Source organism: Ascaphus truei, chromosome 20, assembly GCF_040206685.1.
Source record: "Ascaphus truei isolate aAscTru1 chromosome 20, aAscTru1.hap1, whole genome shotgun sequence".
NCBI classification, from domain to species: domain Eukaryota; kingdom Metazoa; phylum Chordata; class Amphibia; order Anura; family Ascaphidae; genus Ascaphus; species Ascaphus truei.
Window position 1 is genome coordinate 6,305,062 of NC_134502.1, and position 144,179 is coordinate 6,449,240.

Consider the following 144,179-nt stretch of genomic DNA (forward strand, 5'->3'; position numbering starts at 1 on the left):
ACGCAGCATTGGATGGAAATATGGACGTGTGAGGTTAGTACTGGACAGTACAGGAGGTAAGTGTTGTTTAGGAAACTGTACTGTACCGCTAAAATTATTTATTCCTTGTTATTACAGAGCGTACCCCATGATACGGGACGTAAACAAAATAAAAAGAGTGGTCCAGGCCCAGGCATGGATCGACAGTGGCAAAACTTTCCAGGATTGCATCTTCACTGACGAGTCTACTGTGTCGCTGGAGAGATTTGTAACCTTTGCATTCCACAAAAAAGGCCGCATATCTTTGAAGCCGCGGCCAAAACACCCCGTGAAGCTGCATGTGTGGGTGCCATCTCTAGGCGTGGACCAGGATGCATTGGCATCTTTGAAGATAAAATATATCAAATATAATGTAGCCTTATGCATTGTACTTTACTAGTGTAGCCTTACTGTATGCACTGTACTGTACTATTGTGCAGTTTTTTGAGCACTTTTCTTTTCTTGCTATAGGAATCATGAATAAAGCTTTCTTCCAAGACAACATTGTCCCTGAGATAGTGCAATACATCACATGCAAGTTCCCGAATGGTCACCGCTTCTACCAGGACAACGATCCGAAGCACACCGTGTCAACAGCGCATATCCTTGAGCGCGGTATCAACTGGGTGAAGACGCCAGCGGAGTAAGTGCGGTAACCGTGTCTCATTTTTTTCCAACTGTTTTTACTGTGTACTGTATCGCTTAAACGAATTGTCCTTTTTTTCCAATGACAGATCGCCAGACTTCAATCCGATCGAAATGGTCTGGCATCAGCTGAAGGACCATATCCGGAAAGTGGTGAAACTATCCAAAAAGGACGAGTTGTTGAAAGGCATAATGAGTTTTTGGAACGATGTACTCACCGTGGAACGCTGCAATAAATATATAGACTATATTGCGACTGTGTTGCCCATTGAGATCGCGTGTAATGGGCAAGCATCAGGAAAGTAGTACTGTACAGTAGTATTGTAAGTACAGTATGATACATGTAAGTATGGCACAGATTTTTTTGTTCCTAATAGTCAGAGTATACAGTAGTTACAGTTTTTTCTTTACAGAGAGAGCAGCACCAGCCATCTGGTTACATAGTATTTAACAGTAGTCAGAGTATACAGTAGTTCCATTATAGACTAGTTTGACAGTAGTACAGTAGCTACCTACTAACTGCTCAATTTTTTTCTTTCCAGAAAAAGCAGCACCAGCCATCTACAGTAGTACTACACATCACACAATGCCATAATTCAGTACGCACATAACTGCACTAATTTTTTGTTTTCTTGTCGTTTCAGGAAAAAGGGTGGCCTGGGGGGAGGTGGGGTGTTGTGTCCAGTCTAATCTGTTTGTACAGTAAAATGTACAGTATATAAACAGCAGTAATGATGTACACAAAACCTCTCCTCTCTCAATGAACTACTGTACTGTACACAGAATAAGGAACAAGATAAAGACGGAAAAAATAATATTACTATATATATATATATATATATTATACATTACAGTATACTGTATATTATTAAATAATATTCTTATAAATGTGCATTACTCATGTTTATCCATGTTTTGCAAATGTTTTCTAAATGTTTATCCAATTTCAATCTGCCAGAAGAACTTAATAAAGACTGGATTATGTATTATTCATGATTATTTTTATATTTGTATTTTTTGGTTCCTGATACAATAAAATAAATATTTATTTACATTCCTGCTAATCATAATCATTGACAACACCCACCCCCCACCCCTACAGTACTCCAATGAAAAAGAATGAATGACAAAACAACATGAATCAGTTAATGGTTTTTTTAACTCTCAATTCTCACAATGCTGTGCAAATCAGATTTACATTTCAAAATCGAGAAGGGATTTTCCAAAGCGTTACCGTAAACAAAGCCTCAAAGGGTTGGGGGTGGGGGGGTGGGGGGGTGAGTCATGTGCTAGCTCCCATCTAAAAGAGGATTACACGCAGGCTCAGTGAGGCTTTGTAGCTCGGCTATGGACGGCTTAAGAACACAATGGCAATTTTCAGAAAATTAACGACTCTGAGGAGGGGGGTTGGGTGACTCATGCGCAGTAAGCAGCAAGCTCCTATCTCACAGAGGATTAGAGTACACGCAGGCGCAGTGAGACGATTGACGCTTGGCTAGGGACGGATTAAAAACATAATGACTAACTTCAGAAAATTAATGACTCTGTGGAGGTGGCTGTCGATAAGAGTTTGTGTGTGCATGGGGGAGGGATGAAGGATTAGTTGTGCAGCATTCAGGCCCTCTTTATTTTCTTTTGGCAGTGCTCTGCTTTTCCATTATCATTTAGTTGTGCAGCAGTTCAAAGAAATTACATAGAGTAGAGTACAGTAATTTCAAAAGGCAGTTCATCATAAGTATTTGATCCCTAAACCCCCAAGTACTGTACATAAAAAGCACACAAATCAACCATGTGCAGGCAAACGCACAGATTGAATATCGTAATATCAAGATTGTTATTGCAGGCTTGTGGATAAAATAACAGTTAAAAAAATAATAATGAAAAAAAAATTTTATTGGGGCACTCAAGCAAGCAGTGGTGGGTGAATTACAGGCGCATGAGCAGGAATCAACTAGCTCCCATCCAAAAGAGGATTACACACAGGCGCATAGAGAGGTGATGTTCTGTGCAAATCAAATTCGAGAAGGGATTTTCCAAAGCGTTGCCGTAAACAAAGCCTCAAAATTCCCATCTCAAAGAGAATTACACCCAGGCGCAGTGAGGCTTTGTAGCTCGGCTATGGACGGCTTAAGAACACAATGGCAAGATTCAGAAAATGAATGACTCTGTGGAGAGGGGGGGGTTGGGTGACTCATGCGCAGTAAGCAGCTAGCTCCCATCTCAAAAAGGATTACAAGCAGGCGCAGTGAGGCTAAAGTTCAAAGCTAAAGACATACTTTAATTTCAAAGGCAGTTCATCATAATAATACACCCCCAAATATAGTACGTAAAAAGCACACAAATCAACCATGTGCAGTCAAACGCACAGGGTCGCAGTCAAAAGCTACAGCACAGATTGTGAAAATAAAAATAAAAAAATTACAAAAAAAATTATTTTTTTTGGTCACTCACTTAAGCAAGCAAGCAGTGGTGGGCGAAGTAACAGGCGCATGCGTAGTAATCACCTGCTGTCAAGCAGGAATGTGATTGAAACCAGAAACCAGACACACGTTCAAAGGAATGGTGTGGGAGAGATGTACTGCATTGTAGAGAAGATAAGAAGTTGAAATACCCTGCAGTGCAGTTAATTATCCTGAGCGAGGGGAGAGCGCTGTATATGCCGAAATGTGACACTGTTACAGTACTGTACACGCCTATGCGTTTCAACAAATTTCAATGAGACATACTGTACAGCAGCACAGCACTGCAAATGCATGTATACTTTAAATATGCAAATTTACAATCACTGCGCGCGCACACATAGACTGTGTACTGACATAGGTTGAACCGCGAAGGTATTAGACTTCCAAGACAACAGCTCGCAAATGCCCCCGGAGTTTTTACACGGCATTGCAGTATTGCAGACGCCGAGAATAAAATGCTAAAATCACGAGCGCTAAAATAACGCAGTTCACTCCGGGCGAAACAAACAGAAAACTGCACCTAACCGGGATAATCTGAGAGCCGTAGATCTAGCCGACTTACACTCAGGTCGGCCGCCACTGTACCTCCCTGATAGCCTACGTGCAGGCTGAGGATGGTGCCACCCCTGTGCCATGCCTCACGGTCCCCAAGAAGGTGACCGGTGTTACGCCCCCCAGGGTATCCACTGTGGCGCTGTGTCACGGGAGACCAGGTATTTACACCTTTTAACCGGGATCATTTACTGAGCAAAACAAGATAGTAAAACAAATTGTCATTTATTCCATTGAAACAGACGTACATAGTGGATTCCAAAATACAGAAGAAAACACACTTACTGGGGGTCTGGGCTACAAAACTAGACATTCCTAAATAAAATAGAACAGAAAACAAAGTCTTTAAGTTGACCGAGACTTGGCCCAAAATGTCTTGGAACTCAAATCGGCATGATGTTCCTGATGCCACGGCTGTCTTAAATCCGGAGGTTATGAAATCCCTTGACCGGGAGTTAGTACCAAATGTCCTGGAACAGTTTTCGACTTGCAATCCCAACTGCGTCCGCTACGTTCTATTCTCAGCACATGGCAATGAAAAGTTGGACTTTGCCTTGAAATTTCTGAACCCGGCTCGCTGCTATTTCTCAGAGAGCATCTTTTGGTCGTTTCAAATGTACAGCTGCTGTTCTTGCACTTAGAATCTCTCGTCCGGATTGGCTGAGGGTTTCTTATAGTATTTCAGAGTTCATTCATGAAATACTACAGCCAATTAGAGCGTGGGAAGAATCTTACCAGCCTAACAGAGCGCTGCCAGTCTATCTAAGGCAGGCAAGCGTGGATTCAGATTCTGACAAGGGCATGCGCCAACCTGGCCCCTCTGCCACTTGTCAGGCAGAAGCCACCCGCTGAGTTACGCACCTCACAGTCTGGTCTGGGGCAAATGGTGGTCCGATGGCTTCCATGCATCCGAGGACGTGATTGAGCCTAACCCCGGTACCTAAATGGCTTTCACAACTTGCAACCTCTGAGGCTTTCATGTCCAGTACCCGAGCAGACTTGATGGCACCAGGCTTGGTAGCCCCATGGTCTGTCAGAACCGTGGACCTGGAAGTCCCCAGCTCAAATACCGTGCGTAAACATTATATACTTTAAACATACCTGTTTACTAAAATATGCTTTACACTGTATACTGTTTAAGTCTTTTGGTTATGAGGGATAGAATGAGAATCTGTACTTTTATTCCCACTAGCCATATCCCCCACACACTGCAAACCTGACTTAGACTTTTCAAATCATCACATAGTTGGAGGGCCCCGAGAACCGCTATACCAGGATCTGAGTGATCATTGGGCATCCCCTCTTATACTGGGGACCCCTTTACCATTCTGGGGATACCTTGCACCCCTATGCCCCATTTACATTTCTGGTCAGTGCTGAAGCAGGGAATCCTAGTGGTGAGTCGTGCAAGCATTTTCAAGGTAGGATTTTGACCGGAGCATTGTGCCTATATTTATCTGGGATTGTGACCTGATTCCTGGGTATATTTTTGGGTATCCAGCAACTCCGAACCCCGACTAACTAAGCACAATCTGATAAGGCCTTGTCTGCAAAACCCACCCTGAAACTCATAGCCTACAGTAGCAATCTCTGCTTGCTGGCACACCTGGAAAGATAAAACACAGAAAATACTATATTGACGCATAATTTTACACAATGCATTTACAAACACTGGGTTCAAAAGCTGACACTCCAGAAACCCAATACATGGATCAGGGGTAAACAAGTGGGTTTGACCTTTATTGTGAGCCTGGTTAACCCTTCACCGTCACACCTCCCCCCTCAAGATGAAGGTTTCTAAAGTTTCACATATAACTACAGGTTTCTCTGTCTATGTTTTTTCCTTGCATTTATAAATCTCTGTGACTGATGCTAAAGTCTCAAAAGGTCAGCTCTCCTATCTTGTGTCTCTCTGTGTCTAATATTCCTGTTGTTCATTCTAATGCATCTGTTTTAAAAACACATTTCCTCTTTACTGGTTTCTTGGGAAGTGTGGTTTCCCCATGTCTGAAATGATGGCTCAAACTCAAACAGTCTTGAGCAGTAAATGTGAACACAGTACCACTGATTCTTCAGAACTTCTCAAAGCAATGAAGAAGAAGAAAAAGAAGGGAGGCATTACTGTGGAACTTGCAGAAGGAATTAAGAATGAAAATTTAACCCCAGAGTCTGCATTTGATGAAAGAGATATGCTGCAGCTTAAGGCAACTCACAGACATATCCCAAGAATAGTGGAAGAGAAGAAAGATGCCCCAACTCAGACGCTTCAAGCTGCACAGAAAGCGATTGATTGTCTTTATGGACGTTTAGATAAGGAGCAAGAAACCAATTCTGCACTACAGAGCTGTCTATCCTCAGCAATTGCTAAGTGTGTTCTCCAGGAAAAAGAAAAGCACCAGTTGGAGAGTGACCTGGATGTCATGTCAGGTGAGCTGGAGAAGGCATATGCTGATGCTGCTGAAAATCGGCGCCTCGCTTCTAAAAGTAACGAATTCCTGGAAAGTTCTATGAAGGAAATTGACAGGCTAAATACAGAGCTTAAAATCACCCAGGAGGACATTTGTTACTTCAAAAAAGAGATGGAAGTCGATCGGGAGGAGAGATGCTACTTGAAAACAGAGATACGTTCGATGAGAGACGCCTCCGAATAGTTAAATAGTCGGTTTGAAACTATAAACCAAATGAGTAAGAACTTCTCTGTCCAAGCCAGTGAAGGAGATAAAAGACTCCATGAATCAGAAGAGGAGAACAGACTATTGATAGAAGAGAAGTCAATGATGCAATTAGCGCTGGAAAAAACAGAGGGTGACTGGGAAAAAGAAAAATATCAGTTGGAGAATGACAGGTTGAACTTGTCAAGTAAGCTGGAGAAGGCCTACGCTGATTCTGCCCAGTACCAGACTTTCATGGCTCAAGTTGACGCAGCACTGGAAGCATCTCAGAAAGAGGTTCACAGGCTTACTACAGAGCTGGAAGCCTCTAAGGAGAAGAGTTGCCACTTCAACACAGAACTATGTTCATTGAGAGAAATCTTCGAAGGGTTAAATATCAGTTTTGAAACTGTAACCCAAGAGTGCAAGAATCTCTATGTCCAAGTCAGTGAAGGAGATAAGAAACTCCATAAATTAGGAGAGGAGAAGAAACAGTTGGCCCAGGAAAAGTTAGATGTGCAGACAGCACTGCAGAATGCAGAGAGAGTGCTGCAAGAAGAACGTGTCTCCCTGGAGCGGCGCACACAAGCAGAAAATATGCTGCAGAGTCAGCTGCGAGAACTGCGTACATATCTGCAGGACACCAAGGAGAAATGGGTGAATGCTGAAGAAAAGCAGCGAGTTCTGCAGGAAGAAAGTTTCCAGACTGCCTACAAAATAAAGATGCTGCAAGATTATTTGAGTACCCAGTGTGTCCCCAAAGAACAGCACGAGGAGCTAAAGGCCACACTGAGCATAACCAGAGCCTCGCTGGAGGAAGAGCTAAAGCTAGCAGCTGAACACACATCTCAGCAACTCACAGCGCTGCAGGCGCAGATCGCTGAGCTCAAGACACAGCTTGCCAAAAAGGAGGAGAGAGAGAAGGTGTCCGTCTGTCAAGTGGCTGGTCTGAAAAAACCGCACTATGAGGTAAAAATGGCCGATGCCTGCAAATTATTGGACCACACAGCCCGTGATAAGGTCCGGCTGCAGCTGGAGCTGGACAATGCCCAGGAGGAGTACCGGCAGCTGCAGATCAGAAATGAAGAAGAGGAAACATATTTAAGCTTTACTCTGAGTCAGCTGGGAGATATGGAGTCGCGACTCAACTCCAAAGAAGCCGAACTGACAACTGCATTGAGTGTGAAAAGAAGTGCAGAAGGACAGCTTCAAGAGCTGAAAACTCAAATAGCTGGTCTTAATGAGAATTTAGGTGATACCACGAAACAGGAGTCACAAAAAGAGACCATGGAGCGTGAATTCTATGTTCCCACTTACCCATGTGAAAAGTCTGCACCCGTCCTTGATGCCCACATTCCTGATGTCCATGCCTCTGCAATGGAGTTGAAAGTATCCATTGGGAAGTTCCAGATTCCAAAACTAAAAGAGATATATTGGTCACAAAAAGAGACCACGAAGAGTGAACTCTGTGTCCCCACTGACTCATGTGGAAAGGCTGAACCCGTCTTTGATGCCCACGTTTCTGATGTCTCTGCCCCTGCATTTGGGTTGAACGCACCCATCCGGGTTTCCTTGCAGCACACAATGTACCTGTGGAGTACCCTCTGCCCGCTGACAAACCACCTTTTCATCAAGGCCTCCGGGAAGAGCCTGGAGGATCGTCCGGAGAACGCTCTCGAGAGGGGAGTAATGTCAGGGTCGCCTAGACCTCCTGCCTAGCCATAGCTTCCTTGTCCACTGGGTGTGCTGCTGCCTTCTGTTGGCTCTGGGTTCCTCTGTCTGTCTGTCTTCTTGTTGCTCCTGTCTCTGTCCTTATAGCTTGCTTCCTGTCTGTTGGTTTTGCCTTTGCTTGAAGTCAGATTCCTAATGCACATGCTTCTGATCCTGATCTGTTTTCTGTACCTGTACCTGTATTATAGAAGTCTGTTCACAGTAAAAGCCCTTGCTGGTAATCTGGCTTGTCCCTGTTTGTTCCTGTTCTCAGTCCCTGCCCCCAGACCTGTCCTTGCTTCCCTGTCCTGTTCCAGTCTCCTCGTTGCTGACCTCTGCTTGTTACCTGACTTCGCTACCTGCCGCCTGCCTCAGACCTCTGCTTGTTTCCTGACTTCGCTACCTGCTGCCTGCCTCGGACCTCTGCTTGTACCTGATTTCGCTACCTGCCGCCTGCCTCGGACCCCTGCTTGTGACCCCTACTACGCTCGTGCTGTTCCGGCCACCGAGATCCTACCCGCCACAGGAGTCTCCCGTGACAGGAGTGCAGCTAGGAATAAAGAAACCATACACACACACATATAAAGTTTATAGTAGTGGTATAAGCAGAACATACTTTTATTAATAAACTGTATTGTACTGATGGTTTTAATGTAAAGACGGTAAGTTTTTTCTGGCAGTCCGGGAATAAATTCTTTAACATGCAAATATGTTAAGGATGAATGAACTGAGGGATTGTTCATCTCCCTACTTCAGAGTTGGGGCCTCAATGTCTATGAGAAGTCCGGAGTTGAAAAGCCTCAGCAATCCTAGGTGTTAGGAGGGCCGGGATATTGTAAGTGCCAGATACCTGTGTAAAGTATGGGTACTTCACACTTGATGGCCAAACCCCAGATTCAGTGTCGCCAGGTAAGGGGATGGTCCCGGTATGCCAAGGAGCTGAGGTGTGAGGTACAAACCGGGATGCAACACCTGCCCTTTCTGCAAAGTACTGGCAAGTCGGGGATAGGTGAGGAAAATTATTCCCACGAGAGGATTGGGTGCATATGTTAGGTACAGGCATACCCCGCATTAACGTAAGCAATGGGTCCAGAGCACGTATGTAAACCGGAAATGTACTTGCGCACAACTTCGGTACAGGTAGGGAGCCGGTATTGCTGTTCAGGACGTGCTGACAGGCGAATGCGCGAGCTGCAGTTTGCCTATTGGGCGATATGTCCTTACACGTAAAGTGAGTGTCCTTAAACCGGGGTATGCCTGTATAGGACCCATAACCCTATAAAAATGCCTGCAGCCAGTTCCAGGCAGATTCACCTGATTCATCTAAGGTTTGACCAAGTTCCAGCGTCAGCGGTTCCGGAGTGAAGGGTTATTAATATTGTAACCAAGGATCATCCCCCTCCTCTGGAATTCGTTAGAGCTAAGGGTTCCCGAACGAACCCTGTAAGGACTGAACAAACTTTTTCTTTTTGGCGGAAAAATAGGGGTGGCAACTTGTGTCCCAATCCAGGAACTGCTACATGACTCGTTGTGCGCACCCACTTGCATGCGTGCAGGGGTGCCCAGAGATGTTGTTTCGTTCCAAGGACATTTGAGTTTGTTTCCCCATTCCAGTAAGTGTTTTATTAAGTGTATATTGTGAAGATTTGTGTGTTTGTCTGAAATAAATAAATTACAATTTATTTTACTCATCTTGTGTGCTCAGTGCAGAATCCCGGTACACCAATCAGCCCGGAGTGCAGGAGGTTGATCCAGCTCTGGCGCTGCAAGGACATGGTGAGGAAGCAAGTGACCACCTGAATAATGGTGGCTTGGCACCAGTGGGTGCGGAGCAGGTAGTCACTGCGGCTACTGGACTTACCGCCACTGGGCTCACAGTGCTCCTGACCGCATGGGGAGAAAAGTTTATCGCAGTGGAGCGGATACAGATGCTGGCCACAGTGCATGGCAAAGCCCCACATCCCTACCTTGTCAATGGGAAGCAGGATATTCCTCGGGTGGACCACCACAGCTTCAGCAAGTTCATGGATGGCACAGATGAAATAGATGCCTTTCTAAATGACTTTGAGACGCAGAGTCTCCGGTACAGAGTCCCATGTCGGGACATGGTGCGGAGACTGCGTCCATTGCTATCTGGGAAAGCCAAGCAAACTTTGCAGGTTATTCCACGAATGGATGCAGATGACTACGGTCATGTAAATTGTATGCTGCTCACCCAGTATACCCTCACCCCAGAAGCCTACCGGGGAAAGTTCCGGACTGGTGAGAAGTACCCTCGAGAATCCTATGTGGACTATGGAGCCCGCATGGCTTTGCAGGGGACCCAGTGTGTGGAGGGGTACGGGATCACCAAGTTCCACACACTACTGGACTTGATGTTCCAGGAGCAGCTACTGCAGCAGCTTCCCTTGGACGTGAGGGCATGGGTTTTTGACCACAAACCAAAGACCCATGTGGATGCTGCGAGGATGGCGGATGAGTATGTGGCCAGCAGGGCTCTGATGAATAAGAGAGTGGCTCCAAAAGATGTGGCCACCTCGGCCAAGGGAGTCAAAATCACCCCTCAGTGGACCCACAAGCCTGCAGCAGACAGACCGCACCCAAAGCTGCAGAGTTTAGACACGAGAGGTGGTGTTTTACTTGCATCAAGATCGGACATCTCAGGCCAGATTGTCTGGACCGGGACCGGTCCGGGAAACCCCATCAGGGGCAACGATCACCAGCTGCGAGGCCGTTCACCCGTGTGCGACTGGCACACACAGAGGAGTCAAGCACAGCCCTGAAGCCATCCCACAGAGGGACGTCCACGGGAGAGCCTGCACTTGCCACCTCAGGACCAGCAGCGGAGATCGGAGGGCATCAGGTTTCACCAGTCAGGATGCAGCCCAACAATATCTGGCAGAAGCATCTGCGGAAAGTGACCATTGGGGACTGGCAGGCGGACTGCTTGCTGGACTCCGGTGCCACCATGACTCTGGTTCGCCCTGATATGGTGCGGCCAGAGGATTTGCTCCCGAGAACCGGGATGCATGTGACCATGCCAGATGGAGGACTGCGGTCCATCCAGGTAGCCCAGGTCTTATTGGATTGGGGTGCCGGATGTGGCATGAGGGAGGTGGGGGTATTGTCCGGGTTAAATGCCGAGGTCCTACTTGGCAATGAACTGGGGCACGTTACCTGCATTTTAACAAATGAGCTGGCCCCTGTTGCAGCAATCCCCAGGAGCCAGTCAGCAAGGATCGCAACTGAACCAGCCCGTCCCTTGCATTTGGGACCTACAGTTCCAGGAGTCTCTGCGGAGACCAGACACGTAAGCCAGATGAAGTCGCATACTGACCCTGACGTACTGTTCCCTTTACCTGTTCCCAGTTCCCCCGACTTAGCTTCGACAGGCGGGTGGCTAGAGTTAGGTACCCAGTTTAGGGATGTGGTGCGATCAGACCCTAGCTTGGAGAGGGCATGAGACTTTGGGTGTCCGAGTCTTAGCCAGGGGACGGGTCTGATTACTACATGTGGCACTGCGGGTTAATGTATAGAGAGCAAGGGACCTAGGGGTTAGATGAGGTCTGGAAAGGTAAACGACAGCTAATGGTGCCCACGGAGTATAGGCAGCAAGTGTTGCAGGTAGCCCACTCTATTACACTAGCGGGGCATCAGGGAGTCACTCGGACGAGAGCCTGGCTGTTGCAGCATTACTACTGGCCGGGGGCATCAAGGGTGGTGGCAGATTTCTGTCGGTCCTGTGATGCCTGGCAGCGAGTGGGTAAAGCGGGTGATCATGTGAAGGTACCCCTGAATCCATTACCGGTAATAGGGGAACCCTTCCATGGACCTTGTGGGACCACTCATGATTCCCAGCTGGTCCGGGAAGTGCTACATCCTCACATGGCGGACTTTGTCACCCGGTACCCTGAGGCGGTGCCACTTGCCACCATTGATGCTAGGGCACTAGCAAAAGCATTATTGACCATTTTTACTAGTGTAGGTTTCCCTAGCGAGGTCCTAACCGATCAGGGGTCACAATTCATGTCTGAATTGTTACAGCGTCTCTGGGAGGCGTGCGGGGTGAAGCACCAGCGCACGACCCCTTACCACCCCAAAACCAACAGATTGTGTGAGAGGTTCAACGGTACCCTGAAGCAGATGCTTCGAACCTTTATAGAGGCAGAGGGCAAAGACTGGGAGATTCACCTGCAGCACTTACTGTTTGCATACCGAGAGGTACCGCAAGAATCTACAGGCTTCTCTCCCTTTGAGCTGCTATATGGTCGCAGGGTACGGGGACCTCTGGACCTATTCCTTGAGGGATGGGAAGGGGAGATGCTTCTGTGCTTCAGTATGTGGTAGATCTCAGAGACCGGCAAGAGATGCTCATGGGGTTGGCACAGGACAACCTTAGGGCTGCTCAGTCCAAGCAGAAGACTTGGTATGATCAGAATGCCCGTAGCAGAGAAATCATCCCAGGACAGCAAGTACTTGTACTCAAACCCACTCGGGAGAACAAATGAATGGCTGCCTGGTTGGGACCGTATCCGGTACTCCGAAAGATGAATGATTGCAACTATGTTGTACATGTTGATGCTGAGAGAAATCAGACTTATCACAATAATATGTTGAAGGAGTACATAGCCCAAGTGTGGCATCGGTGCTGGCTATTTGTAGCCCACCTATGGGAGATCCGGCGGGTAACGCTCTGCCAGAGGCTAGGCAGATGGGTACTGTAGACCAGGTGGAGATAGGGTCCCAGTTCAGTGTCAGGCAGCGAGCAGAAGCCAGGACTGTGCTAGGTCAGTATAGGGCTCTGTTCATGGATAAGCCGGGCAGGACCCATATCACAGATCATCCAGTGCTCATGGGTAACCAGCGCCCTCTGCATAAGCATGCCTATCGGGTATCATCACAGATTAAGGGCAATATAGAGAGGGAGGTAGAAGAGATGCTGGTTCTAGGGGTAATTGTACCATCCCAGAGCCCTTGGGCTTGTCCGGTAGTCCTGGTACCAAAGAAGAATGGGACCACTCGGTTCTGTGTGGACTACCGACAGCTCAACGCAGGGACGGTGTCAGATGCCTATCCCATGCCCCGCATGGACGAGTTACTAGATGAGCTCGCGGGGGCAAAATATCTGACCACCATGGATCTCAGTAAAAGTTACTGGCAGATCCCCTTGACCCAGGAGGCTAGGGAGAATTCAGCATTCATTACCCCAAGTGGCCTCTATGAATTCTAAGTGATGCCATTCGGGATGAAGTATGCACCGGCTACCTTCCAACACCTGGTCAATCGTTTACTGGAGGGTATGCAGGGGTTTTGCAAGATCATACCTGAACGACATTGCAGTGTTTAGCAATTCGTGGGTCTCACATTTAGTGCATGTAGCTGTGGTACTAGCCAGAATTAGGGAAGCGGGACCCACCTTGAAACCCACCAAGTGCTTAGTAGGAATGGCAGAAGTACTGTACCTAGGGCATAGGGTGGGTGGCGGGCACCTCAAGCCAGAGCCAGCCAAGGTGGAAGCAATAGTGAAGGTGCCCATTACTAAGACCAAGAAGCAGGATATGGCACCGCAGGCTACTACAGAAAGTTTGTCCCTCAGTACAGTGCTGTAGCAAAACCCCTGACTGACGACCCAAAAGCGACTGTCTATGCTGGCTATCTGGTCTCCAGCTTGTGAAGCTTCCTTCCAGGCACTGAAGATTTCACTGGCAAGTGCCCCCATCCAAGCTGCCCCAGATTACTCAAAAAAGTTTTTGGTGCAGACTGATGCCTCGGACTATGGCATTGGTGCTGTACTCAGCCAAGTGGGGGAGGAGGGCAGTGAACACCCAGTGGTATATCTGAGCTGCATGCTGCTGCCCAGAGAGGTGGCATATGCCACCATTGAAAAGGAGTGTCTGGCCGTTGTATGGTCTCTGAGGAAGCTTCAGCCCTATCTCTACGGCAGGTCATTCACAGTGATTACGGACCATAACCCGTTAAGTTGGTTGCAGAGGGGGTCGGGGGAAAATGCAAAGCTCTTGTGCTAGAGTCTTGCTTTGCAGGAATTCGACTTCACCATCCAGCACAAGAAGGGCAGTGAGCATGGCAATGCTGATGGCCTTTCCCGCCAGTACAATAATAATGAACTGACAACCTCAAGAGCTGCCAGGCCAGACCAACCACCGGACGAGGTGGTCGGGGCAGAGCCTGCGCATTGAGTTCGGGGAGGTTTGGAGATAGAGGGGTTAATCAGGCCATTAATAAAGGCATTATACCCAGCTGATTAACCCTAAATCACTTTGGGACTGAAGGGGTTAACGGCATGTGCACCACATTGATGTTTCCTCCTACACCATCTTTCTTGTCCCCATTTTTCAGCTCATTCCCTAGCTGCAGTAATAGGAATATATACAAACTGTGCCAATGGGTTTTGAGGTACAAGAGGGAGCCGTGAGTGCTAAAGCAATCGCTGATTGAAAACGCGTGGCTATGTATGGGTGGCCACGTTGAAACTATAGGGATCACTTTCTAAGCTTTCGACCTCGCAACCGCAAGGTTAATTGAGTAAGTGGTTTGCGGTCTAGCTGAAGTGGTTTCTGTCAAAATGCATCCGCTACCTTGTTAGCTTCATAACTTGACAGAGGGAAAGTCAATTGATATGAGAATTGGGTTAAACCGCAAAACCACATCATAGCCCGTTCATAATATAACTCATGATCGGAATAAGCTAGCACTCTAATTTTTGGAGTGCAGTGAGGAATAAAGAATCCATAGACACACAAAGTTTATAGTAGTGGCACAAGCAGAACATACTGTATTAATAAACTGTGTTATACTGTTGGTTTTAAATGTTAATACAGGAAAACTTTTTCTGTGAGCCTGGGAAAAATCCTTTAGCATGCAAATATGCTACGGGTGAATGAACTGAGGGATTTCTCAACTCCTTGCTTCAAAGACAGACCATGTGACTGCGTAATGCTAAAGACCCCAACAGTAGGATAAATGAATGAATGAATGAATAACCAGATACTTGTAGGGGGGACCCCTAAACATAAACTTGATAGAAGACAGGTACTGGGTTGCAGTACCGGATGGTAAGCTCACTAACAAGTGACGCTGTTGTTAACAATAACACCAGGAAGATTGAACATAATAACACCCTATAACGTACCAATTGTCTAAATAAAGTCCTGAACAGGAAAACATGTAGCAAGCGATTGACTCACTCTGAGTGCTGCACAGTCCATGCGATCCAAAGGTGAGGGATCCCCAGGTGTGCTTCCATCTAAGGGGTAGGCTAGTAGAGAAGGAGAAAAACTGGAAGAGCACTACTGTAGGTATCAAAAAAGTAGAAATAAGGGTGCGTATCCCATAAAAAGATTATTTATTGGTCATGGAAAAACAGGGCAATGGAGAGCAGAGAGGGTGCCTCAATGTCTATGAGAAGTCCGGAGTTGAAAAGCCTCAGCAATCCTAGATGTTAGGATGGCTGGGATATTGTGAGTGCCAGATACCAGTGTCAAGTATGGGTACTTCACACTTGGTGGCCAAACCCCAGACTCAGTGTCGCCAGGTAAGGGGCTGACCCCGGTATGCTAAGGAGCTCAGGTGTGAAGTTGACACATGCTCCGTGCAAACCGGGAGGCAGCTCCTGCCCTTTCTGCGAAGTACTGGCAAGTCGGGGATAGGTGGGGGAAATATTCCCACGGGCGGGATTGGGTGCATATGTTAAGTATAGGACGCTGAACCCTATAAAAATGCCTGCAGCCCTGTCCCAGTCAGATTCCCCTGATGTAACAACGATTTGACCAAGTTCCAGCGTCTGCGGTTCCGGAGTGTGAGGGTTAATAATATCGTAACCAATGATCATTCCCCTCTTCTGGAATTCGTTAGAGCTAAGGGTTCCCGAATGAACATTGTAAGGACTGAACAAACTTTTTCCTGCTTGCTGAGATATAGGGTTGGCACGTTGCGCCCTAGCCAGGAACTGCTACACGGATCCTTTTGCACACCCACTTGCATGCGTGCAGGGGTGCCCAGAGACTTTGTTTCATTCCAAGGACATTTGTTTTCGTTTCCCCATCCCAGTAAGTGTTTTATTGAGTGTATACTGTGAAGATGTGTGTTTGTCTGAAAATAAATAAATTACAATTTATTTTACCCAACTTGTGTGTTGGGTAATAATTCTTGTGCTCAGGGCAGAATCCTGGTATTAATGTGTAGATAAGACCTGGTCTACCGTGACACTGACTTTCGTTCCCTGGCTGTGCTGAAGCGGGGTACCCTAGTGGTGAGTGTCGGTTACGTTTTCAAGGGTTAAGGGAGGAAACGATTGATTCACATACACTGTCCTGTTGTAAAGAAAACCTGTCCCATTTCCATAGAGGAAAAAAAGTTCAGAAAACAAAAGCATAAGGAAAACAAATGTTTATTATAGATTGAAAGCAAAACATGGAACACTCAACATTTTAGTTTTTGATCAATACAATAATTTCCCGAAAATTTCCTGATGTAGGAAAATCTCTGGGACTTGAAACAAATAACTGATAGGATAACACTTTATTTTTATCAGAGTAGAGGTGTCCCTAATTGTTACCGTGTAAAAAAGTAAATGAATGATAATTAACTATAAATTAGAAGGTGAATGCTGCACTCCACAACAAAGAAAAGGATAATAAATACCGGTGGTCCTGGTTCAGGAATCTCTGGGTGGTACACATGTGGGGGATGGGGGGTGTATTTAAGACAATGGTTAATGTTGGTTTTTATTATGCCATTATCATTTGAGAAAGGCCCTTGGGGCCGAAACGTCATCACACTGGCTAAATAAAAAAAATTCATAAGCAGAAATCTGTAGTGCCCAGGCTCTTCCTTCCTATTTGACTTGATAAATAACAATGACAGAAACATAGATAACATTTTAGTTTACATTGCTTTCCAATCTAATATCGACATTTCTCTAGGACTAATTCAGCATCTACAACTTTGAGATCAAAACAAAAAGGATCAATTCCCCAAACATTTTCTTTATTTCTTGTTAATCAGGGAATTTTTGCAGAAAATAAGTGCAAATTGAACATTCTAGAAAAAAAATACTAAATCCAGGGTTTCCAATCATGAACAGGTTTTCTGTGATCCATGTGTGGGTTTACCAGCAAGTCTTTCATTTTGTGTGGCTTTTTTGATGCATAGAAATATTTTATCAATAAAGTTTTTCCACCATGGGACAATCACAGGGCTTCTACTCCATGTGTTTCGCTGGTGTGGGACAAGACTTTCAAGGTGAGTAAAAAAAAAATATGCCATGGGAAGTTTCATTTCTCTCTTGTATGAGTTTGTCTGGTGTGTAAGACTTGTAAGACTTGAGTTTTTAGAAAAGTATTTCCCACATTTAAGGAAAAAATATATTGTGAATTTTGATGCAATAAAAAGTGGCTTTCCTAAAAATATTGAACGTAAGTATCTCTCCTTTGTGTATTCTCTGATATACTGTAAAATTAGATTTGGAAGCAAAGTATTTCACACATTTACGGCACACATTATTTCTCTTCTGTACGAGTTGTCTGGTGTTGAAGATTTGACTTGTGAGTAAAGCAATTCCCACACTAAGTTCAAGCATAAGGCTTTTCTCTTGTATGAATTATCTGATGTCGATTAAGAGCAAACTTACTAGAAGTGTTTCCTACAGTCATTGAACGTATGAATTTTCTACCCTGTGTGGTTTCTTTGATGTTATAGATTTGGTAGCAAAATGTTTTCCACATTCACTTCATTAATTAGGGCTTCTTTTCTCCTGTGTATAATCTCTGACGTATAATATGACTATATTTGTGAGTAAACCGTTTCCCACAGTCATTACACTTATGTGTCTTCTCTCTTGTATGTGTTTCTGATGCACAATAAGACTACATTTGAAAGCGAAGTCTTTCCCACATTCATTACATTTATAAGGCTTCTCTCCTGTGTGTTCTGAGATGTTCAACAAGATTATATTTGCGGGTGAAATGTTTCCCACATTCATAGCATTTGTGAGGTTTCTCTCCTGTGTGTGTTTTCTGTTGTACAAAAAGACTAGATTTGTAATTAAACTGTTTCCCACATTCATTGCATTTATGTGGCTTCTCTCCTGTGTGTTTTCTGATGCGCAACAAGATTAGATTTGCGGTTGAAGTGTTTCCCACATTCATTGCATTTGTGAGACTTCTCTCCTGTGTGTTTTTTCTGATGTACAATAAGATCAGATTTGAAAGTAAACTGTTTCCCACATTCATTGCAATTATGAGGCTTCTCTCCTGTGTGTGTTTTCTGATGAGCAACAAGATTAGATTTGCGAGTGAAGTGTTTCCCACATTCTTTGCATTTATGAAGCTTCTCTCCTGTGTGTATTCTCTGATGTTCAAGAAGACTGGATTTGTAAGCAAACGGTTTCCCACATTCATTGCATTTATGAAGTTTCTCTCCTGTGTGCACACTCTGATGTTCAAGAAGATTAGCTTTGTATGTAAACTGTTTCTCACATTCATTGCATTTATGAGGCTTCTCTCCTGTGTGTGTTTTCCGATGATCAACAAGATTAGATTTGAAAGTAAACTGTTTTCCACATTCATTGCATTTATGAGGCTTCTCTCCTGTGTGTGTTCTCTGATGTGCAACAAGATTAGATTTTCGGTTGAACTGTTTCCCACATTCATTGCATTTGTGACACTTCTCTCCTGTGTGCGTTTTCTGATGTACAATAAGATAAGATTTGAAAGAAAATTGTTTTCCACAATCATTGCATGTATGAGGCTTCTCTCCTGTGTGTGTTTTCTGATGTGCAACAAGATTAGATTTGAAAGTAAACTGTTTCTCACATTCATTGCATGTATGAGGCTTCTCTCCTCTGTGTGTTTTCTGATGATCAACAAGATTAGATTTGTAAGTAAACTGTTTTCCACACTCATTGCATTTATGAGGCTTCTCTCCTGTGTGTGTTTTCTGATGTTTAACAAGATTAGATTTGCGAGTGAAGTGTTTCCCACATTCCTTACATTTATGAGGCTTCACTCCTGTGTGTGTTTTCTGATGTACAATAAGATGAGATTTGTAAGCAAAGTGTCTCCCACATTCATTGCATTTATGACACTTGGCCTCTGAGGGGAAATTGATTTGTTCCATTGTCCTATCTGTTGAACACGCTGCAGTGTGGATCCAGCTTGTAGATCCATCTGTGGGAAGGAAATGCACAGTGAGTGTATCATAACAGTATAATCGAACATTTCATTCACTATGAGCATCACTTGACAATGAGGGGTGTTGGCTTTTTGGTGGTAACACTTTCGAGTTTGGTTATATGTTCTATGCCACTCTATGTATTGGCTGTCCTCTCTCTATATGTAATCATTACAAAGACAATTCAAAACTTGAATATGGTAACAATACAAATAGAAAAAAAAGACTCCTCTCCATGCTTCTATATAATATCACCACCCTGTAAAGTAAAGGTGATGCTCCTAAAGATGGGCCACAGGACTTCCCGGTGTCACAATCCCCATTGGTAGCAATCACATGTTCGGGGATCTCCCCCAGGGTGACATACAAAAGCAGAGGGGGCTCTGATCAACCCAGAGAAAACTAGCATTTTAAGGATGATTTACCTGGAATGACACAAGAACCTAAAGTATGGCATAACAGGTCCTCGGCCATAGCAGGTACATTATTAGAGTAATCTAAAGGTTAAAATAACAAAAGACAAAAATGCCAATGCTACATCCAATGTGACAAAATACATACTGCAATACTTGAATTGTAATCATTTTTCTCTGCACATGGGGGAAATATGGGCCCTGACCTCCTTTCTTCACACATGTTCTTCTCACCTGTGCTGGTACCTTCAAGGCTTTCCATCTCCTGAGCTTCCAGGTGACTCTTCACACTCGGATCCTCTGTTTGCTCAGCCCTTGGTACAATTTCATCTTTAACTCCACCTGCTCAAATCATTCAATACCAATTACATTTTCTTATTTCATTGACTTTCTCATATTTAATACATATTCTACATAATGTGTTTTACTGTTTTCCACATGGCAGTGGGTACCAAATTGGATAGCTCCTCACCTGTAATCGCTGTAGGACAGAAAACTCTTCTGTAGGTACTAGTACTGTATATAAGGCCATCACCTTACATGCAAGAACAATATTTTTTCTTTCCTACAGCGTAGCAGTAGGTTTTGTTATTTTGAATTAGGACTCACCGCGCAGTTCAATTCAGGAGTCGTCAGCCTCTCCCCCCTGTAGCACCTGCAGGTGTCTGTGTTCTGGAACACAATCAGTGAAACACAAGGCCAGGGTAGTCCTTAAAGGGCTGGTAATGGCATCCCACGTGAATGCTGGGGATCGGAAGTGGTCACCATGTCTTTAAGTGGCATGTAAGATGACGTCATAGTCGCGACAGTGACGGAATGCCCCTATTATGCTAGTGGTATAGGGAGGCACTTAGAAACTCAGGGAAAATAGAGTGCAATTTGAGCATGCAAGCAAAAAGTCTCCCAAAAGGTCACAGTCACTGTCACGGGAGACCAGGAATTTTAACAAATTTATACCGGGATCATTCACTAGGCAAAACACAGTCGTGGAATAAAATTAGGTTGATGAACGGGCTGACTGCATAGAGACTTATAAGAAATTTATAAAACATATTTTATTACATGGGGGACCTCGGGGAGACTCATAGGGAAATAAGGACTGTAAGGGAAATAGGACTGCGTTTCAAGTGCCAAACACGTATTGGTCATGTGAGTACAGGTAGGGAGCCGGTATTGCTATTCAGGACATGCTGATTGGCGCATGCATGAACTGGCGTTTGCCTATTGGGCGATATGTACTTACTCGTGAGTGTACTTAAAGTGAGTCTCCTTAAACCGGGGTATGCCTTTATTGTATCAATTAAAGAGCATAGAGAGGATGAGTGTGGGGAAAAGGACATTCAACAGGGGCAAATCCACCCAGACACCAGTGCAGGTGAGCAACATACAGGATAATAATCTCCATGGAACATTGGTCAGAATTAGTAAATAGTCTCCCCGAGTTCTTAAATGTTTAGTTCATGTGAATATGTTTGACTGTTTAAAACCCTTTAAAATAGTTAGTATTTATATTCCAATGTTAATTTCTAGTAAGGCCATTTTAATAAAAAATGTTTTAGGGGAAAAAAGAGAAAATGTATTCAGTTTACCGTTATTTTCTTTTCTGTGTCTCCACTCACTGCAGTGGGTACTAAATGGGATAGTTCCTCCCCTTCAGCCGAAGTAGGACAGGAAACTCTTCTGCAGGTCCTATTATATAAGTCCCTCACCTTACCTGTAGGACAGGCTTCGGTTTCTCCCATGGATGTAAAAATACATCTGAGATACATTAATATAGAGAGGATAGGAATATGAAGGAAGGATTATTACTTAATTTAAATTAAATGGGAAATACTTTTTGGAAGGAAATAGAAAACTGGCCATAAAACTGCTTTATCCTGGTGAAACATCAGAGCATGGAGATCACCCACTCTTCTCGCTGATGTGATTGTCTTCCTGGTCAACAGAATTTGCTGCAGCCTCACGTGACCTCTACGTGTTTGGCACGTGAAACGCATAGAGGTCACATGAGGCTGCTACGTGAACTTCCAGTTGGTGAGAGAGGTGCACGGGTGAGTGAAGGTTTTGTTTTCAGTGTGAGCGAGCATATCGGGTCCGGACCCACGTCATCTATTGCACCCAGCTGACAACCGGAGCTCTCCGGCGCCGCCTCCACTTAGGACAATTGTAAGTTGACTTCATTTTACTAATTGTACTATTTGTAATTTCCATTGTGTGTTTTGTATTTATTTTTGCCATTGATATTGGTTTTACTGTTGTTGTTAAACCCCTATGGGTTTTTACTTAATAAGTATCCTTGCTATTCGGTGCATCTTTCTGCCTATCTTTTTCTCTTGTTTTTGTGTCTCTCTCTATGGGCGCTCACTCTTCTATAGGGAGTTGTGGAGTCCTCCAAGGCAGACGCAGCAAGAGATATAGCAACACAGTGCATTAACATTTAAAAACAGCACCAGCGCGGAGCACCACTCTTTCTGGGGTTAGATGAAGATTTGGATTTTAATTTAGATCTTGTAGACCCCTTAATTAAGGCAATGAGGTAAATACTGTTAAGAGTTAGAAGACACAGAAGAACAATGCGTGAAGTAAGAAATTATTAATGGACTCACAAAGGAAGATTAGATATTTTCCCCTATATGAAGGGGACGATGGGGGCTGAGTGAACACAACCAGACAAGAAATTGCTTGCTCTTAAAAGATTTACCAGGATGATTTATTTTGAGAAAAATTGGTCAGGTTTTTGGGAAGCCCTCCTAAAGTTTACATTGTAATCAGAAGGATTGCTAGAAATTTGAAGTTGCATGTCGATAATGCTGTATCCTTCAAAGACGCAGTTAGAACAGCATAGAGGCAAGAACTCAACTAAAGCACTCACTACCCTAAATGCAGTATGAGGATAAATTAAAATAAATATTTTTAATGTTCCTCAAATTAAAATAATGGGGTTTAAAATCCAAGGATAAGACACACATATTTAATCCTATGTTGAGTGCGTGTAGCACTTTGGATTGTCTATTGATAAGAACAAATGAGAGAGATTAGATCATTGTTCTTAGGGGAGCTGGTATGCAGTATTCCCTATAAGGGTGTTCTTTGGTAAACCAGGGATGAGGAGGTGGTGTAGGAACCTGCCTATATAGAACGGGTGTAGCCCGTGGTGATAAAGGCTAATAAACGCTTGTTACTGGCAGTAGATAGAGAAGCTTACAGATACCAGAAACGGTGTGGCTTATTGTGTATGCCTGTGCACATATTCATGAATGTGCTCAACCGTCAGGTACTGTGCTAAACATTGTCTAGTGAGGCAAAAGGATCTAATAAACAGAGTAGACCCCTGAATGAATAAGCAATCACTAGTGTGCTTCTGCTCTGCTGCTACGGTGTGGCAATGAGTATACCTAATGTCCATATAATAAATGAACTCAACCGTGCATAACAGAGCAGATATCAAACAACCACGATCCTCACCTCCTGTCCACCGAGTGAACTCCGTAACTCTAACCCAGTCTGAGAGTGTGTGCAGGCGCTGGGTCTGGCAGCTGCTCGCTCTGTGAGATAGAAGGCTGCCACGTCAGTGTTGACCCTGCGCGTGCACGTGAGAAGTGCCGACGCGCGTTTCGCGTGAGAAACGCTTTTTCAAGGCTTGAGAGGGGGAGGTCCCATAGGCTCAATTTGAATATTTATATGCTATGATGTGTTTCTATTGGTTACTAATCTCACCCTTGTTGCCAACTCATATGATGCTCGTGTTATACATCTATAGAGCATCCTAAGTTATAATAATTGTCATGAGTGGCTACAGGACATATAGCAAATCGCACTTAATGAAATGCAGCAGTACATAAATATTAATACTATACTACTGCACATGACTGTTAAGCTGTGTGAGTAATCCACAGAGTTTAAAGACAAAGTGCTACAAATTAGGGTCTATAGTGGAATCTTCGACCCTTAGGGGAGGAGTGTTGCTAACACTCCGTTAGCAATTATGAGTGAGTTAATGAATTTATTCATGATCTGGTGAACATAATGATCCGCTGTGAAAAGGGTCACAGTTGCCGGACTAAGGTTTGATGAATAGTCAATCCTTATGTAATATGTATTTATACAAATTGAATTATAATGTCAGGATTTGATCAACCCCTACATTCAATGTAGCAACAGGTTATGCTGTAATTAGACATGAACTTATTCGCAAACCTGAACCAAACTAAAGTAAAGACTATGACAGTTATTAAGTGGTGTACTGGGAAACAGGACAGAGGGAGAAAGTGGATATCCCGAGCCACCCGATGGAATGTGTGTGTATATAGATATATCCATACACCACATTGTCAGCTGTCTCAAATGAATGGAGTAAACAAAAATGCTTCATTTAGACTCTTGGGTGACAATGTTTTGAGTGTATATATCCACTTTGCCTCTTTCTGCAGTAAAGCAGTATCCCAGTCACCATGCCTTTGGTCCATGGAGAACTGATCTATTCCAATGAACTTAATTATGGTAAGGTCACCTTGGTGAACACTGTTAATATGTCTTGCTAGAGGTTTGTCGGTCTTATTACGTATGGTGCCTTTGTGTTCAAGCACCCTTTGTTTCAGAGGGCGTCTAGTCTTACCTACATAGATCTTCCCACATTCGCATACGCCTTGATATATTATGCCCGAGCTCAAGCAATTTATAAATTTGCGAATTTTGTAGGTTCTTATGCCATTCCAGTTAGAGAATTCCTTGGTGATATGCATGTGCTTACATGCCTTGCACCTGCCCCAGCTAAATGACCCCTGTGGTTTTGGGGGTAGCCAGGTCCTGGGTGCATCTTCAGTGAAACGGCTGTGAACTAAGACATCTCTCAGATTTTTTGCCCTCCTACTGACCATAGATGGGTGGTCATGTAGAAATTCACTAATATGAGTGTCGGCCTTCAGTATATGCCAGTGTTTTTGGATGATATCTCTGGCATGCTGCCACTGTGTATTGTAGGTACCGACAAATTGTACCACTTTATCACTTGACATTTGTATGCAATCTGTTAACAGAGATCTACGGGGTGTATGTTTGGCCCTTTTATAGGCCAATTTTACAGTTCGTCTACTATAGCCACATTCATAAAACCTTTTGGCCATTTGTGCCGCTTGAATATCAAATTCAATATTGCTGCTACAGTTTCTCTTCAGTCTAAGAAACTGACCGATAGGAATCCCTCTAATCAGTGACCTTGGGTGGTGGTTACTAGCAGTGAGTAGGCTGTTAGTAGCCGTTGTTTTTCTGTAGATGGTAGTTTCAATGGCATTATCAATACCCCTTGAGATACGCACATCAAGGAACACTATGGTGTTAGGATTGTGTTCTAGGGTAAGACATAGATTTAGTTCGTTAGTATTAAGAATCCCAACGAACTCTTTAAGTCTATCTATGGTGCCGTTCCACAACATCATCACATCATCGATGCAGCGTATCCAGAGGTCGATGTGTGATGTGTGTGGCTCCATTTCATCTGTGAAAACCATCTCAGATTCCCACCACCCAAGGTACAAATTGGCATAGCAGTGGGCACACTTTGTACCCATGGCTGTGCCCTGAATCTGATGGTAGTACTTACTTGCGAACAGGAAATAGTTCCGAGTAAGTACAAATTCAATAAGCTCAGCCATGAATACATTGTGTGCTTTGTAGAGTGTGCCCCTTGTATTGAGGAAATGCATGACTGCATTGATACCAGCATCATGTTTGATGCTGGTATAGAGTTCCTCCACATCCATTGTGACCAAAAGTGTGTCTTCTGTGATCACAATACCATCAAGTCTCCTCAAGACATCCTTAGTATCCCTAAGGTAGGACGGCAGGGACAGAACAAATGGTCTTAAAATGCAGTCAATATAAGCACTTGTTTTCTCAGTTAAGTTCCCAATTCCTGATACGATGGGTCTTCCAGGTGGCGGTCTCCTATTTTTGTGTAATTTGGGGAGACTATAGAAGGTGGCTGTTTTTCGGGACTTGACTAGCATATAGTTAAACTCCTTCTGACTGATAACCTTAGTTGTCAGTCCCTTCTGCAGGATAATGATCAGATGATCAGATCTTTCTGATACTGTATAGTTGGGTCTGCCTCAAGAGTTTCATAGCAGTCCTTGTCTGAAAGGAGCCTCAGAGGTTCCCACCTTTGTCGGACGGTTTTATAGTTATCCCTTTATGGTCTGTAGGTTCTGTAACATATCCAATATGTTAGTGGGAACTGTGTTCCTTCTGCAGGAGAGAACAGCGAAGTGTTTTTATAATCCTCAGAATGTGTTACATGCATGCCAAGGTCCCTCGTTCTCATGGCAAATCAGCATGGAGAGGATCCGTCGGAAGGGAACATTTTACATTAAATAAGGAGGGCCCTGCAATTCACTGTGGGAGGAAGGCGCGTGCATTTCACAGCTGTATGGGTTCAATCTGTAAGAGACAGGTGGGTTCTTTAAGTCATCCAATAAGGTTACCATCTGGAGTTCACTCAGAAACAAGAGGAAGATAATATTTGATTTCCAGCAGTACATGTCACATAGAAATTGAAGGATTAGACTGTATTCTAATGAATCTAACACTGAATAAGGGAAGTCCCTCGTTCTCAAAAAAAAAAGAACAGAATATTTCTGGTCAGAAAAATATCCGGAGAATTCAGAGCCGTTTTGGAGCTCAGGAGGTTGAATACTTTCCTCCAACTAAGACAATTCAAGATGGTATCATTAAACACAATTATTCATGAAGACTGTCTGGTTTCAATAGACCGGATGCATATCTGCACATACCCATCACACAGAGCCATCAGAGATTCTTCAGAATTCCAGTAACGAGGAAGCGTTATCAATACACTGCCATCCCTTTTGGAATAGCACATTTACCAAGGTGGTCATTTCCATTGGTGGTCGAGTTGAGAAACAGGGCTATCCAGATTTATCCCTGAATGGATGGACATGATGACTTATTGCTAACATCTCAAAAAAAAATGTATTACTGTCACACACAAAGATAGTAACCACAATCCTGGAATATCATGGGTGATGGGCAAGATTCCATATGTAACCACTGCACAAAAAATACTCGGCTCAAAGGAACAAAGACCCACAATATCCAGAGTAAAAGATTTACATATATTACAGAACAGGACTGGATCTAAGATGGTGGGAAATCCAACAAAAACTACATAATAAACGATCCCTCCAGGAAGCTGATTGGATAACAAGCAGTCCTGGATAGGGAGTGCAGATGGGAAGATGGTCGGCACAAGGAAGTTGGCCAAGGTTCCTACAAAGTGCTTCCAGCAAACATGCTAAAAATGCTCGCAGTGAAGAACGTGATAAAAAAATGTCACGCTTGTATTAAAGTTAGAAAAAAAGAAGAACCGGCGCCACAGTGAATAATGAAAACCAAACCAATAGAATGTAATGTCCAAATGGAGTCCTATTAAAGTTGGTAATCAAGGATGCTCACGTCAACGATGTGATATGAAAAAAAGAAGAAAAACAAATTATGGTGCAGTAACTCAAATTAGGAGGTGGAAAGGTGGACTAAACACACAAGACAAACAGGACATACAAACCAAGACAAACACACATGAAACGTAACACTAGCACAGGCCTATTAATAAAGAAATGCTGATTTAATAAGGTGGAGGGTGAATGAGACACGCATCCGGAGGGGCAAAATTACAACCCTACTCACAAGATGCCAGATAAAACAAGCAGCGAACTGGGGACATGCAGCTGGGCTTCCAAGATGGCGACCGGAATCCTCTCACTGGCGTCCTCACGTGACAGGGGTGAAAGGCTGAATCCCTCAGGTGATACAACTTCCGAACGGATGTGACGTCACGTCCGCTGGAGATCCACACCGGACGTTCTTAGAGCACTAGTCCTCCACTGGTGAGCCGCAATGTCCTCAAAAGTCAACCGCTTGACTTAACTAAAAATCGCCAGATACACACTTCTCCAAACCTGGAACAGCACTAAAAACACTGGAAACTTCCCGACGCGTTTCGTACGCATGCGCGTACTTCTTCAAGGGATGTGCCAACCCCTTGGACTCTATGGTATATATACCATCAGTCCTGAGCTCTGATTTGTTAATTAATGATTGTATTAAATTAACCCCATATTGGGCATACTCGGGGCGGCACTGGGGGATAGGCAGATGCTAAACAAATACACAAAAAACACAAAAAACTTAGACAACATTAAACATAATGACATTGATACATAAAAACATTAAAACATTAAAACATTAAAAAACATTAAGAAAATAAATATTAAGAGGCAGACAATTGAATGATTCACAAAAAAGCCTTAAGTTCAAAGTCTATGTTTATTTGCAGCAAAAAAGAGCCAAGGAACGGTATGATGCACTGACATTACCACAGTCAATACCTATACCGGTCAGCAATAGATACACACTGCTGTCCGATATAGGATCTGAGAGTGATGCGGAGAGCATTTCATACACACCCCTCCCTACACCTGCCATTAAGTCCAACTTTTCTTTTTTAGAATGGAGGAAAGAGAGAGAGCATATCTTTCCAGAGGTGGAAATTGTCAAACAACCATCCGAAAATCAACCTCCTATGAATTACAAAAAAAGAAAGACAGGGTCCGAGGGAGAAGAGGAGGTACTAGTAGAAATCAGTTAAAGAATAGGGTTGAGTATTCCAATATTTTCAATATCAGCAAACACCATCTAACCGATATTGAAAAGAGGGTACTCAACAAAGGCCTTACATTTGCCCCGGTTTGTGGACCAAATAGTTTCAACCTATTTATAGACGTCCACAAATTTGCTCGCAAACTCGCCCTGAAAAAATATTTTGCTAGGGACGCAATATCCAACCAAATGAGCCCTAATAGAGAGGCACTCAGTATGACTAACCCTCATGAAAGGATCTTTAAGCCAACATCCACTTTCTACCCTAAGTTCGCCCAAGGACACCTGGTGAGCTCATTTGTAGAAATGGTTAGTACAGATCTTGAGAATTCATGCAGAACTTACAAAATCCAAAAGGATAATTTTAATATTCAGGAAAAAGAGGCAGTCCAAAATCTAGAGAAGAATGACTCCATTGTTATTAAGTCAGCTGATAAGGGTGGGGGTATTGTGGTGATGGACAAAGATTATTATATACAGGAGTCTAATAGACTTTTGAGTGACAGAACCACATACCTCCCCCTTAGCGGTGATCCTTTGGTCAAATTTAAGGCCGAACTTGGAGAATTGCTGACTTCTGGCGTAGATAGTGGAGCAATATGTGAAGATGAGTTTAATTTTTTGTCGGTTCAGTTTCCACGTACACCGTTATTTTATTTTATACCTAAAATACACAAGAGTTTAACTGCACCCCCGGGGAGACCTATTATTTCAGGTATTTCTTCCCTCACTTCCAACCTTTCACAATTTATTGATCACCATCTCCAACCTGTTGTCACTGGTGTTAGATCCTATTTGCGAGACACGACACATATTTTACAAATTTTAAAAGATCTAAAATGGCAGCGTGGCTATATACTTGCCACGGCTGATGTAACATCTTTATATACTGTCATTAATCATCATCAAGGTTGTGTGGCCGTGTCTCGCAAATTGGAAACTTCAAGTAATTATTCACCCATTAAAAGGAATTTTTTGATAGACGGTATTAGGTTTATTTTGTCACACAATTATTTCACATTCAACTCACAGTATTACATTCAGAAATGTGGTACTGCTATGGGCACGAGGTTTGCTCCTAGTTATGCCAACCTTTTTATGGACAGTTGGGAGGAGGAGTTTATTTGGAACAACTGTCCTCTAGGAGCAAACCTGGTGCTCTGGCGGCGCTACATTGACGATGTGTTTTTTGTATGGTCAGGCACTCAGGAATCACTTGATAATTTTTGCACATACCTTAATCACAATCACCTTAATCTTAAATTCACTTGTAGTTCTAGCATTGAGCACATTAATTTTTTAGATCTTCACATATATGTTAAAAATGAAATACTGCACACTAAGACCTTTTTTAAACCTGTGCAGGCTAACAATTATGTACGCGCAGATAGTCAGCATAACCCCCAGTGGTTGCGAAACATTCCTAAAGGCCAACTGGTACGCCTTAAACGTAATTGTTCCGAAGTAGAGAACTTTATGATCCAATCTGAAGATCTAAAACAAAAATTTATTAATAGAAAATATTCAGAGTCTGACTTTAATGAAGCTTTTAATCAAGTCAATGGGATACATAGAGACACTTTACTCCAATATAAAAAAAAGGATACGCAAGAAAGGAATAATAAGCAGGTAGCGTTCATTACGCAGTATAATGAGATGGCGCCAAAAATAAAACAGATTATTAACAAATATTGGCCAATCTTGTTACAAGATGAGGTGTTAGTGGACATTCTCCCCAAAAGACCTAACATCATATTTTCAAAGGCCAATAACCTTAAGTCAAAGCTAGCCCCCAGCTGTCCAGTGAAACAACATAAGCAGGGACAAGGAGGGAGCTTGAAAGGCTTTTATACCTGTGCTAAGTGTACAGCATGCCTCTATAGTAAGAGTGCTAGACAGTTTAAATCTAACGTCACTAATAAGAGCTACTCCATACAAAAATTTATTAACTGTCATTCAATATATGTTATATACCTATTGCAATGCCCCTGTGGCTTGCAATATGTAGGCAGAACAGGGAGGACGTTCCAAAGACGTATCTACGAGCACATTTACAATATTAAAAGGGGCTTGGTGACACACAGTGTTTCACATCACTTTCTCGTTTGTCATGATAAAAACCCTAATGGTCTTTGCTGTCAGGCTATCGAGATAGTTGATGTTAACCCAAGAGGGGGAAATAGACTCCAGCAGGCCAGTATGCGTGAAGCTTACTGGATATATGAACTGAAAACTATGTCCCCTAAAGGGTTAAACATAGACTTTGAACTTAAGGCTTTTTTGTGAATCATTCAATTGTCTGCCTCTTAATATTTATTTTCTTAATGTTTTTTAATGTTTTAATGTTTTAATGTTTTTATGTATCAATGTCATTATGTTTAATGTTGTCTAAGTTTTTTGTGTTTTTTGTGTATTTGTTTAGCATCTGCCTATCCCCCAGTGCCGCCCCGAGTATGCCCAATATGGGGTTAATTTAATACAATCATTAATTAACAAATCAGAGCTCAGGACTGATGGTATATATACCATAGAGTCCAAGGGGTTGGCACATCCCTTGAAGAAGTACGCGCATGCGTACGAAACGCGTCGGGAAGTTTCCAGTGTTTTTAGTGCTGTTCCAGGTTTGGAGAAGTGTGTATCTGGCGATTTTTAGTTAAGTCAAGCGGTTGACTTTTGAGGACATTGCGGCTCACCAGTGGAGGACTAGTGCTCTAAGAACGTCCGGTGTGGATCTCCAGCGGACGTGACGTCACATCCGTTCGGAAGTTGTATCACCTGAGGGATTCAGCCTTTCACCCCTGTCACGTGAGGACGCCAGTGAGAGGATTCCGGTCGCCATCTTGGAAGCCCAGCTGCATGTCCCCAGTTCGCTGCTTGTTTTATCTGGCATCTTGTGAGTAGGGTTGTAATTTTGCCCCTCCGGATGCGTGTCTCATTCACCCTCCACCTTATTAAATCAGCATTTCTTTATTAATAGGCCTGTGCTAGTGTTACGTTTCATGTGTGTTTGTCTTGGTTTGTATGTCCTGTTTGTCTTGTGTGTTTAGTCCACCTTTCCACCTCCTAATTTGAGTTACTGCACCATAATTTGTTTTTCTTCTTTTTTTCATATCACATCGTTGACGTGAGCATCCTTGATTACCAACTTTAATAGGACTCCATTTGGACATTACATTCTATTGGTTTGGTTTTCATTATTCACTGTGGCGCCGGTTCTTCTTTTTTTCTAATTGTGCTTTGACTGACTGTACTGTCAGTGTTTACCTGGCTGCCAGTTTTTTAACATATAAGTGTTTTAATTTATATACTAGCGCTGTTTTACACCATTCTTTTTTCTGTTTTTGCTTGTATTAAAGACAATAATATAAAAGAGTAGAATCTGACAACATTGCCATGATAAGATACATTGCAAAAGAAGAAGGAAGCAGAAGCGGGAGACTCACATCATGTCTTAGGAAGGCCACACGAACGACATCACAGCGGTTCATATTCCCAGATGCCAAAAAAATGCTGCAGCCAACTTTGAGCCGAACAAGAATCTGTCCAGATGAATGGGAATTAGATGTTGGGATATTTGACTAGCTGATGTATCACCAGGGTCAGCCCCAGAGAAGTCTCCACAAGGTCAATCTAAAAATAAATAAAATAAAAGACTACTTCTGCTCAAGGTTTTCATATGATCACTCGAATAAGGCGAAATGAACATGGTTTGCCCATCTAGTGAATATTGCAATAGATCCCACATGGCATCTCCCAGTCTTTCAGGGGACATGGAGATTGAGTGGCACTGTGACGATGCTAGTCTCCGATCAGGAAATGGACCCGCAGGGCTGAGGTAGGGATGCCAATTAACCGACCAGAGCCCAGGGACAGAGTCCTGTTAGAGTATCAGTGGTCCGTAAGCAGGCAGGGGTCAGGGCAGGTGGCAGTGGTGCAGAATGCAGGCGACAGGCAAAAAGGTTAGGGCAGGTGGAAGACAACGAGGTCGAGGTCACGGTCTGTGGTCAGTAACAGGAATTCCAAATGAACAGGGAAGCAGCATGGATAGTCAAGCCACAGAAACAGGCAAGCCACAGTGACTGGCAAGCCACACGGAAGGCTCAGGAAAAGTATACAATGCTCAGGCAGGGGATGGAAATCACTAGATGTTATTTAAGCCCTTGAACAGGTGCAGCCAATATAGCAGGGTGCCAGTAATCAAAATGTCCACAGCAGCCAGGTAAGGGCAGGTTTCAGCCAAAGGTACACAATGAAAAAGAAGGGATGTTCAAATAAAGCAATTGCAAACTAATGCCAGCCAGGACCTCAACCTTATTAATATACCATCATATATAGCTGTCTTCAAGACAAAATCAAGATTAGTCTGACCTCTCTTTTTAATCATTGATAGAATTTTTGGAAGATAGTTTTGACAAGGGTTTCAGTCTGAGTTGCTTAAAGTGCCAGGTTTCGGCATTATCTGCACTACAAGAGAGGAATTTAGCATCAGACACCTTCCTGACTCTTGCTTTTTTCCTTCATTTTCGAAGATACACCCTTTACTCTGTTGCTCTACTGCTAAAACTCTAATGCAGGCCCTTATCCTCTCCCATCCCGTTTATTGTAACCTTCTACTGTCCAGCCTTCCTGCCTCTCACCTGTCAGCCCTATAATCTATCTTAAATAATGCTACAATCATTTTACTCACTAAAATTAGTTTTAGTGTCTCCTGCCGAAATCCCTCTCCAAGCTTCATATTACTTACAAAATTTTCCTTCTCTCTTTTAAGGCAATACACTCCTCTGATCCTCCTTACATCTCAGTACTAATAGCTCATTATGCACATGCCCAACGACGTCTTCTGTCTGTCCCTTTTGCATCGAAAGTAGTTACATAGTTGTTACATAGTAGATGAGGTTGAAAAAAGACATACGTACATCAAGTTCAATCTATGCTAAACTTAGACATTTATCCTATATCTATACTTACTTATTGATACAGAGGAAGGCAAACAAAAAAAACCCCAGAGTCATATCATCCTATGAAATCTCATAAGGGGAAAAATAAATTCCTTCTTGACTCCAAGAATTGGCAATCGGATTAATCCCTGGATCAACATCCTTCCCATGTTTACTTATTTGGTATATCCCTGTATACCTTTGCTTTCTAAAAAGATGTCCAACCTTTTTTTGAACAAATCTATTGTATCTGCCATCACAGTCTCCATGGGGTATTGAATTCCACATTTTAACCAACCAAACTGTAAAGAACCCTTTCCTTTGTTGCTGGTGAAATCTCCTTTCCCCAAGCCTCAAGGGATGCCCCCCGAGGCATTTGTACTTCCCTTGGGATGAATAGTTCTTCCCCGTCTAAAACCTCTCTCTCCCTCACTGACCCACGCCTCTGGAATGCCCTTCCCCTCAATGTCCGACTGGCACCATAGCTCTCCACCATTAAGACCAATCTTAATACATACCTTGTGACGGTAGGGGGTGTCCGGCCTTCAAAATAAAGAAGAAGAAGCCCGGCTGGTTGCCCCTAAAAAACGTGTGTCAAGAGCTGAGAGTGTCCGCTCTTGGGTCAAGTGCGTAACTTGTTTTGTTTCCCTGTACCTCTGTTCCCATTATATTGTCCCCTGCAGGATTATAAACTAGGGATGCCCTGTGTGGTTAGGGTCCCCCATAGGAAATAGATGCAGGACTTTGGGAGCGGGAGGTTAAGGATGCATATTGGGGGGCAAATAGGGATAAAAACTGTATAAAGTGTTCCTGACCAGAGGTACCGGTAGTACTGATATTTTACCCGCAAATAGCGTATGATTTGAGCGTACGCGTCTGTACATAGAGACACGGTGTGCTATGGAAGTGTAATGTAACTCTATGGGAAATCTGTGCCCCGCCAGCAAGTTCTGCAATTGGGTTTTAAAAAACAGTGCAGGAGCCTGTTTTAAAACCCGATTACAGAGGCCAAGTTTTAGGGTCTAAGTTCTAGGGACCATGTTTTAGGGACCAAGTTTTAGACTCCAAGTTCCCAATGTTAAAAGATGGGCATCCATTACTATGCAGCCAGCCTCTGCATGGCAATGGCGGATCAAAGGGATATATGGGCAAGGTGTCAGGACAACTGGCAAGCGGGGAAGGGCAGAGTACCAAGTCCAGAGAACAAGGGCACCCCGCTGGGGAACCACTTGGACTGCCAGACCTGGTGGAGCCTGCCCAGGGGCGGCAATGAGTTGGTTGGGGGAAGACACTGCTCGTAGACACATTTCCCATTGGCCAATTCATATTTCCCGCTTTGTCGGCAACCTGAGCCTAAGCATGCCCACTCATCTGATTGGGTAAAGCCAGGCGAGCCAGAGGCTCGTGATTGGCTGGTGGGAAAGTTCCCACGCTCTGGTTGGTCGGCACTCCGACTTCCATGCTAGAGATAGCCCAGCGGAGGGTATGTAAGGATACTACCCGACCAGAGAACCAGATAATATGTGGCTTGAGTCGGTGATGCAAAGGTGGGCTTTTCAAAGTTGCTCTTTTAAGAATAGCAGAGCAACCGGCTTCAGTTTCTGGAGCTATTAAGGCCTGCCTAGCGGAGACAAAGTCAGACGCGAGGACCAAGTTCTGAAAATAAAATGTAGCAGTCACGGCTGGGTATTCTCCTCGAAAAGAGTACCAGGAAGCTCGGGACGAGGTACCCGCTCAGGGTAAGCCTTCCGAAGCAGATGCATTGCACCTATTTGAGGCTAGTTTTCACCCCGAGTTGGTATGTACTTTACTGTATTTTGTGCAATTATGTATGTCTACGAGCTTGCACGAATAAACGCAATTTATTCAACAATCTTGTTCTGCCTAGTGAAATGATCCCAGAAGGTTAATAGTGTTAAAAGTACTGGTCTACCATTACAAACCTCTTTAACGAAGCATATGGGTTGCTCCATTGCTGATACTATACATTTCATTCATTGACATCAGCCCCTTGCTGATACACTTACCAGAACACCCTCCTACTGTCTCTAAGTTCCCCCTACTTACCACTTAGATTGTAAGCTTTTCAGAGCAGGGACTCCTTTTCCTAATCTTACTTTTATGTCTCAAGAGCTTATATTTATTATGTATTATATTATGCCTTGTGTATTACTGCTGTGAAGCACTATGTGCATGGATGGCGCTCTATAAAGATATACATACTGTAAAGGCTTATTACAAGATTTCTACAAGCAGTCCAACAGCAAAGGCCCAAAATAAGAAGCACAGTACTAACATGGGATCTTTCATTGGTCTTACAATTCCTGGTGGGTCACCATTTGAACAATTGCAGCAAATTCTGTTGGCCAGGAAGACAATCACATCAGCGAGAAGAGTAGCGGATCTCCAGGCTCTAACGTTTCACCAGGATAACGCAGTTTTAAGACCAGTTTTTTATTTCCTTCCTAAAAGTATTTCCCATTTCATTTAAATTAAGTAATAATCCTTCCTTCATATTCCTATCCTCTCTATATTAATGTATCTCAGTTGTATTTTTACATCCATGGGAGAAACCGAAGTCTGTCCTACAGGTAAGGTGAGGGACTTATATAATAGGACCTGCAGAAGAGTTTCCTGTCCTACTTCGGCTGAAGGGGAGGAACTATCCCATTTAGTACCCACTGCAGTGAGTGGAGACCCGGAAAAGAAAATAACGGTAAACTGAATACATTTTCTCTTTTTTTCCCTAAAACATTTTTTTATTAAAATGGCCTTACTAGAAATTAACATTGGAATATAAATACTAACAATATTAATGGGTTTTAAACAGTCAAAAATATTCACATGAACTAAACATTTAAGATCTCGGGGAGACTATTTACTAATTCTGACCCATGTTCCATGGAGATTATTATCCTGTATGTTACTCACCTGCACTGGTGTCTGGATGGATTTGCCCCTGTTGAATGTCCTGTTCCCCTCTCTCATCCTCTCCCTGCTCTTTAATTGATACAATATCTAGATTTTCATAGTGGAGGCCTGTGGGTTCCAATAGAGGATTACACAGATGTGTATACATTTACACCATACATTGTAGCAGTTTAAAGATATTGTAAAAATGTATATTCCTTCTTAAGAATCTTTTATGGATTTGTCCCATCTCAAAATTATATCTTCATAAGATTCACATATAAATTAAGATAGAAAAACATTTTAATTGAGAGTTTTTTATCCACAAAGTTTACATCGCCATTTTAAAACACTTGGGACGGTGTTCTGCTAACACAGCAGAGAGAGAGACTGCAAACTTGTGTCTCTGCTGATAATATCTTTTACATAATTGGCATCAACCTTGAGTGCGATATTTTGGTTTAAGTCCATAACAAACAAAACATAGTTCTATATATAACTATTCAAAAAGTGCTACTAAACTAAATACTAAATTAACAAGTGCATTAATATTGAAAAAAGTATATATAATATAAATATATTATGCTGGTGAATGTATTGTGAAAAACATCTATAAAAACTCTAAGAAAACACAGCTAAATAAAACAACAATTGATAGCTTTTAAGCAATAAATCAGTTGGTGTAGCAACTCAATATCCACACTCCACTGGAGGGTAAGCCAATAAGTCCAAAAAAGTTCATGAGAGCTCATAGCTTCCAGCTAGATTTAGTAGTAGTACTGCAACCCTGATGAAGCCGGGTACCCCGGCGAAACACGTGATGGAGATAGCCAAGTAAACAGAGGACATTTCCCAGCCCCCATTGACGTTCCTGCATCTCGGCAGGTAGATTAGAGGATGAAATCCGAATTACACCATAGGGAAGCTGTCTGCAGCCCGAGTGACCCTAGAGAATATGTGTAGGAGAGTGATCGAGGGGAGAGCCAAAGGAGAGATTCCTCAAATGCTAAATGCTTAAAAGAACTTCCCAAATGTGAGTGTAACCATTGGATGTTAGTTAATACACTGTTAGTTAACTTTTGGAAACAAATTGCACTATCGTTTATTTTTTGTTCTCGTCCCTTTTTTATTTTCATCTCTACTATTTTTGTTACACGTGAGTTTGTCTGTATGTCACTTCTATTGAATCTAGCAGGACGCTATGAACTTTTTTTAAAATATAGTTCTACCTGAACTCCTGTTTAATGGGATTCCCAAAGATTTGAGGGACTTGTAATTCTCCACCATTACGTCCTTGTAGAGCCCCTTGTGTCCTTCTATATAGTCCCACTCCTCCATAGAGAAATAGACTGCAACATCCTCACACCTTATAGGTACCTGAGACAGAGAGAATCCCATTCAGCGTTCACATAGAGCAATTTATTATGTAATTACACATAAAGAGACAGTAAAACAAGAACATGCAGAGAATCACAGAGAGAAGATAGAATAATACACACAGGTCCAGACAGAGCTTGGTCAGTAAAGGGTCATTATTCTGTCCCGTTTGTGTTTCTCCCTGTTATGTGACTGCTGTCTCTCCCCAGTGTTTGTTGTTACTAATGTAACTACTTTCCCTTCATGTTGCCTAGCAACTACTGCACTGGCTCTAATTTGGTATGTTCCAAGACCCCTGGCTGTTGGTTTCTCCTTGACATATTTCCTTAATGAACAGGCAACCATACTGTCTCTTGCAGCCAGCAGCCATCTTGAGAAGTCACCTCACCTATCTCCTCTGGAAAAGTTAATATAATTAACTTCTCCCATATATTTGTTACCTGCCCATCCCACACCCCTTTTTGTTACTGTTGTTCTACAATAGAGATTACAGAAGAAAATAAGGACTCTGTGTGCATCAAAAGAGTTAAGCTGCCTGTCTCTACTCACTTGCCACAGTGAGCTTGGGACAGAACAGTCATGCATCTGGTATAATGTAACATTCACCAGCAGTGCTCACCTCTCCAGTTAGCAGGTGGATGCTGCTGTGGGGGGAATTCTTCCTCACAGTTATGTATTCCTACAGAATGAAAGAGAGAGTTATGTATGAGATGAGAGATGAGGAAAGGGGATATGAGACGGGGAGAGGGGATATGAGACGAGAGGAAATTAAAGCATGATTTATTTTAGAAACCTATATAAAATTTGGCACATTTTGCTTCTTTTTTTTTTTAAATGTTGAATTATGCAAGTATTTTTACGTATTTGTATTCACATTTATATTGTATACCGATATCGATTTAATAAAAAAAAAATTCCATGTGGATTTGGATTAAACCCGTAAACTATTAAACACAGTTGTCTGCGCATGCGTGAGCTCTCTGGAGTGCGCAGACGGCTACTGTGTTAATAGCTACTGACAAAAATATTGATTGAGGGCCACAGAACCCCCACCTTTTTTCACAAAAAGAAAGCACACAGTGTGTGTGTGTGTGTGTGTGTGTGTGTGTGTGTGTGTGTGTGTGTGTGTGTGTGTGTGTGTGTGTGTGTGTGTTTTCTGTCTCTGGCTTACTGAGGCTTAATAAATTGAGACAGGCAGAAAATGATTCCTTCTTTCATAAAAAATGGAGTCTTTGAATTTTTGATGTTTTATTGTAGGAACATGAACAGAAATGAGGCAATGGAGTATCTCAGTCCTGGGTTTCCACAGACGGCTCAAATCACAAGGCTTGACAAAGCACCTACGCCGTACGAAACATGTTAGAGAACTTGGAAGCGCCACATTTTTGGATTCTAATCAATAAACATCATTCTTGGTCACCACGTCCAGTGTTACCTTTTTTGTCTGTGCACGTTTTTTAACATTCCAAGAAGACTATTCGTTAAGTCTGGTCCAGTAATGAGAACATAGTTTTTTTTTTTAAACTTAGATTTTATTCATTTTCAACAGAGCAAACATATATTGAACTCATGAGGAGCCCCCCCTTTTTTTTTTTTTTTAAATATCATTACATCTTCACAAACAACATGGCAGGCATTACATATTCAGTGATACTTAACCTCTATAGCTAACACGTCTCCATCTTGCATATAACAACATTATATTTATGAAAATAAACTGCCAATGTACAAACATGACTAATAATAAAACAAAATAGAATGAAGAAAGAGAAAAAAACAAAACAGTTGGGGGGGGGGGGGTTTGACTGTGTCTCAGCGGTCTCTTCCACTCCACGGAGGTTCCAGGCCCAGTTTGGACTCTAGATATCCCATATTTAACTGTAAGTTTCCTCACTTTCTAATTGCTTTAGGTTAAAGGAGAACGCATTTACTTCAATCAAAGCCAAATCGTAGATACCTCTACCCCGGGGATATCTGTCTGGGCCAACTAAGGTGTCCAGACTTTTAGATAATTTTCTCCTGTGTCATTAACTAACACACAAGCCAAATTCTGTTCCGAATTTTTGGGATATTTGGGATTTCAGTTTGTTTCCACACTGCTGCGATGTTCCGAATTTTTGGGATTTCAGTTTGTTTCCACACTGCTGCGATCTCGCATCTTGTAGCAGTTGCAAAAAGTGCAATCAGCTTGTTAGCTGCTTTAGAGATTCCCGGCAATGGTCTATTCAATAAGAACAGCCATGGATCCGGGGGAATTTTGAGATCAAATATTCTCTTTATCCAATTTCTGATTTTCTCCCAGAGTGGGGTGATGCGAGGGCAAGACCACAGCATGTGCAACAGATTTGCTGTTTCTCCGCATTGTCGCGGGCACAATGGGGAGTAACCTGGTACAAATCTCAATAATTTGAGTGGGGTCAGGTACCACCTCATCAGGACTTTATATGCGTTCTCCTTTAACGTTGTGCATATTGAGGACTTGGCGGCGGCCGTGACTATTTTTGTCCAGCTTTTTTCATCTGATTCCTCTCCTATTTCCGCCTCCCATTGTCTCATATTTTAGTTTAAGGCTATTCCCTGGTGCAGAGACTCCTAGGAATTGAACACTTGAATCAAATATCACCCGGATTTGACCAGTTTATGGGTGTGGTAAACGCCAAATAATGGTGGTACCAGCATTCTTCACCTTCTTTCAGTGGAGGAGTGGGTTCTGCTAACCACTGTCGAATATCTTCTGCCTGAAGGCCACAAAGTGATGCTTTGTTTCTGGCTTCCTTTCCAAGTTGCAACGCAGCAAAGCAAGTCTAGAGAGGGCCTGTTGTTCAGGAGACGTCCTCTGGGTGAATGAAATGGAAGTGGAGTCACCAAACTGTTTGATTCGTCTGTGTAAAGAGTTCTTTATCCATCATCCTCAGTAAATCTGTCTTCTATTGATGGAGCTGGTTTATCATTGTCTTTTGTTGTCTGCAATGCTGTACATCCAAGACCGTTTCCACACTTCTCTCATGTAAAGATATCTCTGTAAGTTTCAGTGATATGCCTTTGTTTCTCTTCGTTGCCAAGCCCTACTTATATGTCGAAGTGGTTAGGACATGGTTTGAAGAGAGATGCACGTCCATTATCCAATGTTTGTTTATAGGGCATCGATGTTGTCGGTCTGTGCACTTTGTCAATGCATACGTAACCCACAATTACCCACCCCAGGTCAAGTCTTTGGGCATACGGGGTGTTATGGGATCCATTGCGCTGTTTGTGGATTTTGTATAAACTCAAGATAGCCCTGCCAAGCAGTAGTAAGACCTGGGTGTAAGGAATCCGCTCCTGGGTTTTGCTGAAACCTTGTCCTTATAGAACCTTGCAGCTTCTAGGAAACTCCCCCTTGAACCTACAATCAAGAATCACCTGCTTCTGCAATTAGACTGCAGCCTGCTTCTTGCTGCCTCCTATGCAGCTCTGTCTCATTTGCTATCTGTTCTATTTAACTCCTGCCCCGCCCACCAGGAAGTTGCTGAACATAGACCTTCTATAGTAACTGTGTTTGCCTCAGCCTGTGTTTGGCCTGCCTGGCCTTCTTGTTCTCAATTACTGGCAGACCCCACCGCGGTTACACTGAAGCCTCAGTGTTTCTTGTCTGCAGTTCCTGTTTTCCTGTGTGAACCTAGGCTGGATCCTGCTTCTCCTTCCACTCAGAAGCGTATATGAAGAGCTCCTAGGCATTGTGGAATCAGGTTGTATTTTTTCTTCTTTTCATTTGTTATATTTTGGAGTAAAACTGTGGGGGATTGTGTGTTTTGTAGAGGTTTTTATGTTGTTTTTGGGGTTTAAAACCCGTTTTTGGTTTTTCACCCAGGGGCTGCAGTGTTTCAATCCCAGCACAGCTGCACTTTGGCAGCTGGAAACTGTAGCTTTCAACCCCTCTCTCCTCCCCCACCCCTGGTTGTTTTACTTCTAATTTCACTTTATTTTTCTAAAGCCTGATTCCTCTTTTTCACTTGCAATTGGAGCTCTGTGTCTTTCTTTAAAAAGACTTGTAAAATTGTGGTGTGGCTAATTGCAACAGAGAGAGATAAACTAATAAGGGGAAAAGAAAAAAACTACAGCAGGTTTTTAAAAACTGTTTTTTTCCCCCTCCCTTTGCAGAGAGGTTAATTGGTTCTTAAAAGGACAGTTCCTTTTGCACCTCTCTCTCTAAACACTACCTCCTCCCCTGACTAAAAGGCCTATTATTATCATGCCTAAGGGAAGTAGGAGTAGTGCGGCAACGGGGGCAACACCCGGATACAGGACCCCAAAAACTGGGGTCCCTAAGAGCAATAGCGTTAGCCACAGCCCTAGGTCTGGTCCTTCCAGTGTCCTGGCCACGCCTCCCCCAGCGCCTGTTAGCAGCGTGGCCCCAGCTCAAACATGGGCGCAGGTAACAGCTGCAGGCGTTGACCCCAGCAACAACAATGCTGGGGCCACGCCCTGTGTGAGCAGGAAGCTTGGGGTGAGGTGCCCAATGTCACCTGGCCTTAGCATGGAAATTTATGTAAGGGCTGTGGCAGACGTTGTGGGTCCCTCTGCTGTGGTGGCGGCCAGCAAGATGTATGGGAGGGTCATTTTCTTCCTCCGTACGCTGGCTGCCACCCACACCCTGGTGCAGAAAAGCATCAATGTAGGAGGGACCTACATCCCTATAGAACCCATGGAGGGGTTAGGCACAAAGGTCATTCTTTCAAATGTGCCCCCCTTCATCCCAGACAGCCTCTTGCGGCCGCACCTGCAAACCCTGGGAGACATTAAGTCTCCTATAACAAAATTGCCTTTGGGCTGCAGGGATAGGGCGCTGAGGCATGTGCTCTCATTTAGGCGGCAGGTACAACTGCTACTGCCGGGGAGCACAGAATCTGTGGAGGGGTCCTTTAGGGTGCCCTACGAGGGCATTCAATACACTGTGTTCTATGGCACGGAGGGGGTTAGGTGTTATCTGTGCAAGGAGCTGAGGCACACTCGTAGGAGTTGCAACAAAGGGAACAGAAATCCCACCTTAGCTCCTGCACCCGCCCCTCCCTCTGCCAAGACACCCGGTACCGCTGTGCCTACCACAGCGGGGCTCTCGAGGGCCCAGGTCCCCCTGGGACCGTAGGAGATGTTGCTGTCCAATCCCGTGACATCTGTACCTCTCCCCAAAGAACAGAGGAAAGGAAAAGCCCTCGAGAGCCCAGGTCCCCCCTGGGACCGCAGAAGATGTCACTGCTCCATCTCAAACAGTGACATCTGAACCTCTCCCCCCAAATAAGAGGGAGAAGGAAAAAGTCACCCCAGAACAGTCACCCTCTGTTGTCACTGTCCCCCCTCCCCAAGAACCCCTTACCCCCAATGTAAGCACCGTACAAGGTGTGGGGGAGCGGGAGGAAGTTCCTGCTGGGGAGGCAGCGGCACCCTCTCCTGGGGAATCAATCCCCAGGAAGAGCAAATTTAAAACCAAAAACAAGAGGGTGATTGAGGAGGTCGAGGAGGGTGAACAGTATTACGTTCACCCGCGGATGTCTCCTAAAGGGAACGGAACATCAGTTCCGCACGAGGTGGCTCCATCCGGCCCACTGGTTGGGATTAACCAGTGTGAGCCAGATCCCATAAATGTACAGCCCCCTCCCCCCTCGAAGATCTGGAGGGAATGCAAGAGGAGGTACCCGACATCTCTGGGGTGGAAGGCTAAAGTGCTCAACAGCATGAGGCCTTACCCCTAGAAATAGACGTTGGGGAGCCTCCCAACGCCCCTCTGGGTTGAAGAGCATCCCCCGGAGACTTGTGTTTTGGTGAATTTACCCCACCGGACACAGGAAAGATAGCTGTCTTCGGGGACTCGGGGGTCGACCGGGATCCCCTTCCGCTTGTACTGCCTTCGGGTGACGCACATAGGGATAAAAAGCTGCGGTTTGAGTCACCGGAGGAAGGAGATGGGCTAGGGCTGACCCCCGTGGTTGGGGGTTTCGAGGGTGTTTTGGTGAGCACTTCAGATTACATCTGGGAGTTGTCTGACCTGAACCCTCTTAGTGCGGAGTTTTGGGCAGGCACTTTATTGGGAGTGACTGCTGGGATAGACCCTCCCTATGAGGTCCTTGCTGATGAGTGCCCTCCTGCGGATGGTGGGTGCCCTCCCGCGGATGGTGAGTGCCCTCCCGCGGATGGTGAGTGCCCTCCCGCGGATGGTGAGTGCCCTCCCGCGGATGGTGAGTGCCCTCCCGCGGATGGTGAGTGCCCTCCCGCGGATGGTGAGTGCCCTCCCGCGGATGGTGAGTGCCCTTCCGCGGATGGTGAGTGCCCTCCTGAGGTTGGTGACTTCCCTCCCGCGGTTGATGAGTGCCCTCCCGCGGTTGGTGAGTGCCCTCCCGCAGGTGATGCAAACACCCGTGGCATGCCATTCATCTGTATGGCGCTAGAGGAAACTAGTAGGGCACTGTGTGCCTCTGTGGCCCCTGAGGACTCTCGGGAGACTACTGCCTCCGCCATGTCGCCACCAGCTGCCCCTGAACATCCTGACTCAGGGATGGATGTGGAGAGCATAGTGGACCCCCTCGTGGAAACACCGAGGAGGGGATCCAATCTAGGGCTGAGAGAGGCCCCCGCAGAGAAGGACGGGGGTCTTGAATTCTCCAGCCAAGAGGAGCCTGGGGAGTTGGGGCTCAGTGGGGCGTCCTCTGGCACCATGGAGTCGGTGGACTCCTCGACCCCTGTTATCCCTGCCCGGGAGCTAGTTTCCTGGAGGCTACCCTCTGCAGACACGGACATACGAAGGTGCAGTTGGCCCTTGAGAGGTGGAAAGATGTTTCGGTCATTCTCCACTCTCTTAGAGTATATATCAGGGCTAACCACAAGGCCAAACTCTCCGGGACTATCGAACATGTTCGGGTCCTAAAGTTTAACAAAGTGTTGCGAGAGCACGTAAAGGCTTCTCGGGGTATAGTACCCTGAGCGCCTATGGGAAGCAAGACTCTTGATTACCAATGGCTTTGAGCATCGGTACGCTAAACGTAAATGGATGTAAGGACGGGTTTCGCAGGTTCCAGGTACTCTCCTTTTTACAAAAGGGAAAGTATTCTGTGAGTTTCCTGCAGGAAACCCATACCACTCCAGAGGCTGAAGCCAGCTGGCATCTGGAGTGGCGAGGCAAGGTCTTCTTCAGCCACCTCACTTCGTCATCATGAACCTGTTCTCTGAATCCTTTCAACCTGAGCTGCTGCTTGCCAAAACTGTTGTTCCAAGTCGCCTGTTGCATCTCAGGGTCCGGCACGAGGACTACACGTTTAACTTCTTGAACGTGTATGCTCCTGCCACCGGATCCCTGAGAAGGCAGTTCTTCGTCAGATTGTCTGAATACCTGGAGACAGTCGACGCGGACAAACACGTGGTGCTCGGGGGTGATTTTAACTGCACCTTCGAGGCTCTAAAGGACCGGAGTGGTCCGGAGCCACACCCGGGTTCAGCGTTGGACTTGCGGGAGGCCATCACCCGCTACTCCTTGGTAGACGTCTGGCGAGAACAACATCCCGAGGTATCCACTGAGTTCACCTATGTTAGGGTGTTTAGAGGTGAACGGATATCCTGGTCCAGGATCGACAGGTTGTACATTTCCAGCCACAGCCTGTCGCGAGCCCAGTCCAGTACCATTAGGCTGGCGCCGTTTTCAGACCACAAATGTGCGTCCGTGACGGTGGCGCTAACACCAGCAGCGCCCTCGGGCGCCTATTGGCATTTCAACAATACGTTGTTGGAGGACAAGGGGTTTGCGACGTCGGTCCGAGACTTTTGGATGGCCTGGAGAGGTTGCAGGTCAGACTTTGCCACGTTAGAGCAGTGGTGGGACGTGGGCAAGGTGCATCTGCGCCTCGTATGTCAAGAACACACGAAAGGTGCCAGCAGGCGGCGCGATGCTGAGATCGAGGCCCTTAGAGAAGAGGTGCTTGATCTCGAGAGGCGGCTGTCTGTGTCAGGAGACCAATACCTGCATTGTACATACGTGGAGAGGAAGAGCGCTCTCCGGGACTTGGAAGATCGGAGAGCTCGGGGGGCGTATGTGCGATCTCGCATCTGCTTCCTTCGGGAGATGGGTCGCGGATCGCGCCTCTTCTACGCGCTGGAGAAAAAGAGGGGAAACCGTAAACACATCACCTGCTTGCTAGCGGAGGACGGTACCCCTCTGACTGACCCGGAGAGCATCCGGGACAGAACCCGGAGGTTTTACATAGATCTTTTCTCTCCGGAGTCCATCCAGTTGGATGCATGCAGGGACTTATGGGAGGGGCTTCCCGCGGTCGGTGAGGGTGAAAGAGAGTGGCTTGAGTTACCTTTGACTCTGGCCGAGCTCTCTGGGGCCCTAAGTCTCCTGTCCCGCGGAAAAACGCCGCGGCTGGACGGGCTGACCATGGAATTCTTCCAGTTTTTTTGGGAGATGCTGGGACCTGATTTCACCGAGGTCCTAGCCGAAGCCCTGGAGACCGGTCAGATGCCCCTTTCATGTCGACGGGCAGTACTGTCTCTGCTGCCGAAGAAGGGGGATCTTCGCCAGATTTCCAACTGGCGACCGGTCTCACTGCTCAGCACGGATTATAAGATCGTGGCCAAAGCGCTTTCGCAGAGGCTCAAGTCCGTGCTGGCAGAGGTGATTCACCCCGACCAGTCATATACTGTCCCGGGCCGGAGCATTCATGACAACATTTTTCTGGTACGGGACCTGCTACACCACGCGCAGAGGACTGGTCTGTCACTCGCCTTCCTGTCCCTAGATCAGGAAAAGGCATTTGACAAGGTGGATCACCGTTACCTCATGCAGACCCTGCGGGCGTTTGGCTTTGGCCCACAATTTGTGGGCCTTCTCCAGATGCTGTACGCCTCTGCAGAGTGTCTGGTTAAAATTAATTGGTCCCTGACGGCACCTTTTGTGTTTGGTCGGGGAGTACGTCAGGGGTGTCCCCTGTCTGGGCAACTATACGCGCTGGCCATCGAGCCTTTCCTCTGCCTACTGAGGAGGAGGCTCACCGGGCTGGTGCTGCGGGAGCCCGACATGCGGGTAGTCCTGTCGGCTTATGCCGATGACGTGCTCCTCGTGGCCCAGGACCTAGTTGATCTAGAGCGGGCACAAGCGTGCCAAGAGGTCTACACTGCGGCCTCTTCTGCTCGGATCAACTGGTCCAAGTGCTCCGGCATTTTGGTGGGTCCCTTACAAGTAGACTCTTTGCCCCCCACGTTTCGTAATATCTCGTGGGAGAGCGATACTCTCAAATATCTGGGAGTATACCTGTCTGCTGCGGAAGACCCAGCCCCAGAAAACTTCAGTGATCTTGAAGAATGAGTCATTGCTCGTCTGGGGTCATGGGTGTATCTGTCGAGAATGCTTTCCCTTAGGGGAAGAACCCTGGTGATCAACCAGCTGGTGGCCAGTCAGCTTTGGCACCGGCTGATAGCCATGGGTCCGCCCCCCGAATTTATCAACAAGATCCAGAGGAGATTGATGGAATTTCTCTGGATGGGGAAGCATTGGGTCTCTGCGGGAGTTGCGTGTCTCCCTTTGGAGGAGGGTGGACAGGGAGTGGTGTGTGTCCGCTCCCAGTTACACACTTTTCGCCTCCAATACCTGCAGAGATACCTATTCGCAGATCCGTCTCCGCAGTGGTGCCAGCTGGCAACCAGTTTCTTTCGCCAGTTGCGCAATCTGAGGTATGACCGGCAACTGTTTATCATCAGGCCCGTGGGTTTAGGTAGAAACCTCTCGGAGCTGCCGGCATACTACCGGGACATGTTAAAGGCCTGGAAACTGGTCTCGGCAACCAGGAAGGAACAGGCGGCGGGGGTTGATTTCCTCGCCGAGCCCCTGCTGTATAATCCGGCAGTGGGGGCTCGGATGTTGGATTCACCCTCTATTTGCCGCCGGCTAATCCTGGCGCAGGTGACCAGAGTCGGGGATCTCTTGGACTATGAGCGGCGAGACTGGGTAAGCGCAGAGGTGCTTGCGCCCCGTATGGGTATGCCTACTGCCCGCGTCCCTCGTCGTTTGATCTGGGAGATTAAAGATGCCATCCACCCCGACTCACGCACCTTCATCGAGGGGGTATTGCAGACCGGAGAGCCTTGTCAACCTATCAACTTCAGCTCTCCGGATCTTTGCGTGGAACCCAAACCACGGCAACCCCCTCGGGCTCCTCTCTCCCCCAACCTCAGCAGGTTGGGGGATATGTCTCCGGCGTGTTTCCGCGGCATGCCAAAGAAAGTCCTGTATTCTCTGGTGCTCCATATAGTGCACTACCTCGCCCTTGTCACCCGCCATGATACCATCTGGAGGCGGGTATTTCCTGCGAACGAGGGTGAGAGACCCCGGTGGAGGGAACTTTATTCAGCTTTGGTTCCCTGTCCCGCCGGGGATTTGAGTTGGAGGGTCCTCCACGGAGCGCTGAGCACAGGAGAGTATTTGGCACACTTCACGGACTCCCTCGCCTCCTGTCCCTTCTGTGGCGAGCGAGAGTCCGTATACCACATCTATCTAAGTTGCGCCAGACTGCAGCCCCTCTTATCCACCTTGAGGAGCCTTCTTCTGCAGTTCTGGCTAAATTTTTCCCCTCATCTTTTTATTTTCGGGTGCCCAGTGTCCCGAGACAATAAGCCTAGGGATCTCCTAGTCAACCTGCTCCTGGCAACGGCTAAGGTAGCCATTTACAAGACCAGGAGGCAGCGTTTGGAGAGGGGGGTCCCAACGAACATCGTGGCAGTGTTCCGGGCGCTGTTGCACTCCCGTATCCAGGCAGAGTTCACGTACGCCGAGTCCGCTGGGACGGTTTCGGAGTTTGCCTCCCAGTGGGCGTTAGGCGGGGTGCTCTGCTCGGTATCCCGCATCATGGGTTATTTTGATATTCTTTTTTAAGTGCACTTTTCACAGTGCACTTGTTGGTTCCCTTTATATTTTTGTTTGACTGGTTTTTCTTTGTTCTACTTGGAAACAAGTAGAATTGCTGTTCAACTGAATTGGCCGGCCAATCAGTTTTAAACCAGATCAAAATAGACCCCCTTGAACCTGCAATCAAGAATCACCTGCTTCTGCAATTAGACTGCAGCCTGCTTCTTGCTGCCTCCTATGCAGCTCTGTCTCATTTTCTGTCTGTTCTATTTAACTCCTGCCCCGCCCACCAGAAAGTTGCTGAACATAGACTTTCTCTAGTAACTGTGTTTGCCACAGCCTGTGTTTGGCTTGCCTGGCCTTCTTGTCATTGTTCTCAGTTACTGGCAGACCCCACCGCGCGGCCGCAGTTACACTGAAGCCTCAGTGTTTCTTGTCCTGTCTGCAGTACCTGTTCCCTACTTCCAGTCCCGCAGAGGCCTGCATCTGTGTTCCTGTTACCTGCTGCATATTCTCCTTGTAGAGGCCTGCATCATTGTTCCTGTTACCTGCTGCAATCTCCTGCTCCCAGTGGTCTCCATTACTCACAGCTGTACCCGGCTAGGGGGTGCTGTTTTGTGCTAAAGCACTGGATCCCCCGTTCCTGTCTACGTTGGAGCACCTTCGCTCAATCTTCCTGTTGCCGAACCCCAGCATGGATATCGTTTATCCAACCTTCTCCTATCCTGACCCCGGCTTGTCCATGGATTATCCTGCCTTCTCCAGTCCCGACCCTGCTACGTACGACCACGGAATTTGCAACAAAGATCAGGCTTCATGGTCTAAGGTCGGTGCATATCTATCCCCACCTCAGCCCCGCGGTCCGGTCCAGGCTTGTGGTGAGCACGTACGTTACACTGGGTCTCTTGGTCTAACAGTGGGACACGGTCAGCTAGTCTTCTGAGGTGAGGGTGATGACGTGCCATGTCTGGTGTGGGAGTGTCGCTATTTTCTGGCATCCGACTACACTCTTAAAGAGTAGGGAGTGGTATCTTTATTCTACCATCTATGGAACACGTGATGTAGTCATTTGCTCTACTACCTATTGTCTCCATCAGTCCTGCGCATGTTCTGAGTGTGTAGGGGAAAGCATTGTCTCATATATTGTACAAGTCAAAGAACTCTGACCTAACTAATGATCAGTTGCTTTGATCATCAATGATGGTGTACACTCTTATAGCCCTTTCAGGTTGTCACTCGGGGTGTAATACAAGACATATTTTAGAGCAGGATCTCGCATCACGTCCTTCTCCATAAACCTTGGTGCACTTGGATGTGACTGATGGTGGTGTTATTTTCTCTTCTCCCTCTCCGCCATACTTTGAAACAGGGTTGGGGGCCTTGAGTCGGTTAGGTTTACATGTCTCTGGATATAAAGCTGCTACATGCTTGTTACTGTCACACTCTGTACATTTAATAGCTTCTTTACAGTCTCTGAAGAGGTGATTTTAACTGCACCTTCGAGGCTCTAAAGGACCGGAGTGGTCCGGAGCCACACCCGGGTTCAGCGTTGGACTTGCGGGAGGCCATCACCCGCTACTCCTTGGTAGACGTCTGGCGAGAACAACATCCCGAGGTATCCACTGAGTTCACCTATGTTAGGGTGTTTAGAGGTGAACGGATATCCTGGTCCAGGATCGACAGGTTGTACATTTCCAGCCACAGCCTGTCGCGAGCCCAGTCCAGTACCATTAGGCTGGCGCCGTTTTCAGACCACAAATGTGCGTCCGTGACGGTGGCGCTAACACCAGCAGCGCCCTCGGGCGCCTATTGGCATTTCAACAATACGTTGTTGGAGGACAAGGGGTTTGCGACGTCGGTCCGAGACTTTTGGATGGCCTGGAGAGGTTGCAGGTCAGACTTTGCCACGTTAGAGCAGTGGTGGGACGTGGGCAAGGTGCATCTGCGCCTCGTATGTCAAGAACACACGAAAGGTGCCAGCAGGCGGCGCGATGCTGAGATCGAGGCCCTTAGAGAAGAGGTGCTTGATCTCGAGAGGCGGCTGTCTGTGTCAGGAGACCAATACCTGCATTGTACATACGTGGAGAGGAAGAGCGCTCTCCGGGACTTGGAAGATCGGAGAGCTCGGGGGGCGTATGTGCGATCTCGCATCTGCTTCCTTCGGGAGATGGGTCGCGGATCGCGCCTCTTCTACGCGCTGGAGAAAAAGAGGGGAAACCGTAAACACATCACCTGCTTGCTAGCGGAGGACGGTACCCCTCTGACTGACCCGGAGAGCATCCGGGACAGAACCCGGAGGTTTTACATAGATCTTTTCTCTCCGGAGTCCATCCAGTTGGATGCATGCAGGGACTTATGGGAGGGGCTTCCCGCGGTCGGTGAGGGTGAAAGAGAGTGGCTTGAGTTACCTTTGACTCTGGCCGAGCTCTCTGGGGCCCTAAGTCTCCTGTCCCGCGGAAAAACGCCGCGGCTGGACGGGCTGACCATGGAATTCTTCCAGTTTTTTTGGGAGATGCTGGGACCTGATTTCACCGAGGTCCTAGCCGAAGCCCTGGAGACCGGTCAGATGCCCCTTTCATGTCGACGGGCAGTACTGTCTCTGCTGCCGAAGAAGGGGGATCTTCGCCAGATTTCCAACTGGCGACCGGTCTCACTGCTCAGCACGGATTATAAGATCGTGGCCAAAGCGCTTTCGCAGAGGCTCAAGTCCGTGCTGGCAGAGGTGATTCACCCCGACCAGTCCTATACTGTCCCGGGCCGGAGCATTCATGACAACATTTTTCTGGTCCGGGACCTGCTACACCACGCGCAGAGGACTGGTCTGTCACTCGCCTTCCTGTCCCTAGATCAGGAAAAGGCATTTGACAAGGTGGATCACCGTTACCTCATGCAGACCCTGCGGGCGTTTGGCTTTGGCCCACAATTTGTGGGCCTTCTCCAGATGCTGTACGCCTCTGCAGAGTGTCTGGTTAAAATTAATTGGTCCCTGACGGCACCTTTTGTGTTTGGTCGGGGAGTACGTCAGGGGTGTCCCCTGTCTGGGCAACTATACGCGCTGGCCATCGAGCCTTTCCTCTGCCTACTGAGGAGGAGGCTCACCGGGCTGGTGCTGCGGGAGCCCGACATGCGGGTAGTCCTGTCGGCTTATGCCGATGACGTGCTCCTCGTGGCCCAGGACCTAGTTGATCTAGAGCGGGCACAAGCGTGCCAAGAGGTCTACACTGCGGCCTCTTCTGCTCGGATCAACTGGTCCAAGTGCTCCGGCATTTTGGTGGGTCCCTTACAAGTAGACTCTTTGCCCCCCACGTTTCGTAATATCTCGTGGGAGAGCGATACTCTCAAATATCTGGGAGTATACCTGTCTGCTGCGGAAGACCCAGCCCCAGAAAACTTCAGTGATCTTGAAGAACGAGTCATTGCTCGTCTGGGGTCATGGGTGTATCTGTCGAGAATGCTTTCCCTTAGGGGAAGAACCCTGGTGATCAACCAGCTGGTGGCCAGTCAGCTTTGGCACCGGCTGATAGCCATGGGTCCGCCCCCCGAATTTATCAACAAGATCCAGAGGAGATTGATGGAATTTCTCTGGATGGGGAAGCATTGGGTCTCTGCGGGAGTTGCGTGTCTCCCTTTGGAGGAGGGTGGACAGGGAGTGGTGTGTGTCCGCTCCCAGTTACACACTTTTCGCCTCCAATACCTGCAGAGATACCTATTCGCAGATCCGTCTCCGCAGTGGTGCCAGCTGGCAACCAGTTTCTTTCGCCAGTTGCGCAATCTGAGGTATGACCGGCAACTGTTTATCATCAGGCCCGTGGGTTTAGGTAGAAACCTCTCGGAGCTGCCGGCATACTACCGGGACATGTTAAAGGCCTGGAAACTGGTCTCGGCAACCAGGAAGGAACAGGCGGCGGGGGTTGATTTCCTCGCCGAGCCCCTGCTGTATAATCCGGCAGTGGGGGCTCGGATGTTGGATTCACCCTCTATTTGCCGCCGGCTAATCCTGGCGCAGGTGACCAGAGTCGGGGATCTCTTGGACTATGAGCGGCGAGACTGGGTAAGCGCAGAGGTGCTTGCGCCCCGTATGGGTATGCCTACTGCCCGCGTCCCTCGTCGTTTGATCTGAGAGATTAAAGATGCCATCCACCCCGACTCACGCACCTTCATCAAGGGGGTATTGCAGACCGGAGAGCCTTGTCAACCTATCAACTTCAGCTCTCCGGATCTTTGCGTGGAACCCAAACCACGGCAACCCCCTCGGGCTCCTCTCTCCCCCAACCTCAGCAGGTTGGGGGATATGTCTCCGGCGTGTTTCCGCGGCATGCCAAAGAAAGTCCTGTATTCTCTGGTGCTCCATATAGTGCACTACCTCGCCCTTGTCACCCGCCATGATACCATCTGGAGGCGGGTATTTCCTGCGAACGAGGGTGAGAGACCCCGGTGGAGGGAACTTTATTCAGCTTTGGTTCCCTGTCCCGCCGGGGATTTGAGTTGGAGGGTCCTCCACGGAGCGCTGAGCACAGGAGAGTATTTGGCACACTTCACGGACTCCCTCGCCTCCTGTCCCTTCTGTGGCGAGCGAGAGTCCGTATACCACATCTATCTAAGTTGCGCCAGACTGCAGCCCCTCTTATCCACCTTGAGGAGCCTTCTTCTGCAGTTCTGGCTAAATTTTTCCCCTCATCTTTTTATTTTCGGGTGCCCAGTGTCCCGAGACAATAAGCCTAGGGATCTCCTAGTCAACCTGCTCCTGGCAACGGCTAAGGTAGCCATTTACAAGACCAGGAGGCAGCGTTTGGAGAGGGGGGTCCCAACGAACATCGTGGCAGTGTTCCGGGCGCTGTTGCACTCCCGTATCCAGGCAGAGTTCACGTACGCCGAGTCCGCTGGGACGGTTTCGGAGTTTGCCTCCCAGTGGGCGTTAGGCGGGGTGCTCTGCTCGGTATCCCGCATCATGGGTTATTTTGATATTCTTTTTTAAGTGCACTTTTCACAGTGCACTTGTTGGTTCCCTTTATATTTTTGTTTGACTGGTTTTTCTTTGTTCTACTTGGAAACAAGTAGAATTGCTGTTCAACTGAATTGGCCGGCCAATCAGTTTTAAACCAGATCAAAATAGACCCCCTTGAACCTGCAATCAAGAATCACCTGCTTCTGCAATTAGACTGCAGCCTGCTTCTTGCTGCCTCCTATGCAGCTCTGTCTCATTTTCTGTCTGTTCTATTTAACTCCTGCCCCGCCCACCAGAAAGTTGCTGAACATAGACTTTCTCTAGTAACTGTGTTTGCCACAGCCTGTGTTTGGCTTGCCTGGCCTTCTTGTCATTGTTCTCAGTTACTGGCAGACCCCACCGCGCGGCCGCAGTTACACTGAAGCCTCAGTGTTTCTTGTCCTGTCTGCAGTACCTGTTCCCTACTTCCAGTCCCGCAGAGGCCTGCATCTGTGTTCCTGTTACCTGCTGCATATTCTCCTTGTAGAGGCCTGCATCATTGTTCCTGTTACCTGCTGCAATCTCCTGCTCCCAGTGGTCTCCATTACTCACAGCTGTACCCGGCTAGGGGGTGCTGTTTTGTGCTAAAGCACTGGATCCCCCGTTCCTGTCTACGTTGGAGCACCTTCGCTCAATCTTCCTGTTGCCGAACCCCAGCATGGATATCGTTTATCCAACCTTCTCCTATCCTGACCCCGGCTTGTCCATGGATTATCCTGCCTTCTCCAGTCCCGACCCTGCTACGTACGACCACGGAATTTGCAACAAAGATCAGGCTTCATGGTCTAAGGTCGGTGCATATCTATCCCCACCTCAGCCCCGCGGTCCGGTCCAGGCTTGTGGTGAGCACGTACGTTACACTGGGTCTCTTGGTCTAACAGTGGGACACGGTCAGCTAGTCTTCTGAGGTGAGGGTGATGACGTGCCATGTCTGGTGTGGGAGTGTCGCTATTTTCTGGCATCCGACTACACTCTTAAAGAGTAGGGAGTGGTATCTTTATTCTACCATCTATGGAACACGTGATGTAGTCATTTGCTCTACTACCTATTGTCTCCATCAGTCCTGCGCATGTTCTGAGTGTGTAGGGGAAAGCATTGTCTCATATATTGTACAAGTCAAAGAACTCTGACCTAACTAATGATCAGTTGCTTTGATCATCAATGATGGTGTACACTCTTATAGCCCTTTCAGGTTGTCACTCGGGGTGTAATACAAGACATATTTTAGAGCAGGATCTCGCATCACGTCCTTCTCCATAAACCTTGGTGCACTTGGATGTGACTGATGGTGGTGTTATTTTCTCTTCTCCCTCTCCGCCATACTTTGAAACAGGGTTGGGGGCCTTGAGTCGGTTAGGTTTACATGTCTCTGGATATAAAGCTGCTACATGCTTGTTACTGTCACACTCTGTACATTTAATAGCTTCTTTACAGTCTCTGAAGAGGTGACTTGTGGAAGCGCAGCATTTGAAGCAAACTCCAATTTCCTTAAATAGGCTCCTGGGTTCCTCTATGGTAGTGATGTACTGGGTACCCAGAAATTACCCAGGAGGCTGTGACCCGGTGTCCAGTAATTTCCGTTCTGCTCTGCTCCATCGGTCCTCCTCTTGGAGAATGGCAGGAGCAGAGCAGCAGAAGACTTACATGAAGCCAGCGGCGGAGGTTGATGAGGACCGCTGCGGAGGATAAGGAGCTGGTTGTCCAATATTAACGCTCCTACTCCGGTAATGTTTCCCGGCTTCCACCGGCACTGGCTGTGATAGGATGTGTTCCGCTTCTCCCACCGGCTCAACGACGACGTTTTCTGCTGCCACCGCCACCAAGATGTCCACCATTGCTCCCACAATGTTGCCGTGGTCCTCCTCACCCTCTGCTGCCGGCTGCAGGTAAATCAAAGCTGCCTGGCACGGGTACTTGGTACCCAGCCTTGCAAATTTTCTATTTTTCCACCAGGTACCTGTTACCCGGCAATTCTCAGGACCCAGTAAAACACTTCTCTATGGGCTTCATGTCTGTCGTATGGACTGAGATAGGTGTTCTGGTATAATTGTATCTTGTGACTGGTCTTTCATTCTTTAAATAGCTTGTACTAGATACGGTTGGTGTACCTAGGGCTGAAGATGTGGGCTGTTGTAGTTGGGTATGTTACCCTGTCCGTCATATCGGTTCACAACATTGAACTGAAGGGTGGAGTGGGGTTCATTGGATTCCTTTGGTGTGTGTTGGGTATGCGTTATGTGCAATAGTCCTTGCTGAGGGGGACCCTGCAGTCATCTCTTACATGCAGTGGATGTAAGGTGACTGTGTGTAAGTATGAGAAAGGGTGCTTCTTTGGGTACTTGGATTGCGAGCTTGGTGTAGTGCATCTGTACACATGAGTGTGTGGTTCACTGTGGTAGATGTAGCCACCCCAAGTAGCGTATGCTTGTAGATGCTGTTCCTCTAATTCACGTGTAGTCTCCATAGCTTCGGGATCTGTAATACCCTCCTCATCGGGTAGAGATGGTGGACTGGCGTTCATACTGGCGAGACTTATTAAATAGTCTCTGGTGTGCTGGATCTTCTAAAGCTATTGGATTTCTCCAGTGCTCCCCGCCATCTTGTCTTCCGGCTGCTTCAAAGATCTCGGCTTGGGCTTCAGCAGCGACGGCTTCCTTTTCTACATGTAAACCTCTAAGTTTGCTTCCAAATTGGTGTTCCAACATGTTGAGGCAGCGGTGGATGCAGCCGTGACCCTTTGCTACTCTTCTTCAATATGGGCTCTCTCAAATTTCATGGCTCTTTTCGACAGTAATTGGCCCTTGCACGTGTAGTCTTGTTTAAAGACCTAGTTCAATGTCTGGATGCGCCGGAGCTCTGTGAGGTCCTTTCTCCGACTTTTAGCTTCCGTGATTGCACTCTACATGCGGCCGTCGCATTCCAGATTGATTGTTTTTTGTAGGTCTCGCCTCTGGCAGGCTTTCCACAATTATTGGTTCTCGTCAAGTAGGTGATATATGTTTCTGGCAGTAATTGGTAACGTGGCTGGTCGGTCCTTAATTGAGTTATAGCCTGCTAGAGCTGCTTTCCATGATTGACAGTATTTGCAACATTAAGCATTTCAAGTCCAGTATTCTCCCAGGCCTTCTCTAACATGTCACGGTGTGCGTCAACGTGAGATTCATATATTTTGTGTGTCTTCTGTGTAAGTTGTCTGCTTAGTCCTCACACCATCTTGCATCTGTTGCGGTTCTGTCAAGGACTCCGCATCTGCGTTGTCACTCAGACAAGGTGTCTGGTGAGGGTCTGAGTTCTGCCATGCTGCAGTCAGCGTATTGATAGCTGTTCTTACAGGTGTCCGTTGCTCTGACCCATGTTCTGTGTTTCCCTTGGTAGTACTCGGGGTGGGGTGTAGGGGTGGATCTGAGGGGCTTCTAATTCAATTGTGCAGCTACAGTATGCTGTGTCTGCTCATCTGTAGCAGTCTGTATCCAGCCTGCCTCTGGAAGGGATGTTTCTTACTGTTCTGTCCCAGGCTTACTGTGACTTAATAAGTTGAGACAGGCAGATAACTCGATTCCTTCTTAAATACAAAATGGAGTCTTCTTTGAATTTCTGATGTTTTATTGTGGAAACAAACAGAAATTAAGGGAAAGTGTTCGGGGGATGTAAAAAATAAATAGGTAAGAAACAATACTTTCCCAACTAGCACTGGGGAGAGAGGGCAGGAGGCAGCAAACACTGAAAAGAATTACCTTCTGACAGCCCTCTGTGGTAAACAGCCTGGACTGCACCAAGTGACAGGGAGAAAGGAAAGAAACAAACCCCAGAGGTGGAATAAAAGGTGGTTGCTGAGGCAACAGGATGAATGACAGCTCCACTGCAAAAGAAGCATAACAGGGGTCCGGAGTGGAAACAGCAAAGGCAGAGAAAACGAGGGGCAAAACAAAACTGGATACAGAACAATGTTGCTATTCTTTATTATTGTAATGATTGCTTTAGCTCAGTATTAATAATTTCTAGTTGCAAAATCGCTTAAACTCTAGTACAGAAGGGCCCCGCTTCTCGGCGCCCCAATTTTCGGTGATCCGGTGGAACCGAGAAGGGGGCCGCCATGTCTACACATGCGCAGAACTGGGAAGTCAGAGGTTGCGCATGCACAGAACGGGCGGTTACCGAGGGTGCGCATGCGTTTAACGAAGGTTGCGCACGTCGAGCAGAGGTTGCGTGCGCCGAACGGAGGTTGCGCATGCACAGAAGAAAGGGGGGTGGGGGAGAATTGCCGGTTTGCACATTCACACACCCCGGATATCGCCGGTTCTGCTTTCCGGCAATTTTTGCTTTGCAGTGGGCCCTTAGAACGGAACTCGCCGCATGCCCGGGGCCCTGCTGTATTCTAACCTTTTCTGAGGACCCCTGGCTTCTGTAGCAATATATTCCAGTTGAATAAGTTGAATGTAAAACAAAGGGGATAGGGATAGAACAGAACTCGGTAGCTGGTAAAAGCAAGGTCAAGATGGATAATATATTTTACTTCGACCGGACAAAGAGGAGATAGAAACTAATTATTTTGGAACAGGGAGAAACTAGTTTGATAAGAGGGAAGATGAGAATAAACTCGAGTGAACTATTGAAATGATAATATTGATAAGGAGGTGTTGCACAAATGCACGACTAATGATGAGAATCACCTATTAATGAAAACAAAAGACAGAAAAGCCCATTGTTACCTCCAATGTGACAAAAATACACAGTCAAATACTTATATATTCTCTTGTATAAGGGTCATTTAGTTAAACCCTTTGGCCAAAGCGTTATAAGCCTGAAAGCCCCATCAAGGCATAACCAGTAAGCAGGTCCTAACACTACCTATGCAAATTCTCATTTACCTCGGCTGAAGGGAGAATGGCCACAGTGGACCTGTACTGCACAAGAACATGAAAAGAGCCTTGCTACTTAAAATGTGGGGTGGGGTGAGCTTAAACCCTGGGAGGGTGAGCCACTAACCTCCAAACAACTGATACCAGTTGAAAATCAAATTAATAAACACAATCCCAGCAAGCTCGCTGAGCTGTGTTTATTAAGGAACTAGCTGAGAGACCCGGCGTTGCCCGTGAGTTAAATTTCCCGCTCCTTCCTCTGCCCCTATTTCTCCGTTCCCCCACCCCCCAGAGGGAGGGACGGACAGTGGACAGGAGGGGGGGGGGGGCAGTGGACAGGAGGGGGGGGCAGTGGACAGGAGAGGGGGGCAGTGGACAGGAGGGGGGGGGACAGTGGACAGGAGGGGGGGGACAGTGGACAGGAGGGGGGGGACAGTGGACAGGAGGGGGGGGACAGTGGACAGGAGGGAGTGGACAGTGGACAGGAGGGGGGGGGGGGACAGTGGACAGGACAGGCATCCGGCGTTGGCCTGGCTTAAAATTTCACGCTCCCTCCACTCCACTCTTCCTGTCTATTTCTCCGCTGCTCCTCTCCCCCCCCCCCCATGTGCAGCTCCGGTCCCCACCCTACAGTGTCCCACACACACACAAATAGTGACACACACAGTGTCACACACACACAGTGTCACACACACACAGTGTCACACACACACACACACACACACACACACACACACACACACACACAGTGCCACACACACACACACACACACACACACAGTGTCACACACAAACACAGTGTCACACATACACACACACACACAGTGTCACACACACACACACACACACACACACACACACACACACACACACACACACACACACACACACACACACACACACACACAGTGTCACACACACACACACAGTGTCACACACACACACACAGTGTCACACACACAGTGTCACACACACACACACAGTGTCACATACACAGTGTCACACACACACACAGTGTCACACACACACACAGTGTCACACACACACACACACACACACACAGTGTCACACACACACACAGTGTCACAAACAGTGTCACACAGAGTGTCACACACACACAGTGTCACACACACACAGTGTCACACACACACAGTGTCACACACACACAGTGTCACACACACAGTGTCACACACACAGTGTCACACACACACACAGTGGACAGGAGGAGGGGGGTAGGGAGAGTGGAACGTCCGGCGATACGAACAGGCGGCTCCCCACCTCCCGCCAGCCGTGACTGCGCACACCCACCCCACCCCCCGCAACCCCCGCGCCCATTTCCCTCCCCACGTGGGCAAGTAGGCTCCCGTGCACGCGGCCCTCAGCTCGTGCTCCCTCAGGTGCAGGCTCCCGTGCACGCGGCCCTCCGCTCGCGCTCCCTCAGGTGCAGGCTCCCGTGCACGTGGCCCCCAGCTTGTGCTCCCTCAGGTGCAGGCTCCCGTGCACGCGGCCCCCAGCTTGTGCTCCCTCAGGCTGCAGGCTCCCGTGCACGCGCCCCCCTGCTTGTGCTCCCTCAGGCTGCCCCCTCCCGGCCGTCCGTTCCGCCGCTTGGTCCCAGACGGTTGAGGCAGGAGGCGCCGGGGTGTGAGGCGGCAGGAGGCGCCGGGGTGTGAGGCGGCGGGAGGTACCGGGGTGTGAGGCAGCGGCCCTGCGGCAGGGGTGTGAGCTGGGAGGCAAGGCGGGAATAGAGGCTGGAGGCGCAGGGGTTTGAGGCCCCGGCGGCAGGGGTGTGAGCTGGGAGGCAAGGCGGGAACAAAGGCTGGAGGCGCAGGGGTTTGAGGCCCCGGCGGCAGGGGTGTGAGCTGGGAGGGGAGGCGCAAGGGTGTGAGCTGGGAGGGGAGGCTGGAGGCGCAAGGGTGTGAGGCGGCGGTATACTTACTTACCTGGGCGGGAGGTGGTGTGTGGGGTGTGTGTGTGTGTGTTTGCGCATGTGTGTGTGGCAGTTGGGTGTAGCGGCAGTTGGGTAACGTCATAGAGCCACCAATCTGATTGGCCAGAGGCTGATGACCAATCAGATTCACCACATCTAGCATCAGACGCACAAATTTAGAATTTTATATATTAAGATAGTTTGATTGCTACCATATATTTCTTTGTAACAGTTTTTTCATACTGCTGTTTCCCTGCTTGCGAGAGGCAGAATAAATTGTATACTGAGACAAAGCCTACTTGGATTATTTATTGTCGAGCCTTTAGAAACATTACATGGGACTGACTCCTAACTACTTACACAAACCACTCTTGGGTGTGTGACTGATTGTGTCAGCATCCAGATTGGCAATGGATTGATTATTGCTAACAGAGACGAGTATCCATCTCCGACAAAAGCCAATCAATGGGACAATTCGCTCACTAGCAAAATCCCCTATTGTGTCCAAACTCATGGCCGATTGACTTTATCTGTTCTCTCCTTCTACCAAGTCATGTCCCTTTATTATTTTGTGCTCTCCCTATGCTAAGTTGTCTTGTCTGTCCCAGGCTCTGTCATTGAATAACTGCCTCTGTCCCTGGACATCGGTTCTCAAAGTAACACACATACGCACTATGACATTCTACAGCAGCTCTCACCTCTCCAGACAGCAGGTAGATGATCTCCTGGGTGTGATTCAAGATCCTCTCAGTCATCTTCTCATTATTAATTTTGTTCATCATCAGAGAGTCAGTCAGATGCTCCAAGAATGGGCTCTGAGGCAAAAGATAACATGGGAGATGTCAGAAGTACAGATATAGGGAATAAGGGCATTTTCTGTCTGTGTCACTGTGCATTTTGAAGTACAGAGAAGAAAGACTATGGGGCATATCTATCTCTGTCTCTTTGCAGTGGGAGGGACAGATATGAGGGAGTAATCAGCTCCTTGTACTTTTTCATCATCAGTGAGTTACTTAGGAACTCCAAGAATGAGCTCTGGACCTTGTGGGAGTGTTTCTCCACTTGGTGACCTCTGCAGTTAGGAATAGTGACTGTACTTGTCCTATCACATCAATAATAGGAGAGAGACCAACCTGAAATACTATGTGGAAAGTGACCATATTTCAGGAATCCTTAAACAAGACACTATCCTGCACTAAAATATAATCTGTGCTACTTTATTTAAAAGATAATACTGTTGTGGTGATTTTAACAAGATTCTGTTCCCAGTTATTGTGGATATGTTTGTGCTTTTCAACAAACATGGGGATTCTGTGTGAGGTACAGATGTAATCTCAAAGAAACACACAGATGCACTGCAGGGCCCTTATATACAGAAGGAGATGCGAGGGGTGTCATTATGACCTTCTGTAGACGCCCTCACCTCTCCAGTCAGCAGGTAGATGATGTCTAGGGTGTGATTCAAGATTCCCTGAGCTAGATGCTTCTTGTCCATCATCATCGAGTTAGTCAGACGCTCCATGGTGGGCTCTGGAAGCAAACAGAATGGGTAAGATCTACAGGTCTCAAGCAGTAAGGGCTTTTTCTGTCTGTGTGACTGTGAGGTACAGAAGAGAAAGACTATGGGTCCTCTCGATCTGTGACACTTTACAGTGGGAGAGACAGATGTGAGCAAGTGATCTGCTTCTTGTCATTGTTCATCACCGACGAGTTATTCAGATACTCTAACAATGCTTCTGGTTCCTGTGGAAGAGTTTCAGCACATGGTGGTGACCTCTGCAGTTAGGGATATGACTTTACTTGTCCTTACAGCAATATCAAGAAGTGAGAGGTAGGCAGAGGCAGAGACCAACTTGGGAGACAATGGAGAAAGCTAGAAACCTCAAACAGGACAGGATCATGCACTAGCACAGGGGAGCGGAAACTTTTCTCCCTGCACCACCCTGCCTGCTCCCCCCCCCCCTCACATGTCATTTGATGCCTGGTTGCCGTAGTGATGTGTCGCTGGAATGCAAGATAAGTGAAGTTACAGCGGCCTCACGCGATCCCCGGCATTTAATTTCCGCCTTCAGGGAACGGCTGGACCTCTGTAACCCCACCCCCCCTCCCCAGAAATGATTGTGCACCCCTGCACCAACATGTAATATGTGCTACATTATATAGGAATAATGAGAGATGGGAGAGGTGTGATAAAACCAGTAGAGCCGACAGAGCGTGTCTGCGAGTGTGTGCGTCAGAGCCGAGTGCGTCTAGAGGGGGGGGGGGTAGTTTGATGGGGAGAGAGGGGGGTGAGCGCGGGGAAAGGGGGGTTAGGAGAGAGGGAGTGTGTGAGGGGGGGGGGCAGTCTGTGTGAGGGGAGGGCAGTCTGTGTGAGGGGAGGGCAGTCTGTGTGAGGGGGGGGCAGTCTGTGTGAGGGGGAGGGCAGTCTGTGTGAGGGGAGGGCAGTCTGTGTGAGGGGAGGGCAGTCTGTGTGAGGGGGGGGCAGTCTGTGTGAGGGGGAGGGCAGTCTGTGTGAGGGGAGGGCAGTCTGTGTGAGGGGGGGGCAGTCTGTGTGAGGGGAGGGCAGTCTGTGTGAGGGGGGGGCAGTCTGTGTGAGGGGGAGGGCAGTCTGTGTGAGGGGGGGGCAGTCTGTGTGAGGGGAGGGCAGTCTGTGTGAGGGGGGAGGGCAGTCTGTGTAAGGGGGGAGGGCAGTCTGTGTAAGGGGGGAGGGCAGTCTGTGTGAGGGGGGAGGGCAGTCTGTGTGAGGGGGGAGGGCAGTCTGTGTGAGGGGGGAGGGCAGTCTGTGTGAGGGGGGAGGGCAGTCTGTGTGAGGGGGGAGGGCAGTCTGTGTGAGGGGGGAGGGCAGTCTGTGTGAGGGGGGAGGGCAGTCTGTGTGAGGGGGGAGGGCAGTCTGTGTGAGGGGGGAGGGCAGTCTGTGTGAGGGGGGAGGGCAGTCTGTGTGAGGGGGGAGGGCAGTCTGTGTGAAGGGGAGGGCAGTCTGTGTGAGGGGGGAGGGCAGTCTGTGTGAGGGGGGAGGGCAGTCTGTGTGAGGGGGGAGGGCAGTCTGTGTGAGGGGGGAGGGCAGTCTGTGTGAGGGGGGAGGGCAGTCCGTGTGAGGGGAGGGCAGTCCGTGTGAGGGGAGGGCAGTCCGTGTGAGGGGAGGGCAGTCCGTGTGAGGGGAGGGCAGTCTGTGTGCAGAAGGGGGCAGTCTGTGTGCAGAAGGGGGCAGTCTGTGTGCAGAAGGGGGCAGTCTGTGTGAGGGGAGGGCAGTCTGTGTGAGGGGAGGGCAGTCTGTGTGAGGGGAGGGCAGTCTGTGTGAGGGGAGGGCAGTCTGTGTGAGGGGAGGGCAGTCTGTGTGAGGGGAGGGCAGTCCGTGTGAGGGGAGGGCAGTCCGTGTGAGGGGAGGGCAGTCCGTGTGAGGGGATGGCAGTCCGTGTGAGGGGAGGGCAGTCTGTGTACAGAAGGGGGCAGTCTGTGTGAGGGGAGGGCAGTCTGTGTGAGGGGAGGGCAGTCTGTGTGAGGGGGAGGGCAGTCTGTGTGAGGGGGGGGCAGTCTGTGTGAGGGGAGGGCAGTCTGTGTGAGGGGAGGGCAGTCTGTGTGAGGGGAGTCTGTGTGAGGGCAGTCTGCGTGAGGGGAGGGCAGTCTGTGTGAGGGGAAGGGGCAGTGTGTGTGAGGGGAGGGGGCAGTGTGTGTGAGGGGAGGGGGCAGTGTGTGTGAGGGGAGGGGGCAGTGTGTGTGAGGGGAGGGGGCAGTGTGTGTGAGGGGAGGGGGCAGTGTGTGTGAGGGGAGGGGGCAGTGTGTGTGAGGGGAGGGGGCAGTGTGTGTGAGGGGGGGGCAGTGTGTGTGAGTGGGGGGCAGTCTGTGTGAGGGAGGGCAGTCTGTGTGAGGGGAGGGCAGTCTGTGTGAGGGGAAGGGGCAGTGTGTGTGAGGGGAGGGCAGTGTGTGTGAGGGGAGGGCAGTCTGTGTGAGGGGAGGGCAGTCTGTGTGAGGGGAAGGGGCAGTGTGTGTGAGGGGAGGGCAGTCTGTGTGAGGGGAGGGCAGTCTGTGTGAGGGGAGGGCAGTCTGTGTGAGGGGAGGGCAGTCTGTGTGAGGGGAGGGCAGTCTGTGTGAGGGGAGGGCAGTCTGTGTGAGGGGAGGGCAGTCTGTGTGAGGGGAGGGCAGTCTGTGTGAGGGGAGGGCAGTCTGTGTGAGGGGAGGGCAGTCTGTGTGAGGGGAGGGCAGTCTGTGTGAGGGGAGGGCAGTCTGTGAGGGGAGGGCAGTCTGTGAGGGGAGTCTGTGTGAGGGGGGGAGTCTGTGTGTGTGAGGGGGGGTCTGTGTGTGTGAGGGGGGGAGTCTGTGTGTGTGAGGGGGGGGAGTCTGTGTGTGTGAGGGGGGGAGTCTGTGTGTGTGAGGGGGGAGTCTGTGTGTGTGAGGGGGGAGTCTGTGTGTGTGAGGGGGGGAGTCTGTGTGTGTGAGGGGGGGAGTCTGTGTGTGTGAGGGGGGGAGTCTGTGTGTGTGAGGGGGGGAGTCTGTGTGTGTGAGGGAGAGCAGTCGTGAGGGGAGGGCAGTCTGCGTGAGGGGAGGGCAGTCTGCGTGAGGGGAGGGCAGTCTGCGTGAGGGGAGGGCAGTCTGCGTGAGGGGAGGGCAGTCTGCGTGAGGGGAGGGCAGTCTGCGTGAGGGGAGGGCAGTCTGCGTGAGGGAGGGCAGTCTGCGTGAGGGAGGGCAGTCTGTGTGAGGGGGAGGGCAGTCTGTGTGAGGGGGAGGGCAGTCTGTGTGAGGGGGAGGGCAGTCTGTGTGAGGGGGAGGGCAGTCTGTGTGAGGGGGAGGGCAGTCTGTGTGAGGGGGAGGGCAGTCTGTGTGAGGGGGAGGGCAGTCTGTGTGAGGGGGAGGGCAGTCTGTGTGAGGGGAGGGCAGTCTGTGTGAGGGAGGGCAGTCTGTGTGAGGGAGGGCAGTCTGTGTGAGGGGAGGGCAGTCTGCGTGAGGAGAGGGCAGTCTGCGTGAGGGGGAGGGCAGTCTGCGTGAGGGGGAGGGCAGTCTGCGTGAGGGGGGGTGCAGTCTGCGTAAGGGGGTGCAGTCTGCGTGAGGGGGAGGGCAGTCTGTGTGAGGGGGAGGGCAGTCTGTGTGAGGGGGGAGGGCAGTCTGTGTGAGGGGGAGGGCAGTCTGTGTGAGGGGGGGCAGTCTGCGGGAGGGGAGGGCAGTCTGCGTGAGGGGAGGGCAGTCTGCGTGAGGGGGGGGCAGTCTGCGTGAGCGAGGGCAGTCTGCGTGAGGGGGGGCAGTCTGTGTGAGGGGGAGGGCAGTCTGTGTGAGGGGGAGGGCAGTCTGTGTGAGGGGGAGGGCAGTCTGTGTGAGGGGGAGGGCAGTCTGCGTAAGGGGGTGCAGTCTGCGTGAGGGGGAGGGCAGTCTGCGTGAGGGGGGGTGCAGTCTGCGTAAGGGGGTGCAGTCTGCGTGAGGGGGAGGGCAGTCTGCGTGAGGGGGAGGGCAGTCTGCGTGAGGGGGGGTGCAGTCTGCGTAAGGGGGTGCAGTCTGCGTGAGGGGGGAGGGCAGTCTGTGTGAGGGGGGAGGGCAGTCTGTGTGAGGGGGGAGGGCAGTCTGTGTGAGGGGGAGGGCAGTCTGTGTGAGGGGGGGCAGTCTGTGGGAGGGGAGGGCAGTCTGTGTGAGGGGGGAGGGCAGTCTGCGTGAGGGGGGAGGGCAGTCTGCGTGAGGGGGGAGGGCAGTCTGCGTGAGGGGGGGAGGGCAGTCTGCGTGAGGGGGGGAGGGCAGTCTGCGTGAGGGGGGGAGGGCAGTCTGCGTGAGGGGGGGAGGGCAGTCTGCGTGAGGGGGGGAGGGCAGTCTGCGTGAGGGGGGAGGGCAATCTGCGTGAGGGGGGAGGGCAGTCTGCGTGAGGGGGGAGGGCAGTCTGCGTGAGGGGGAGGGCAGTCTGCGTGAGGGGGAGGGCAGTCTGCGTGAGGGGGGGAGGGCAGTCTGCGTGAGGGGGGGAGGGCAGTCTGTTTGAGGGGGGGGCAGTCTGCGTGAGGGGAGGGCAGTCTGCGTGAGGGGAGGGCAGTCTGCGTGAGGGGGAGGGCAGTCTGCGTGAGGGGGAGGGCAGTCTGCGTGAGGGGGGGTGCAGTCTGCGTAAGGGGGTGCAGTCTGCGTGAGGGGGAGGGCAGTCTGTGTGAGGGGGAGGGCAGTCTGTGTGAGGGGGGAGGGCAGTCTGTGTGAGGGGGGGCAGTCTGTGGGAGGGGAGGGCAGTCTGCGTGAGGGGGGAGGGCAGTCTGCGTGAGGGGGGGAGGGCAGTCTGCGTGAGGGGGGGAGGGCAGTCTGCGTGAGGGGGGGAGGGCAGTCTGCGTGAGGGGGGGAGGGCAGTCTGCGTGAGGGGGGGAGGGCAGTCTGCGTGAGGGGGGGAGGGCAATCTGCGTGAGGGGGGAGGGCAGTCTGCGTGAGGGGGGAGGGCAGTCTGCGTGAGGGGGGAGGGCAGTCTGCGTGAGGGGGGAGGGCAGTCTGCGTGAGGGGGAGGGCAGTCTGCGTGAGGGGGGGAGGGCAGTCTGCGTGAGGGGGGGAGGGCAGTCTGTTTGAGGGGGGGGGCAGTCTGCGTGAGGGGGGGGGCAGTCTGCGTGAGGGGGGGGGCAGTCTGCGTGAGGGGGGGCAGTCTGCATGAGGGGGGGGGCAGTCTGCATGAGGGGGGGGCAGTCTGCATGAGGGGGGGGGCAGTCTGCATGAGGGGGGGGCAGTCTGCATGAGGGGGGGGGCAGTCTGCATGAGGGGGGGGCAGTCTGTGTGAGGGGGGCAGTCTGCGTGGGGGCAGTCTGTGTGAGGGCCAACATCCATTACAATCAGATATCACAACTCTGTATATAATATTCTGTTTCTGTATTTCTTTTACACCTTTAAATCCTTGTAACATGTCCCTTGTGTATTGGTGCAATAACAGGTCTCATACCCCCTCCCATGTATGTTACACACACAGCTTCCCCCCTTCTCTGCCCCTCACCCAGTAAGAATATTTAGCAGCAGCCATTCCCATGTGAGGTGGGTGCATGAAGCCCCCATGTAATAGTCAGGTCTCTGCACACAGTGTAACAGGAGATTAATGCAATCAGAGCCTCTGTGTAACTATATTACATACACATAAGAAACACATCACCTCCTACCTGGGGGCAGCTGCAGCATGTGGGGGAGGGACTCTGTGCTCTGATTGGCTGAGCTCTGAGTGATGTCATGCGCTCCCAAGTAATCTGGGATTTGTAGTCCTGCTGCCTTCAGAATTACAAAATAGGATCAGAAGCAGGACTACAACTCCCAGAAGCCCCTGTTGTGAACGAAATAAATCAAAAGCCAGATAGCAGCCAATTAGTGCAGAGGCTCAGGGTGTCAGCATTCATTGGCTGCTGTGTGCCATGTGATCTCTTTCCTTGTCCCCATTGGCTTCTGTGAGGTGTAGTCCTGCTTCCTATTCAGTGCTCTAACTGCTAAGGCAGGAGGACCACATCTCCCAGAATCCTTTGAGTGATAACTTCTTAAAGCCAGAGATCAGCCAATCAGAGCAGAGGTTTATCCCCCCCCCCCTCCCATGCCTTGAGGGTAGTTACAGTGTAATGCTGACATTATAACAATAATAATTTGCTTTATATATGTGTTATTTTATTCGTTCATATATCAGCACATTGAATGTTACGTTGTATATGGATTCCCACTATCCATTTGTTGCTCTACTTAACTATACTAATGCTATTGAGTATAACTAAGTATTATTTATTTTACTGTAACACCCCTATCCCCCCCCTCCCCCGACAGCAGGGGGTAGGGTGTACATGTGTGAACAGGGTCCTGCCCCGCTCCCGAGGGGATTAGAGTGTCAGCTCCTCGGTCAGTTACCGGTGATCTCAGGGTTCCCGTTGGCAGGCTCAGGCCTTGGCTGTAATGGAGGGTAGTTGGTGGGTTGGAGGACAAGATAAGAAATAGGGCGCCGGGATCTTTTCAACTCACAGGTATTTTATTGCCAGGCGCACACCAGCTCCAGGCTGGCACAGGATCCATTATTCTCATATAGAGCACAATACCTCATTAGACAGATCCCCTGTATAATGCTCTCTTCAGGACAAGTTCCCTCAGTGCCCCTTCCCATTCAGGATCAGTACTTCTGGGTCAGTGTTTGCCTCTAGTCCACCACACCTCTTTGGGCTTCCTATCTCCTAGCTGCACACTGACTCACTATCTACTAGCTCAATAATCCACTCCTAACTCCTCAACGGTCTCTCCCTTAACTGCCTGAACTAATAAATAATAATAATAATATCCCCTTTTTAAGGGATAAAGAGAACTGTTCCTTTTTAACTGTGTCTCTCCACAGGTATAACTCTCATCTCCTTTAACTGCCCTAATCTTAACTGTCTCCCTCAACTGACTAAAACGGTCATCTCTCACAGCTTCACTGGTTGCCTAGCAACCTGTAACTGCAGCCTCTTTTGCACTAAAAAGGCTGTAACTGCAAATGCAGCCGCCCTATTGGCTAAGCCGCAGCATGAGGCTCATGGGACTTGTAGTCCCTGTCTTGATCTTTCCCTATTATTTATTTATTGATTTATAAAATATTTTACCAGGAAGTAATACATTGAGAGTTATCTCTCGTTTTCAAGTATGTCCTGGGCACAGAGTTATGATGACAAATTATACATGTTTACAAATACAGTTACATAAATGAGCAGGGTATACATTATATACAAGACATTGCATGCAGAGTTAAAGATAATATATATTATGGGCGTATGAAACAGTTACAGACCAGGTTAAAATGTGGGACAGCCTTAGATTTGAAAGAACTTAAACTGGTGGTGGATGTGAGAGTCTCTGGTAGGTTGTTCCAGTTTTGGGGTGCACGGTAAGAGAAGGAGGAACGTCCGGATACTTTGTTGAGCTTTGGGACAATGAACAGTCTTTTGGAGTCTGATCTCAGATGATAAGTGCTGCAAGTGGTAGGGGCTTGTTCAGATAGCTGGTAGCTTGCCCATGAAGAATTTAAAGGTAAGACAGGAAAGGTGAACTTTGCGCCTAGACTCGAGTGATGACCAATCTAGTTCTTTGAGCATATCGCAGTGATGTGTGTTGTAGTTGCATTGGAGAACAAAATGACAAATTGAGTTGTAGAGGGTGTCAAGTTTGCTAAGGTGGGATTGAGTTGCCGAGCCATATACTATGTCTCCATAATCAATAATTGGCATTAGCATCTGCTGTGCGATACATTTTCTGACCAGGAGACTTAGGGAGGATTTGTTCCTGTAAAGTACCCCTAGTTTGGCATAGGTCTTGGTTGTCAGGGATATCAATGTGCATCCCGAATGTTAAGTGGGAGTCAAACCATATGCACAGGTATTTAAAACTAGTAACAGGAGTTAGGGTGGTGTTAGTGTTGGTTCTAATGTGGAGCTCAGTCTCTGGAAGCTTTAACAATTTAGTCTTTGTCCCAAATACCATTGTTACAGTCTTCAGTGTTTAAAAACAGTTTGTTTTGGGAAATCCAGTTTTCGAGTCTCAAAAAGTCAGACTGAAGTATGTGTTGAAGGTCAGAGAGGCTATGGCTGTGTGCATATAGGATTGTGTCATCTGCATACATGTGTATTGAGGCTTCCTGACAAGCTGTGGGGAGATCATTGATGAACACTGAGAAGAGTAGGGGCCCCAGAACAGAGCCTTGCGGGACGCCACAGGTGATATCCAGGGGGTTAGAGTTAGAGCCAGAGATGGACACATGTTGGGATCTACCTGATAGGTAGGACTGAAACCAGTTTAAAGCATGCTTCCCTATACCAGAGCTCTGGAGTTTGTTAAGAAGGATAGCATGATCAACAGTATCAAAAGCCTTTGCAAAATCTAGGAATACTGCACCAGTGAGTTGACCCCGTTCCATTCCACACTGGATTTCATTGCAAACTTTTATCAGGGTAGTTACGGTGGAGTGTTTGGGACGAAACCCAGATTGGAATTGGCTAGGGAAATTTGTCTTGTTATAGTAATCGCTTAATTGGGAGTGGACACATTTTTCCATGACTTTGGATAGGATTGGGAGAAGGGAGATTATTAGCCGCCCTCGTGGGGTCCTTCTGCGCTTGCGCGAGTTTTGCGCACATGCAATCAACTACAAAATGGCGGCACCCTGCAAAGGGAGCCGCCGGTGCCTCCGACGACCCGCTCGCTCTATCGCAACTATCGCACACCTGATTGCTTCCCCCCCTGTATTTTACCTGTGTGGTCCTCAGGAGCCTAAGCCTCCGCACGGGGAGCCTGAGGTAAATATATGATCACAATACTCATGGTGCAATGCCTCCACCTGAGAGGGATCCCGACGGAGCAGGAGGAGTCCCTCACAGGACACAACACAATAATACTCACTAGCATAAACAGAACGGCCTTTACTGAACACATGCACATATATATCTACTTATTACTCTATAGGTTCCCAACGTCAGTCACTCCCACCCGAGAGTGCGTAGCCCCTTCCCACCACCGTGTACCCAGTATAACCCGTGTCCCGTGTCCTGCGCTGCCACTATGTGTGAGTACTCAGTTGGTGCACATGTGTAACTATACCTGCCCAGTGCGGCGGCACCTGAGCGTTCAAATCTCCTCGAAAAGGATCCGACGACCTCCTGGGCGACATCCGGTTCCATCAGCGCAATGCTCTGTGAGGGCAGTCCACCCTGAATATAGTCCTGCTCTCTGGGGAAGTAGGCCTAATCCCAAGCCTCTTCGCGGGAAGCGCAGCGTCCGCTGTATCCCTTACTGTACTGTATAGCACTAATGGGGCAGGGTCCCTAACCTAGGGCCTGTCCCTGAAGCACAACAAACTATAATATGGCTCAGGACCTAACTGGGGCCTAGGGGGCTGCTGGCCTAATGCAGTTGGATCCGGAATATCCCTAGGGGTCAGCTCACCCGTCTGAAGCGCAACTGTTCAAATCCTGGGGAGTTTGCGCTCCAGGCAGGTGAACTGAAAGACAAGTTCAGAGATAGAGGCTATCCGGAGTATTTACTTGAAGAAGCGTCTCTACAGGTAGATAAAATTGAGAGGAATACACTGTTAGAATATAATAGCAAAAAGCAAATAAATGAGCTGGAACAAACCAACGGGGTGGCATTTGTCACCCAGTACAACGAGATGGCGCCAAAGATCAGGCATATTTTTAACAAACATTGGCCTATGCTCCTTTGTGAAAACGTATTATCTAAATGCCTTCCCGAGAAACCAAAAATCCTTTTCACAAAAGCAGCAAATATAAAAACACGTTTAGCTCCTAGAAGCCCTCTAGACAATTCGAAACTAACAATAGCAAGTAAAAATAAGGGCTTTTTTACATGCACTAAATGCACAGCTCGTACTTTCAGCAATAACACTAGAACCTTTAAATCAAATGTAACAGATAAAATATACACTATAAAAACATTGATTAACTGCCACTCCACTTTTGTGATTTATTTATTGCAGTGCCCATGTGGCTTACAATATGTGGGTAGGACGGGCAGGTGCTATCAAAGAAGGATATATGAGCACATTTACTGTATAACATTAGACGAGGTTTATCCACACATAGTGTTTCGCACCACTTCAGCGTGCACCATAATAAAAGTGCTGTTGGACTGAAATGTCAAGCTATAGAAAGTTCACAAGTGAATTGGAGGGGGGGTAATCAATTACAACAGATTAGTAGGCGAGAAGCTTACTGGATCTACGAACTGAAAACCCTCTCTCCTAATGGACTTAATATAGACTTCGATCTGGGTGTCTTTCTTAAATAATTTTTTTTTAAATATTCTTAAAAAAATTTTAAACATAAAAACCAACTTTTAAAAAATAACATATATATTTGTATTGATGGTTTTATAATATAAAGTATTTATCTATAATGTTTCGCAATTTAAAATAAAGTTTTTACTAGTAGAGTTATGATATGGTAGAATCAGGTTCTTGGAGAATACATTTGTTATTGAACCGTATAGTATTCTATAACTCTTTAATTTTTATCATTTAAAAAATTTTTTTTTATACCATTCATTTGAAGTAAGACATAAATATATATATATATACAGGAATTAACTGCATCATTAGCTATTTTGCACATAATGTGTGCAGGATTGTGTGCAAAACTGTGCAACTGTGCAACACCAATGGTGGATAGATAAATATCTAGTAATGTGAATAAATTGTAATAAACTTTATTTCATGACTGTCAGGATATTGTACATATGAAATGAATTTGTAGCGAGTTTTATGTTATATGTTGTATTATGTGTATGTTAGGCTGTCGTTTTTTAGCACAGGTCATGAGTGACAGGAGTATCAACCAATCACGATTGTCATAAGATCAATTTGAGAGACAATCTATTTCCACCAATTATGTATCACCTGCCATTATATAAGGCAAGCTTGGACTGTGCTAAGTATCCCCTGAAGAAGTGCGCATGCGCACGAAACGCGTTGGGTGTTTTAGAGAATCATTTGGAGAGTGAGCACCACAAGGAGCGGACCCCTGCATCAATCCCTAGTTCCAGCCGACAGCAGAGACGTGTGGCAAGCAGTAAGAGGCGAATAGCTCCACCCAGCGAGTGATGTCATTCCGGACGGAAAATCTCGCGAGGGTTGGCCTGCAGAGACGCCCGGCCTGAGAGATATCAGAGGAGGCGCCGGCGGCCATTATAGAAGTACCATGCACCTAGGAACAGCTGATACCGGACTGCATCTCCTGCTATCACTGCCTCAAAACTGTGGATTGTTGTAAGTAGGATTCCGGATTTTACACACCGGATCCTAGACCTGCTCCATAGTTCACTGCCATTTTTTAGTAATTGTTCTAATAAATCTCTGTTATATTGTCAGCCTTTCTGTCAGTGTTGTCATTGGTGTATGTCTTGTGTGTGAGTTACATGTTTCATATATGCAGTGTCTCGCTATGATTTCTCTCTTTATCTTCCCTGCATTATATACCACGATTGCTGCTGTGGAGTCTGCTGTCTAGCAACTGGATCACCTGTACTGGACACTGCAGCACATCTTTGGACTTATTTTCCTTTTTGGACATTTGAGGCGCCGGTCTGTATTGTTTTCTATATATATGTAGCCTTGGTGCCCCTAGACCACCAGAGACCCCCTCTCCTTTGTGTCAGCGCGGTCGCGGGTGCCGTCGGAGGCAGCGACGGACCCGCAGGCTGTTCACAAAGGTGGGGGCCAGTGCAGGGAGCGCTCGGCATCCCTGGAGCTCCGGCGGCACAATACGAAGGTGGGGGCCAGTGCAGGGAGCACTGAGAGTCTCGGCGGTGCACCCAGTTAGCGGGGGCTGCCATTGCTGCTACTCGCGCATGCGCAGTGATCGCGCATGCGCAGAAAGAACCCCAAAGCCCCAGAGAGGTCGCGCATGCGCGAGGGCAGGGACTGTTCAAGAGAGGTTGCGACGGCCATTAGGGATTCGCGCAGGGAAGGCGCGCACGCGGCCCCAATGTATTTGCAGTCTCCACGGGACTACAACTCCCATGAGGCTTAGGGGCAAGCACATCAGCTGCCTCCGTGTGGCCAATAAGGGCCAAGGCTTTCCAGAGGGAGCAATAAGATACATTTCGCGCGCTGAGAACGGCAGTTGGAGCTGGGGAGCTGTGAGGAAAGGAAGGGTGCAGAGAGCATGTGCAGCTCCTGCATCGAGTAAGGTCCCCCACATCCCAAGTAAGGCCCCAACTCCCCACCAGGTTAGTGGGTAAGTGCTGAGGGACGGCCCCAGATAGGGACGCTTTCCCTTAGTGCGTGTGAGTGCTGTCTTGTCAGGGTCACGGCTGGCAGTGCTGTGAGGCCTGACAAGAAGGCATAGTGCTAGTGTGCAGCAAGTTGCTGTACGCGTTACGAAGTTTGCAGTGCGTAGCTGCTAGTGTTAGTGTTCAGTAAGAGTCAGGACTGGGACGAGTTAGGGGAGTGGGGCAGGTTATTACCCCGCAGGCCCTAGGAGTTTCCCCCAAGTCACCTCAGGTTGCGGTACATCAGGGACAGGCCCTAGGCTAGGGTTCCTGCCACGCTACTGCCCGTTAGCGAGATAGGGATATAGTGGCGGTTGCTGTTCCCGTGATTCGGTTGCTGTTGCCGTGATTCGGTTGCTGTTCCCGTGAAGCGGGGGGGGACCCACGTTGGGGTCCTGGAGAATATTACCTGGAAAGGATCAGACGGATGCATCGCACGTCTGACCCTTTGAGAAGATTGTTGCGGACCCGAGCATCGGAGTGCTCGGAAGGTATTCAATATATATGTGCACCAACAGGCCTAACACATTAATTAGTGACTGCGCAGTCACCCACGTTCTCTACTAGAGTGCGGGACATTGGGTGGGGATTCTCGGGACACTGGGTGGGATCACCTAGTGTTGGGAAGCGTCCTGCGCGACGCCGTAAGTGTCTCCTCTAGGGAGGGACACAGGTTATGATGTTGATATTGCCGTGATCTGTTTTCTTGCATGTTCAGTAAAATCCCTAGTTAATATATATATCTGTGTGAGTATCGATTATTGTGATTGTCCTGCGAGGAACCACTCCCTCTCTGGTGGGAGCCATCGCAGGTGGAGGCGCTGCATCGTTGGAAGTAAGTACCCCTAGTATAAATGCCCCAGGTTCCCCGTGGCGGAAGCTCAGCCCTCCTGTGAGCCAACAGGTATAGCACCACACTGAGAAGTAGTCAGATACACCTACACACCCCAATCTCACTTAAGGGGGGGGGGGAAAGAGGGCTACATATATATATATATATATATACACACATACACACATATATATATATATATATATATATATATATATATATATACACACATACACACACACATATATATATATATATATATATACACATATACATATATATATATACACATATACATATATATATATATATACACACACACATATATATATATATATATACATATATATATATATACACACAAACACACATATATATACACACACACACACATATATATAAATATATATATATATATATATATATATATATATACATATATACATATATATATATACACACACATATATATCTATATACAGTGTTCGACAAACCTATACATTTGCTCGCCCCGGGCGAGTGGATTTAACCCCCGGGCGAGTAAATATTGGCCCAAGCAGCACACGTTTGGTACTAGGTGGCGAGTAGATTTTTTTGTGTGGCGAGTAGATTTTTTGGTGATTTGTCAACCACTGTCTATATATATACATATACACATATATATGTACACACACATATATATATATATATATATATATATATATACACACATCTATCTATATATTTTTGAAACCGTTGTATGTCCGTATCTAGGGGCAATCTGATTGGCCTGTCACTCAGCCTCTGGCCAATCAGATTGCTCCGTGGTCCGCCCTCCTCTCATTGGCTTGCTTCTTTGGCCTCGACCGGCCCTCCTCCTCCTCCTCGCACCGCCGCCCGGCCACTCTCTTCTTCTCCCTCACACTCCTGTTCTCTGTCTCCCACTGAGTCCCCCTGCCCCCGGGTATCACCCCCACCGGGTATTGCCCCCCCCTGCCCCCGGGTGTCACTCCCCCCCCCACTCCCCCGGGTGTCACTCCCCCCCACTGGCCCCTGTGTCGGTCCCCCCTCCCTTTCCCTGGTACCCCCGTCACCTGCGTGTTGCACGTGTGCTCAGAGCCATCCAGCGGCCTGGCGGTGCACGCACGCGCGGCTGCTCACACTCTTCGGGCAGCTCACTGTTCTCCCGATGCCGTCTCGCGCATGCTCCGGGGCGCCATGCGCTGCCCCCCACGCCCGGGACCGACTGGGCTGAGCGCCCGGATTGGAAAGAGGCGCCTTCTGGACCGGTGGGAGCTCGGAGAATGGACGGAGGGGACTGGTGTCCCCCGGTGGGGGAGCGAGGCTGCGGCATGCTTTACCAGCATATCATGGGTTAAACAATTATCCTATTGTGGGTTGCTAAGCGACGGACTGGCTATAAATGTGCAGGACTTCATTCCGTCCACCATCAGGCCTTTGAGAAAGTCGCCCAGCGGTGACGAAACGCGTCAGGGACACTGATAGCGCGATTACGTCACTACGACGCTGCGCACGCGCACGAGGCCACATCCAGCGTGGGATCCATACGGCGGCCATTCGTAGTGGAGAGCCAAGTTCTTGGACTGAATTCAGACGGCAAACGGCACCCCAGGAATCAGGTGAGCTGTGACTTCCACAGGCAGCACTGAGGGAGCCTACAAAGACGAAATTCTGCAGCACAGAACCGGATGGTGGTGATATTATCACAAATTGCCTTTTAACCATTTTATTCTTGTGAGTATGATTCCTTCCCCCCCCCGCCTTCCCTTCCCTTTTTCATATTAAATACACAGTGTTATGCTATGGGGCGTGCGCTCTCTCTCTTTTTCTGTATATATATATATATATATATATACAGTGGTTGACAAATCACCAAAAAATCTACTCGCCACACAAAAAAATCTACTCGCCACCTAGTACCAAACGTGTGCTGCTTGGGCCAATATTTACTCGCCCGGGGGTTAAATCCACTCGCCCGGGGCGAGCAAATGTATAGGTTTGTCGAACACTGTATATAGATATATATGTGTGTGTGTATATATATATATGTATATATGTATATATATATATATATATATATATATATATATATTTATATATATGTGTGTGTGTGTGTATATATATGTGTGTTTACATATATATGTGTATATGTATATATATAGACAGTGGTTGACAAATCACCAAAAAATCTACTCGCCACACAAAAAAATCTACTCGCCACCTAGTACCAAACGTGTGCTGCTGGGGCCAATATTTACTCGCCCGGGGGTTAAATCCACTCGCCCGGGGCGAGCAAATGTATAGGTTTGTCAAACACTGTATATATATATATATATATATATATAAACAGAAAAAGAGAGAGAGCGCACGCCCCATAGCATAACACTGTGTATATATATACATACATACATACATATACATATACAGTACCGACACACTTTATTCTCGCTCGGCTAGTCCCGCGAATTCGGGTATACCCGGGTGTATTCAGGTTTCTGATCGTTTTCTGCCAGAGTGCATTGCGTTATTTTCCCGGCAGGGATTTAAGCATTTTATTCCGGCTGGTTGCAATACTGCAATGCCGTGTAAATACACATGGGGGCGCTTGCGAGCTGTTCTATTTGAAGCCGTCCCCTATAATGAATTGTAATGCAGTATATATACTGTATATATATATACTGTATAACAACAACCCCTATAAGCCCTAACATACAGTACTGTACACATACAGTACTGTATATGCACATACATAAATGATACTACTGTATGGGCGACGGGGGCGAGATGTGTTTGCAGCAGAGAGAGATCCGCTGCTCTCTCTCTCTGCGCAAACATCGGCACATTAAAAATTATTTTAAATACATTTTTATTGATAGTGTACATGTGCAGGGGGTCTCCGGAGCTGAATCGCGTTGGTTTCAGGTCTGGGGACCCCCTGCTCCCCGAGATACAGCCCCCTTTATGAGGTGCCGGTATCCCTCTGCTTGGTTTAAAGGTCCCGATCACGTGATCGCGGCCCGTAAACCAAGCAGAGCAGAGGGATACCGGCACCCCCTAAAGGGGCCTGTATCTCGGGGAGCAGGGGGTACCCAGACCTGAAACCAGTGCGGTTCTGCTCTGGAGACCCTCTGCACATGTACAGTATCAATAAAACACATACAGTATACAGTATAAATAAACACTCGTTCTTTACCTTAGCGGCTATGCGCTATGGTAAAGAAGCAGCATTTCTGTATTTTAATAATATTGTACAGTGAGCAGGGGGTTCCCTGAGCCAGAAATTAATGCTCAGGGACCCCCCCTGCTCCTGCTCAATATTATTAAAAATACAGAAATGCTGCTTCATTACCATAGCAGATAGCCGCTAAGGCAATGAAGGGGTTAACCCACCGTGCCCGCTTTATTGTGCGTAGTGGGGATGGGTGAGGGGGGTATTTGGCCCTTGGTGTGAGTTTAGGTCTTGCGGGGGGGTTGCGGGTGCACTTAACCCCTTCACGACCGTAGCAGTTAATACCGCTACGGTCATGAAGAGGTTAAGTCCTCCCGCTACCCCCCCGCAAGCCCTAAACAAGCACCGTTGGGGCTAATACCCCATTCACCCACCCCCGCTACCCACAATAAAAAAATACACACACACAGCAGCCGCCAAAAAATAAATAAATAAATCTAAATAAATAAATAAATAAATGACAATAAATACATTTGAAATACATTTTTATTGATAGTGTACATGTGCAGGGGGTCTCCGGTGCTGAACCGCGTTGGTTTCAGGTCTGGGGACCCCCTGCTCCCCGAGATACAGCCCCCTTTAGGGGGTGCCGGTATCCCTCTGCTCTGCTTGGTTTACAGGCCGCGATCACGTGGTCGGGCCCTTTAAACCAAAGAGAGGGATACCGGCACCCCCTAAAGGGGGCTGTATCTCGGGGAGCAGGGGGTCCCCAGACCTGAAACCAACGCGGTTCAGCTCCGGAGACCCCCTGCACATGTACACTATCAATAAATATGTATTTAAAATAATTTTTAATGTGCCGATGTTTGCGCAGAGAGAGAGAGCAGCGGATCTCTCTCTGCTGCAAACACATCTCGCCCCCGCCGCCCATACAGTAGTATCATTTATGTATGTGCATATACAGTACTGTATGTGTACAGTACTGTATGTTAGGGCTTATAGGGGTTGTTGTTATACAGTATATACAGTATATAGATATATATACTGTGTATATACAGTACTGTATATATATACTGCATTACAATTCATGAATTTATGCCATCTGGTAGACACGCGAAGCATTGCAGCCTATTAAATCCTGATCATTATCATTTAACAGATCAGGCCCCCGTCAGCCAGGCATGAACCGTGGCTGGGAAGGCAAACGCAACGCGGCTTGTCAGAGGTGAGGAGCGGCGCATTCCAGGTATCTGCCAGGTACAAACTGGGCATTTGCTCGAATAAAGTGTGTCGATGCTGTATATACACACACACACACACACACGCCGGGAATATCAGCTATATAATATATATATTATTATTTTTTATTTTGTACAAATCACACAAAAATCTACTTGCCCCCTTTCCCGCCTTGTATAAAAAAAGAAATTGAATCAATTCCTAGTAAGAACAATAACAAAAAACATTTATGAGATCGGTTTATTTATTGTATTACTTTTATACTTCACTACAATCAGTCTTTGTTGGTGTGTGTGTGTGTATATAATTCACTAATTTAGAAAAAAAATTAGATGTAAATTAGAGGGAGGGGGGGACACAGAGAGGGAGGGGGGACACAGAGGGAGGGGGGGGACATAGAGGGAGGGGGGGGACACAGAGGGAGGGGGGGACACTGAGTGTGGGTGGCTGTGACGGGGTGGGAGTGACGGGGTGGGAGTGACTGGGTGGGGGGGGTGGGAGTGACTTTGGGAGTGACTTAGTGACTGGGTGGGGGGGGGGGGTGGGAGTGACTGGGTGGGGGGGGGTGGGAGTGACGGGGGGGGGTGGGGGGGTGTTTGTGTGACCTCCGCTGTCCCGCTCCCACCCCCCAAACACACCATTTTGTTAGTCCCCCTTGCCGGCGCCACTCACCCGAGTCCCCCCTCCCCTCCAAAATAGCCCCCCTTGCTAGCACAACTCACCCGAGTCCCCCCTCCCCTCCAAAATAGCCCCCCTTGCCGGCGCAACTCACCCGAGCCCCCCCTCCCCTCCAAAATAGCCCCCCTTGCCAGCACAACTCACCCGAGTCCCCCCTCCCCTCCAAAATAGCCCCCCTTGCCGGCACAACTCACCCGAGCCCCCCCTCACCTCCAAAATATCCCCCCTTGCCGGCGCAACTCACCCGAGCCCCCCTTCCCCTCCAAAATAGCCCCCCTTGCCGGCACAACTCACCCGAGTCCCCCCTCCCCTCCAAAATAGCCCCCCTTGCCGGCGCAACTCACCCGAGCCCCCCTTCCCCTCCAAAATAGACCCCCTTGCTGGCGCAACTCACCCGAGCCCCCCTTCCCCTCCAAAATAGCCCCCCATGCGGCACAACTCACCCGAGTCCCCCCTCCACTCCAAAATAGCCCCCCTTGCCGGCGCAACTCACCCGAGCCCCCCCTCCCCTCCAAAATACCCCCCCATGCCGTCACAACTCACCCGAGTCCCCCCTCCACTCCAAAATAGCCCCCCTTGCCGGCGCAACTCACCCGAGCCCCCCCTCCCCTCCAAACACCTCCAAAGTTGTCCCCCTTGTCAGCGCAACTCACTCCCATATATTTATATAAACACATACAATAAAGACATACAATACAAGGAGGGATACACAGAAGGGAAAAACCTTACCTCAGTGAGATCAGGACACTGGTTGCCTTCCTGCTTCTCCTACTGCACCACGTGATGGGATCGGGAGTGAGCACGAGTCACTGGGAGGCTCATGAATATTCATGATCTTCCACTGACTCACGGAGGCAAATTATAAACAAAACCCAGCTTTTAATATGTCGCCAAATTTCGCCGATCAAGACATGGAGAACGGATTGACTGACAGCTATACAGTTCTTTAGTTAAGTAGAGATTGCCCACATTAAACTATTAAAGTAAAAAAAAAAATAAAAAAAAAAAAAAAGACTGAACTGCAGCTTTAACACAGACCTCAAACTCTTCAGCAAGATTTTAGCAAACAGACTAAACCCGATTCTCCCCAGACTTATTCATATTGACCAAATGGGCTTGGTGTCAGGAAGACAGGCTTCTGACAACACCCGCAAAATTGATGACATTATTGACCATGTGCATCTCAATAAACTCCAAGCCATGATATTAAGCCTTGATGCCGAGAAGGCATTTGACCGAATCAAATAGTCCTTCCTTGACCAAACCATGCTTAAATTCGGTTTCACAGACCCCTTTTTAGAGGGAGTTCGAGCTCTCTATCAAAACCCCACAGCATATCTTAAATTACCAGGCGGACTGTAAGGTCCGGGGGAACACGTCTCTCTAAAGGGGTTCCTCCCTATACCAGAACGCCCATGGAGTCATCTGTCCATGGACTTTGTGGTGGAACTTCCAATCTCTAAAGGGATGAACACCATTTTGGTTGTCGTGGATCGTTTTTCCAAGCAGGCCCATTTCATTCCTCTCAAAGGCCTACCCAATTCCCCTACCCTGGCAGACATTTTTGTTAAAGAAATATTCCGCATTCACGGAGTGCCTCTTTCCATCGTATCTGATCGAGGTACACAATTTGTTTCAATATTTTGGCGAGCCTTCGCTCGCAGAATGGATATCACCCTCCATTTTTCGTCCGGGTATCATCCCCAAACTAATGGGCAAACCGAGAGAACGAACCAGACTCTGGAGCAATACCTCCGATGCTTCATCGCAGACAGCCAAGACAATTGGGTAGATTTACTTCCATGGGCAGAGTTCTCCCATAACTCTTTAAAAAACAGCTCCACCTTGAAATCCCCTTTTTTCATTAATTATGGTTTTCACCCGGGTCAGCTGCCCATCACCTCAGTTCCTTCCGGGGTTCCAGCAACCGATGACCGAATCAGGTCTTCAGGAATCCTGGAAAAGGATCCAAGAGGCTTTGAGAAACGCAACCCATAGACAAAAGGTACAGGCAGATCGTCACCGTCGCCAGGCACCAGTCTTCAAACCAGGGGATAAGGTCTGGCTCTCCTCCAAGAACATTATACTGAAGACTCCAAGTCACAAGTTGGCTCCCAGGCTCTTGGGTCCATTCTCAGTAATAGAACGGATCAATCCTGTGGCATATTGTCTGGAACTTCCTCCATCCATGAGGATACCCTCTGTGTTCCACGTGTCACTGCTGAAACCTGTGTCCCAGAGTCCACGGTTCCATAGGACACCGATTGACCCTAAACCAGTCATAGTTCAGAGGCAGGAAGAGTTTGAAATTCAGTCTATTCTGGATTCCAGTGAGTAAGAGGAAAGAAATAATCCCTTTAGTGTGGCACTAGAAGAAATACACACTTTAGTCTATTGTAAGACCAGCCACATTCACTGCTGATATATAGTAGATCAACCCTGAAGTCTGAGTGCTTTTGCTGCCCACGAACGCAGACTACAAAGCACTCAGACAGTGTATGGCCCACACCTCACCGATGAGCCGTCATGTGACGTACCACCAATAATCAGTTATAATAAAGTTAAGTTTTAATTAGGGTGTATTTCTTCTAGTGCCACACTAAAGGGATTCTTTCTTTCCTCTTACTCACTGTGCATATATTCCCTGTGAGCACCACCCTTTCAGCAATTGTTTGGATCAATCCCCTCCTTTGCTTGAGCAGAGTTCTTGGGTACCCTACCATCAAATACATGCCTCCAGACTGTTGAGACTCTTTCACTCCAAATTTCCCCAAAAGTCATATTGGAGTCATCCTGAGGCCGCTCCTCAAGGGGGGGGTACTGTAAGGTCCGGGGGAACACCTCTCTCTAAAGGGGTTCCTCCCGCGACCTTACTTACCTCCGCTCCAGCTCTGCCTTCTCGCCGCCGCGGGCGAGATCCTCCTGTTCCTCCGCTCCCCGCGCCGGCTACTGATCTCGCGCATGTGCGCAGCCGAGGACTTTTACGTCCTCCCTCAGGAGGAGTTCCCGCCCCCAGCTGAGGCCGCGCGCGCCTCTCCCGCGCGGCGCACACGCCTTATGCGCATGCACCGCACACAAGCTGCACATCTAGCACAACTGGGGTAAGTTTCTTCCTACCAATCCCTATCTTCCCTGGGGCCGCTCCCTCATTACTCCCCCTCTCCCTATTGGTCCTTCCTCCTACTTATACCTTGCTCAGCCATTCATTTAACCACGGTCGTGCCTGGCTCAGTTCCTGTCTCTTTGTCTCCCTAGTGATCTCTTGCGTACCGAACCGGCCTGGCTGTGGATCCGCTCTGGTCTTCTACCCTTGGTTTGTATCCTGACCTCCTGGACTCCCTGATCCCTTTACCTCGCTTGGCGGATTCCGACCTACCTCCCGGCTCTGGATCCCAGGCTCTCGGTACCACCTATCTTCTGGAACCTCCCTTCTCGTCTGGCGAGTATCTTACTTTATCTTATACTCCCAGACGGTTCCAGATGCCTATTTTCCACTTTCCAGGCGTGTCCCCGTAGCTGTGGGTGCAGTTTGTTACCCATCTCACCTTAGTTTCGGGGTCCCTCCTTGTCCGTGGTCAGCACAGCGTAACACGGACAACTAAACCTAATTCCAATCAAAAATGGAACTAGGCAAGGCTGCCCCCTATCCCCACTATTATTCGCAATCACAATCGAGACACTAGCGGCCCAAATCAGAGCCGAACCAAGTATAAAAGGTATCCCGATCGCAGGCACGGAATATAAAATCTCCCTCTTTGCGGACGACGTAATCTTGACCCTCACTGACCCACATTTATCCCTCCCTAACCTTCAAAAATTACTAGACCAATTTAGCCAGGTCTCTGACTACAAGGTCAATATGGACAAATCCGAAGCGCTTAACCTCTCCTTACCAGAACCTGTCTGGAGACTTTGCAGTCTAACTATAAATACAGATGGAACTCGTCCCACATAAAATATCCTCCCCCGTCTACTATACTTTTTCCAAACCCTCCCAGTAACAATTCCATTATCAGAACTGAAAAATATACAGTCCCACTTATTCCGATTTATGTGGAAATGGCACAAACCCAGGGTCCCGAGGTCGGTTATGCTATCCGCAAAGACGAGGGGGGGCTTAGGCACACCTGACGTGATCAGATACTATCAAGCAGCTCAACTATGCCAGGTGGTTGTCTTGAATAATCACATGACTTCCAATTGTTGGTTGGCGATAGAATCTTAACACGCATCCCCCCCTCCCCCCCCCAGTCATCTATGGTCCCAAGCAAACAAAGAAAAATGAACCCAGAAAATCGAACTTGGAGCAATGTGATGCACATGGTCCATCTGGCTTAAAAACAAAGGGATGTATGGCCTATCATCATCCCCCTCTCAACTCACCCCTCTGATCGGAAACCCAGAATTCCCGCCTGGGTGCTCCCGTAATCAATTCGATCAATTTCAGGACCTAAATATTAGAATGGTTGTAGATCTGCTGAAGAAAGAGGGAATTCTGTCCTTCCAAGAGCTCCAAGATAAGTATCAATCACGCGACCTTCACCTGTTTAAATTTCTACAAATCAGACATTTTATTCGAGCTCTCTCCCAAAACGCTAAATTTCCCGCCCTGACCAAATTTGAATCCCTCTGCCTCAAAGGCGAATACCAAAAAGGACTTATATCCGAGATTTAGATAGATAGAGTCGACACTCCCCCCCCATCCCATTCCTATATGCAAAAGTGGCTGCTGATCTTAACCTTCAGATGGACATGGAGGACTGGGAAGATGTCTGGGAATCAGCTACCAAAACGTCGATTTGTACCATAACAAAAGAAAACATCTATAAAATCCTATTCCAATGGTACCTGACCCGGAGCAGACTGAGCCAGATCTTCCCCCCCACACCAGACCTGTGCTGGAGGGGATGTGGTCAAAAGGGAGACATGGCCCAAATTTGGTGGTCATCTCCGGAAATCCAAAAGTTCTGGACCAGAGTTCAGAAACGTCTCCATGAAACCCCCTAGGCCCCCTGACATACTGTATGTGCTGGGAAAACCAAAAGAAGACCTCCCCTCACCATTATCCAGGCTGACCTCTATCTTGACAGCCGCTAGATGCTCAATCTCAGCGGCTTGGAAACAAATAAAAGCACCCTCCAAAAGAACAGTTGTTAATAGAATAAACACGGTCATGAGCATGGAAAGGCTTACAGCTATGTTAAAACAGAAGATGCCCCAATTTTATAAAACCTGGGAACCATGGCCAGGCGCCGGTACTCCACCGATCCTTCAGATACTGGCCCTAGCTTGAGCCCCAACTGAAAAACCTGAAACGAAGACGACTGACCCACCATCTCCCATCAGCCCTCCCCATGCCCCCCCACCCTTTTCTCTTCGTCTCTCCCATCTCTCCCCCTTCCTTTGTCTTACCTTTAATCTATCTCTAAAAAAAGAAAACGGTTTATTGGATTGACTTGTACAACCAACAGTCATATGCCTATGACTGCACTGCTAATTATACAATGCTATAATTTTCTGTATTTCTGTTACAAGTCCCCAATAAAGGAAAAAGATTGTTAAAAAAAAAAAAAAATTGTCTGTGTGTGTCCATCTAGGGATAAGTGGACCACACGCGCTAAAATGAGCTACATTGGCTGGCTGCAGTTATATTACGGTGTAATAATATGTCTAAAATACGCCCGCTAGGAATAAGGGGCCACTAGGACTGTTTAAAGGGTTAATTGGATAAGCGTGCCTTTGGTTATGTGGTCGAAGCCGGCATTACAACACTGTACCACTGGGTAACTGCAGACAAGCAAGGGAAAACTTAACCACAAGCTAAATTGGTTAAGTGGTGGTCTGCGGTCATGAAAAGATGCCGGATCGCAACAGTATATAATGTGGTTTCCTCATTTAATTAAGGTCAATTGGTAAAGTACATCTGCGGTTATCAATTGAGTCCGGGGATTGCAACATTGCATCCCGACCTCAAACCGCAGACCGGGGGAAAGTTTAACCACAAACCACATCATAGCCTCACATAATTAAGCAGCTAACTTCTGATAGGAAGGTCCTAGCGTTCTAATTTTTGGTGTGCAGAGTGCTAGGGGGTAGACATAAAATCAAGTATAGTTATAAGAACTGTAACATTTATTTAAAAGCATAACTGAAAAGTAGCTCAGAGTTTAGTATTTTAAAGTTGTAGGAACCGGGACATTTACATTTCAGTCAGGCAGGACAGCGGATACATTAAGCATTCACCATTGTCATTTATGACCAGGGATGAGTCATGTATAATGTAAGTCCGGACTTCTGAGACTCACTGTAGAGCTGACTCCAGAGTGTCTGCAAAAGTCCAGGGCATCAAAAGACACCGACCTGGGGAAGATGCTAAATGTCAGTAAATGTTTATAAACCGTTTGCCTAGCAGATGTCTGGGCATCTTGGAGAAAGGTAGACATTCTGCTGCCGTGCAAGGGGGCTTGGCCATGTATGCTAAGTGGGTTAAGTGTGAAGTTAGCGCATGACCCTTGGCGTACCGTGAAGCCCTTTGGCCGGCTGCAGGAACTGTTGGCAAACTTGCCATAGGGTGGAAATTTGTAAAAAAAACACCAGGGGAGCGATAATACCTTAAAAGAGAAAAAACACTACATAGTGCATGTATTGTATGTACAACAAACGTGAAAAATGTTGCTGGGTGCCTCCGTTCGGGAGTTAGCCGGCTTCATTGAACAGGCTTTCTTGTGGGAACGCAAGTTCACCCAGTTCCCACATCAATTGACCTACTTCTCACAGCCATTAACTTTCTGCCTTTCAAGTTCTGCAGGCTAACAAGGTACGGATACATTGTATCGGTAAAAGCACTTCAAGTCTAACCGCAAGCCACTTATTCAATTGACTTGCGGTTACGAGGTTGAATGGATAGAAATGGATACCCATACTTCAAAAAGACCTCCAAACCGCAGCCAAATGCTGCTCTTCAATCAGCAATGGCTTCGGTGCTCACAACGCCATCTTGTGCCTAAACAGATTATAGCACACATTGCATTTACTTCTATTACAGCAGGCAGGGAATAGCCTGCAAATGGGGGTTAAGAAGGCTGGGACAGGGCAGTGCAGTGCTGAAACTTTTAACCCCTTCATTCCCAATGTGAGTTGGCGTTAATCAGTCAGGTATAATACCTTTATTTAGGCCTTGTAACAGGGGATTTATCCTTGTTCAGTAATGTTCCTTAAATCTAGCAGTGTGGTAGTTAATTACTAAACATCACCTGCCTGTTTAGATTGTTTACAAAAAGCCTGCCTTTGAGACAGGAAGTGACTCTCTTTAGCTCTGACTGAGAGCTGACCTTTGGAGACACCACAATGTCTTGAGTTCTGCCAGCCACACAGCAGAGCTGATTGCAAGACACCCAATAAGACTTCTAAACCTGGATGCTGATATTTTTCTGTGCACGCACGGGTGCGGTTCCAGGAGAGCAGAGAAGCTTACTCTACAGCTGATAAACAGATAAGACTTTCATTATTAAGAGACTGCTTATATCTGCTTAATTTCATGCTATGTGTTTGGGATGGGAGAAATGCTTAAGTAATGGAGATGTGAACTAATTGCAAGGATTTCACTAGAAATACTCGCAAGTGAATGGAAGCTTTGTTCCCCCCTGTGTTTGGATAATTTCCTGATGAAAAGGAAAAGGCACAATAAAGCCTTGGTGTCCGAAGTGGGACAAGAGGTGTCTTTGTAGTTAAAAAGGACCAGAGTTTTTATGTGAAATTTTTTGTTATGCCTTTTGCCTACAAACAGTCTAAACAAATTGAAAAAAAAAAAAAAACCTCTCATGCAGCAGAGGCAGAGTTAAAGGGGTACACACCACTGAAACTTACACTGCACTGAGACTTACAAAAACTACGGATGGACTCTTTTCCCCAATCCCAAGAGAATGCTGAAGCAGGTAAACCTTTAATTGCCTATCACAAAGTGTAATATGGTCATTGAAATAGGGGTTTTGCCTTCCAGCCATAGTCAAGGTTCAAGAAGTGAGTCAGCCCTTGAAAAGGGATAGGTGTTTGTTGTTTTCAAAAGTTTCGCTGAAGCAGTGAATACAGATGGTGACCCATGAGGGGTACTGATTTTGCAAATAAAGGTTGCCACACCGCATAGGGCTACCAGCTGTGAATGGAGTATATGCAGAAAAGTGGGAAAATTGATACAAAGACTGTGCTGAAGCAGGGGAATTTTTTGCAAACAAATGCTGAGTGTAAAATTGCCGTATAAAGGAAAAAGGTTTTTCAAAGCCAATTGCTGAGTGTTGAGTCACCCTGCCGGGAATGAAAGAAATAGTCCACTGCAAAGAATGTTTTTTTTTCTGCAAGTAAAAAAGTATGCCTATTATCTTGGGAGCAAAACAGACACCCAAAGAGTGAAGTGTGAATGCCATAATACCCAAAGATGAAACTGAAAATTACTGAACTCAGGCAGAAAACCAAATTCTGTTGCTGAACCGGAGGGATTGCACCCAGCAAGTAAATGGTTTATAGCAAATAGACTTTTTTTTACCTAGCAACTGCACATCTTGTATACCTGATAAAAGAAAATGCACGCACAGTACTGCTGATATTGAAAAGAAAAAAAATTACCCAAGAATGGTGGGGACTACCACAATTGGGGGTTCTAGTAAATACAGTGGCAACAGCTGCAATAGCGCCTCCTGAGGTCAGGAAGAAAATTTCCCCTGATAGCCTAAAAATGGAGGACAAGATGCAGCGTTCCTGTAATGAACCCTACCCCACGGAAGAGTGGCCCTTCCAGTCCAATAAAGAGGAAGACATCTCTTACGGGGAACTCGAACCGAGTCACACCCACAAAAAACCCCAAGAATGGTGGGGGTGCCTGAATTCGGCACGAACAGAAAAGACCGCTCCCTTTGATGACGAGTATGATCAACAGGAGACAGAGCGAGAGCAGCAGATCACCCAATATGTCTGTCAGCTAAAGCAACTGCAAGAAAAGCCTGGCGTATATAATGAAGCTGCTAAAACTTCAAATGAAGATGGAGACACCAGTATCCCTGAAGGGACGGTGTCATCCAAATCAAAAAGGAAGAAAAAGAAAAGCAGTTCTTCACTTACCGTGGAAGGAACAGACACGTCCGCAGATCCTGTGGAGGAAAAGGGGGATCGAGTTGCCCTGCAGCCTAGAGAAAATGGAGAATTCGTCCCACGATTAACCAAATATCCAGCGGGCCCAAGGCAGAAGTCGTGTACCCCAAAGAAGTGTCTGTCCGGTGCCAACAGTGAGGAACCCTCAACTAGTCATCCCAGGGAAGCGGAGCCGGAACCAGTGAGTGACGATCCCTTGACCAGCCCTGAAGACGCCCTGAAAATTGCCAGGCATGACTGTGATCTGCTCTGTAAAGAATTAGGAAGAGAGAGAAAAAATAATGCTGAGCTACAGAAGACTGTGCTCGCAATTTATTCTGCGGCCAAGACCGAATTGGAGGATCTCAAGACTGAGCTAGATACTGCAAAGGCTACTATCTCCGCCATGGATGAAAAGCAGAGCCAATCTGTTAAAATGGTGGCTACACTAAAGCGGAAGTATGAGGAGGCACTGAAGCAGATGACAGTCTTCCAGCAAGAGGTTCACACTCTTCGTATAGAGCTTGATGCCTCACATCATGAGACCAACAGCTGCCGCACAGACCTGGAAGTTTCCAGAAAGGAACTACACAGTCTCACTGAGGAGCTGGACATTGCTAAAGAAACTATTGGTAATCTTGGTACAGTTCTCAAAGTCTCTCAGAAGGAGCTTCAGACCCTCAACCTAGAGAAGGAAGTCTCACGCCAGGAGATTGTCATTCTCAAAGCAGATGCGCGTAAAAGGAAGGGTAACTGCAAAGAAGCCCTGAAGAATACAGAGACTGAAAAAGGAGGAAGTTCAAGATTAAAAAGAGAAAACTTAAAACTGAAAGAAGAAAATTTTCAGTTAACAGAAGAAGTCAAGGAAAAGTTTGACGCAGAGCACCGACTGCAGAACCAACTGCAAGGTCTGCGTACACACCTCCAGTATGCTAAGGAGAAGCAGCAAATGCTACAGGAAGAAAAACTGCAGGCTGCTAAAGAGATACAAGCGCTGCAGGAACGTCTGAATACCCAGTACGTCCCCACAGAGCAGTATGAGGAGCTAAAGGCCACGCTGCATGTCTTCAGAGCATCGTTGGAAGCGGAGCTTCGATACCAGGTGACTCTGTATGAGAGGGAGCGTGAGAAGGCTCAGAAACTGGAGCAAGAGCTGGAGAGACAGAGAGACTGTTCCATTCCCTTGAGTCAGTACACCAAGGAGAAAACAGACGTAGCGGCAACCTTGATGACAAAAATTACAGAGCTCCAGAATATGAAGGAGACTCTGATACAGATTCCTCCAATACGGAAAAAGGCATTGGCTCTGCCCAAGCACCAGTATCCCACAGTAACTAATGCCCGTAAGGACAAGGGTACAGTGAGAGTTGGGGACTCCACGCAACTTCAAAACAAAATTACAAAGTTTGAGCCACCAAAGAAAGCACTAGCCAAACCTACAGCTGCCCTACATGCAACAAACAGAGGTAGGAGTGCAGAATCAAAGCCAGAAGAATCCTTAGCTGAAGAAGCTGAACTGGCGACTCCGTGGGATGGAGAAGCTGCAGAAAGACCACTTCAAGAGCGGAAAACTCTAAGGGCTAGTCCTAACTGCTCTACAACTGTTGCCATACACTTTGTCTACAAAAAGAGGAGTGCCCGACGCAACAGAAATCTCAAAACCCGGCACACGCGATAAAAAGACTTTACGTGGAAAAAGTCCTCCTCGAGCGACTGAGGAGTGCTGATCTCAAGCATCTTCGGGAGGAGACAAAAATAAACTGGAGAAATGGCTCCAATCCCAGCGGGACAGAGGGTTCTCTTCCTCCATCCACTCTCATTCAAGTCACAGAGATATCTAGAATGAGAGTGGAAGGATGGGCTTTGGCCGTGGTAAGCCCAAGCTTCTCACAAACAGGGGAGGTATGTAACAGGGGACTTATTCCTGTTCAATAATGTTCCTTTAATCTAGCAGTGTGGTAGTTCAGGGGGGCGCAAACTTTTTTCCCTGCGCCCCCCTGACGGCTGTCCCCTCGCTCCCGCGCCCCCCCCAACCCCAACTTACCCGCGCTCCGGCGTAATGACGTCACGTTGCCATAGCAACGTGACGTCACATGACCTCGCAGCGTCATTTTGACGCCGCGTTGCCATGGCGACGCCGGGAGGAAGCTGCCGGAGCCACGGGTAAGTATGGTTTACAGAGGCCCTGCAGCTCCCCCGGCACTTAATTTAAATGCCTTCGGGAAGCGCGCGGGGCCTCTGTAAACCCCGCGCCCCCCGTCGGCAGTCTCGCGCCCCCCCTGGGGGTCGCGCCCCACAGATTGCGCACCGCTGTGGTAGTTAATTACTAAACCTCACCTGCCTGATTAGATTGTTTACAAAAAGCCTGTAGTGACTCTCTTTAGCTCTGACTGAGAGCTGACCTTTGGAGACACCACAATGTCTTGAGTTCTGCCAGCCACACAGCAGAGCTGATTGCAAGACACCCAATAAGACTTCTAAACCTGGATGCTGATATTTTTCTGTGCACGCACGGGTGCGGTTCCAGGAGAACAGGGAAGCTTACTCTACAGCTGATAAACAGATAAGACTTTCATTATTAAGAGACTGCTTATACAGTATCTGCTTATTTTCATGCTATGTGTTTGGGATGGGAGAAATGCTTAACTAATGGAGATGTGACCTAATTGCAAGGATTTCACTAGAAATACTCCCAAGTGAATGGAAGCTTTGTTCCCCCCTGTGTTTGGATAATTTCCTGATGAAAAGGAAAAAGGCCCAATAAAGCCTATTATAATTTCACATTATAACGACTCCAATTGTGTACCTCTGTGAACGTCCGTCTACAGGCCTGATTAATCCTCCCCTTGCCACACCCCTATACCAGGATCTGAGTGATCAGTGCATTAACTGGCATCCCCTCTTATGCTGGGGACCCCTTTACTATTCTGGGGATTCCTTGCACCCCTCTGCCCAATTTACCTTTCTGGTCTGTGCTGAAGAAGGAAATCCAAGGGGTGAGACACGCAAGCGTTTTCAAGGTAGGATTTTGACCGGAGCTTTGTTCCTATATTTATCTGGGATTGTGACATGATTCCTGGGTATATTTTTGGGGTATCCAGCAACTCCGGACCCCGACTAACAAGGCACAATCTGATACGGCCTTCTCCGCAAAACCCACCCTGAAACTCATAGCCTACAGTAGCAATCTCTGCTTGTTGGCACACCTGGAAAGATAAAACACAGAAAATACTATATTGACGCATAATTTTACACAATGCATTTACAAACACTGGGCTCAAGAGCTGACACTCCCGAAACCCAATACATGGATCAGAGGTAACCAAGTGGGTTTGACCTTTATTGTGAGCCTGGTTAACCCCTCACCGTCACACCTCCCCCCTCAAGATGAAGGCTCAGTGACAGTCACACAGTAGCAGCTTCACCAGCCTGGCACTTTTGAGGACTTTGGCTCGCAAGAAATGTCCTGTCGGGAAGGTCCATCAGCATTTCCATGCTCGCTGCCTTTCTTGTGTTGAATAGTGAAGTCAAATTCCGGCAATGCAAAACTCCAGCACAACAAGTTGCCATTCTCCCCCGACACCCTTTGTAGCCAACATAGGGGGTTGTGGACCATGATCATACAAATAGGGCTGCAGTTTCCTCAGAGCCCATACAATGTCCAGTCATTGTGGCGATAGGGGTTTAATCAGGCCACTAATAAAGGCATTATACCTGGCTGATTAACCCTAAATCACATTGGGACTGAAGGGGTTAACTGTAGATGCACCACACTGACATGATTTCTCCTACACCATCTTTATTGTCCCCATGTTGCAGCTCAATCCATAGCTGCAGTCATAGAACTGTGTGTAAACTGTGCCAATTAGTTTTGTGACACAAGGGGCTATGTATGGGTGGCCACTTTGAAGTATAGGGATCACTTTCTAAGCCCCAGACCTCGTAACAGCAAGGTTAATTGAATATGTGGTTTGCGGTCTTGCTGAAGTGCTTTTTCTGTCAAAATGTATCAGTTACCTTGTTAGCTTCTTAACTTGAAAGGGGGAAAGTATATTGGCGTGGGAAGTAGGTGAAACCTCAAACCTCAAACCACATCACAGCCCATTCAATTAAGTAAGCTAACTCACGCTAGGAGTGAGCGAGCACTCCCATTTTAGGAGAGCAGCTAGGAATAAAGAAACCATACACACACAAAGTTTATAGTAGTGACATAAGCAGAACGTTATTGTACTGATGGTTTTAAATGTAAAGACAGGAAGTTTTTTCTGTCAGTCCGGGAATAAATCCTTTAACAGGCAAAAATGTTAAGGATGGCACTCTGCAGAGTTGGGGCCTCAATGTCTATGAGAAGTCCGGAGTTGAAAAGCCTCAGCAATCCTAGGTGTTAGGATGGCCGGGATATTGTAAGTGCCAGATAGCGACGTAAAGTATGGTTACTTCACACTTGGTGACCAAACCCCAGACTTATGTCGCCAGGTAAGGGGTTGGACCCGGTATGCTAAGGAGATCAGGTGTGAGGTTAGCGCCTGCTCCGTGCAAACCGGGAAGCAACTTCTGTCCTTTTTGCAAAGTATTGGCAAGTCGGGGATAGGTGGGAGAAATGTTCCCACAGGCTGGATTGGTTATGCATGTTAGGTATAGGATCCTAAACCCTATAAAAAATGCCTGCTGGCCAGTCCCTAGCAGATTCACCTTATTCATCCAAGATTTGACCAAGTTCCAGCGTCAGCGGTTCCGGAGTGTGAGGAATTAATAATATCGTAACCAAGGATCATCCCCCTCTTCTGGAATTCAGTAGAGCTAAGGGTTCCCGAACAAACCCTGTAAAGCACAACGGACACAGCCTCGGCCGCAGATCCTCTGCTCTCTCTGGATGGAGAGAAATGAGAGTCCGGGAAGGGAAGGGAGGAGTGTGACAGTCAAACCCTGCCAGCTGGCTAGCTTATTTACGCTATGTATCTTAACTGCCCTATACCTACACTGATCTTCCAGATCTGACTCTCAAGCTTCACATGGGAGACATCGGAATCCCCCCTAACCCAGAAGACAGGTAGGGAACACCTCCCTTCCAATATATAACATTGCGGGAATAGGGGTACCTGGACATTGAGGGACTGCAGATCAGGTAAGATCCCAGATGGGATAGCTCCTTTTGAAATTGCGAATCAGGGGCATCCAGACACTGGTTAAGGGGTTCAGGATTCTAGTCATTCACATCTGGCTTTTTTTTCTAGATTAGTGAGGTCATCTGACACACACACATACACACGGCCCCTACAGAAATCATGGGGCCCAGGACAAATGAAAGGAACAGGGCCCCACCCATCCCCCAAACCCATAGAGCACCTACCACGGAAAAAAAATTTTTAGTGCGCAACTTTTACTAACTGTTTTCTTCTTATTGTAATACGGAAAAAAACATTACAATGCAATCTGTTTATTTGTATATTTTCAACAAAACACAGGTGACTGCCTGCTTGGGTGTGTGACTTCCTGGGTGGGTGGGTGACTAATCGACTGGGTGGTTGACTGACTGCCTGGGTGGGTTGGTGACTGACTTCCTTGACTGAGTAACTGGGTGACAGGGTGGGTGACTGGGTGGGTGGGAAGGTCGGTGACTGGGTGGGTGGATGACTGGGTGTGTGGGTGACTGAGTGACTGACTGCGTGGGTGACTGAGTGACTGGGTGGGTGACTGAGTAACTGGGTGGGTGTAACAGTGAAAAGGTTAACCAGGCTCACTAATAATGGTTCTGCCCACTTGGTTACCCCTGATCCGTGTGTTGAGGTCCTAGAGTGTCAACTCTTGGACCCATATGTCATAAATGCATTACTGTGACTGTGTGCAAATTATGTGACATTAAAGATTTCTTTGTGTTTTGCCTTTCCTGGGGTGCTGGGACCGGGAGATTTCTAGGCTGTAAGTTTTAGCGTGGGTTTGCCGGAGAAAGTCTTTACAGAATGTGTCTATGTATCGGGGTTCCAGAGTTATTGAATACCCCAGAGTTAGATCCGACAATCATGTGAGATTCTCAAATGCAGCCAAGCACATTGCTCCGGGCAAACTCTGACTCTGGAAACGCTTTTACGACTCACCGCCAGGATTCCTGCGGCAGCATCTTCCAGACCAGGTAAATGGGCATGAAGGGGTTAATGTATACCTGCAACCATACATGGGGTCCCTAGTATAACAGGGGGTCCCTAGTATATGGAGGGGTACCCAGATACATGCCCAGCTACCCTGAACCTGGTAGAGGGGTTCAGGGGATGCTCCAGCTAAGTGATAAAGCTGAGAGTGCTTTCTTGTGTGTCAAAGTTTTTAAGTATTTCTAAAGTGTGCCAAGAATGAGGCTAGTGAGTGTAGGCAATATATACCCTCACTCCATCCCTGACACCAGAATAGGGACTTATATTTTTATCACACAGAAGACAGGACACAGTATATTTTATTAAAGGGTTATGTTTAATAGGTATATGTACTGATAACCTGTGAATGAACTGTGGGATTTCCAAGTCATTGGCAAGTGGCACCTAGTCAATTTTGATGGAACAAAACTCCTTCATGGAGACGAAAATGTGAAACGGAAATGACATCACGCTCTTAACGGCCGCCGCTCCCCCCACACGCCTGCTGACATATGCCGCGCATGTGCAGTAGTGATGGCGCAGCTGACGGATGCCACGCATGCGCAGAAGCGGCTGGCATCGCTCATTTCTCCGGCGCCCATGCGCAGAGGCTTCTGGAGCTCGGCAGTGCGTCGCGCATGGGCAGCAGGGGAGAAGAGGACACGGAGCGCAGACCACCCACCCACACCCCCTGTGTCACACACCGTGTCACTCACACACACTGTGACACACGCACTTTCACTCACAAACACACACACACACACACACACAAACATACACTTTCACACACTGTCACACACACACACGTTGCTGACAACACACAAAGAAGTTTCACTTATTATGCGCGTGCACAGCACACACAGCTTTTTTTTTTTAATTAAACGGGCACGGCCGGGCCCCCTGACTCACGCCAACCCTGGCAGACTCCCCCTGTTGGCGAGCCTGCACACAAACACACACGTAACTATGTAACAAGGAGTAATTGTAGTAAAGTATAAATGTAATACCTTAAATAAACTCATGTCAAAAAAAATGTTTTTACTAGTTCTTATTAGGAATTTATAAAAAAAAAATTAAGTAGGGGCGGGGCTAGGTGGCGAATAGCTTTTTTGGTTTGCCGAGTAGCTTTTTGGGTAATTTGTCAAGCTGTGTGTGTGTGTGTGTGTGTGTGTGTGTGTGTGTGTGTGTGTATATATATATATATATATATATATATATATATATATATATATATATACATATATATATATATATATATATTGTGACAGAAACCAGGGGATGGTAATAAATTCCATATATAAGGCTCCCAGGATACTGAACAGTTTCTATCCTGTTTGGCCTGGGAGTGCAGCCTTATAATACATGCACTCCATCCCACAGTTTGGCAAGCGCTGGAACTGAGGGATGAGAGATCCAGACCAGAGTTTGTCTGCTGCCTGATTTCTGGCACCTGTCATGCTAATTAGAAATCAGGTATGTAAGACTGATTTCCTGTTTCCTCTGCCTCTCCCCAAGAGCCTGGAGACAGGAAGGCTGCTGAAGTAGAGACGGGAAAAGCCTCTCCCCAAACAGGTTAAATCATTCTGTTTTTTCTGTCTAAGACTGCAAAGTTACTTATTTTGTTGTTGGAAGTGGAAAAGCCACTTCAACCCTGAGTCAGGGAATATCTACTGCACCGACACACTTTATTCGAGCAAATACCCAGTATGTACCTGGCAGATACCTGGAATGCGCCGCTCCTCACCTCTGACAAGCCCCGTTGCGTTTGCCTTCCCAGCCTGGGTTCATGCCTGGCTGACGGGTGGCTGATCTGTTAAATGATAATGATTAGAATTTAATAGGCTGCAATGCTTCGCGTGTCTACCAGATGGCATAAATTCATGACTTGTAATGCAGTATATATATATATACTGTGCAGTATTGCAGCCAGCGGGAATAAAATGCTTCAATCCCTGCCTGGAAAATACCTCAATGCACTCGGGCAGAAAACAGTCACAAACCTCAATACACCCGGGTATACCCGAATTCGTGGGACTAGCCGAGCTCGAATAAAGTGTGTCGCCAGTGTAAGTTAAGTTATCACTCAGGTGAGCAGCTTTTTGTTTTGCTGTATTTCTGTTGTATGCACTGTGGCACTCTCAGTGCCTGGGACTGAATAAACCAGGCACAGCCTGTTTAAAGGAACAGCACGTGACGCCTCATCATTTAACCTACCCTAAAAGACCGTGTGATAACAGTCCCGGACTGACGGCGGAGCCCCGGAGTAAGCCGTTTGTCACTATATATATTATATATATATATATGTATATATATATATATATATATATATATATATATATATATAGATATATATAGATATATATATATATATATATATATATATATATAAAACATACACAGGGGGTGAATACCGCATCAACTGCCAATTAATATATGCAATGTCTAAACCTATCTTAACCAGAAAAAGTAAATCTGAGAAAGAAATCACAGAAAACACGTTAACTGCTAGGCGGTGCTAGAGGAAAGGGTAAATGTATAAACACAAAAAAAAGAAAACCTCTAAAAAGCACTCAGACAAGTATATGCAAAAATAGTAATGGTAATTTATTAAATCAAAAAATAATGAAAGACACAAACAACTGACTGAAGAGCCTGCCTGACTGAATAAATCAGAAAATCATACAGATAAAACCAAAAAAAACCCACAAAAGTACAATATTGTAAACCCAGCATGAATGATACAGTATCAAAAAAGTGAGTGATCACTTATGGGAACATAGTTCCCACAGTGAAGACAAAAGACCGGACGGCCATAATAAATGATACTGAGCTGAAGGTTGTTAAATATTAACCCTATATATATATATATATAGTGGCAGGATGACCGTGGTTAGTGAGGAGACAACACGACTCTTCTGGTGAAATAATATGCTGGTGGATTTATTTGTCCAAAAGCGTAACCAAAACAATGGGTACTCTGTCCCTTTAAGTGCAATAAATGTAAACAAAAACCTATCCCCGGTCGGGGAACTGACTAAACAAAAGTGCAGGCTATCTACCTGGCTGGATAGCTAACCTAGTCCAGCCCAACAATGTTCAACAACACCAGTTGGCTCCTTATGTGGGAGCTTTATTCCCCCTTGGGACATGATCAATCTGAGCAGCCTGTGTCTGTCTGTCAACACTCCTCTGTCTTCTCTCTGCCTGAGAGAGACTGCTGCCCCAGAGGCATTTCCTCTTCCTGTTTTAAAGCAGGTGAGCTAGCTTAATTTGAATCACCTGTGGACTGCTTAATAACCTGGGTTAACCCCTCGTCTACTGGAAAACAGGCATACTGCCATCTCCTACTAATGTATACAGAGTCAATGACTCTGTCTCATATCCCCCTTCCCAGCGTAACGTTACCGAGTGGAGCGGCCCGTGCACCGAGACTGTGCACCCTAGAGAATGCATCAGCATACTGTACCATGCAGTATATGTAAACACACAAATAATCAACCAAGATTATATATAGCCCCCTAATATTGCACTCAAGGTTGGTGACAAAATAGGTACAATGTCACATCGTAAGAGGCCACTCAATAACCTAATCCCAAAATAGGGTAACTGCCAAAGATCACATATAGAAGAAAATAATAAATACTTTAATCATATATAGTAAAAACGACGAAACACAATAAAAATGCACATGAGTGCATGGATAAAATCCCCAAATGTGTGGAGTCACAAAATCATGAACATTGATTGATTGATTGTTTCATATGTTTGATTACCTGGAGCAGCTCTTCTAACACAAAATCCTTTTTTAGAGCCTCTCTCCTCCCCGCTCAGCTTAGGCAGATCCGAGTCCCCTAGAAAATCATTTATGGCTTGTCTTGTGTGTGATCTTTTTCCCGTTATATAAATCTTCATAATAGTTTTAAACTCCTCCACTATTAATTTAGGATTGGAGGTCACACGACCCGATTTTAGCCTAAAAGCTTGAATATTATAATTTGTTTGCCTACTACTGAGTTTGTTTTCTAGTAGTGTATCTAGCTCGTTCGCTTTTTCAAAAAACTTCCTGTTTGACCAACTCAATTAATTTTCCGCCTGGGTGGTTAGGAGCAGATTTAATTCTATTCTGACATCCTTCAGTTTTTTTTAAAGTTTCTTCCTTAACATGTAACTTGTGCAAGGAAGAATGTTCAGCTAATTTTGCTTGTAATTCCAGGATTTTCACATTTCTTGCTCTCTTCCTTCCTGCTGCAATACTTATGAGTGTGCGTCTAAGGGTTGCTTTATGTGCTTCCCAAAGAGTCATCTGGGAATTCACACTATCTTTGTTGATGCTGAAGAAATGATCTACAGTAACTGTTAATTTTACGAATTACTTCTGTTATTTTTATTCAGTAATAAGACAGCAGAAGGAGCACAGCATAAAAAAATAGAACAGCAACTCCAGGCATGTATTTAATGAATTAGCTTCTCAGTACAGACAAAAGAGAGCCACAAACGCACCAATGCGTTTCATTTCCGTGGGACTTTGTCAAGTTTATGGACTTTAACCATTGCTTGTGGTAGTCCTGGGGACACCACTAGGTTATTTCTTGGCATATATTTATGAACATTTATATTGATTGATGGGGGCAGACTGTTCATCGTGACTTCAAGACATTATTTTATTGGCAGTGCACACATTCATATTTGAGCACCACTCATTCTTCTACTCTCTGTGTTATTTTTATTCATTTAACTTCCAATTTGCTCCAGGTCTGCCCAGATTAATTTGGGTGCACCATAATTGGATTGGCGCGTGATCCGACCATGAAATATCATGGATCCACCATGGAAGTGGATATCTTCGGGACCAATCTGCTTGATATAAAGAAGTAATCGATTCTACTATAGCTCTTATTTGGGTGAGTGTAGAACGTAAACCCTCTCTCTCCTGGGTGGAGTTGCCTCCAAATATCTATAATTTGAGTATCTTTTAGCCCCATGTGGGGTGTAGTCATTTCCTCTTTCCTGTGCTTCTTCGTCTGCGTAGATTTAACTTAGTGTCGGGCACTATGCTGAAATCTCTTGCTAGAATCGTAAAACCTTTCATCAATTTATTCAAGTTGTGAAAGAGGGATCATACTCACAGGTGCATACTGTATAGAGTGGCTATAGCTATGGGTTGTCCGTGAACTGACCCTACTAATATTAAGAATCTACCCTCTTTATCCTTTTTACTTTGTTCTAGTACACATGGGAATCGATTATGAAAGAGGATTGCTACTCCTCTCTTGTTAACTTTTACCGAGGAAAGATAGAACTACCTGAAATTCTTATCCGTATATTATGGGGAACTGGTGCAACTAAAATGTGTCTCCTGCAGTAGGATCATATCAGCCCCTTTTCTCTTGTAGACACACAATAAAGTGTCCAGGCACATATATAAAACAATATAATGTGATGAATGGTGAAAGAGATATTTCTCAAGGACTCACATATAGTGCAGCATCCTTGGGTGGTGATCCACGTTCTCAGGTACAGGGATGCTGATGTCTTTATTGAAATGCAGAAACAGCCAAAAAAAAAAAAGACAAAGCACTACTTCCCAGCAAGTAGAAATGATCAAAAAAGGAGGGAGAGCGTTCCCAAAGTGAAAAACAAAGCGAATTTATTAACAACATGGGAAAACACAGCATACACAGGCAAAAATGCCCCCACCCACGCGTTTGTGGTGTAATGGTTGTTTCTGATGTTTTTATTTTATTTCTTTGTAGTTTAATGTTTCAATTAATTCATTCATGTTGCATTAATTAATTGTTTTGATTGGTTACTGTTAGAATTAGTTTTGAGTTGTTTTAGTAATTAACTGGCTTGATTGGTTACTGTTTGAAAGAATTCTGAGTTTGATTAATTAATTGCTTTGGTTAATGGTTTAATTAATTAATTGTTGATCTTGTTATTGCTTGTATTCATTGGATTAGCTGGCTACTGTTTTTATTTATTGAAGTGTTTTTTTGGAGTTTTTTTAATGTTTTATTATTGTGTGTTTTGCATTAATGTATTGTGATTAGCGTGCCCATTAAGTGCTATAGAGGCTTATCATGCCCATATTATTATTATATGGGTATGATGTACCACTATACTACTCAATGGGTACAGGATGGGTATAGTCAGTCCGGGGTGGGTGCTTAGGCCTCCCTGGTGGGTATCGGGGCAGAGTGGGTTAACCCTTTAATTACTATAGCGGTTATTAACCGCTAAGGTGATTAAGGGGTTAGGGGCCAATAGAATGTCTTTATTATGTATGTATGCTTTCTGGCAATGGAGTACAGAGGGACCTGCTGGTCTGGTAAGTAGAAATGTATTTATTTACTTTATTTATGCGGGTTAATGTTGTGTTTAATAATCAGCCAATAATCTATTATCCATATCTGGATAATAGTTATTTTGCCCATTACTGTACTGTATGTGTTTTGGCTTAGGGATGAGGGGGGGTATTGATTGAAATGTAGGCCATGTGTATTTGTTAACATACAGGTTTGGTACCTTAGGTCTGCGGGGACCTATGGAGACCACCTGAGGACCCCCCCGACGCCCATGGGTACCACCTGCAGACCCACGGGGGAAACCTGCAGGGACCACCCGAGGGCTCCCAGACCCCCGTGGGAACCACCCGAGGGCCTCAGACACCTGTGGGGTTGACCTGGGGACCCCCAGATACTCACGGGCCCACCCGTGGACCCCATTATGGCCCACGGTGACCACCTGGAGGCCCATGGTGCCTGGTGGGAACCACCCATAGACCGCCAAACCCTGGGGTACTGGTGCACTGTGGGGCCGGCGGACACCCATCAGGACCACCGAGGACTACCGTAGGTCTGGGGTATGAATCCTGTATGTTAAAAAATAAAGAATGTTTTTACATTATGAGGGGGTGGGGGGGTGTATTTATGTTTATTAAATATTTTTTAATATACATTTCTTTCATAGTGTAGATGTGCAGGGGGTCTCTGGAGCTGAACCGCATTGGTATTATGTCCGGGGACACCCTGCTTGCCAAGATACAGGTCCCGTTATGGGGTGCCGATATCCCTCTGCATTTAAATGTCCCGCGTCACGTGACCGGGACATTTCAAAGCATAAGAGATACCGGCACCCCATAACGGGGCCTGTATCTCGGGAAGCAGGGGGTCCCCGGACCTCAAACCAACGCGGTTCTGCTCCGGAGACCCTCTGCACATGTACACTATGAATGAAATGTATATTAAAAAACATAATTTTCGGGCGAGATTTTCGCTGGCAGAGGCGGCTCTCTCAGAGCAGCTCTCTCTGCAGCAGAAATGTATCGCCGGGTTAGGCCTTTTCACAGGGTCGATCCTATCGCTGGCAGCAAATCGCTCATTTTTGGGAATTTTGCTATGAATGGTAATGAAGGCTTGTTGAATACCGTGACAGCAACGCTCAAAAAAGCAGCAATTTAAATGCCATGGAGATCACTTTTTATCAACCTTTACTGAATGAGGCCCTTAGTGTTCTTCTCACTCCTCCTCTCTAATAATAATGATATTTATCCTTAAAAAAAATATTGACAATAACATAGCTTTTAATAGAATTAGACTTTTGAAGAACAAATTCACAATGAAAGCCGATACTAGATTTACCAACTGCAAAGGCATCGTTCTTACCACAAAGCTACTCCACGTTTTTTAGGTTCCCCTCTCTTGTTTGGTTATCTAAAATGTACTGTATAGCAAGGGCTAAAGGAGGAAACACTTAATTCACATGCAATGTCCCATTCTAAAGAAAACCTTTCCCATTTCCATAGAAAATAAAGCTAAGAATACAAAAGCATAAGTAAAAAAAAATGTGTTTAATACAGATTGGAAGCAAAACATGGAACACTCAACATTTTTTTCTTTTTTAATCAATACTATAACTCTCCAAACATTCCCTGATGTAGAAAAATTATGATGTAAATCCCTGGGACTTGACACAAATAACTGATGGGGTAACCATTTTTCATCAGAGAAGAAGTTTCAAAAAAGAAAATCAATGATAAGTAACTGTAATGACAGTTCTACATGGATAACATTTTAGTTGATGTTGCTTTTCAAATCTAATATTACCACTTCTATAGGTCTTCTCGGCATCTACAACTTTAAGCTCAACACAATCAGGAAAAATTCACAAACATTTTCTTTATTACTTGTTAATCAAGACATTTTTTTGCGAAGAAAAAAAACCCTGCAAATGTAACATTTTAGAAAAATATTAAATCCAGAGTATATTCTGATCCATGAACTTTATTGAAATATAAATCCACGATTCATGTTTATCAAATGAAAAAAGCGCCATTTGGCGTAAAACGCGTCAGAGAACCTTGTCTGTAGCTTTTGCTATTATGCATCTTTAATAAAGCATTTTTATTTTTAAGTCAGCCCCCAGTCCTATTTTCACGCAGTGCTCAACCATTTCCTGCTTTTCTACTCATTCATCTACCGGATTGAAGCACGCCACTTCCGGGACCATCGCATACCGTGTAATTGTGAGCCTTTAATGCATACTCCAACGGACTGATTTTCTCATTGCCACTGTGTTCATAGAGGTATTTGTGATGCCCAGCCTACGGGCCTACGGATCACCACTTAGGCACTTTAGACGGGGTGAGTTCTTTCATTCTTGAGCTCATTCCCATATTTGTGCTGTGTGTGTGTCCTGTTCATTTGGGTCCCTTTATATGGCTTCATTGTGAGCCCTATACTACTCTATACACATTATTAGTGCATTTTGGATGGATTCCTTTTATCACGTAAGGTCCTGGACACTTTAGCTATATTGCTACCATTTCCTGGATATTAGAAGCACCATCTTTGGGATTTGTTTCTCATGTTTTGCCATATGCTATGGGAAGGTGAATTTCCCTCATTCATGGCCTCTTTCTTGTATGAGTTTGTCTGGTGTGTAAGAAGACTTGAGTTTTCAGAAAAACATTTTCCACATTTAGGGAAAACATACAGTATGGCTTTTCTCGTGTGCATTTTGATGCAATAAAAAGTGTCTTTCCTAAAAATATTGAACGTTAAGGCTCTCCTGTGTGTATTCTCTGATATAAGGTAAATTTAGACTTGGAAGAAAAGTATTTCACACATTTAAGGCAAACATATTATTTCTCTTCTTTATGAGTTTTCTGGTGTTTAAGAAGATTTGGCCTGTAAAGCAATCCCCACACTCAGTTCAAGAATGAGGCTCTTCTCCTGTGTCAATCATTTGATGTCAATTAAAAGCTGACTTACTAGCAAAGTGTTTCCCACAGTTAATGCACATAGGGTATGACATTTCCCTGTTTTCCACATTCAATACATTTATTAGGGCTTCTTCTCTCCTGTGTGTAATCTGTAATGTGTAATAAGACTATATTTGTGAGTAAACCATTTCCCACAGTCATTACACTTATGAGGCTTCTCTCCTGTGTGTGTTCTCTGATGTATAATAAGGTTAGATTTGAAAGCGAAGTGCTTCCCACATTCATTACATGAATGATGCTTTTCTCCTGTGTGTGTTCTCTGATGTATAAGAAGACTAGATTTGCGAGTGAAGTGTTTCCCACATTCATTACATATATGATGTTTCTCTCCTGTGTGAGTTTTCTGATGTACATTAAGACTACATTTGGAAGCGAACTGTTTCCCACATTCATTGCATTTATGATAATTCTCTCCTGTGTGTGTTTTCTGATGTTCAACAAGATTAGATTTGCGATTGAAGTGTTTCCCACATTCATTACATTTATGAGGCTTCTCTCCTGTGTGCATTCTCTGATGTTCAAGAAGACTAGATTTATAAGTAAACTGTTTCCCACATTCATTGCATTTATGAGGCTTCTCTCCTGTGTGTGTTTTCTGATGTACAACAAGAGTATATTTAGAAGCAAACTGTTTCCCACATTCATTGCATTTATGAAACTTCTCTCCTGTGTGTGTTCTCTGATGTTTAATAAGACGAGACTTGTAAGCAAACTGTTTCCCACATTCATTGCATTTATGAGGCTTCTCTCCTGTGTGCTTTCTCTGATGTTCAACAAGATTAGATTTGCGAGTGAAGTGTTTCCCACATTCATTGCATTTATGAGACTTCTCTCCTGTGTGTGTTTTCTGATGTACAATAAGATTAGATTTGGAAGCAAAGTGTTTCCCACATTCTTTGCATTTATGAGGCTTCTCTCCTGTGTGCGTTTTCTGATGTACAATAAGATTAGATTTGTAAGCAAAATGTCTCCCACATTCATTGCATTTATGACACTTCCCTTCTGAGGGGAAATTGATATTTTCCATTGTCCTATCTGTTGAACACGCTGCAGTGTTGAATACTTCTAACATATTACAGCTCATGGATCCATCTGTTGGAAGGAAATGCACAGTGAGTAAAGAAGTGTATCATAACAGTATAATCTAACATTTAATTCACTATGAGCATCATTTGAAAATGAGGGGTCAGAGAGGGATGTTGGCTTTTTGGTGGTAACACTTTCTTGTTTGGTTATATGTTCTATGACACTTGATGTATCAGCTCTGGGACCCAGATATCAAAAATGTATTACTGCAACTGTATACTGATTTTGCGAGAATTATGTGATTTTATTTCCTTTCCGGGGATGCTGGGATCGGGAGATTTGTAGGCTGTAAGTTTCAGGGTGGGTTTGACGGAGAAAATCTTTGCAGAATGCGTCTATGTAGCAGGGTTCCGGGTTATGGGATACCCCAAAGATTCAGTTCCTTTTGAGAAGTTCCAGCTCTGAGTAAATTGTCTAAATTTCTCAGAGGATAAGTGACCCGAATTCAACAGCCAGAGGCTACAGGCTGGGTAGCCTGGAATATTTTGCTGTGTGTTTGCAATTAGGAAAGATTAGTTTTGTTATCGCAGTTTCCAAAGCAAGTGTGTCTTTTTACTGTATTTTTGTGTAACATAGTTGTGTGCGTTCATTAAGTGAATAAACGCAATTTATTTTTATCTCTCTGCTTGCTCAATCAATGATCCCGGTAATTAAAAGTCGTAATAAGCTGGGTCCATCGTGACACCTACAGTATGGCATGCCAGGCCCTGAGCCATAGCAGGTACATTATTAGAAAGATCTAAAGGTTAAAATATAGAACGCTAAGGAATTTTTCCTAATTACTTTTAATACTGATGCACGACATCATTTCCTTGAGAACATTCCTACACATAAATTTCAATTGTAATAATTTTTCTCTGCACATGGGGGAAATATGGGCCCTGACCTGCTTTCTTCACACGTGTTCTACTCACCTGTGCTGGTATGTTCATGGCTTTGCATCTCATGGCTCTTCAAATTTGGCACCTCTATTTGCTCAACCCATGGTACAATTTCATCTTTAACGTCACCTGCTCAAATCATTCAATACAAAGTACATTTTCTTATTTCCTTTACTTTTTCTTATAATTCTTTTTAATACATATTCTATTTCATGTGTTTTCCATCATCTCCATATGGCAGTGGGTACCAAATGGGATAGCTCCTCACCCCATTCAGCCGCAGTAGGACAGAAAACTATTTTGCAGGTACTAGTACTGCATATAAGGCCATCCCTTTACATTCAGGATTGTATTTTTCCTGTCCTAGAGCGTAGCAAGAAAAGAAAAATCGGAACGGGTGCTTCTATATAGTATGGTGAAAATATATGTGAACGGTGAATTCAATCCAAGCTGGTGCGTATCACCCAAACAGTGCAGTGTTATATCTATAATAGTGATCTTTTCAAATAATAAAGTGTGTAATAATAAACCTTCACCTAAATAGTGATTAAATTAGTGAAATACTATAAAATACAAAAATAAGCTCTACACCCTTTAATTGGACTGTTCTTTGGTCCAAAATAGTAGTATGTTGTCTTCCAGGTAAGGGGAGCACTGGTGTATCTCGTGACAAAGTATATGTGAAAAGATAAAAATACAAATAATGGTGTAGCCAATAAATGAATAACCCGCAATCAGCTGTTCCTGGGAGGACCGTAGATTGTGGCAAGAGAAAGTGCTGGCAGTCGAGCAGACTGGAGGAACCACAAAGGCCGCTTCTGCCCCGAAGTGAGACGTCAGAGGAAGTGACGTATGCGGATGTGACGGAGGCGGCGATTGCTCCAGCCAGACCTTAGCGACACACCACTGTTTGTCCTCTCCCATGAAATGTATGCTTTTACCAAATGTGAGTGATACATTTATATTTTTATTGTGCAATATAATCTTTTCTTTACAATATCACACCATTGCGAGTTTCTCTTTTTCAATCCTTGGGTGACTACCTACTGAGGGGGATACGCTGATATTTACTTAAGAGGGGTTGTCCAAGGATCCATGTGGTAAGATCCACTAAAGGGCTCTTGTCAGAGAGAGAAGGATCTATGATACGCTATAACTATATATTCCAACTTGTGAGTGAAACTAACACAGTTTTAATAGTTAGGGTTATTGATTTATTGGCTACACCATTATTTGTATTTTTATCTTTTCACATATACTTCATCACTAGAGCGTAGCAGTAGGTTTGTTATTTTGAAATACACATTCAGCCACCAGAATTAGAACTCTTGCCTGGGAAATTCTGGGGCAGTCTCACAGTAAATGCCTAACATGCCTCAACATTTCTGTGAGATTCTTAATGGCCCATTGAATTAACACAGCAGGGGACCCTGCAGTCCCATTCAGTTTGAATGGGACTATAGAGACCCCCCGCTGTGTTAATATGATGGGCCATTAAGAATCTCACAGAAATGTTGAGGCAATGTTGAGGCATTTACTGTGAGACTGCCCAAGAATCTCCCAGAATCTCTCAGAATTTCCCAGGTAAGTGTTCTAATACTGGTGGCTGCATCTGTAGGACTCACGTGCAGTTCGATTCGAGAGTTTTAAGCCTCTGCCCCTGAAGCTCCTGCACGTGTCGATGTCATGGAACAAAATCAGTGAAAAACAAGGCCAGGGTAGGGCTGTGTAATGGGTGCCCGCCACAAACACGGGGGAACAGAGAGGGCTAGGCATGGGTATAATTACACAGACCTGGAGCCCCGAAGTTGCATCCAGATGCAGGACTCATTGTCATGAGTAGTCGGATCAGGGTAGGAGAGAGTAGAGTAGTCGAAGAGTAGAGAAAGACAGGTCATAGGGGTCACTTGTCGACTTGAGGGTTGAAGAAAGCAGCGGAGTCAACGCAAGGGAAGGTAGAGACTATGCTCAGCCAACTTCCTGGTGGAATATGCTGAGGATAAATAGCAGGTTGAACCAATCAGGCGCAGAGCTGCACTGCAGACAGAAACAGGACTGAAACCAATAAGGTGAACAGAGCTTGACAGGGTGGGACCTGCGACAGATCCTCACAGTACTCCCCCCTTCAGGGGCAACCTCTGGGCCCTCCAGGGATGGCTTCAGCGGATTCTTATGGTGAAAGGCTCGGACCAGATGGGGAGCATGGAGTTGTTCATGCGGAACCTAGGACTGGGTATTGGAGTCCTCCTTTGGACCTCCTGGCATTCAGGATAGTTTGCACCTCAAACTACTGCTGTCCATCCACCAGGACAAGCTAAGGAGGGACACAAGAGTGGAGGAAGATGGATCCTGTACAAAAAGTTTCAAGAGTGAGACGTGGAATACGGCCGGGATCCTCATGGTCGCTGGTAAGCACAGTCAGAATGCCACCAGATTAACCCTCTCGATGATGGTAAATGGGCTGATGAACTTTAGGGAAATTTTGGCGGTAGACGCCTTCAGCTTGATGTTCTTTGTAGATAACCAGAACATGTCTCTTGGGTTGTATGACGGAGAAGCCCGTCTATGCCTGTCAGCTTGCCTCTTCTGGCTCTTGTGGCTGTTTGATCCAGTCATCCATGGTTGGGAACCTGGACGCAGCTCTGGAGGAAGGGAGTACTAAAGGGTGAAACCCAGAGTTGCAGAAGAAGGTCGACTCCTGGAATGATTTGTTCCGCAGGTTCTGTGAGAGTGGCAACAGATCTGCCGAGTCATCCTGGGTCTCGGAGATGTAGCAATGGCTGAATTGTTCCAAAGACTGGTTAGTCTGCTCCGTCTGTCTATTAGACTGCCGACGAAAAGTTTAGAGTTATTCAGAGTTGTTGACAAAAGGCCCGTCAAAACTTGGATATAAATTGAGAGCCATGATTGGACACAATAACCTGTGGAGCTCCATGGAGACAGAGAATCTCTCTGATGAATATTTCGGACAGAGTAGTGGCATTGGGAAGTCCCAACAGCAGGATGAAAAGTGCCTGCTTAGAGAAGCGATCCTCCACTACTAGGATTGGTGTAATGCTCCTGGGTGGCGGTAACTCCACAAATAAAATCCATGGAGACGTGGGTCCATGGACGGTCCGGGATAGGAAGAGGCTGAAGAAGACCCGCAGGATGATTTCTAGGAGTCTTGTTCCGGGCGCACACAGGACATGCTGCCATGAAGGTCTTCATGTCCTTACAAATCTCAGGCCATTGACATGTCCGTTCCAAGAGTTCAGTAGTCTTCCTCTCTCCTGGATGCCCGGCAATCTTGTAGTTATGGCCCCATTCCATGACCTTTTGTTGGTAGAGCGACAAAATGGAGAGGCGATTTTCAGGGACGTCGACGCCCTCTGGGAGCTAGAACTGTTCCGAATAATATCTTCCAAGGCATTGAAGGTGACCGGTGAGATGATACGAGAGGTGGGAAGAATGGGATCTTCACGAGCCTCAGCTACGTCATCCACCAAGAATTGTCGGGAGAGTACGTCTGCTTTTATGTTCTTGGAGCCAGGGATATACAAAATGATGAACTTAAAACAGGAGCAAAATAGTGACTAACGTGCTTGCCAGGACCCCAGTCGAAGGGCGCCCTCAATATACATTAAGTTCATGTGGTATGTGAGAACAGTGATATGATTCTCCGTTCTCGCCAGCAGGTGTCTCCATTGTTGTAGAGACATCTTGATAGCCAGAAACTCCCAGTTGCTCACATCATAGTTACGCAAAAGAACGCACAAGAATGAAGTTTCACCTTGTCGTCCATCCGTTGGGAAAGTACAGTCCATGCCCCAACATCAGATGCATCCACTTCTAAGGTGAAGGGTATGGCGGGATCCGGGTGCACCAGGATCGGGGCTGACGCGAATGCCATCTCAAGTCTTTCGAAGGCCACTAAGGCCTCAGCAGGCCATTGCGAGGGATCCACACCTTTTCTGGTCAAGGCGGTGATGGGTGCTAGAACTAAGGATACGTTCTGGATAATCCGGCAGTAGTAATTAGCAAACCCCAGAAAGCGCTGAATGGCCTTCAAGCCAATGGGACGTGGCCACTTCAGAATGGCCATTGGCTGGATGCATCGCCAAGCCAGTAGCTGAGATTATGTGTATGTTACACAGTTACATGTAACCTAGGAAAGTAGTGCTGAACTGGTGAAACTGGCATTTCTCTAGTTTCGCAAACAGGTGATTCTTCCTTAGACGTCTCAGGACTTGCTTCACATATTCCTGGTGATTCTGACACTGATTTAGAGAAAATCAGGATGTCTTCAAGAGACACAATAACATATCTATCGAGAAGGTCCCAGAAGATCTCGTTAACAAAGTTCTGAAAAACGCAGCCTGAAAGGCATGACAAGATACTCATAATGCCCGTCATGAGTGTTGAATGCCGTTTTTCACTGTTCACCCTGATGGATCCGGGAACCAAGTTACATGCTCCTCGCATGTCCAATTTTGTAAAGATGGATGCTCCCTGCAGCCGGTTGAAGAGTTCGGAGATGAGAGGTAAGGGATACCGTTTTTTGACCTTGATTTTGATTAGTCCTGGATAATCGATATATGGCCAAAGTGAACCTTCCTTTTTCTTAACAAAGAAGAAGTCGGCCTCAGCAGTGGAAGACAACTTCTAGATGAAGCCCCTCTGTAGGTTCTCCTGAATATACTCCTTCATGGAGGGGGTGTGGGGGGACTGAACTAGGCAGCAGATCAATGGGACAATCAAACGGCTGATGCTGCGATAGTTCCTCGGACTGGACTTTGTCAAACATGTCCTCAAAGGAGGTGTAGATTGTAGGTAAAGTGGACAGAGTCTCCTTGGATGGCAGAGTAATCCCCGAAAGAGTTTGGGGCAACACAGAACATGTCTCCATACAGCGGGAGCTCAAGCGGATAAGACGAGACACTGTCCAATCAACTTGAGGGTTATGACGTTGAAGCCAGGGAAACACCAGAATGATGTTGGCAGTCGGAGAATGGATCACGTCAAATCGGATGTCCTCCGCATGATCCTTACCCATCATCAACTTTATCTGGACCATCTCCAACGAGATGAAAGCCGGCTTTAGAGGTCTATCATCGATCGCTTCCAAATATACTGGAAATTCCTTCTTAATTAATGGGATTTCTCAACTAAACTCTGGTCGACGAAGTTGCCGACTGACCCGGAATCCAAGAAGGCCCCTCGTATTTACTGTAAAGGATTCCCCAATCAATTCTATAGGTAATAGGAGCCTTGTATGTAGGCCTGAGGGAGAACAGCAGAGTGTTCCCAGTGTGACTCTCCCGGATCTCACTGGGAAGTGGCATTTCCCAACTTATTGGGACAGAGAAGAGCCTGATGTCCGGCAAGACCGCAGTACATACACAATCCAGCACTTTTCCTGTAGCATCTTTCACTGGCCGAGAGCTTACTACTTCCCATCTGCATCGGCTCCTCTGCCTCCAGGATGTTGTCGGTAACGAAGGGGACTGAACGAGATTGAAAGGGGTGAATGCTTCCTCTACGCTGGGCCCTCTCAGCTCTCCATTCCTGCAAATGTTGTTCCATGTGGATGCAGAGGGCGATAAGATCCTCCAAATCTGATGGCCGTTTGAGTGCGGAGAGCTCGTCCTTGAGGTTCTCAGAGAGACCTTGCCAGAAGACCACGAATAGTGCCTCTTTATTACAGCCGGTCTCGGCAGCGATAGTCCAGAACTCAATCGCATAGCGTGCAACCGAATGGGAGCCTTGTGATATGTGCAAGAGGGAAGAGCAAGACATCACTTTGTGTTTCGGTGTGTCAAAGACCCGCCGGAGTTCTTGAGTGAATAGAGACAGATTGTTAGTAAGGTCCAACCTATTTTCCCAAATGGATGAAGTCTTGGCCTGGGCATCGCCTATCAAGAGGAACATAATGTACACCACACGGGAACACTGTGATATAAACCGTGAGGGTAACAGTTCAAATTAAATGGAACACTGATTTAAGAAACCCTGACAGCCGAGTGGATCACCGCCATACCGGTTGGGAGTGGGGAGTCGTGGTTCCGATGAGGTGTGGATGGAGCGCTGAGGATCGGAAGTGTGCACCATGTCTTAAAGCGGTCAGTGCGATGACGTCATAGGCTTGGCGGTGACGGATGCCTCAATTATGCATGTGGTGTGCAGAGGCACTTAGAAGGTCAGGAAAAGAGTGCACTTTAAGCTGCAAGAATTGCACTGAAATCTGCCACAAGTCCTTAGTTTGTTATGACTTAAAGAGAATGCATTTGTACTGTGAAGAATGAAGATATTCATTTATCTCAACAGTACTTCTGAGCGTCCATCAGAAGAAGGAACTTCAAAGGCAGCCATGGAGGGTTTACATCATAAAAAGAAGGCTAAAAAATAATCCAGAATGTGTGCTGCATGTGACAAACCAGCCATGGAAGAAAAAAACCATATGTTACGAATACTTGAAGTCAGCTGCGGTGGAACCTAATGATCAGATGTTCAGATTTCTATACTGGATGAAGGAGACCATATAACAGATTGTTGAATCAGCGAATGCAGTCTCCCAAAAGGTCAAGGTCACAAACAAGTGTGGACAAGAAGACCCTTCTTCAGAAGTTAAGAGGTATTTCAGCAACATTCGGAATGAATATTGGATTCATCCAAACAGGTGGAGTTAGACAAAGATTTGCATTTTAATCTAGACCTCATAAACCCCTTAATTAAGGCAATGAGGGTAGAACTCGAGTTAGAAGAACACCGCTTGAAGAAAGAAATTATTCATGGGCTCACAAAGGAAGATTAGATATTCCCCCATGCACAAGGTTATAAAGGGGACGACGGAGGCCAAGTGGGCACAGCCAGAAAAGAAATTGGCGACTCCTAAAATATTTACCAGGACGTATCTTTTGCAAAAAAAATGGTCAGGAATTGGAAAGCCTCTCCTAAAGTTTATGCTGCAATCACAAGGATTGATAGATAAACTAAGTTGGCTGTGGATGATGCAGTATCCTTTAAAGACGCTATGGACTGAAAAATGGAATGTGTCCTAAGAAAGTATTTTTTAGCATGCCAGCCAACTGTAGCCACAGAATCACTATCAAGAGCCATGAACATCGGTATGGCCTACATGGAAGAAACACTGGAGAAGGACGTACAGACAGGATTGATCCTGAGTGCTCCCTCAGAAATTAAGTTGGCAACATATCAGAAAAATCCAAGGTACTATCAGTGGCTGTGAGAAGGGCAGCATTGTGGCTGAGACATTGGGTGGTAGACGCCACCTGAAAGAACAATCTATGTTCCCTGCCATTTGAAGGTGAATATCTCTATCAGTCGAAAGCTGAATGCAATATCCAATATGTTAGGGGGAAGTGTCTTCTTTCCACAGAAGAGAAGAATGAGATGTTTTTTTTTTATAATCCTTAGTAAGACAGGATGCCCAACAGGTATGCCAGGGTCCCTCTCTCTGAGAGACCTTTCTCATGGCAATCAGCACAGAGAGAATCCTTCGGAAGGGGAACGTTTTCATTAAATAAGGAGAGCCCTGCAATTCACTGTGGGAGAAAGACTGGCACAGTCCACAGCTGTGTGGACTAAATCTGAAAGAGACAGATGGTTTCTTTAAGTCATCTACTAAGGTTACCATGTGGAGTTCACTCAAAAAGAAGAGGACGAACATTTTTTATTTCCAGCTGTCCAAGATCCGCACAGAAATCAAACCTTTAGACCATATTCTAATGAACTTAACACTGAAACAAGTGATAAGGGAAGTCCCTCGTTCTCAAAAAAGAATACGATACTACTCCAGAAACATTCTGGTCAGAAAACTATCCGGAGAATTCAGAGCAGTATTGGGTCCTTAAGAGGTTGAATATTTTCCTCCAAATAAGAAAATTCAAGGTGGTATCATTAAACACAATTAGTCAAGAAGTCAGGTCAAAGTACTAGCTGGTTTCCAGAGACCTGAAGGATGCATATCTGCACATACCCATCACACAGAGCCATCAGAGACACTTCAGATTTCCAGTAAGGGGGGATTATTATTAATACACTGCCATTCTGTTTGGATTAGCACCTTTATCAAGGTATTAGTTCCATTGGTGGCTGAACTGAGAAAGAGGGCTATCCAAATGTGTCCATAATCGGATGGACAGGATGGCTTATTGCTAAAATTTCAAGACAACATGTATTACTGTCACACACAGATAGATATCAAGATAATGGAATATCATGGGTGGATAATAAATAGAGACAGAGACAACTAACCCCACCACAGTCTTTGAAATCCTGGGAGTCATATTACAGACACTACAAGGGAGAGTTAACCATCTACGAGATGAGGTACAGTAAATTGCAAGTTAAATCAGAAAGTTAAGGCAGGCATGCTGAGTTTCAGCTCTGTATTGCATGAGATTATTGGGAAAGTTTGCTTGGATATTGGGTGATGGAAAATGGGCAAGATTCCATATGAAACCACTGCAGAAAATATTCTTGGATTAATGGAACACAGGCCCAAAACATCCAGAGCAAAGGATTCACATATATCCCAGAACAAGACTGGATCTTGATGGTGGGAAATACCACAAAATCTACATAATACACGCTCCCTCCAGGTAGGCAATTGGATAACAATCACCACCGACCAGCAGCTCTGAATGGGGACTGGAGATGGGAAGGCGTAAGGAAGTTGGCTGAGGTTCTACAAAGAGCTTCCACCAAATGTGCTAAAATTGCACTTAGTGAAGAATGTGGTAAAAAAAAATCATGGTTATATTAAAGGCAAGGATATAAGAGTAGAACCCGACAACATTGCCATGGTAATGTAAATACATTGCAATAGAAGGAGGAACAAGAAGCAGAGCCACGTATCATTTATGTTTTCGGCAGAAGCCAATTCGAACGATATCACAGCGGTTTATATTCCATGGGGCCAAAATACTGCAGTCGACTTTTTGAGTCGAACAAGAATCCATCCAGGCAAATAGGAAATAGATTTTGGGATACAGGAGGGCCCCACTAATACGGCGGGTTCCATTCTGAGGACCCACCATAAAGCGAAAATCGTCGGAAAGTGGAACCGGCGCTTTTTGTTAGGTGTGCATGCGCAGACCGGCAATGTGCCGTTCTGCGCATGCGCGACAGAAGGAAACCCCTCCAATCCGCGCATGCGTGACCCCTGGCCAGGCCGTTCTGCGCATGCGCGACCCCTGGACGGCCCGTTCTGGACATGATGGCGACGGCGGCGACCCCCTTCTCGGCACTGCCGTATCGGCGGATTGATGAGAAGCGGGGTCCTGTTGTATTGTACCAGCTGATTTGTCACTGGGGTTAGCCCCAGACACACGTTTTATCAAAAAAACATGGACTGCTTCTGCTCAAGATTTTCCTATCATAAGTAAGGTGAGAAGAACACGGTTTGTCCATCTGGTGGAAATGCCAATCTCCCAGATTTTCAGGGCATGCTGACACAAAGCCCAATCCAACAACCAGAGCTGAAAAATTAGGCATTAGCAGTATGGAGATTGGATATCACGCGCTGAAAGAGAAGGGATGATTAGATCGGGAAATAACAACATTAATGCCAGCAAGGAAGACCTCAACTTTATTCATATACTTTTGTATATTACACCTTGATGAGATTGGCGGCTTGAATCAGGCTTTGATCAAAAGATGCAAACACATGACTCCTTTGTTACACAGACTTAGGTTCCAAACGCAAAATGTCACTAGTATATTTTAGCCCAATTGGTAGGAGTGCAGGAATTGTTCTTCGTATACCATGGTGAAAGAAGAGAAATCAAGACATCCCTTATCTCTCTTTTTTGTCATTGATTGAAATTTTGGAAGATGGTTTTGAATAGTGTCTCAGTCTGAGATCCTTATAGATCCAGATTTCGCCGTTATCTGCACCACTAGAGTAGAATTTAGCATAAGACACCTTCCCAACTCTTGCTTTTTCCTCCATTTGCAAAGATACATCCTTTCTTCTGTTGCTCTAAGGCTACAACTCTAATACAGGCCCTGATTCTGTCCAATCTCCACTATTGGAACCTTCAGCTGTCCGACCTTCCTGCCTCTCACTTGTCTCTCCTACAATCTAACCTATCTACAGTCTATCCTAAACGCTGCTGCTTGAATCACTTTACTCTCTCCTAAATCTGTCTCCACATCTCTCCTGCTGAAATCCCTCTCCTGGATTCCTATTAAATCCTGTATTACGCAGAAAATTCTACTTCTCTCTTTAAGGCAGTGCCCTCCTCTGCCCCACCTCACATCTCAGCCCTAATTTCTCGCTATACAACTGTCCGACTCTTGCATTCTGCTCAAGGATATCTTCTGTCTACCCCTTTTGTATCTAAAGCCATCTCCCGTCTAAAACCTCTCACTCACAGACCTTTCCCTCAATATCTGATTGACACCCTAGCTATCCAACTTTAAGACCTATCTTAAAACAAACCTCTTTAACGAAGCATATGGGTAGCTCCGTGGCTGATACTATACATCTTATTCATTCCCCTGAGCCCCTTGCAGGCGCACTTACCTGAACACCCTCCTACAATCTCTGTACATTCTCCCCACTTACAACTTAGATTGTAAGCTCTTCGGGGCAGGGACTCTTTTTTACTAATTTTATTTTTATGTCTCAAGACCTTATTCCCATTATGTGTTATATTATTATGTAACGTGTATTACTTCTGCGAAGTGCTATGCATGTGAATGGCGCTATATAAATAAAGATATACATACAGCTTTATTACAAGATGTCTACAAGTAGTCAAACAGCTATGACCCCAAATAAAAAGCACAGAACCCACACAGGATCTTTCATTGGTCTTAGAATCCCTGGTGAACCCATTTGAACATGCGCTCTCTACATTATGGGCCTTTACAGTTAAGGCCTCAGCTGAAGCAAACTGTGGTAGAAAAATTCTTCACGCTATTACCAAATAATAAAGTGTTTAAACATATAGGAATGATTTTTTGGTAATTCCCTCCCATGTTGTATTGCTTGGGTATATGCCATTTAGTACCCACTGCCATGTGCGGAAGAGGAAAAGAGAACATTTATTCAGATTACCGAAACTCTCTTTTCCTGGACTCCAATTATGGCAGTGGGTACATCCTACCCTCCTATAGTAATCTATCTCGGTTGTATTTTTACAGCTATGGGGGAAAACAAATTCTGTCCTTCAGTTAAGGTGAGGGACTTATATACAGTACTAGGACCTGGAGACGTTTCCTGCCCTACTCCATCTAAAGAGGAGGAACTATCCCATTTAGTACCCACCACCATGAGTGGAGACCCAGAAAAGAAAATAACGGTAGACTGAATATATTTTCTCTTTTTCCCTAAAATATCTTCTTTTATTAAATGAACTTACGAGAAATGAAGATTGGAATATAAATACTATTTTATAGGGTTTTTACCAGTCAACAATATTCATATGAACTAAACATTTCAGAACTCAGGGAGACTATTTACTAATTCTGACTCGTGTTCCATAGAGATTATTATCCTGTATGTTACTCACCTGCACTGGTGTCTGGATAGATTTCCACCTGTTGAATGTCCCTTTCCACTCTCTCATCCTCTCCCAGCTCTCTAATTGATACAATACCTAGATTTTCATTGAGGAGACCTGACAATTTCAATAGAGATTAAACATATTTGCATAAAGTTACACTGGAAATTACAGTGTTTTACACATATTTTAAAAATGAATATTATTTATTAAGCCTCTTTAATGGATTTGTCCTAACTAAAAATGAATAGACACAATCACAAGATTCACTTAGAAAATAACAGAGAAAAAGATTTTAATTGAGAGTTTTTAACCCACAATAATTAGGTTTACATCTTCATTTTAATTCACTTGGAAGATGTATGTGGTCTGCTAACATAGCAAAGAGCGACTCCAGCATTTTGTCTCTTCTGATGATATATTTTATGTAATGGACATAAACCTTGAGTGGGATATTTTAATTCAAGTTAATAACAAACAAAACATTATTCTACCTGATTTCCTGTTGGCTAGAAGTCCCAAAGTATTGAGGATCTTGTGATTCTCCACCATTACGTCCTTGTAAAGCCCCTTGTGTTCTTCTATATACTCCCACTCCTCCATTGAGAAATAGACCACAACATCATCACACCTTACAGGTACCTGAGACAGAGAGAATCCCATTCAGCGTTCATATATAGAAATGTATTCTGTAAGACTAATTTACTTATAAAGAGGCAGGAGATCAAGGATAATGTTAATGAGAACATGCAGAGAATCAGAGAGAGATGATAGAATAATACACACAGGCCCAGATAGAGCTTGATCAGTCAAGGGTCATGAATCTGCTATAATGTAACATTCCCCAGCCGTGCTCACCTCTCCATTTAGCAGGTGGTTGCTGCTCTGGGGGGAATTATTTTTCACAATGATGCATTCCTACGGAATGAGAGAGGAATATATGTCAGACTTCAGTGCAAGAGATGGACTTAACAGAGATGTAGCGTCATTTACGTTCTGCGAGGGCTCGTGGAGTACATCTGATCTCCTGATGTTTTCGAGTTCGCCACAACTGGAAAAAGCTGAGTTTTAGCATTGGTTGCAGTACACTGCAGTAATGATAGGCAGTGCTTGTGTGTCGTCAATCTAAATGTAACGTAACCCATCCCTTATTCCAGTTAATTTCAGATATAATATCTCATTTATTTAAATGTAACCTGCCACTTATTCCCCTAAAACCGTCAGATGACTAAAGACTATTTAAAATATTACACTTTTTTTTATTAGATTACAGTAAATGACGGTTAGAAATAAATAACAAACACTTTGTGGATTAATACAATCTTCTACAATGTTCTTCAATCGACATCTTCATTGGGCTGGCTCTTGTGCAGTTTCATCTGTAAAATAATTCTGAGAATGTTATTTATTAAGAATCAAGCATGCATATGCGTGTACTTACATAGAACGCATACGTATGAGTGTCTTTAACTTCTGCTCATGTGTGTACAAAGGAATATGCATGCATGGCATTGAATGTCTGCGCATGCGCAGTACAGTTATTGACCATTGAATAAAACGTACTCTATAGAGTACATTACATGAAATAGATGCATCAATTACATTACCTTAAAGTGTCGCGGGAATTGTTCTTACACGAACATGGTGCTGATGCTCATCAGCCTGCCAAACAAGGATGAAAACAAGAATGAAACAACGACTACAAGAAATGACTGAATTCAAACCTATTTTAAAAAACGGTATTTATCAAATTACAAACTTTAAAAAAAAATACATTATTTATTCAATCAATTCATGAATTCTTCTTCATTTGGATGACTCCAGCCCACAGTCCTATGATGCCGTAAAAGTGCATTGATTGAGTCTTTGACCATCTTGAATTGTGCAGCAGTGAGTTTAAACTGCTTCTTCAGCTCGTCTAAAATGGCTCTTCTCAAATTGGTGGGCATAGCCTTCTTACCCCTGGAGCTGTCATAGTTTACTTGTTTGGACCACTCGGAATATTGCTCAAAACTCACTTGGTGTTTGAAGATTAGCGAGGCATAACGATTCGGCGGTCCTCCACTGTTTCTATGAAATGTTGCCAAAGTTTCCATTGGTATAACATAAAGGTGGATGTTCCCTACTGCATTCCCAGCATACCATGTATCATCATCAGGTCTTTGCCTCAGTGGTGCCACAAGTGTGCTTTGGATAACAGGCACAGCTAACTGCTCTGGGATGACACGTTCCTGCAGGTCTCTCCCTGCATCAGGGGGGCTCATAGCTCCAATTTCCTCCTGGCCTGGGATGTTGTATAACATCTGGGTATGGCATGGATATACAGCGGGTGGGGAAGGTACCTCCAGATGTCTTGCTCTCTACTGCTGCTATGCAACTAGAACTGGGTTCAGGGTGAGATGAGCAGGGACTGGGTTGTCCGAGCTGGATCCAGGGCGTGGTGAGCATTGTCTGGAGCTGGGAACGATGGGGATTGGGGTATCTGGTGCATACGCAGGTTTTCTGGATCAAAATACTAGAGTGGAAAGGGTTTTGACCATCTTTTTCCAAGTTGGTACCAGATGTTTCACCTTTGGAGCAATGTGGGCTCCTTGGTTTTCTTTCCCCATTTTAGCCTTTTTGTTTTTGGGGGTCTCAGGTAGAGTTCAGAATTCATTTTCTGAGGATTTTTGCTGGAACAGCAGCAATAAGCAGGTTCTCGCATCCGTAGAAGCTGGATCGATCGATTGATCGAGAGCAAAGTCTCCATCTTTGCTGATGATACTAAATTGTGTAAGGTAGTAGAATCGGAGTAGGGTGTAATTTCTTTCCAGAAGGACTTGGAGAGACAGGAAACTTGGGCAGGTAAATGGCAGATGAGGTTTAATACAGGTAAATGTAAGGTTATGCATTCGGGAAGCAAGAATAAAAAGGCGAATTACAAATTAAATGGGGATAAATTGATGGAGAAGAATTTAGGAGTGCCAGTAGACAGCAGGCTTAGCCATAGTGCCCAAAGTCATGCAGTAGCTACAAAGGCAAACAAGATCTTATCTTGCATTAAACGGGCAATGGATGGAAGGGAAGTAAACATAATTATGCCCCTTTACAAAGTATTAGTAAGACCACACCTTGAATATAGAGTACAATTTTGGGCACCACTCCTTAGAAAAGACATTCTGGAACTAGAGAGAGTGCAGAGAAGAGCCACCAAATTAATAAAGGGGACAGACAATCTAACTTATGAGGAGAGGCTAGCAAAATTAGATTTGTTAAAAAAAGGTTGGACATCTTTTTAGAAAGGAAAGGTATACAGGGATATACCAAATAAGTAAACATGGGAAGAATGTTGATCCAGGGAGTAATCCAATTGCCAATTCTTGGAGTCAGGAAATAATTAATTTTTCCCCTTATGGGATATCATTGGATGATATGACACTGGGGTCTTTTGTTTGCCTTCCTCTGGATCAATAAGTAAGTACAGATATAGGATAAAGTAAATGTTGTCTATATTTAGCATAGGTTGAAGTTGATGGACATATGTCTTTTTTCAACCTTATCTACTATGTAACTATGTAACTATGTAACTATGACATTTATTAAGGATTTGGCTACTATAGACAAACACAGCATACCCAGAAACATGGTTATAAGGAAAGTATTGTAGTTCCCAGAATAAGTCATACATAAATAATAGATAATAAACATGCTGCAGTCTAGGTAAACATAGACAGTAAACATTTAGCTACAATATTTGTACAGTAATGCATTTTTCCTGACACGTCCAAAGGACCAGCTCAAATTGCGTCTCATTTGCCTCACACACTGTAAGATCATGCTTCTTCTGCAGAATCTCCCGAACCTCCGCAGTGGATCGCTCCTCATTTTCCTGGCTGATCTCATCCACATACTGAATCGTTTCATTGTGGAAATAAGGAACACGATAAAGATTAAAATTCCATAAAAATGTACGTGATTAAAAAAAAAAAAGAGTGCAGATGCATAGGTATATTGTGCGGCTGTGTGAAGAAAAACAGAAGCAAAATTATATGCAGTACTGTACTTACTCGGTTCTGACCCGGCAGACCCTTCTATGAATCTTAGTCTTCTCTTGAGCAAGATACCAAACACAGGCTACTGTCACTTGAATGCCCACTTCCTGTAGCCACCATTGTTCTGTACAGTCCATGCAGATTTTCGCAATGCTAGTTTCTGTAGTCTGAGGTTACGACAGGTCACTCTGCGTGTATGTTGTTAGGCGGAGGCGGCGCTTGCGGAAAGTTCGTGCGGTGGTAACATCTCTGCGGTGGCGTGGTCCGGACACCTGTACGATCACCAGCGGGACCCGTTCGGCACTTCAATGTAAGTTTCTGCCTCCCCCTTTCAGATTTAGGCATATGTTCAGCCATGCTACTAGCATTTATCTGGGTCATTTTCATCCACGATTTTGAGCATTTATGTCTTTTTATTTATTTATTTGGAATGTATAGTGTTTAGATCTAGTCTAAATAGATAGATCTATTTATGATTTTGTGTGGGTAATTCTGCATTGTTTATTCTGATTAAGTGTGTGTGTGTATACTGAGGTGGGGTTGGAGCCCCTCAGTCGATGCTCCTTTTTCTTTTTGTTTTAATAAATATTTTTTACTTATTCTAATCCCTGGTGCGCCTTGTGTGCATTCTTTTCTAGTTTCTGTAGTCATTTGGTTTCGTCATTGCTGCTTTTCATGAGTGCATATGCAATGTGAATAGCATCTTCGTAATATGCTGTATTATACAGGTACAGGTATACGCCTGCTTTTGACACCTTGCAACTGTAGACAACCAATTACATACGTAGCCCCGTCCAACATTAACACCTTTTATCAAATGCTGCCCTGTGACTGTAATGTCAGTGGTTCTGCGCATATATTCTCGCAGAAAGTGTATTGCAAACCTTACTGATCTTGATCAGAACAAACCGTTTTGACGGTACACGTCACATACGGTTGACCACTTCTTTGGTCCTTGGCCTCAGCTCAACTAATCGAAAAAGCGAGTGCACACAATTGGGGGCCTACTCACCCTCCTAGGAGTAACCCGTTGGCTTTTATTAGTCCTTGTTCTACATAGTATCACCCCTAGTGCACCCTTCTGCACCCTTGTGCATTTACCTTCTGGAGTTGAGCAGATGTCCCTCGTCTATTCTGTGAGATATACCGCCCATATCAACACTTCCAACTAGGGGTTCCTACCCCTACATAGGCAATACTCTGATGTGTCTATCCCTGACATGACCACTAGAATTGGCCTGCTACTTTATGGTGGTTTTTATCACCCATTAGTTTGGTGAGTCTATATTTGCCCCAATTATTGTATCCGGTTTATACCAATAAAGTTGAGTTTTGATCTCTTTCAGATAATCATCCATTCCTGTACAGGGGGTATTATTTATTTCAGACATTTTAGCATCACCTTGTGGTGACATCTCACTCACTAGCCTCCCCACAAATCAAATAATTTTACTGGTCTTCTACGACTCAGAGAACACATGCAATTGTCAATATTTGGAGTCAGGAAGAAATTTATTGTTCCCCTTATGAGGGGAATTTATTGTACCCCTTACTGGGGTTTTTTTTTTGTTTGCCTTTCTCTGGATCAATATACTGTAAGTAAGGATATAGGAGAAATGATATGTCGTCTAAATTTAACAAAGGTTGAACTTGATGGACATGTGTCTTTCTTCAACCTCATCTACTATGTAACTATGTAACTACTATGTAGTTGGGTATTCCTGTCTCTTTCCGTCTGTGGAGAGAGAGACATCTAATTTTTTTGTCGTAGGTAAGTGGCAGATGAAGTTGAATACAGATAAATGGAAGGTTAAGCATTTGGGAAGAGTTGATAGTGGTAATACAGTATGGGGATTCCACCAGGCATGGTTAGACATGAGGCTAAGATTATAGTAGTGGCGTGCTCGACCCAGCACGAAACAAGCACTCGAGCTGCATGCGACAAGGAGGGTTGGCCATGACGTCACATGAGCGGTTCGCCCTCATTGGCTGGACTGCTCATGTGACACGGCCGTCGCGCTGCAAAAACAAATGAAATTGTATTTTGAAAAATCACGCGCCTGGTTGCGCGCTCTATGGCCTGCCTCATGGAGGTACGGCTTTTGTTCGCTGTGCGCGCGGGCACTATAATCTCGGCCTAAATCCTAAAAAACGAAAGAAAGCCATAGATCAAAGAGGGTCTGAGGTTTTACAGCAGGTAGGAACATGGGCAGACACGATGGCCAAGTGGTTCTTATCTGCCGTCAAAGTCTATATTTCTATGCTGCGTCTGTGGCTGGCAACGCTGAATAGCTGCTGATGTATTTGGGTCACAAACAAATAATTTAGGATCAAAAACGATTTCACAAAAGAAATTAAAAGCCAATTTGGGAAGCGCGCGCACGTTTTTTACATTTTTATTTAAACCTGTGCAAATCACCTTTTTTTCCAGATATGATTACAGTAAACTTGGTCAACACCTTCAGAAATCGTTAATTTTTACAGAGGTTTCAGGAGAGCGGGAAGGGGTGTGTGTGTATGGGGGGGGGGGGGTGGGGCGGGAGGGGGGGTTAGGTTATGGACAGCTATGGTAACTAGTAGTTGAAGTGTGATAATACTAGAGAGCATTACTTTATCATTTATAACCCCAAAGTACCACTACTTTTTTTTATTGACTTCCATTTTCTGTTTAAAGAAAAAAGTTCACCCTTGCACTCAGACGGGGGCCTCCATCCCTTCCCCCCGCTCTATCTCCACTCTGCTAGGGTAACCAGACGTCCCAGTTTTTAGGTCTTTGTCCAAAAATTTTATGCCACTACCCCGGGTTTTAATCAGCACAGCCGGCAAACGCTGATTGCACGTGTGCACAAGCGGCTGGCAAGCTTCCATCATGCATGCGTGGTCAGCACTCACCATTCACGGTCGTTGCCCCCTTCTTTTCCCTTGATTTCACTGCCCTTGTTATCTCCCCCTCCCTCTCCTTCCCTTACCACATGTCCTCCAGTCTTTATATTCCACATCAGTGGCTGTGTGTGTATGTCTGTTATGCGTTTTCAAATTAAATTCATTTTTGCTTATCTCTAGACCACAGAGTTCTTTTTGAGTGCTGGGAACTGTTCCATTTGTATTATGTAAAAGTGATACTGTATGTTGTATTGTACAAAAAATGTCATGGTCTACGATTGCAGGGAAAAGGGAGACCAAAAAGCGCACCAGCACAAACGGAGCAGGAAAAAACCAGAACAAAAAAATGATTAAAAGGGCACTTTAATGTGGCAAAAGATAACAATGTTTGATAACATTGTGGATTTGGATACCACTGACATCTCTGATCTCAAAATCCACTTTCAAAAATTGGAAAGTTTATTGATTCATAAGAACCGCTTATGGTGGGACATTATAAGCCTGGAGAACTATGCTAAATGTAAAAGGATCCCAAGAGGACTAAGGGTTAAAAAAGCCCCCTCCTTTGGTTTTCCGGATGTGGATTTTGAAAATAGATGGGTGACAGCCCTCAATGACTGCTCTTTTCGTTTGATGGAGTTAATAGTGTTTCAGAAAATGAAGGAGAAAGATCAGCTTGATATTCAAATCACAGAACTGCAAAAAAACCTATACAGTTTCAAAGGTTTAAAGGGCTTTAAGGAATTTGATGTTATTCTCTCCAAAACGGTAAAAAATGTGGAATGTGGTATTATGTCTAAAAAATAAATAAAATATGATCGGGACAGATATGACTATGAAAAGAACCAGGTTTACCATTGGCAGAGGATAAATTCTATTCAGGATAGATCAAATAACAAAGATAAATCATTCATTCAGTTTAAATCTATTCCCAATAAGTCCATTTTAAAATCTAAGAATGTGGATTATCAGAGTGGCGAATCTGATGTTTCAGATGCAGAAACTGCCTCTACCTCTCATTCTGTATCTTTTGTCAATACATTTGAGAATGATGATCATCGTGGTCGTGGAGCTCCATCCAGGGGGCGAGGGAGGGGTGGACGCACCTTTTGGGGTCAACCACCTAGGTCACAGGATGCTTTTTCTTATCAAAATGTTAATCAACAGAGACAGCAACAGCAACAACCAAAATCTTTCCCTTTATTTCAAAAGGACACAAGAGAATCAGAAGAGGGAGGAGGGGGGGGAGGAGGAGGGGGCTACAGGTCCGCCTCCAAAAGGAAGAAGTTTTGAATGATATATCTAATGTTATAAATATTTCAGGAACTGCTCTCTCTCCTACAGAGTTGTCACTACTGGATAAAGGCCTAAAATTTTCACCTTCAATGAACTTTAATTTGTTCGAAACCACTATTGATGTGTATAAGTTTGTTCGGAAATTATCCTTGAAAAAGTTTTTTGACAATTTTATTCCAAATGTTACTAGGTCGACCGGAGATGAGGATTTAGATGGGGGGCCATCACACGCTATCGAGAGTGATGTCCCCTCATCCGACTCTGTTCCTCCGGTATCTATTGCTTTACATACATTTAATGATTTTTGTACCCTGCAAGATATGAATGATCTTTTGACGGTTGATGATGTTAATATTCCTACATTTTCTGAATGGAATTCAGGCCTAAAAAGGAGTTCTGTGTTCTACCCCACTCATGTCAAGGGTCAATTTCTGACTATGTTTGAAAATCTGGTTATAAGAGACCTTCGTCTTCTAGCTCAGGGATTTTCCCTATCCTATATAGATCATGACAATTTGAATCAAAGTGAGCGTTTAGCTTTAAAATCTTTGAAAAATAATTCTGCATTGGTCATTAAGAGTGCGGACAAGGGGGGTGCGGTGGTGGTGCAGGGCAGAGACGGTTACATCAGGGAGGCATTACGCCAACTGGATGATGGCCGGTCCTATCGTGTACTATCCGCCGACCCCACACCGCAATTCTTGGAGTTCCTTGTAGAACTGGTTGACTCAGGTGTTATTATGGAAGTTCTGTCGAAGGACGAGGTTAAATTCATTATTCCATCTCATCCCATTATTCCTATCTTCCACCATCTCCCAAAGATCCACAAGACATTGGTCGACCCTCCAGGTCGTCCCATTGTCTCTAGTATTGGATCTTTGGGAGATGGTCTGTCAAGATATGTTAATGGTTTTCTTCAGCCATTTGTTAGGAAATTGCCCTCATTTATACGGGACTCTGGTGATCTTCTTGATCAGATCAAAAATGTTAAATGGGGTAATGATTACCTGTGGGTAACACTTGATGTTACCTCTCTGTATTCTGTTATACAACATGACCATGGTTTGGCAGCGGTCCGCCAATTTATTGAGATACCAGAAATATCAATCTTTCAATCGGCTTTTATTTTGGACGCTATACATTTTTTACTCACGCACAACTTTTTCACATTTAATGGTAAGTTTTATTTGCAACTTATTGGCACTGCTATGGGTACAAGTTTTGCTCCTTCTTTTGCGAACTTATTTATGGGATGGTGGGAAGCACTTTTTATTTATTCGAGCACTAATTTATTTCGTCACAATATTGTTTTTTATAAAAGATTTGTGGACGACCTAATTATTATTTGGAGGGGGGATGTCACTACACTTCACACTTTTGTATCTTATCTTAATAATAATCTTTATAATCTAAGATTTACATTAAATTTTCATTTCCATCACATTGAATTTCTGGATCTACAATTATTTGTAGACATAGACAAAAAAATCCAAACGGATGTTTATAGGAAGCAAAATGCCAGGAACACCTTTCTTAGGGCGGACAGCTGCCACCCATCCCATGTCATAAAGGCCATACCAAGGGGACAGTTCCTCAGACTGAGAAGGAATTGTTCCACTATGAGTGGTTTCCTTTCTCAGTCTGAGGAGCTTACAAGGAGATTTTTGGAAAGGGGATACCCCAAATCACATTTAGCAATTGCATTTGAAAATGCATTACATACAGAGAGAGCATCATTGTTGCCCACACATCCAATTGAAGATTCTCGCCTTGTTAACAATGTTAAGACAATTGGTATTAAACAGGACTCACATGGACTGACAGAATCAAAAAACAAATGTCCTCTTTTTATTTCACAATTTAGTAAACAAAGTGGAAAAGTAAATTCTATAATTTCAAAACATTGGAATGTCTTATCCATGGACCCTGTCCTTAAAAAATATGTGGATTCTGGTCCTACTTTTGTATATCGTAGAGCGAGAACAATTGGATCTCATGTTTCACCAAGTGAACTCAAATCTTCTGGTCTCAAAAAAACTTTTATCACTAGGGGTTCCTTCAAATGTGGCTCTTGTAGTGCATGTAAACACATGAAGCCTGCCAAAAGTTTTTTCCAGTTTGCCTTGCCACCGCCACATGGTGTGAATATATTACCAAATAAGGAATTTAAGATTAACAGTTTTATAAATTGTAAAAGTCAATTTGTGATTTATCTAATAACATGTGGTTGTGGCAAGAGGTATGTGGGGAGGACGACTAGAGCCCTTAAGGTCAGGATGTTAGAGCATTTAAGGCTCATAAAATTGAGAGACACTAATCATCCAGTCTCAAAACATTTCACTGAATGTGGTCAGGGAGGAATTAATAATTTTTCCTTTTTGGGGATTGAATCAGTTATTTCTAAATCTAGAGGAGGTGATCATATCAACCTTCTGGACCGTAGGGAGGCGTATTGGATCTTCACTCTCCAAACGTGCTTCCCTATGGGCTTGAACATTGACTGGCAACTAACACATTTTTTGTAAACATTTTTGTGATAGACGTATTATGGTGTAATTAGTTGGTAATACAGATTAAATAAGCTAATTGTCATTATATTGGACATTATATTCTTGTCATTATAACCTTTGAACCTATGCCTTATCATGCAAATATTATGCTAATATGTAAGCTTAAATTGTTCTTTGATGTATCTTGTGGATAATACTTCATATTTTATAATGGTTGTATTTCCCTGGTTCCTATGATTTAGGTACACAATCTGTGTTATGCAGTATGTATGTGTAATATGTCTTTAAATTTACTTTTCTTGCACATTTTTTTAATCATGTCTAGAGGTTTTTATTTTTAACTTTTTTTTGTATATAACTTAGTTGCAACACAGCTAGTTTTTTAATCCACCTTGTTCATGTTTTTCCTTGATATAATAGTACCCTTTATTAAGCATTAGTTTAGTTTAATATAGCTTTATTTCGTTTAAATATGCTTGTCCAGTTAGCAGCAATGTATTTTGTTCTGCTGGAATGGTCAATAAAGCTTTGTTATTGTGTTCCTATGTTTGCCCACATCCAAAATGGCCACACTGCCTTTGGTACTTCCTTTTGCCCTTAGATCGGCACTGAGTCGCTCTGTTATGACGTCATCAGGTTCTGATTTTTGGCGCGAAATGGCCCACAGGTAAGAGGGTATATAATGGATGTTATCACATTGTGTTTTATCCTTGAAAAAGAACGCTGCGACGTTCGAAATGCATTGGATGGGTCTTTTGCCACATTAAAGTGCCCTTTTAATCATTTTTTTGTTCTGGTTTTTTCCTGCTCCGTTTGTGCTGGTGCGCTTTTTGGTCTCCCTTTTCCCTGTATTGCATTGAGTAGCTGCACAGCTTGCCTGCCTGCCCTACCAGGATGTGAGTATTTGCATATTTTTCAGGGGAACCTGCCAATGAGACATATGGTGAGTGGGTTGCACCACACACCACCTGTCTTCAGGAGGATAGTACCCATTATATGACACAATAGGTACTATATCAATTGTTAGTACCCTGGTACAGTGGTCTGGCTTATTATCATTTTGAGATATACCTGCATTTGAGCGCTTCAGCTATTTTCCATATGGTCTACGATTGGTCCAGGCAGTACAAACCCAGGCAGGGACAATCACCTCACCATGGACAACAACAGAGGCGAAGGACGGATGTTACAGTGTCCTCGGGGTCCAGTGTTTCCTCTTCAGACAACACATCCAGGACATCCGTCTTGAACGTTCCAGATCACACAATCTCACAGACATTAATACATAACAGATCATCTCGTATATTTTCTCCCATTTAACTGTAGGTACTCGAGAGTTTATACCTACCAGCAATGGGGACCGATTCCAAAGTGAGATAGAATTGTTTAAATGAATAAGATTGTTGTAATTACGTTGCTATGTTTAAATCAACAGATACAATCACCTCTAATGTTGACTGTCAATACTACTAATGAGACATCTGGTATAGCTATTGGGGATAAAGAGGTACATTCCATTCCTACTAATACCTACATACCTACCTACGGTAGGCACAGTTGGTGAAGGCCTTATTTTATTGAGCATAAACAATCACATAAAAGATTAAAGAAAAAAAAGCAAGTATATACCGTTGATACAATAAAAACATTTTCTAATCTAATTAGATGTGATTTACATATATATTTGGGTCAAAAAAACAACTAGATAGAATGTAGCCTTGCAAGATTGAAAAATTCTTTCTGATTTGAGTAAAGATACGTATACAGTATAGTAATTAAACCTGCAGACAAAGGGGTGGGGTGATTTAATAAATTACCTTTTCTACTTTTGCATACATTTGTCTGAGTGCTTTTTAGAGGTTTTCTTTTTTGTGTTTCTATATATATATATCACATGGAAATATGCTTTGCTGTGGAGGGTTTGTGTCACTTTTTTTACTCACCATAACTTAACTAAGTATGATATATATATATATATATATATATATATATATATATATATATATACAGGCATACCCCGGTTTAAGGACACTCACTTTAAGTACACTCGCGAGTAAGTACATCTCGCTCAATAGGCAAACGGCAGCTCACGCATGCGCCTGTCAGCACATCCTGAACAGCAATACCGACTCCTTACCTGTACTGAAGCTGTGCGCAAGCGGGAGACTATAGAGCCTGTTACACATGCGTTATTTACATCAGTTCTGCACGTATATGACGATTGTAGTACAGTACATGCATCGATAAGTGGGGAAAAGGTAGTGCTTCACTTTAAGTACATTTTCACTTTACATACATGCTCCGGTCCCATTGCGTACGTTAATGCGGGGTATGCCTGTATATATATATATATATATATATATAATGGTGTAATGTTTGGGGTTTCTCAGAGCTTGTTGGGAATCTGTGTGCAGGGGTAGGAAAAGAAAGAGGATGCCTTTAACCAAGGTAAAGATGCCTTAGCTCAGGCAATTCAATCTGCATGGAATGAGATTGATTGCCTCTATGGACGACTTGATAAAGAGCAGAGGCTAAGGCTGCACTACAAAAATGTCTGTCCACAGCAATTACTAAGTGCATACTCCAGGAGAAAGAAAAGGATCAGTTGGAGAGTAACAGGGTGATCTTGTCAAGTAAGCTGGAGGGCATACGCTGATTCTGCCCAGGACAAAAGTTTCATGGATAAAGTTGGCGCAGTGCTGGAAGCGTCTCAGAAAGAAGTTCACAGACTTAGTACAGAGCTGGAACACTATCGCCAGGAAGGCCACGGTCGAAACACATAGATGTGTACATTGAGGGATGCTTATGAGATGGTCCTAAGGGACATTGAGTCAGTAAGAAAGAGAAAAAAACCTGAAGGAAGAGGTTTGGAATCTGACTAGTCAGGTCAGTAGAGAGACTGAGAAGCTTCGTCAAGCACGAAAAGTAAAGAAACAATTGGCCCAGGAAAATTTAGACGTACAGGCAGCACTGCAGAATGCAGAGAGAATGTTATAAGAAGAACGTGTCTCCCTGAAGCAGCGCACACAAGCAGAGAACATGCTGCAGAGCCAGCTGCAAGAACTGCGTGCAAGTCAACAGGATGACAAGGAGAAACAGGTGAATGCTGAGGAGAAGCAGCGAGTTCTGCAGGAAGAAAATATCCAGACTGCTAACGAAGAAAAAATGCTGCAAGTTCACTTGAGTCCCCAGTGTGTCCCCAGAGGGCAGCATGAGGAGCTGAAGGCCACACTGAGCATAATCAGAGCTTTGCTGGAGGAAGAGCTTAGATGCCAGGTAACTCTGTATGAGAGGGAGCACGAGGCGGTCCAGAAACTGAAGCAAAAGCTAGAGGAGCAGAGACATTGCTCCATCCTCAACAGTCAGTACACCCAGGAGAAAGAAATATTGGATATATTCAGCAGTTATACGAGCAGGTGTAGTTTATTAACCGGTGTCTTCACTTGATAGAGGTAAGGACTTATGGAGTAAATAACGGGGTATTACTGGACAACTGGTAGGGGTATATGCACAACGGAGAATACTTGAATTACCTCTGGAGCCCTTTCACCACATGGAAGTCCTACTTCCATCTCCGTTTGGTCCCGGTTTGTAGAGATGCAGCGTCTCATAATCCACAGTCAGTGCTGGAGCTGTATAATAAACTCCCAGTATGTTGGAGCCTCCATGCTGTTATACTGCAGTCTCATGTGTTACTGCTCGGGATCTAACCACCGTCTCGTTAAAGGTTCGGATGACATGTATAGTCGACACCGGAACATGTATCCACTGTTGAAGCGCCACTCCAATTGGAAGATTTGCACAATATAAAAGCTGTAGATTGGTTGGACAACTATCCAGACAAAAAGGGCCGCAGACAACTCACCGGGTAATATAAAAATAAAAAAGTTGTATTGGGTTACATGTTTAAAAAACAAAAAACATACTATGGACAGAAGAGGGACAAAATTCTCCTCCCACGCGTTTCACGCTTTACAGCGCTTTCTCAGGGAGACTCGTTCAGAAAGCGCTGTAAAGCGTGAAACACATGGGAGGAGAATTTTGTCCCTGTTCTGTTCCTAGTATGTTTTTTGTTTTTGAAACATGTAACCCTATAAAACTTTTTTATATTACCCGGTGAGTTGTCTGGTGCCCTTCTTGTCTGGATAGCAGTCCAACCAATCTACTGCACCGACACACTTTATTCGAGCAAATACCCAGTATGTACCTGGCAGATACCTGGAATGCGCCGCTCCTCACCTCTGACAAGCCCCGTTGCGTTTGCCTTCCCAGCCTGGGTTCATGCCTGGCTGACGGGCGGCTGATCTGTTAAATGATAATGATTAGGATTTAATAGGCTGCAATGCTTCGCCTGTCTACCAGATGGCATAAATTCATGAATTGTAATGCAGTTTATATATATATACTGTGCAGTATTGCAGCCAGCGGGAATAAAATGCTTCAAACCCTGCCTGGAAAATAACCCAATGCACTCGGGCAGAAAACAGTCACAAACCTCAATACACCCGGGTATACCCGAATTCGTGGGACTAGCCGAGCTCGAATAAAGTGTGTCGCCAGTGTACAGCTTTTACAGAATTCAAAAGCAAGCTGGCAGAGGCTTTGCAAGACCTGAGCACGGGTTACATGAAACAAGACATATAACCGCTATACCACAATGAAGAGCAGCACTGGTTATTAAGCAGTGTTTTCATCTGAATAAATTTATGCACCAAGAAAGAAAGATGTCACGGGATAAAGTCAGAGCTGGTGAGAACTCCGACAAGGTTGAGCTGCTGGAGATCTTTTATGCTGAGTCAGATACAGATGGTCACACCAGAAACAAAGAAGACATAGCAGCACGATGCCTAGGACAATTCACTGTCAAAACAGTGGAAGATGGGTTTGAGAGAGAAGTCTTCTGAGGGGTTAAGGAAAATAATTCTCCCACTGACTCTTGTGAACAGCCTGATGTTCTCGTACCTGATGCCTATGCAATGAAGTTAGATGAACCCCTCAAGAAATTCCCTGCGATTGGTGATGTATCTGATTCTAAGGTCTATGATCCTGCGAGAAGGATAAAGGCACCTCTCTCTGGTTTCCCAGCAGCACCCATGGTACCTGTTGCGGATGTCAATGCTCCTGCAAAATCTGGAGGGTTGTCCCAAGGTTACATTGAGTCGGCCTTCCATCAAGGTCTCCCAGAAGAGCCTGGAGGGTTGTCTGGAGTCATTCCTAATGCCTATGTTCCTGCAAAACATGGAGTGCTTTCCGGAGGCCACCCAGAATTGGCTTTTCATCATGGTCTCTCCTGGAGGATCGTCCAAAGAATGCTTGTGGGGGGAATAATGTCAGGAATAGCTCTGACATAGATTCCTTTCTCTGTCCACCGGGTGTGCTGCTATTTTCTGTCTGTTCTGGGGTTCCTCTGTCTGTCTCCTCTAATTGCTCCTGTCCTTTGTCCTTCTAGGTTCCTGTTCCCTGTTCCTCCCTTGCCTTTGTTTTGTGTCCTGACACCTTATGCCCATGCTTCTGTTCTGTATTGAGTCCAGTACTTATTAAAGGCCCTTTCCTATGATCTGTCTGGTCCCCATTTGTTTCTTGGTCCCTACTCCCTGGTCTCAGTTCCTGCTCCCCTGCCCTGTTCTTGCCTTCCTGATGCCGATTGCTGCCTGGACCCCAACGATCCTTGCCTGCAACCGAACCCTGCATGTGACCCCGACGATCCTGCTTGCCGCCTGCCACCAAACCCTGCATGTGACCCCGACAATCTTACTTGCCACCTGCCACCGACCTCAGCCTGTGACCCCAACAACCCTTGCCTTCCCTGCTGTTCCGGCCATCGAAGTCCTACCTGCTCCTGGAGTCCCTGTGACACATACCTTATTATGAGAGACATAAACATTTTGATATATATATGTATCAAAATGTTATATATATATATATATATATATATATATATATATATATATATATATATATATATATATATATATATATATGTACCTCCAGGTTTCAAAAAGGTTTTTTCTACATATGCTTCTTCTGCATGTTTATATTTATAACAATATACTAATATAATATACATATACATTTTGCTGAAGCAGTATTCTGTTTTTCTGAATGGTCTGCTTTTCAAAACTATTTATAATACATATGGGGGTTCATCCTTAATATATTTATATATATTTAAATGATCCATGTGAAGTCATATTTGTTTCAGTATTGACATATTTACAACATCCCCTATAGTTTTCAACTTAGCATTGTATAGACAGATATATAAGTGTGTTCACGTATATGTACATATATACATACGTTTTCTTGTTTTATTTATTTAATGGTTTGCTTTATTTGTTTATCTAGTTTTCTTTTTCTTTTCTTTCATGAATGTTAGTTTATTTAATTGTTTTAAATATGTTCTTATTTCCATATTATATTGTTTATTATTCAATTATGCTTAAATATGTTACCAGTTTTATGTCTCCCTTTGCTTACAGTAGTCTCTGATGAATAATTATAAATAGATCTGTTGATTATACACATATATCCATTTATTTACATTGGGCAAGGATACACTTGTATTTCTATTAGTATTCCATTAGGTTTTTTTTTTTTGTCAGTATGTTTGTTCAGATTTTTATATTATGACATCCTTATTGTATCTGGTATTGTAACCCGTCATGTGGGCCAGAGCTGGGAGTGGTGCTGCTCCGGTGTCTGCCTTCCGTTACGAGCCCCTATTGGTTGAGGTGCCGTCACTGATTGGTAGGGGCTGGTGCCGCGTCACTTCCGGTACAGTGGTTTTGGTCCAGAGACCAAGTCTGTAATGTGACTTCAGTCTGTGCCTCAGAGCCAGAGATGTCGCTTCCTCTGCCAGGCCAGTTGCCTCCTGCTTTCCCTAATCCATGGGGGATGTTGTTTGGAGATGCACCCGTGTCAGGTGTCGCGTCACTTTCGTCTCTGGACATATAGTTTGCTGCCTATAAGACAGGGGAGACCAGGGGGGATATTCTACTCTTTGACATAGCGCTTGCTAAGTGTAAAACGCATCAGAGTTTATCTGTTGCCCACCCATCCTGGATGTCACCTGTAATAATAAAATGCTTTTCATTTGCTCGATGTGCTGAGCTCCATATTTCCTGTTCTGATTGCTTTCCACTGCTGACCCTATCCTGGGATTCACACCTATTGCTATTTTCTTTGCTGGAAGCATGCCAAAAGGAGACAAGAATTCTCATATACTGTGAGTACTAACCAATATCAAGGTTGCGTCACCTATCATTTGGGATTTATTATCCACATTGTGAGTTGCTTCATACACTCTCCGTGTAAGTGGGGTGGAGAACAGGTCAGACTGGTCTAATAGGCTTTATCTTTCCCTATTATCCATAAACCCCCATTTGGAGAGAAAAACATTTATTTTATTTTTCCACTAAACCTTGAGTGAGATTGTTATCACACACTACTATCAAAACAGATGGACTTAATATTCCTGAACACCTTGAATATATATTATATATACTCATATGGGACTTTATATATATAATATTCCATTCCCCACTGGATTTCATTGCAAACTTTTAGCAGGGTAGTTACGGTGGAGTGTTTGGGGCGAAAGCCAGATTGGAATTGGCTAGGGAAATTTGTCGCTAATAAGTTACTGGCACACCCCACAAAGTAATCATTGAATGCATTTGCAATGTCAGTGTGGTTTGTCCGAGTAATATCCCCCTTAGTGATATTACTTGGTTGTTGATGGTTAGAAGGCTGGACTATATTGTTGATAACCTTCCAGACGTTAGCTGGGTTTGATGTATTCTGGAGAAGATTGTCAGAGTAATATTGTGCTTTTGCATGCCTTGTTTGCCTTGTGCACATGTTCTGCAGGCATCTGTAGTGATTAAGATCCTTGGTAGTGCCAGTTACTTTGCAGCTTTTCCACAAGGCATCCCTGAACTGATAGAGTGCTATAAGGTCTCTCTAGTTCCATAATGTCTTTTCTAAGGAGTGGTGCCCAAAATTGTACTCCATATTCAAGGTGTGATCTTACTAATGCTTTGTAAAGGGGCATAATTATGTTTACTTCCCTTCCATCCATTGCCCATTGAATGCAAGATAAGATCTTGTTTGCATTTGAAGCTACTGCATGACTTTGGGCACCATTGCTAAGCCTGCAGTCTACAAGCCCTCCTAAATCCTTCTCCATCAAGGATTCCCCCAATTTATCCCCATTTAAATTTGCAGAGTAAGTCGCCTGTTTATTCTTGCTTCCCAAATGCATAACCTAACATTTATCTGTATTAAACCTCATCTGCCATTTACCTGCCCAAGTTTCCAGGCTCACCAAGTCCTTCTGGAGAGAAATTACATCTTGCTCTAATTCTACTACCTTACACAATTTAGTATCAGCAAAGATGGAGACTTTGCTCTCGATGCCATCCTCAAGGTCATTAATAAACAATTTAAAAAGCAGGGGTCTCAGTACCGATCCCTGAGGTACTCCACTCACGACCTTAGCCCAACCTGAAAAAAGTTCCATTTATGTCAGCACTCAATACAGTACCAACTGTATACTGTATGCTTCATAGTAGAAAGATATAATCTATTTAACCTATTTTTGCTTATAATTGCAGAGTGTTTCCCATGATAAGGGATGCTAACAAGATTGAGTAGTCCAAGCACATGCATGGAATAAGAGCAGAGAAAGGTTTGAGGATGTTCTATTTTCTGATGAATCTTTCTGATCAGTCGCCCTGTAAATATTTTCCACTATGTCCTTTAGGAAAAAAAAAACATTTAGCCCAGAAACCTCAGCCAATGCATCCACTAAAGTTTCATGTGTGTGCGGGGGAAAGGGGGGGGGGGGCAATCTCGAGACTTGGACAAGGACCCATAGTTGTATTTGAAGTGTTACATTTGTGTAAATGTATCTAAATGTGACCCTGTCCCTGTGTTAATCCCTGTATAACAATGTTATATTTGTGTAATGTATCTGAATGTGAAACTGCCCCTGTGTTAGTCCCTGTATAACAGTATTATATTGGTATATATGCATCTGAATGTGACCCTGTCCCTATATTAGTCTCTGCATAACAATGTTATATTTGTTTTTTCTCCAGAAATCATGGATAAAGTGTATTTCCAAGAGGTAATTATCTCCACAATAGTACCATACATTAGACAAGAATAACCATCTTGTCACTGGTTCTTTCAAGATAACGACCCAAAATACAGTGCCTCTGCTACCTTTATTAAGTACTGTGAAATCAACTGGTTCAGAACACCACCAGAGTTAACACTGTATCTGTTTTGAGCAATAGTATACTTTTAACTGTATTGAGCTGCTTTGTGCGCTTCCTTTATTCTCGTCAATAAACTTACTTTCTTTGTGTCAGGGACTCCAGGTGCGGGATGGAAGTCAGTGTCCAGAACAGCACTGAGTAAGCAAAGGCATAGGTGGGGTCACGTGCATAGGTCAGGGGCAGGCGAAAAGTTAGCGTCGTCGTGGTCAAAAGCTGGGGTCGGCAATAGGGGATGCACAGGCACAAAAACAGTGCACAGGAACAGGATGGGACAAGCTGAATAACCGCCCCGGACATTTGTTAAATAAATTAGGGCTATGGCAGGAAGAGTCCCTAGAACATATAAAACAAAGGCAAATGTAAACCAGAAGATAGGGAACTGTAAGAGAACCAAGAGCAGAGGAAATACCAGACAGGTGCAGAAGCACACCCAGTGGACAAACAAGGGAATTGGGAAAGGGAGCACTAACTAGGTATGTCCCTGACACGTTGTCTGACACTGTATTTGCAAATCCCCAGATTTCAACCCCATAGAATTTGTGTGGCATACCATGAAACATCATCTGTGGAAATATGTCAAGCTGGCAAACAAGGAAAAACATCACAAGGGGATCCTTAAATTACTGGAATGAGATTCTAAGTGTCGAAACTTGCAATAATGATATAAATCATATAAATAAGGTGTTACTGGTTCTTTTTGAATGATCTGGAATGGCCACAGTAATGTAGTATAGTAAATAATTGTAATTTAAACAACATTTCTCTACTCTATTTTTTATACTCTTACAGATACAAGTTTCTGTACCAGCTGACAAGTAAGAACTGCTGATGGGCTCTGAAAATCCTTCTCATGTTTGCCCTTGGTTAACAAAAGGTGAGATAATCCTTCTGGATTTTAACATGTATGCAATCAGTGAGTCGTTTGTGCAAAGCAGGAATCCTAGCATAGCATTAAGCACTTAGGGGGCAGTGCACATGAAAAATTCATGAATAGCTTAGTTTATAAAATTATAATAGTGTTATTAAAATATTAAAGCAGGGAGTGGGGAGAGAGGACTGCTTTAATTTCCGTGAAACTTGCTTTGTGCATGCATGCAGTAAATGGTGTAAGCAAGTTGTGCCAGTATTGTGGCAAAATCCCACATCACTAATGTGAACACTCAATACAGGCAGTCCTCGGTTATCTGACACAATGTGTTACTCAAAATGGCGTTGGGTAGCGAAACACGTTTTCCCATAGGAAAACTGTTTAAATGAAAGGTTCCGTTCCTGAAGGCATTTTTAACACTAAAATACACCAAATAGTTTATGCAGGCAATAAGATACGCAGCACAGACAAATTATATAGTGTATATACTGTATTATATTTATATAATATAACAAAATATAATAATATATTATATAGTATAATATATTATATAATATATATATTATATACACAAACAACTTTGCAAAGCGTTGTAAGAGCATTGGATAAGTCGTTTTGGCGTTGTAAAAATGAACATAGGTATGCATTGCATAGCGTTGTATAAGCCAGCGGTGCGCAAACTGTGGGGCGCGACCCCCAGGGGGGGCGCGACACTGCCGACGGGGGGCGCGGGGTTTACAGAGGCCCCGCGCGCTTCCCGAAGGCACTTAAATTAAGTGCCGGGGGAGCTGCAGGGCCTCTGTAAACCTAACTTACCGTGGCTCCGGCGGCTTCCTCCCTGTGTCACCATGGCAACGCGGCGTCAAAATGACGCTGCGAGGTCATGTGACGTCACGTTGCTATGGCAACGTGACGTCATTACGCCGGAGCGCGCGTAAGTTGGGGTTGGGAGGGGGGCGCGGGAGTGAGGGGACAGCCGGCAGGGGGGCGCAGGGAAAAAAGTTTGCGCCCCCCTGGTATAAGCCATTCGTTGTAAAACGAGGACTGCCTGTACATGTAAATATTACACAAGAAACAGGCCATTGCATTTACAATGTTTTGCAGTTACAATATTTTGCTGCTACAATGTTTTTATTTCCGTGAAACTTCCATAGTATAAATTATGTCTGTCTCTACAATATGTACCTACTCCGAATAAAATATTTTAAAAAAAAGTAGAAAATATTAATAAAATATAAAGTTGAATATATAACGTGCATGTAGCAGAAGTTGGTAGGAAAAAGTTGAAAATGCCAATATTAGTAATTAGACTTCAATCGACATCTTCTTCCAGCTGTCCCCTTAATGGCTTCATTCTGGAAAATAATTGTGAGATTATTTATTTACTGTACTTAATAAACAAATATAATAAATGCTTAAAGTACAATATCTATATGCATGCGGGTCTTTGAATGTAGTTGCATGCGTGGTCTATGGTAAGCATATACTGTAAGAGTCTTTGAATGTAGGCACATTCGTGGCCTCTGGAATGCATATGTAGGTTTTTTTTAATGTAGGCGCATGTGTAGTATATGGAACACATATGCAGGTTATTTTGGAATGAGAGTTCTATGTAAACTTTTATTTACCATGATTATCCAAGAACTGAAAATTGAGTGTCAGCAAACACTGTAGAAGTTGTGAGTCGATCATGTAGTTGGGATGTAGGTTCATCTCGTTTTTGGAGTTGGTTGGTCCATACTGGTAATGATATCGGGGCAAGTGCTTGGGTTGGAGCAGGTAATCGAGTGGAGGCAGATTGGAGTGATCGGTTCCGGAAGGTCTATTATTCAATTATCTTTCTCCTTCACAAGTTGTGATCATCAAACATACCCCTTCATGATGGGCACAGTACCCAGCACCCACCCCTCTTGCCAGGGTGTAGTGTTCTAATAAAGAATAGAATTCTTCCAGCCTTTTTGGTATTTTTCGTAGAATGGGTAGTACATAACAATATACCAATAGATCTCAGGCAGAGTTGCTCTCTTTGCTGTCCTGACTTGAATAGAACAATATATCACAAAGGCATCAGTCTTCTATTATATTTACATTGTTTTGGTCTCATACGAGCACAGAAAAGGTAGAGTGTGAAATCCTGATATAGTATACTGTATGATCAGTTAGACCTCTACAGACACAACAAATACAAGTATTATATGTAGTGAAATCACCCACTCCACATACATATCTCCTCAGATAAAGCCAAGCAATTTGACTATCCTCTCACTAGTACAATACGCTTGTCAACAAACTCATGCTTCTTTGACCATATCTGACTGTTTTCTCCTTCTGCCTAGTAAGGTCCATTTATGATGTGCTCTCCCTATGCTCAGTCGTCTGCCCCAGACTCTGTCATTGTATAACTGCATCTGTCCCCTTGCATCGGTTCCCAAAGTAACACAGAGACACACTATGACATTATGACATTCTCAGCAGCTCCCACCTCTCCAGTCAGCAGGTAGATGAGCCCAAGGGTGTGATTCAAGATCCTCTCAGTCATCTTCTTATTAATGTTGTTCATCATCAGGGAGTCAGTCAGATGCTCCAAGGATTGGCTCTAAGACCAAAGACAATGAGAGATAGCAGATGTATGGGTATAAGAAATAAATGCACTTGCTGTCTGTGTCACTGTGCATTTTTAAATAGAAATTAGAAAAGAAAGACTATGGGACATCTGTGTATCTTTGCAGTGGGAGGGACAGATATAAGGGAGTCATCGGAGTCTGGTACTTATTCATCAGTGAGTTAGTCAGAAACTCCAACAATGAGCTCTGGTCCATGCGGAAGTGTTCCTCCACAGCAGTTAGGGATAGTGACTGTACTTGTCCTTCACATTAGAGAGACCAACTGGAAAAACTAAGAGGAAAGCTACCAATTTTACAGAAGCTTCAAACGTGACAGGATTGGGATGGTAGGGGCAATGTGGTTATTATAATAAAGGATAAGCCCTACCATTGCCTCGACCCATCTAGATGGATACCCAGTGGTTAGACTAGTATCCATCATGTTAATGTGGTTAGAAAAATGTTTTCAACTATTTGAAATGTGATGCTTATCTTTTCTGTCTCCTCTGTGTGCAGGGCCAGTAATTCACACAGCCATCATACACACAAAGATATGGGCCTGCTATTCAAGTGTGGGAGGTGATGTGCTTCAGACACAGGAGTGAGAAGGGGTTCTCGCTCAAGTCTGGGGAACAATGTCTCTAAGAGCGGAGCCTTTGTTCAGCCGACATTGAGGAACCTATGTCTGTGAGAGATATCGGGCTGGCTATGGGAACCATTGCTGGTTATGATCCCTCTATCTCCCGGTCAAGGGATTTCAGTAGCTCCAGAGCAGATACAGCAGTGGCGTCTGGTAATTCATGCCGAATTGAGCTCCAGGCCTTTTGCGGGTACATCCCGGTAACTGAAAGACTTTGTTTTAAGGACTATCTGAGTTATGAAAGGTTAGGTTTTTTTTAACCCAGATCCCCCAGTAAGCGTGTTTCCTCTTGTTATTTGTAATTCACTGTGTGTACGTCTGTTTCTATGGAATAAATTACAATTTATTTAACTTCCTAGTTTTGCTCAATGAATGATCCCAGTATAAAGGTGTAAATTACCTGGTCTCCCGTGACACTGTTATCTGTCTTTCTTCCTCTATTTCACCTCAGGACTTTGTTGACTATTTTAAGAGAAAAGGTGATTTCCATTCGTCAAGGCATTCATTCTGTATCCTCTTCACATTCTACACCTCTTCCTAACTCTCCTCCTGCCTTCCTCGACTCTTTTTCCTCCGTCACAGAGGAGGACGTGTCACTGCTGATCTCTTCTTCTACCACTTGTCCTCTTCACCACATTCCCTTCCATCTCCTCAAACCTCTTGCTCCTACTCTAATCATATTTTCAACTTCTCCCTCTACTCTGGTACCTTTCCTGTCTCCTTCAAGCACACAACAGTTATACCCTTACACAAAAACAACAAGCTTGACCCTACCTGTCTCTAATTATTGCCCTGTCTCCCTCCTGAATATTGCCTCAAAACTAATTGAACGCCATGTGTTCCTCTCGATTACTCCATTTTTTCACCAGGTACGTTCTCCACTGAAACAGCCTTCACCAAAATAACTAATTACCTTCAAGCTACGAAAATCAAAGATCATTACACTTTTCTCATAGTACACAACCTCTCTGTAGCCTTTGATACTGTGGACCTCACTCTTCTTCACATTCTCCATACTCTTGGAACAGGGCTCTATTATGGATATCCTCTTATCTCTCCCATTTTATTTCAGTGTCTCATTTGCCAACACCTCCTCCTCCTCTGTCTATCTCTCTGTGGGTGTACACCAAGGCTCTATCCTGGGACCCCTTCTCTTTACACACTTTCTCTAAGTTACCTTAGCACATCTCTAGGGTTCAAATATCACTACTCTTCTGATGACACACAAATTTACCTTTCAACCTCTGACCTTAAACCTGCTGTACAGATCAAAGTGTCCAAATTTCTCTCTGCTATATCATCCTGGATGGCCCTCCGCTGACTCAAACTTAACATGTCAAAGTTGGAGCTCCTCATACTTCCTCCCAAGCCTGGCCTTACTGCCCCCTTTTACATTGTTGGCAGTACTATTATACACCCAGTATCACAAGCACACTGCCTAGGTGTCACTCCTCACATTCTCCTCTCACATTCACAATGTAGCTAAATCTGTCGGTTTTACCTCTAACATTGCAAAGATATGCCGTTTCTTCTGTCCCTCTACTGCTAAAACTGTAACACAGGTCCTCATTCTCTCCCGTCTCAACTATTGTAACCTCCTGCTGTCCGGCCTTCCTGTCTCTCACCTGTTTCCCATACAATCAATCCTAAATGCTGCTGCTAGAATCACTTTACTCTCCTAAATCTGTCTGTGTTTCTTGTGCTAAAATCCCACTCCTTGCTTCCTCTCAAACTCTGTATCACAAAAATCTCCTCCTCCCTTTTAAGGCTCTTCTTCCGTTCTTTACATTTCAGCCCTAATTTCTCACTATAGACACGCTCGACTCTTGTTTTCTGCTCAAGAATGTCTTCTGTCTACCACTTTTGTATCTAAAGCCCTCTCCCGCCTAAAACATCTCACTCACTGCCCCACATCTCTGAAATGTTCTTCCCCTCAATATCCGCCCAGCACCCTGTCTCCACCTTTAGGACCATTCTTAAAACAAACCTCTTTAACCAAGCATATGAGCAGGTCTGCTGGCTGATATTATACATCTCAGATGCACCGACCTTGACCCCTTGCAGACGCACTTACCATAGCACCCTCCTACTGTTTCTGTAAGTTCACTCTACTTAACACTTACATTGTAAGCTCTTCGTGGCAGGGACTCCCTTTTTTTTTGGTACTTTCATGTACTACAACGCGGATCCGCATATAACGCGGTCTGAGCGTGGCTCCTGATTTAAAAACCTCTCCGAATATTTTCTTGCAAAATGGCC

The 144,179-nt window shown here is 45.5% G+C and overlaps 2 protein-coding genes across 2 annotated transcripts in view; both read right to left on the bottom strand.

Moving 5' to 3' along the window:
* Positions 1-16,429: 16,429 nt before the first annotated feature.
* On the bottom strand, positions 16,430-68,533 carry LOC142471209 (uncharacterized). The gene is given in 11 exon segments (XM_075578006.1): positions 16,430-17,906; positions 17,909-17,985; positions 17,987-18,151; positions 18,153-19,224; positions 19,876-19,983; positions 36,183-36,290; positions 37,391-37,538; positions 38,158-38,217; positions 60,874-60,990; positions 61,599-61,705; positions 68,096-68,533. Coding segments are annotated over 10 exon segments (2,067 nt in total). The 5' UTR covers positions 61,698-61,705; positions 68,096-68,533; the 3' UTR covers positions 16,430-17,793.
* A 34,395-nt stretch (positions 68,534-102,928) lies between these two features.
* LOC142471231 (uncharacterized) overlaps positions 102,929-144,179 on the bottom strand; it is a 50,460-nt gene continuing 9,209 nt past the window's right edge. Inside the window, exons 3-8 of the mRNA XM_075578037.1 lie at positions 141,160-141,273; positions 118,664-118,723; positions 118,300-118,447; positions 117,815-117,922; positions 106,326-106,421; positions 102,929-105,417 (exon numbers count right to left, since the gene is read on the bottom strand). Coding sequence (XP_075434152.1) covers positions 104,387-105,417; positions 106,326-106,421; positions 117,815-117,922; positions 118,300-118,447; positions 118,664-118,723; positions 141,160-141,273 — 1,557 coding nt within the window. The 3' untranslated portion in view covers positions 102,929-104,386. The remainder of the gene's footprint in view (positions 105,418-106,325; positions 106,422-117,814; positions 117,923-118,299; positions 118,448-118,663; positions 118,724-141,159; positions 141,274-144,179) is intronic.